The sequence below is a fragment of the Rattus norvegicus genome, chromosome X (genome assembly GCF_036323735.1).
Source record: "Rattus norvegicus strain BN/NHsdMcwi chromosome X, GRCr8, whole genome shotgun sequence".
Taxonomy (NCBI): domain Eukaryota; kingdom Metazoa; phylum Chordata; class Mammalia; order Rodentia; family Muridae; genus Rattus; species Rattus norvegicus.
This window is the reverse complement of record NC_086039.1, coordinates 101,379,516-101,523,694: the sequence shown is the minus strand read 5'-3', so window position 1 is coordinate 101,523,694 and position 144,179 is coordinate 101,379,516. Positions and strand designations below refer to the sequence as shown.

Below are 144,179 nucleotides of genomic sequence, written 5' to 3'. Positions count from 1 at the left end.
AGAGGAAATGACTTAAATGTCTATCGATGATAAAGACAATGTGACAAATCTATACAAAGGAATAGTACTTAGATGTTAAAAGCACTGGGGCCCCAATCTGCAACTTGGTTGTCAACATTATTCTACATGAAAAAGTCAGTCCCGAGGGGCCATGTAGTCTGCCTTACCATTTCTGGGAAACAGTTACTGCAGACAAATGCCCAGGAAGAGAAAAGTTGTCGGTTGTGTAAAGTTTGAAAGAGAGGGTACGGTGGGCACAAGAACAACTGCCGGGTGGCATGGATTTTCTTTAAGATGCAACAAATATGTTCTAAAATTGATTGTGTTGGTGACTACATAATTCAATTAGTCCACCAGTTCACAATGATACACTATCAGGTTGGGTATCTGTAATATATGAATTGTATCTCAATAAACATACTCCAGTGATTGGAAATTCAGGACCACATAGCTTTTCATATGAATTCTAGTAGTTATTTAAAGAATTGATATCAACTTTACATACACCCGTCCTAAAAATAGAACATGAGGAAAAGTTTCCTCTTTATTTTATGAGACCAGCATTATTTTAACCTCAAAATCATCAAAGAATATGATCAAAATATCTTGTGTGAAAAAATTTAATAATTTAAAAAAATCACCAAATACCCTAAAAGCAGACTAATGACCAAGATTCATTATTAATATAGATTGAAAAGTTCTTAACAAAAATGACTCTCTTCTTTTCCTAGATTGTTGACACTTGAAAAAAGCCATCTAATAATCTCATAAATAATAAATTGTCAAATAATTTTAGTGAGAATTAATAAAATGAGAGTTTTCCATTAGTCTGTCAATATAATGGTTTACATTGGTTGATTTTCAAATACTGAATTAATCCTTCATGCTTAGAAATTTAGCCTATATAAAATTCTTTTTATACAGTACTGAATTCAAGGTGTTATTATTTCACTGAATATTGTTTCATATAATTACATGAGACATGGATAGGCTTTCTTTCTATGTATGCAGTAAAATCATAAGATGTAGTATTATTTGTCTATAAAAATTCTGATACATAATACAACATATATGAACCATGAAAGTATGATGCTAATAAAAGTCAGTAAAGAAATACATTATATACTTTCAATCATGAAATGACCTGAAAAGAGAAATTGTATATAAATATGGGGCAAATTAGTGGTGGTTAGGTGTTGAGAGGATGGAAGTGATAAGAGAGTGAGAGCTATGTGACACACAAAGCTTCTGTTTGAAGTGATGTAAATGTCCCTAGATTGACTGCAGGGCTGCTTGAGCATATGTGATTACATAAAAAAAGATTTGTAAACTTTTAAAGGATGAATTGTGTGATATTTGAATTATAGAAAAATGAAATGAGTAAAACAGACTAACAGCCAGATGTGGTGGCACACCTGTAATACCAGCACCTGAGAAGTGGAGACAGAACTCAAATTGATCAGTCCTTGGGTACACAGCAATTCTAGGTCGTTATGGGATACAGACCTGGTACAAGATGGGGATCAGGGAGAGGGAAGTTGGAAAGAGAAGATGGCATGGAAAGAGGGAGTGAGCAAGGGAGCAGGGAGGTGGAGAGGGATAGGGATAGGGATAGGGATAGGGATAGGGAGAGGGATAGGGAGAGGGAGAGGGAGAGGGATAGGGAGAGGGAGAGGGAGAGGGAGAGGGAGAGGAAGGTGGATAGGGAAAGAGGGAGAGGGAGAGGGAGAGGGAGAGGGAGAGGGAGAGGGAGAGGGAGAGGGAGAGGGAGAGGGAGAGGGAGAGGGAGAGGGAGAGGGAGAGGGAGAGGGAGAGGGAGAGGGAGAGGGAGAGGGAGAGGGAGAGGGAGAGGGAGAGTTTTCTACAGGATTAGCATCAAGAAGATGGCAGAATAGGAGATCCCAAACCCTAGTTTCCCCATGCAGACATTGACTTAACAGTAATACACGACCCAATTGCCCTGTAACAAAGCCATAACATAGTTAAGAAATTTCTGTCAGTGGAAAGATAGGTACATCAAAAGCTGGCAGGAAATTTTGTGATTACTTACACAGCTCTGCCTCTTAGAATAACAGGTGCAGTTGGGAAGCAACTCTCAGGTGCCTAGTTCTATCTAAATAGGCAAAGAGAGGAAGACTTTCGGAGGAGCTGCTTAAGACAATAGTTTCTGTCCTGATTAAAGCCGAGTGCCAGTAAAACTTGAGTGCCAAGTTGGAGGCTGCTACGGACGTTCACACTGTGGTATGCAGTACCACAGATGGCTACTAGGTGGCGCTCCAATACCGAGTGTTACTGGAGCACGCGGCAAGATGCACTACTACAGCCGGACAGGAGGGGGAAGTGGTGAGCAGAGAACCCCAAAGATTAGGAGCAGGAGACCAGGATAAAAACAAAAACAACAAAACAAAACAAAACAAAACAAAACAGAAAACCAACAATCAAACGAACAAATTCTTAGGAGGAAAACTTGAGCTGTCTTTAATCTCCAGTTAGATATACTGGACAACGTTCTCCATGCATGAAGCCAGACTGGAAAGACTAGGGGATGGAGCGAGCTTGCTTGCTTGCTTATTCATTTGTTTATTCAATTGTTTAGTTGTTTATTTATTTATTCACAAATGCTAAAGCCTCAGAAGATAACAAAGAATGCAAAGAAATAGGATGACTCATCATAAGAACACGTCAAATATCTGAAAACAGAGTGTAAAGGAACCAAGATGCATGCATTTCGAGGTCAATAATTCAAAACTGTTGTCATAAACTAAACAGAAAAACTCACTCTGGGCTTACAACAGCAGTGTTCACTGGGAATATAAAAGAGTCTGTGAACTTGAAGATAGGATATTCTAAATTGCCTAGGCAGAAGAGAAAAGGAAAAGAAAATAATGAAGCAAAGTGAGCCTAGTGGACTAATCGTGTATCACATGTAGCAACATATGCATTATGTAACAACTAGACAGAGAAAAACAAGAGACGGGAACAGAGAGGATCTTTGATGATCTAATAGCTGAAAATGTTTTAAATCTGAAAACACACATACACAAATCCAGGAGTATCAAGTAATTTCAATTCACATATCTACACCGAGACACCATAAACCACACCATCAAAACTCAGACAAAATCTTGAAAGCAGCAAGAAAAAAGGACTCATTACATACAGTTGAGTTCACATTAGATCAAGAGCAGTTTTCTTCTCAAGTGAATCTTTGCAGTATAGAGCATAGTTAGAATAATAAGAGAAAAATGACTATCTAAAAGTACTGGGGTTGGGGATTTGGCTCAGTGGTAGAGCTCTTGCCTAGCAACTGCAAGGCCCTGGGTTCGGTCCCCAGCAGCAGAAAAGAAAAAGTACTGGAGCTGGGGGCTACAACTGAATCTCAATTGGTACAGTACTTTCTTAGCATGTACTAAGTGCTGGTTCCCTCTAGCCCCTATCACAGAAAACGGGTATGGTAGTGCATAACTATAATTCTAGCACTCAGTTAAGTGGAAACAGAAAGACCAGAAATCCAGGATCATCCTTCGCAAAGGGTTCTGAGGCCATCCTGGGCTATGAGACACTGTCTCAATAAGTAAAATAAAAAGTACTGTAGCTGGGAAAACGGTGCTGCAGAAATGGAGGAGAAAATTAAAAGTGTGCCAGGTAAACGAAAGTTGAAAGATTTCCTCCCAGAAGAACACACAAGAAATGCTCCAAGGAGTAAAGTTGATCTCATCACTTCTCAAAAGCACCAAAAGGATACTAAACTTCCAACGCATTAGATTTTTGGGGGAGGGGATATTCCACAATCAAACCAGGATAAATAATATCTCCTAGGTGTCTCAAATAGCAGTGGGATTCTAAGAGCCAGAGGCGGTTAAAGATTCCAAGGAAACAGCATCTTCTAGACACCATGAGGCACATAGGAAGTCACAGAGAGCGCCACAAAGGGTGTCAGCTCCAACACGCAACGCCATGTGTCCAGGAAACAGTTTGCTTGTTCTCATTCACCTCTGGCTATCCACTCTTACCTGTGCCAGCTTCACTGTGCCAGCTTCCACAATGATCTCCGAGGCTTTGGAGGGGTGCTTTCTGTATAGATGTTCCATTTAGGGCTGGACTTGCTGTAGTCTCTTAGTCATTTTGTTTTTCAATTTGAGTTATTGTACTTTAAACCCCAAAATTTTGTTTTGTGTTTTAAAAACACAGTCACCAGGATTTCATTGATGTATCTAACCATGATTTCTTTACAAGTTTACAATGGCAACCTCAAAGTCTTATTTTGTTAAACACATCATCTGGTCAGTAATGCAGTTTCTTTCCTGCCTAAGGGTCACCCTTTCTTGCTTTGGTTTGTTTGTTTCTGTTTTGGCTGTCTCATTGGTTTTACTGAAAATTGAGCATTTTACCTATATAACATATATTCATTATCCAGTGACCAGTGACTGGACATCTAGATTTTTTGTATTTACTATCTGCTGTGAATAGAGTGGCAATAAACATAGATGTGGAAGTATGTCTGTGGTTGGATATAAGTTACTTTGGGAGTATTTCCAGGAATGGGGTAGCCGGATTGTATGAGAGCTCTATTTCTAGTTTGCTGAGAAACCTCCAGCATTATTTCACATTTACACTCCCACGAACAGTGTAGAAATGTTCCCACATATACACCAGCACTTGTTGGGATTTACATGCCTAATTTTGGTCGTTTTGATTTGAGTGGGATGAAATCTTAAAATGATTTTAACCTGCATTTTCCTCTGAGCTACTGAGGGTGAAGACTTTTTAAAGGTGTTTATTACCCATTTGCCTTTCTTGTTTTGAGATTTTTTTTTCACTTTCATAGTCGTTGATGAGTCGTTGTTTTCATTATGTTTAGCTTAATAGGTTCTTTGTATATTCTAGATACTAATCCATCATCAGACGTATGAATGGAAGAGTTTTTCCCAATTCTCCATGCAGTCTCTTTATTTGATTGACAGTTGCCCTTGGCTGCACAGAAGCCTTTTAGGAGATCCCATGTATCAATTGTTGGTTTTAGTCTTATCTATGCCTATAAGTTAAAGCAAATTCCCAACTCAGATTTGCTGATTTAGTAGAATAGAATTTTTTAAAGATTTATTTATTTATTTTATCTATGCATACACTGTTGCTGTCTTCAGACACACCAGAAGAGGGCATCAGATTCCATTACAGATGGCTGTGAGTCACCATGAGGTTGCTGGGAATTGAACTCAGGACCTCTGGAAGAGCAGTCAGTGCTCTTAACCGCTGAGCCATCTCTCCAGCCCTAGAATTTTTTTAAATATATGTCCAGATGCTTTTCTTAATTTCATTGTTATCTGTTGTAATATTTCCCTTATCACTTCTAATTGTATTAATTTGTATCTTCTCTCTCTTTTGGTTAATTTGGCTAAGAGTTTTGTCAATAATGTTTATTGTTCAAAGAACCAGTTTTAGTTTCATTGATTCTTGTTTTTGCTTTACTGTTGTGTTTGTTCTATTTCATTAACCTATGCCTTGATTTTGATCACCTCTTCCAGTCTATTGTTTTGTAGTTTGGTTTGTCCAAGTGCTTTAAGGGCTATCATTATCTTATTACTTTGAGATTTCTTATACTTTTAGATGTGAAGATTTAGCTTATAAACCTTCCTCTTCACTGTATCGCACATATTTGGCCATATTGTGTTCTTAGTTTTATTTCATCCTCGGAATTGATATCTATCCTTGTTCCATTATTGTCAGATAGAATACTCATTGTGACTTCAATTTTCCTATATTTGTTGATACTTGTGTGCTAACATGTAATCAGTTTTGGAGAAAGTTCCTCAGGCTGCTGAGAAGAATGTGTATTCTTTAGCTTTCGTGTCGAATGTTCTGTAGATGTCTCTGAGGTCCACTTGATTTATGACGACATTTAGCTCCAACGAGTCACTGTTGGGTTTTTGTCCAGATGACCTATTGATGGGAGTGGGCTACTCAATTCACCTGCCATCATGTGTTGGAATTTAGCTGTGGTTTTGCTCTAGTGGTATTTCTTTTTATGAAATCAGGTAATGTATGTCTGGTAAATATTTGTTTGGACTTGTAATGTTCTATTCGTGGATTCTTTCTCCAAGTGTGAAGTGACCCTTTCCATTTCTTCTAATTTCATCACATTCTAGAACAGGTACGCCTGTCTGCTTTTGGGTGGCGCTTGCCCATCATGTGTTTTTCTATTACGGTAAGGTGCTACATATCTTTGGTGGCAAGGTATGTTTCTTGAAGGCAGCAGAAAGATGGATCCTGCTTATCAATCCAATCTGGTAGTAGCTGTCTCTTTATTGGAGAATTGAGTCCATTACTATTAGGAGTTATTCTTGAAAATATCCATTAATTTGTCATTTGGGGCTATTTTCTTAAATTTTTTTCAATTAACTGTCTTGGCACTGTTTATTCCCTATGTCCCATTGAATGTGTTTATACTTCTGCTTAGAGTGAAGTTTTCCTTCTGGCATCCTGTGTAGAGCTGGCTTACTGATTGTAAATCTCTTTTGTCTGTTTTGAACATGAAAACAACTTTTTTATTTTATTTCTCCTTTAATTTTAATGGATAACTTTGCTAGGTACAGTAGTCTGGATTGACAGTTGTCTTTCAGAAATTGGAATACACCTATCTAGGCCCGTCTGGCTTTAAACATTTCTGTAAAATATAAAAATCCATCTCCTCCGACTACCACCTGACACTCCAAACCCAGAAAGGCCTGCTTTATAAGTTATTTGCTCTTTCTCTCCTGTAACTTCAAATGTCTTTTGAAAAATTAAAAACCTACTTTTCATACAATATATTTTGATCAAATTTTGTGTTCCCCTAAGTCTTCCTATATCCTCCCCACCTTTCTACCTGCAAAGGCTATTCCTGCCTGTTTTTGGTTATATTTACCTGCAATATGTTTTTCTATCCTTTTACCATACAGTGGTACATATCTTTGGTGGCAAGACATGTTTCTTGAAGGCAGCAGAAAGATGGATCCTGTTTGTTAATCCAACCTACTACTAGGTGTCTCTTTATTGGAGAATTGAGTCCATTACTATTCTCTCTCTCTCTCTCTCTCTCTCTCTCTCTCTCTCTCTCTCTCTCTCTCAAAGTAAAAAAAGCAAAACAAAACCACAAAAGACAGAACAACAACAACAACAACAACAAAACATAAAAACCCCAAACCAAAATAAACTAAAGCACATGAAACAGAGTTCACTTTGTGTTAGCCCACTACTCCTGGGCATGTTGTTTGCCCTGGAGTGTGCGTAACCCAGCGCTACTCCACTGGAGAAAACTGATGCTCTCTTTTTTAGTTGGTGTCAACTGTAAATAGTTTCTTGATAAGGAATGGTATTTTATGTTCACTTTCCCCTCTCCATGCTGGGGTTTTGTCTGGTTTGTACTTGTCCATGTGCTGTCACAGTCTCTGAGTTCATATGTGCATCAGCCTGTCATGCCTGGATTATCCTTGGAGTCATCCACCACCTCTTCAAGGTTTTTTTTTTTTCCTTTTCTATGTAGATTCCTGAGCCTTGAAAGGAAGGGGTGTGATAAAGAGTGTTCTATTTAAAGCTGAGCACTCCTGTCTCTTAACCTCTGCATATCGTGGGTCCCTGTATTGCAAGAAGCAGCATGTCTGATGAGGCTGAGTGACGCACTAATCTGAGTCCCAGTCAAGTATGGCGGCTGTTTTCAAAACTTTAAAAAGAGATTTCTTTTGTGTTTTGAGATTATATATAATAATATAATGGCCCTCTTCCCTTTTTTCCTACTGATCTCTCCCATATATGTTCCCCTGACCTCTTTCAAACATATGGCCTATTTTCAATACTTGTTATTCTACATTATTAATATTTTAATTTTAATGTATCACTGGAGAAGTTTTCTTCTGGTCTTGTCTATTTGGTGTTCTGTAGGACTCTTGTATCTAGAGGGGTACGCTTTCTCTAGGTTTGGGTAATTTTCTTTAATGATTTTTCTGAAAAATAGCTCTATGACTTTGCTAGGCAAATAAATCAGAGGTTAGATCTCCTTGTTTGTATCTATCTATGTCATGTGTATGTGTATGTGTATGTGTATGTATATATATTAATTCCTCATTGACTTTTGTCAAGTGGTCCCATGTGTCTGCTTTGTATTCAGTTCTGACACCGTTTTCCACATGATCTGTGAAATTGGCGAGGTTTCCCATTGAGGTCCTTATCTGGCTTGTTGAGGTGTTCGTTTCCAGTTTCATTTCAGTTTGGTTTTTCCTTATCAATTCTCTTTGTCAAATTCAATCTTCTCGACTTGGATTGACTTCGTTCATATCTTGGAGTATACTTATGCTTTCTTCTCTGAGTCATTTGAATACATAATTATAATAATTCTTCATCTGGAACTTCTTCAAGGTCAGTTTTCATTAGGGGACGTTACTATGAAATTGCTATTTTTTTTTGAAGAAGACGTTCCCTGGCTTTTCTTCTTGCTTTTGTTTCTGTGCTGGGATTTGCACATCCTGGGTTAGTTTGTTAGCTTTTATTCCTTCTTTCTCTTTAGTTTAAGTCACCTTTCTCATCTCAGTGGAGACCTGTATAATGTTTTCAAGTGGAGTAACTCATTTTATGGCTGTCTGTTTCTTCAGTGGATCTGGTGTTGAGAGCCACAACCTCCATCTATCTACCAGGTCTTTTCTGATTATCAGTTACTGTCTGGTGATTGCAGTGCCTGGAGCAAGTTTCCCCTGGTATTGTGGCCTGCTTTCTGGGCCATGCCCTGCAGTTGCAGGAAGGAGGAGACACAAGGTCACTACCTGGGTTTTCAGGTTTTCTGTCTTGTGGGGCAGCAGGAGAGTCCTGAACAAGAAGTAGGTGGGGCTTTAGGGAATCCCTTTCAAAGAAAGGCTGGGAGAAGAAGCACAGGATACCAGATGCCAGCAGCTGGGACTGTGGGAAATCCCTAGGAGAATTAGGGAGGGAGGAAGAAGCATAAGATCCTGGCGGGCCAGTGGTTGAAAGTTTGAGGAATCCATACTATAGAGGAAAAGAGAGAACTGATTTGGCAGTAAGGCTCCAGGGACTCCCAGAAAGACTGGGAGAAGGAGCCCTGAGTTACCTATCTTGGTCTTTCTTTCCCCACCATGGAGAAGTGCAGCTGGATGGTCTCTGGAAAGTGGTTGGGGTTCCCTGCGTGGGGCTTTTGGTAATGTTGGGCAGCTGGAGGATTCCTGGCAGGCAGCTGGTAGGCTTTGGGGAGTCACATTTTAGGTACTAAACTGGTGTGTAAGTGTAGATACTGTTTTCTCCTCCGTATGTATGGTGTGTTTTGTTATCTTCTTATTTATTTACACAGTTACTTTGCTAGACTGTTAGTAGAATGTTTTCTTCTGCGCTGTATGAAGCCTTTGTTGGTGACATTTATGATAAGCCTCAAGTACAAGCACTGTCTCCATAGAACGACAGTGTCTTCAACAGGGTTGTCTTTGGTCTTTCTTTCTCATCTGTCTTGAACCCTCTCCCTCTCTTGCTCGCACACCCAGATGTTAGGTTCCTCTAATTGCTGGCTAATTGCTCTATTGTTTTAGAGAATACCCTGTGGTTTAAATTGTTTCACAGCTGAATCCAATTAAGTCTGAGAATCTTACAGGGATAATTTTGAGGCTCCTATTTGAGGTTTGGTTTGATGCTAGGAGGATCTTATCTTAGCTTTATAATTTCCCTGGTTCTCTCTTGGAAATTAGCTGGCCTACAATTTAGCTTGTTGCTCTCATAGAGGTTTTTCGCTTGCAACAAATATATCCATTGTTTCTGAGTGTACCCTTAGAATTGAATTTTCCCACAAAAAAAAAGTTTTCAAATACTGTTAATTCTTACAGGAGAACGGCAGAGTTCTGTTGTACCTCAAGCTGCCCTTTCCCCTGCAAAAAGATCTCTTCGATTTTCTCTGACTACTGGATATGTCTAATAGCCTCCTGTCTCTCCTAACGTGGAGTGCCCCTTTTTTCAAATGACCAAGAGGAAGGCAATTTTGATCTCTGAACATTTGGTCTAACTGTTACAGTGGCTCTGCTCTGGGATCTGGCAGTAGGTGGAAAGCAGGGAACTGCATCATTTTAGTAGTATTTCGTTTCTTCGATATGAAAGCCTGGTGACATGAATTTCCTAATAAGATAAGGTAACTTTGATTTTAAGCCTAGGATTGAGAGAGACATTTCTCTTGGCTCTGCTCTCTTGGAATGAAGCTTCCTTCAGACTTATCTGATGAATGAGGAGGGAGGGAATGGGTTCTGGTTAAACGAGCTTAGACTCTTGCTGTTCTGGGTTTTAATGGGGTTTCTTGAAAAAAATTTTTTTTCTTCATCTATTGTTGTCTATTAAGACATCTTCAAGGGAGTCTAATGGGCGGCTCTCAGTGGATTCTCACCAGTTTCTCCCTTACTTTCATCTTCTATGTGTTGCGTTGTGTGATCAGTTTTATGGATTTTTTTAATGGATTTTAGGGATCAGCTTATGAAGTCAAACATGGACTGTTGAGTTAGTTTGTGTTGGATGGTTAGCAGTTCAAACTCGACCAGTATTGGAGTCAGCCAGTAGCCATTTTCCAATGAAGAATAGTTGTCAACAAACGAAAGTATGATCTTCCTTATAAGTCACAGAAATTCTCTCAGTAAGTGTCTATTTTCTTATTAGAACTTACCAGTAGTCTGCACTATTCACATTTTGTCTTTAGCCTGGTATTTTGCGTGGCATTGGCTCTTCTGAGGCATAAGATTTTTTTTTTCAGAGCTAGGGACTGAACCCAGAGCCTTTGCACTTGCTACGCAAGCGCTCTACCACTGAGCTAAATCCCCAACGAGGCATAAGATTTAAGTGACATGCCGGCTTGTCCTACTGAAACTTGCTACAAACCGTTGTTTTTACTATGGGTTTCCTTCAAAGCCTTATAATTTTCTTAGTAAATAGGTCAAAGTAGCATTTAGAAATTTAATATGTCCTCAAATTCCATGTATTAAAGGCTTTTCTTGAAGGCTACTTCTATTGGTAGATGGTGGGGCCTTTAAGATGTGAGAACGAGGAGGAGGTCCTTGTTGTATTAGGGATAGGGGAGTCAGCCCTTGAGAGAGTTTGTAGAAGCTTGACTCTTTTATCTTTCCCTTTGTTCTGCTATGTGTTTCTGTTGTGATATGTTGCCTCACCAGAAGCCTAAAAGATAGAATCAATTGATCATGGATTGGAATCTCTAAAACTGTGAGACAAAGTAAATCTTTTATCTTTATAAGTTGATCATCTCCTATATATCATTATGTTGAGAGAAATCTGACTAACACAGCATAATCAAATATGGAATCTACTAGTTTCAAAATCCAAAGATTCTTTTTTCTTTTTCTTTTTTTCGGAGCTGGGGAACCAAACCCAGGGCCTTGTGCTTGCTAGGCAAGTGCTCTACCACTGAGCTAAATCCCCAACCCCAAATCCAAAGATTCTTACTAAGAAGTATGACTAATTATGTAAATGATACAAGCATGGGGCTTAATCTCATTTTATTAAGAACTTTCAGACATGTACCATGCCACTGGACCCTTACGTACTTCAATTTGGTAAGCTCCCTAGCTTTGTGTATTCTCTTTCACACATGACTCAATAAGATATCTTGGGTGCTTATTATTTTTCTCTTCACTGGGTTCATGTACCATAATATTATCATCAATGAAATAAAACCATAAAGCATTCTTTGGGATATAAAGAAAATATAGTATCTGCTAGATGCTGACAATGAACAGAGAATTGGTATAGTCCTAGGGAAGCGGTGAACATATATTGTTGTCCTTTGGTCTCCAACCTGTGTATTTAAACTGTTTTGGATTTTGCTCATTGATGAAAATGAAAAAGAATACATTTTCTGGTTTGTTTCATATAACATATATACCCATTTCAATTTGTATCAATAATTAGGTATATAATAATTTGCCTTCGTGTCCTATAAGCCATTTGGCTCAGAGTAGTCAAGTATGTGGGGTTGGTATACATTACCCCTAGACCATCTTTGAAATTTTAATAAGGCATTAATTTGTACAGTTTCCTTAATGTTCTTTGGGGTAACTATCATGAGGCCATTTCAAGGGCTTCCTCTTAGATTTTTTTTACCATAATTCCTCTTATTCCAAAGAGCAAAGAATTAATTTTGGAATTTTGCCTGTTATTAAGTAGATTGTGAATGTTGGAAAATAACCATTAAATATACCCTCAGTTCTACTATGAAACATATTAAAGGAAAGATTCTATGTCTAAATCCTACAGGACTGATATTCTTGGTTAAGGAACTTGGTGCATCTATCTATCTGATTTAAAAATGTGAACTACATAAGGTGCTATGCATTATGTACAGTAAGTTGAAGAAGTTAAGTTTATTGGAAGAATACCTATAAATTTTATTCCTATATATGCATGGTAGTCAAGGTCCTGTATGTAGAGTAATAGAACAAATGGAATATGTTTGTACAGCAGCTAGCTAGGGGCATTTAAACAGGGGATATATTAGAGAAATTGGCTCACACAGTTATCGAAGCTAGAAAGTCACATTGTGATGGTTTGTGAATGCTTGGCCCAGGGAGTTGCATGATTAGAAGGTGTGGCCCTGTTGGACTAGGTGTGGCCCTGTTGGAGTAGGTGTATCACTTTGGGTGTGGGTTATAAGATCATCATCCTAGCTGCTTGGAAGCCAATATTCTGCTAGCCGCCTTTAGATGAAGATTTAGAAGTCTTAGCTCTTCCTGCACCAAGCCTGCCTGGATGCCACCATGTTTCCACATTGATGATAATGGACTAAGCCTCTGAACATGTAAGCCAGTCCCAATTTATAAGAGTTGGCTTGGTCATGGTGTCTGTTCACAGCAGTAAAACCCCAACCGAGACAGATGTTGGTGCCAGGAGTGGCGTATTGCTGTGATAGGCCTGACCATGCTTTTGTTTGGAAGAATGTGGACTTTGGAACTTTGGATTTGGAAAGGCATGAAATGTTTTAAGTGGGGATTAATGAGCCATACTAGTAGGAATATGGAAGATTTTGTTGCTATAAGTGATTTGAACTGTGCAGAGCTGGCCCAAGGGGTTTCAGTGGAGAAGAACTTCAAACATGGCCCAGAGATGGTTTTGTAGTACTTTGGTGAAGAACATGGCTGTTTTTTACCCTTGTCTGAAGAATCTGCCTGAGGCTGAGGTAAAGAGAATCAGATTAATTGCATTGACAAAGGAAGTCTCAGAAATGCCCATCATAGACTTTGTTCTCTGATTAAGTCTCATGAAGAGTGTTTTGAACAAGGATAACAAGCTTAGGAAGGAAAAAATATAAAATACATGGTTTGAGTATTAAAGGGGAACCAGGAAGTGAAATGGAGCTGAGTCCCATGTTAAGGATATTATATTGAATTAAGGGAGTGGTGACCTCGAGGCATGATCTTTTCCAGCTAAATTTAGATCCAGCCATGGTAGTACAAGCCTTTAATCCCAGGAGGCAAAGACAAGCAGATTTCTGAGTTCAAGGCCAGCCTAGAGCCCATTCTAGGTGAGGAAAAACTTAAATCCAGGCTTGGTGCCCCATACCTTTAATCCAATTGTTTAGGAGACAGGCATGACTCTGAGTTCAAAGTCAGTTTACAGAGCAAGTTTCAGGATAGCCAAGCTTTAGGCAGTGAAGGAATTAGAAAACAGAAAGCTGATGATAATGTAATAGAACAAGGGGCCATGTTCCAGCCACAGCAAACAGCAGAACTTGGCAGTTTTGGCCATGTGGTTCTGGCTTTAGAGTCTAGAATAGAAGGGACTACCGGGACAATTGATGCTGGTTAGCTGGAGCTAAGGAATTAGTGGTGATTAAGAAGAGACCAGCATCACTGAGGTGAAATCTTCTGGGAAGTGTTTTCTGAGAACATAAAGAAGCTGTGTTCCAGAGATAGCCAAGGTTGTACCTCCTGTAGCACCTGTACTTGGTAATGTGTAAGAGTCACCCAAGTGGTACTGGTTTTGAAGGCATAAAGAACATGCCTTCAAATGCTGAGGCTCGGCACTGTAAGAGGCCATAGGAGGCCATTGGTGAAAGTACAGCCTCAGTTGTAGTGACAATCCAGGACTGAAGGGGTCATGCAAAGGAGTTGAGGCTCAGCACCGTGAAGAGAGCCTATGAGAGGTTATTGATGAAGCCTAGTTCCAGAGGAAGACCCAATGTATTGGAAATGTCAGTACCATGGGATGATCACCAAGAATAACAGCAGCAATGGATCAACCAGAGTGCTATAGAGGGCAGAGCCAGCCCTTTGGAGGAGCCCAGAAGATCATGTATGGATCCCAGACATTGAAAGAAGAAGCTGTAACACTGAAGTTGCTTTGATGTCTGTTCACAGTAGTAAAACTCTAGGACATATATTATGAATGTTTATCTGTAATCTGGATACTAAGGAAAACTAGGAGTATGGTTCAGTCCATGTCTAAAGGCCTAAGAAGAGATAACAGTACAAAACGCACAAGGGTGGAAAGACAGTTGTAAGGTCAGACTATAGGAAGACACAAAGGAAGGCCCCAGAAACCCATCAATTTCCCCTCTCTGAGATAGGGGTTCACATAGATCAGACTTACCTAAAACTTGCTATATAGATAAAGATGAAATTGAACTTCCAGTCCTTTTACTTTACCTCCTAATCCTTGGGATTACAGGGCTGTACTACCTAAGTATTTAATGCAATGCTGGGAATTGTACCATATTGTGCAAGCAGTCTGCCAACTGAGATACATTCTCAGCCCTTTCTCCTTTCTTTCTGGGGTGGGCCATAAGAAAATAGTGTGGGACATTTGGAGGGTAAACCAGCAGGTAATCATTCTACAGTCCACACATATCAAATTGGTGTTTCTTTTCTGACTCACCTTGTTGGTATAATGCACCATCTGGCCTGCAATCACTCCATCCATGCATCCAACTTCTGGCCCAGATATGTTTTCTTTTCCTGTTATTTTATTTTAAATATAATTGTAATGTTTAACTTAATTATTCTTTTTAGCTGACACAAGAAAGTTGTACACGTTAATGTGTGTGCTAGTTAATATTTGCCAACTTGACAGAAGCTAGAATCACCTAGGAAAAGGGAACATCAATTAGGAAATTGCTTTCACCAGACTAGCCTGTGGATGCATATATAGAACATTTTCTTTTCTTTCTTTTTTTGTATAGTTGGACAAAATTTTAAATTAAACTATAATTATACCATTTCCTATGGGGCATTTTATTGATTGGTAATTTAAATGGGGTGGTCCAGGTCACTGTGGATGGTGCCACCCCTGGAAAAGTGTCCTATATTGCCCAAGAAAGCAAGCTATGCAAGCCATGGAGAACAAGCCAGCACTCCTTCATGGCCTTTGCTTCATTCCTGACACCAGATTCCTTCCTTCCATTCCTTCCCTGACTTCCTTCAGTGATAGACTGTAAATTATATGATGAACTAACCCACTCCAACACCCAAGTTGGTTTTGGTCAAAGTTTTATCACAACAATAGAAAAAACTAAAACAGAAGGAGGAAGGAAGGCAAAATAATAATGAAATACCTGAAAAAGAAGAAGGAATCATACTATTAATTATTTACCTTAAGACTCCTATACTACACATAATTCAATGTATAGATATACATATATAACTTTACTGAACTTTTCTCATTTGGGCTGACATTGCTCCTTCCAAAGCCAAACACCATCTAACAATACAAACCTCAAAACCAGATGGGAGAAGCCCTCTTTTGAGTTGTTGGTCAGGGCTATCCAAGAGACTCCTAGAACATGAAGCCTATTGCTGTTCCCCTTGGGTAAGTGCCTATTGCTGAAGATACCCAATTCTTCAGAAACAGGACTTGGAGACTCCTGAGCTGGAACGGATCTGAATATTCTTCCCTCAGGACTAGCTTTCATGGTACCAGAAGGCACCATGCAATCTTAAAAATGAGGGAGGTACTCACAGTCCTACACAGCTATGACAGCTATGAACCACAAGAGTGCATTTGGTAGCATGCATACCTTGATGGTAACCAGTGGGCTCTCTAATTGGACTTACGACCTACTGAATAATAGGGAAGCCATGCCTGGTGCTGAAACACCTAGCTAATAACTCAGTGTCAGCGAAGCCATGGTTATCGAAGGAGAATACAACCAGGATAGGTAAGAACTAGAAACAGCCTAATTGTCTATCAGCTAATAAATCAATACAGAAAGTTCAGTTTGTCATACCATGAGGAAACTCTATTATAATCTCAAAATTAATATACATAATATATTTACACATCATATATATTACATAAATATAAAATATAGATATATATATTCTAGCATGAATGGGAAAGGAACTCCTGGGTCCTAACTCTAGATTAGGAGCTGTTGGCAGTTGATGGGTGCTGTAGGAAACTTATGTCTCAGGGAAAATCACAGAAGAAGGGGACTAAAGGGTTGGATGCAGAGGTCTGGATGCCTGTGTGAGATAGTATCTTGTGGATAAGACAGGGAAGCTAAACCCATGTAATCTCAAAGATATGATTGCATTAAACAAGACTTACAAAATGGCTGTATAGGTCAGTGTGTCAGTGTGGATAGGGAGAGTTTCACAGGTTCCCATCTCTAGATGATCTCAGTCCGTCAATGGCTGCTAAGGGAGGGGAAAATGTTTTCTCCAGAGGAGAGCCCTGTGGTAGGTTAGCTAACTCTAATGGGTAAGCCCTAAATACATGTGCATATGAGTAATAGCAATAGGTAGAAGAACTTGTGAATTTAAGAAGGGTGACAGGGGAGGACTTAAAGGGGAGAGAGGAAGGGGTAGAAATTATATAATTGCCATACTCATGTGCAAAATTCTTTTGAAAAAATAAAAAATAACAAGGAAAAATTATGAGAGAGGACATTAAGTTAGGAAGGAGCTTTGATGAGGATCCTGGGAGGAAGTGAGGAGTGGATATGCTCAAGATATATTGTGTACACATATAAAATTTTCAAAGAACAAATAAACATTCGAACGAAATAATTTTTTGAAGCATTAACAATGCTGTACTTGTATGCAGTGCATTGTAATTATGTTCTTGTAACTAGGCATTTGTCCAAGGATCTTGGTTTTTCTTTTGGCAGAGAATGATATTTAGCAATCAAAGTCTAGGTGATAATTGTGATTTTTGTTACCAGGAAGTCACTTTTTCAAGACCATTGCAGTAGACAGAGCTAGAACTTGATATATGCACAAGAATGTGTTTAATCTCTATATAAATGCATATCTGTACATTAAAACATACTTACTTCTGTATGTTATGGTGAAAATGTAAATTTTTATTGATTCATCCATGTAACTCTAATCTAATACTACATGACTCTATTTTTCCCCTTATATTGGTAGCTAACTCCCTTCTCTGTCACTGAGAGTCCTGGATTCAGTTAACTTTAATAATCTTGTTAGATTTTTTTGTATGTAATTAATCAGCATGTTGCTTATCACCTCTCCACCTAGGGAAATACCTTTCCAACCTATTTTTGTTTTAACACATAATAGGAGACTGTCCACGCACTTGGATGTTCTTCTTGCTGACACCTCCATTCTGGGCTATATACTGTGGAGTTTCCCCCTGAGTGGAACTCAGTCTCTGCTTCTGCTTCCTTCTTATCTCTTTCCCACCTCCACTTTGTGGCTGTCCTTGTAACTACAGGTGACTTCTGAGACTTCATGCCAAGCAAGTGCCAGGCTTCCCTTCTTATGTGGGTGGTTTCTTTTTCTTTTTTCTTTTTTCTCCATCTTTATTAAATTTGGTATTTCTTATTTACATTTCAAATGCTATTCCCTTTCCTGGTTTCCATGCCGACATCCCCCTGACCCCTCCCCCTCCCCTTCTATATGGGTGTTCCCCTCCCAATCCTCCCCCCATTGCCACCTTCATGGGGCCCATACATATACAGCCACCAAACTAGATAAGATGTGGGTGGTTTATAACACTTCTTGGGCTCTGAAACTTATTCTAGATAGTCTTTCTCTGAAGCCCTTCTCACTGTGCTAGGGTATAAGCATTCTGTCTTCGGATGAAGGAAAGTCACTGTCACACACCTGGGATCATCACACCCCATACCAGCAGGTCCTGCCCCTTGCTAGCACTCTTTTCATTCCTCTCAGACTTTGACACTCTATCATTCCCAAGTTTCCCACCACCAATTTGTACCTCCTCTGCTCCAGTTAGGCTCTGACACCTTGCTCTGGGTTATTCTTTTATTTCATGGATGTACCCTTAATCTTGCCCATCATCCGATTCATGCATGGCATGAGTCTGCTAACCCTTCTATTTCCACTTGGGCTCTGCCACTTTATGTTGGGCTGAATCTCTGTGTGAATGGCTTCATCACAGTGCCCATCTCTGACTTTACACTCTTATGCAGCATGGGTATTATGCTAACTTCACCTGAGATTTGACATTTCGTCATTAGGGCACATGTTATCGATGAACACCCTCCTCACTTATTTCATCTGGAAATTCCTTTTACTGTACATAGATACATTCCACATTATCTTTGGACTCTAATAGTACATGTTAAGTTAAATTAAATCCCCTCTTTGGGGGATCTTTGTCCTTCAGTCTTGATTGTGGATCCCTGTATGGAGCTCTTCTCTGTTAAAGATACTTATTTTAGCACTACTTCAGTTCCAGTAGCCCATTATAGACCAACCGTCTTCATAAACTCCCTCCTTTTTCTGTTTGGAATTTGTTACTCTACACTGAGCTCTACTGTTTCATACTGACAAGGATACCACCCATACTCTGCTTAAACTCTGTTCCCTAGGCCTTATCTTTTTTCCAACATCTTTTAAAAAACATTTTAAATTAATCATTCCATTCCTTTACATCACAAATGATATCTCACTTCTCGGTTACCTGCCCCACCAATCCCCATCCCACTTCTGTTCTCCCTCATCCCTTTTGCCTGTATGAGGGTTTCCCCACCTACCCACACTCTCCTTCCCTACAGCTCCAGCATCTCCCTATGCTGGGGCATCAAGCCTCCCCAGGACCAAGGGCCTCCCCTCCCATTGCTGTCAGGCAAGGCCATCCTCTGCTACATATGCACCTGGAGCCATGGATCCCTCCAGGTACACTCCTTGGTTGGTGGTCTAGTCCCTGGGAGCACTGGGTGGTCAGGCCAGCCTATGTTGTTCTTCCAATGGATGCTTGGAGCCAACCATCAGACAGAGCTCAGGAAACCTGGTAGGGGGAGCTGGTAGAAGGACTGGAGGAGGGGAGGGGAATTCCAACATAATATTTGTATTGATTATTTGTGGTCCTGTTGCAGATGTGGACCATGATGATGTCTATGGGCCTTGTTACCACCATATCTTTCTTATTTGACCTAGGCTGTAATGCCCTGCCTTCCAGGTACTTCCCCCTTTTTCTCTACCAAGTGACTTTTAGACTAGTTTCCCCAACCTGCATCGAAGAAGTTATGCATTGATACTGTTTTTTTAAATGGTTAAGTGAATGTATCCTTTGTGATCCTAGGAAGTATTGTTAGGGTTGGTAGCTAAGCAGTTTGTACACACATCCATTCCATTATCTACACTTCCCTGTACCACTGGACTCACTCCATAGGGCACTAGATAAGTTCAGCCATGTTGGCTTCAGCAATTGCAGGCCATCAGTAATTAGAGGTTTTGATTAGCCAGAATATTCAACTCCAAATTTGAATGAATTCACCTGTGTCAGTGAATTTACCCTTACCACCCCTTATTATCCCGCTTTGGCAACACCCTTAGATCACCCTTCTGTGCATGCTCCCCGTGCTCTTTTTTTTTTTAAAGATCTATTTGTTTAGTATATATGAGTACACTGTCGCTGTCTTCAGACACACCAGAAGAGGGCATCAGATCTCATTACAGATGGTTGTGAGCCACCATGTGGTTGCTGGAAATTTAACTCAGGACATCTGGAAGAATAGTCAGTGCTCTTAACCGCTGAGCCATCTCTCCAGCCCCCACCCGTGCTCTTGTTAATAAGACTAATGACATCTCATGACTCTTGAGGGTATAAGCTCTCTTCTCTGGTCAGGCTTTGTCCTTCTTCAATTGGTATTAAGGTGGATCTAACTTCCCCTGTGGACTTAGGCAGATGGGAATGTAGATCTTCAGAAGGCTTAACAATAATTCATCTTGTAGCTAACCCCAGGAGTATTTACTAAAAGAATTTGCACAGAGAAGAGCTGATTAACTGTATATAAAAGACAGAGATATAAGGAGGTTACTAACTTCTCAGTATTTAGACACTTTAATAGTGGTGTATATTTTATGCTACCATACTCTTTTTCTTCTTCTCACTCTGTGGTGGTTTGCATATACTGGCCCAGGGAATGGCAGGATTAGAAGTTGTGGCCCTGTTGGAGTAGGCATGTCACTGTGAGTGTGGGTTATAAGTCTTTCATCCTAGCTGTAGAACCCTCAGCTCCTCCTGCACCATGCCTGCCTGGATGCTGCCATGTTCCCGCCTTGATGATAATGGACTGAACCTCTGAACCTGTAAGCCAGCCCTCAATTAAATGTTGTTTTTGTAAGAGTTGCCTTGGTCATGGTGTCACAGCAGTAAAACCCTAACTAAGGCACACTCTATCTTTCTTAACTTTCTTGATGAATGGTCCTATTGTGGTTACTTTTGGGTTCAGATAGAAATGTAATTGAATCAATGCATTGCTATTGTTATCATTATTATTTAAAATTTTAATTGATTCTTTGTGAATTTCACAACATGTAACCCTATTCCACTCATCTCCCTTTGTATCTTTCCTATGCCCTTGCAACTTCCTCCCAAAAGAAAACACCAAAAACAACAACAAAAATCTTACCATGGAAGCTATAGTGTGTCAAGGTACATCATGCAGTATACCCTTTTTGTCCATGCATTTTTACTTGCAAATGCTTATGCAGTGAGTCATTGATCGAGTTCGAGACTTCAGCTACACTATACGAGATCCTCACTGGGACTCCCCTCAGATATCCTGCAGTTGCCCCGTGACACCATCCTGTAGCTTTGAATCTGCAGGACCTGCCCTTCACATCACTGAACACAGCAGAGATGGTGCAAAGCCAACTCTCTCATGCCAACGCACCAGGGCTGCCCAGGCCACAGACCCTCAGTGGCATCATAGGCCAGGACTTCACCATGGCCTTAGGTGGCAGTGTAGGCTATTCACATCAGGCTCTCCCACACCCTTACTTCTCCAGCTCCATCTCTCTTCCTAGAGCTTAACCCATTCCACCTCTTTCTCTTCCATCTCTCTGCCCCATACTTTCACATTGTAGTGGCCCTCGGTGGGCAGGCCATGCACCTGGCAGGCCTCTATTATTGTGTGCATGATGTATGCGCTTGTAAGTGCATATGTGTGTGTGTGTGTGTGTGTGTGTGTGTGTGTGCGTGCGTGCGCGCGCGCCAAAGAAGGATGTTGGATGTTATGTTCTATCACTCTCTGCCTTATTCCTTTGAAACATGGTCTCTCCTTGAACCTGGAGCTAGGCTGGTAACCAGCAAACCTCAGCAATGCTTCTGTCTCTTGTCATGCCTGGCATTTTATTTGGGTACTGGGAATTCAAACTCCATCATTCATGTGCGTACATCAAGCACTTTTACTCACTGAACCTCAATACCATATGTTGTTGATATGATAGCTTATAGAATTTTGTGTATTTTCTCTATTGTAAATGAGAGCTTTCCCCTGGCACAGAGAACAAAAATGGCCACTATTCCGTGGTACTGGAGATGGAAACTAGGGTTTCATTCATTCATCCTAGGCAAGACGTTTTTTTTTTTGTTTTTTTGTTTTTTTTTTAATTAGTGAGCTGTATCCCCAGCATTAGAGATGAATTTTGGGCTACAAAGTGGTATAACCCATGTCTTCAATAAATAGTACCAGAAAAGCCCACATGTTAAAAATGTAAATATACTATTTTGTAAGCTTCATATGCACACACACACACACACACACTCTCACACTCACATGCACACATTTCATGTAATGGAGTTTAATCGTAGTTACCTTACATAGGGAATAATGCTCTTCCAAGAAGCCTTAGGATGTCAAATAAAAAAGCCTAGTACTGGGTATGGGATCTCCTTCAGGATGTTGGAAAGGAATGTCTCAAAGACTGCCCCCAGATATGGACTATTGCCATTTCTCTTAGTTGCTCGCCACAAATTTGATGGGAAGACCCTGTTGCTGAAGACACACTGCACATGTTTGTCTCCATGTTGGTCACAGGGCATAGAGAGATCAAGTTCATATTGACTGGGAAGCTTTCTGCCCTGCTGACTGGCTTTCTCTCTCTCTCTCTCTCTCTCTCTCTCTCTCTCTCTCTCTCTCTCTCTCTCTTTCTTCCTTCCTTCCTTTCTTTCTTTCTTTTCGGAGCTGGGGACTGAACCCAGGGCCTTGCACTTGCTAGGCAAGCACTCTACCACTGAGCTAAATCCCCAACCCAACTGGCTTTCATAGTACCAAATGGTGCTATGCAATCTACTAGCACAGGAAAGATATCAGCCTTCTTATCCCACTGTGAACCCTGCAAGATACAGTAGTGACTGCTGTATAAGGTATGTTAATGAGTATAGTAGTGGCATGAATTAGTTATGAGGGGTAACCAACCACTTTCTAATTAGAATTAAGGCTCATGTCAAGGAGGTAATGCAAATCTGGTCAATAACACATAGGTGGGCACCTCACAGGCCCTGGGGTGAACCATCTACTATTATTTTGCTAAATGTATAACATATCAAATTGTTCTCTAATTTCATATCTACAGACCATAGATTAATGTCACTCTAAGACATCATTAGAGAGGATCTTTTGTGTAGTGCACTGAAGGTTAGTGCAGAAACTCGCAAGTGGTGAAAGGATAGAGATTTAGAATGTAGTGCTCAGCCAGAAAGGGAACATCTGTATCACGCCTCCTCTCCATCTCTCAGTAATTCATGGAAGGAGCAGGGAAAGATTGAAAGAGCCTGAATTTCAGGAAAACCAGAATAAAACAATGTCCTTGGGACACGAACTCATAAACTCATAGAAACTGTGTTTCCCTGTACATGATTTGGATAAGATCAAGCCAGACAACATTCCAGCATGGAGCTGGGGAAGGGTTCATGAGACTTATCCTTAGCTGAGAAGCTACTGACAGTTGATGAATTTTGGGGAAAGGACAATGGGTTTTCTTTATGGATCACCTGATAGGTTATCCATTCTCCAATGGATGGCCCTACACCCATGATTCTATGGGTAGCACATATTAGACATTTAAAAAAAAACATGGAATCTGGAGGGTCTTGGGGGACTTATGGAGAGAAGTGGGAGTACATATGATCAAAAAATATCATATGCATATATAAAATTCTCCAACTTTCAATAAAATATTATATTTAACCAAGAAGGATATAATTGGACAGTTATCCTATACCATATGCAAAGAAAATCATCTGAAAGTAGATGAAACATCTGAACAGAAGACCTGAAACTACAAATACCCTCATAGAAAACACAGGGTAGTGCTTTTTGACATTGATTTCCTGGCAATGATTTCTTCTCGATTATAACACTGAATTACAAACAACAAAACTAAATATAGAAAAGTGGGCCTACATCAAACTAAAACGTATCTACAACAATGAACCAGAACAGAGAGAAACAGCAGCCTGTGGAATGGGAAAAACAAGTTCAAACCGTATATCTGACAAAGGGTTGATATTTAAACCGTGAAAAACACTCATACAACTAGCTGATTAAAATGAGCAGAAGAATGACATATGCATTTCTCCAAATAAGTCACATACATAGCCAATAAGCATATGGGAAAGTGCTCAACCATTAAGTATTAAGGAACTGTAAATCAATGAAAACAACAGAGCAAGCTAGGCATGGTAATGGCAGCACGTGTTTATCATTTCAGTACGCTGGGGGTGGAATCAAGAGAATTAGGAGTTCAAAGTCATTCTTGGCTGTCTAGAAAGGTCAATACCAACCTAGGCTACATCCTGTCTCAAAAAGGTATGTGTGCACGCACGCGCACACACACACACACACACACACACACACACACACACACACAAAACCATCACCACCACCACCACTACCACCACCACTACAAAAACAAAACAAACCCACAGTGAGATAGCCACTTGCGCAATAGGAATGGTTAATATTAAAAGAGTACAAATGGACCCTATGAAATAGGTCAGTGGGTAAAGACATCTGCTGTCAAGCATGCAGGTGCAGGTCTGGGCCCCACGTGATGGAATGAGAGAAGTGACTCTCATAAATTGTCCTCTTCCTTCCACATATATACTGTAGCATGCTCTCCTCTGCCTTACTGCCAAATAAATAAACGCATAAAAATAACTAAAGGTAAGAGGTGCTGGGAAGGCACCAGAGAGCAGGATACTCTAACACTATTGGGATGAATATAAATTAGTATAGCCATTATAGAAATCAACACAAAGCATCCTCAAAAGTTAAAAACCTAAGTACCAGAGACTACCAAAATGGACTTTTAGGGCATATGTATAAAAGAAACCAAACCAGCATCTGGAAGAGATACCTGCATTGTCGTGTTCATTGAAACATTACTCACCACATTGAGGAAGTCAGACAACCTAAACTCTCATTATTTAGACTTATAATAGAAAGAAGAATCCTACCATTTACCGTACATGGATGAACTTGGAGGCTATGCTCAGTGATATGATCTACACACAGTAATATGAATACTACATGATCTCATTTATAAAGAATCTAAAATACTTATAGAACCAGACTGTAACTGATTTTCAGGGACGTGAGGAGAGGAGGAAATAGGAGAGCATTAGACAGAGGCACAATATTTAATTTATGCAAGATTACTTAGATATTTACTGTTAACAGAATTCCTATTAGAAATACTGCGTTTGCGTTGCCTGTATGTGGGATGTCTTCTAGCTGGTCTGCCTCGTCTAGTCTCCTTGGGACAGAAAGTGCCTAGCTTCACAGAGACTTGAAATGTGAGAGTGAGGATATCCCCCGGGGGAGTCCTACCCATTCTGAGGAGTAGGGGGTATGGGAAAATGATTGTGGGATTGGGGGACCAGGAGGTGGGTAGTGAGTGGGATGTAAAGTGACTAAATAAAGAAAATAAATAAAAAAGTACTGCTTTTGTGTTTAAAAATTTTTGTTGCAAGCAGATCTTATGGTAAGTGTTCATATAATAATAATGACAATAATAGTAATAATAATAATAAATAACAAGGGTAAGAAGAAAGTTTTGGTAATGATGGGTAGGCTTATAGTTTATAATACCAAGCAAGGGAGGAAAGTGTTTCCCAGCCAGACATAATACCCATTCCATAAAACAATTAGGTAAATGAGCTACGAGTCTTTACATAAAGCTTGTTTAAACAGGTCACCTTTATACTCCTATCAACCTTTACATATTTGTCTTCTAATCTTACGAACTACCTTCTCTGCATCCAACATTTTATAATCTTTCACAAAAGGTTTTAGGTTACCAGCAGAGGGCAGAGCCAAATGACCCTGTCCCTTTTGCCAATCTATCTTCACCAGTTTTGCCCCAAGAAATTTTAGATCAAATTTATCATTTAGCTCTTTCCCCTTTGACGTTTTCAATGCCTCTAAATGGAAGTAAACACAGCAAACTTATTCCAAGAGTTTTAACGTTAGGGAACCAGCATGGGCTCCTGTTGGTCTGCGGAACTTTTCAGGAAACTTTATTAAAATGTTAGTTCTAGTGCTTTCAGCTTTCACGCTCCTCATCTCGTTTCTTCATAAAGTCTTAAAGATTCCCACACTGCTAGAATGAGTCCAGTGACCGTGTTTTCTTTTTTAAGCTCATCCACATCAATGCTTTCTTTTATTTCTGAATCATTTTAACATTCGTACTTTCTTCTTGTCAATCAACACAGTGCTTTTTATTTACTTTATGCAGGGGATCAAATCCAGGTTTTCGTACATAGAGGCGAGCCCTCTACTGTTGAGCGTCACTTCTAACACAGTCTAATGCTTTTATTAGCATTCCTAATACTGGGGGTGGGGGTGAGAGGTTGGGGGTGGGGGTGGGGAAGGTGAGACAACATATTAGATAAGGTTTCTTGGACTTTCTGCTCCGTAACAGTAATATCTGCCTGGAGGCTTTTCCCCCCCAAATGTTCTTGTGGCACTTGTAGATGACAGCAGGCAGTGATTTTTTTTCCACAGGCAAACGGACTTTGTAGCTGTTTTCTCCCAGTCCACAAGGCTGGCTGTCCCTTAGGAGTAAGGGGTATGTTTGTATAGCATAGAACCATCTGTGATTGTTCCACAGTGAGCTAGGCATCCTGCATCAGCCCAAACCTGCTCTTTTACTCTCTCACTTAAAACCAAAGGTCTTGTTCTCGTCTCAGTTACTTTTAGAGTCCATTTCAGTAAAGTCTGCTCAGGGAGCTAGTGACAATCACACGATGAGGCAATGCTTTCACACTATGTCCTCTACTCTTAGCAGTCTTGCCCTTTTGTGTTAACTTTTTTTTTTTTTTTTTTTTTTTGGTGACCAAATGTCTTAGCGGTACTTTCAGTTGCCACAGCATAATTTTCTCTACTGAATGGCACTGAGGCTCAGGGTTTGAACTCCTACACACTACCTCAGAGCCTGATGAAACACAGTTCTGCATCCATTTTAGCTATTACAGGTAGTGAGAACAAAACAACTGTGTGTTCATTATAATTAATGAACTTATTATTAATTTTTCATTTCATTACACATCCAAGACGTAGTTCCTCAGTAGTTGGGTCTGCCACTGTCTCTGAATTCCACTGGAAATGTTTACTTTCTGTGACTGAACACAGAGCGATGGTGCTTCCACATTATGTGTAACCAAGCATCAAAGCTTTCTAATCCCATATCATTTCATTTTTTTTTCTTCCCAAAACACATATTTCTGTGAGCTAGGACCATTCTAGAAAAAAAAAATCCCATCTCATTGATACCAAATGAGAAAACAAATCAAAACCAAAACCATTCAAATTTGGTGCCTTCTATACTCAAATAATTACGAATCTAATATTAGAATTTCGTGTGTGTGTGTGTGTGTGTGTCTATATTATGGTGGGGGGATTCTTGTTCAAAAGGCAATGATGAAGCAGCATATATCAGTTTGCTGTCCTCTAATCCAATTTCAGCCTGACAGCTACCTAAAGATAACATCAGATCCCAGAGACTGGGAGCTCAGTCTTAAAGGCTACCCTGATTTTAGATGCTAATTTCAAACCCTGGGGTTATTTTCTTTGTGCTTTGGACCAACTAGTTATAAACCAGGATCACCGAAAACCGTCTCTGGCCTGAGTGTGCAGTTTATGGTAAATTAGCTTAGTGCCTAACATGACTGGGGCCCTGGGTTTTAATTCTAAAGCACTTTTTTTTTAAAAAAGAGAAAAAGAAAGAAAAATAAACACTTCTCCAAATCCTCTTTAAGTTTAGTTAATTATGCTGACAAACCTCAGGAAATACTTAAGTTTTCTTGTTTATTTTAAAGCACATTTCATAAGATACAGATGAGCAGACCAATGGAAACAACGTATATGGTAGGCAAGACAGATGGGCATGAAAATGCCATCCTCTTTTGGAGGACAGCACCATCCAATAACTTATGTGTGTTCCCCACCTTTAGAAGCTCCTAGAAGTGTGTTTGACATAGATTGTAGTGCAGATTTCACGGGTGTACACTTATCTACAAACTTGTCTAGTTGTGTGTGTGTGTGTGTGTTAAATATATACATTATTTTATGTTTCACCATACGATAGTCAAGTGAATGTTTCTAAGTGGAATAGGAACAGACTGAGATAGATATTTTTTGTCCCATATCCTTATCCATATCTACTCTTAGTTTCTCTTTTTTTTTTTTTGGTTCTTTTTTTCGGAGCTGGGGACCAAACCCAGGGCCTTGCGCTTCCTAGGTAAGCGCTCTACTACTGAGCTAAATCCCCAGCCCTCTCTTAGTTCCTCTTTAATTCCTATGAAGTTTACCCTTGTCTTACTCTCTGTCTACTGATGGGATAACATATCCTGACAAAATAAAGGATTTATTTTAGTTAAAAATTCCAGGTTACAGTCCATCACTGGGAGGAAGTCAAGGCAGGAACTCGATGAAGCTAATAAGCCATAATCAAGAAGAGAGAGAATAAGTGGATGCATACTTACTCGTGCTTAGCCTTAATTTACACAGCCCAGTATCCCCTGCTTAGGGAATGATGCCACGCAGAGTGGGCTGGCTCTTCACACATAAATTACCAACAGTAATCATGACAATCCCATACAGACACATTGACAATCCAACCTGATACAGACAATCCCTTATTCAGACTCCATTCTCAGGTGATTCTCCATTATCCTGTTAGCAAGCTATCACACCCCATTTCCAATGTATATTCTTGGTTTCTTTGCCTGTTGAGGATTTTTGGAAAGTAATAGAAACAGTAGGAGGTCAGGTCAGATGCTAGAAGAGAGGGGTCAGGGGATTTCTGTCTTACTTTAATTATCCTGTGGCAGTAGTTGTGTTTCTGTACAAGAGCATCCTCTGGGCAAAACTACTCATCCATAGTCCTAACACTCACTGGACACTGGCATTTACATCCCTTTGTTTCCTTGACTTCTTGGCTGTAGCATTACTTCTTGGTAATGTTTTCCCTTCAAACGTCACTATTCCTTGTTTCTTCCAGTAACCCCGACCACTCCCTGTAAATGGTCTTTTCACAAACTTTCTTCATCTGGATGATTTGTAGTGGGTAATTTTCCAGTCGAGGCACTGTTGATAAAAGTTGTTTTTGTCTCCATTCATTGTGATTATTTTATTTTATTTTATTATTGGGTATTTCATTTTAAACAACACTAATGCTGGGTGGAGAAATAACCTCATTTGGGCATTTTCCTGAACTTTCTCAGGTTTCAACAGTGTTTGGAGCTAGAATGTTTGGCTAATAAAGGTAACCATGGAGGAATATCCCCTTTCTAAAAGGATTTGTTTTTTTTTTTAAAGCAGAAATAACACACGACCATGACAGAAAACTTAGGAAGCCACAAAGAGAAAAATAAAGTGTTTCTTCCATGAAGTAGCCATTAGCTTACATTTTAATGAATATCTTTTTGAAATTGCACATATTTAAGCTGAATGCTAATTTTGAATTCCACAGTTTCTGAGCCTTTTAAAATTATTGGCCTTTGATAGTCTTTATTAATTTTCCCTATCCACAGTAATGTGTGTGTGGGTGGGAGGTAAGAGGCAATGGAAGAAAAAAAAAGAAACAGAAGAAAAACATATTTGAGGTGTTCTCACAGTTCTGTTCCTTTCATAGATTGACACAGTTGCTGTACTAGGTGGACCCCACCCATAGTGAGTCCTGCTGCATTGGGCTGGGCTTGTGTGTTCTTTGGGAGGGACTGTGTTCTACAGTTCTCACACTCAGAGCAATGTATGCCAGGAGCAGGGTAAATAAGCCAGCGTTGCACAGCTGGCTACCCTGCACCAATCTCCTTTGGAACACATGGAAACCTCGAGAGCCTAAGGCAGCCCAGAGAGACAAGTTAAGAACCAATTAATTCCTCAGCAGCCCTGAAAAGGTTAATCCCAAATTGACTGTTGAACACAAATGTGTTCCCACAGGGAAGAATCTAATCTTATTGTGGGTAATAACTTCAATCTTTGGAACTGGAGCTTACTTGGTAGATGCCAAGGTCATTTTGTTTTCCCTCAGAATCCGAAGAGCAAAAAAAAATCCCTGCTATTTGATTACTGTGTCTCTCAAAAGAAAAGGTACTATTAGGTATGTGTGGAACATCTTGTCCCTTGGATTCATTTTTTGCTGCCCAGTGTTATGCTGACCCCAAATAAGCAGTCCTTTTGTCATTAAGTTTATAAATAAGGCTGGTAAAATAAACTGTGGAGAGAGGGATTTGGTACATGCAGAGATATACACAGAGTGGCGAGCATTCTGTGCTAGCAGATTTGGTGCGAGTGCAGTATTTCTTGGGGGGTACATATGTACTTATCTGACTTTCTGCCTCACTACTACAGAGCAACTCAAACATGTACTTTCTACCACTTCCTTTGCTAGGACAGTTAGAAATAGCAACAAAAAGATGAAATGTGACACCATACTTCTTCTTTGTCCTTTGAAATATTATTATATTATCTTTCAAGCCCCCAATTTTACTGCAAAAAGATTTTGCTTATAATCTGATATTTGAAAGACCTAAATAAAGAGGCATCATTGTGAAAATCTTATTATGAACTGATCAAAGAACAGCGTATAGATGAACACCAACTGTGTACTTTGAAAATAGACCAATTTTCAATTTAACTCTTCTAGTAAAAAACCTTTTTATTGGAATCATATATATATATATGATTATATATATGATTTATATATATGATTTTATTTGTGGAATTTGATTCTTTCCTTTCATAATGAGGGTTGGGGGGGGTCGCGTTATAATTGGCAAGCTTTGCAAGCAAGTGTCCTTATCCACTGGGTTATCTCTCTAGCATTGTTTTGGAAATCATGCTGCATCTTTTCAGAACATGCTAAGATGAAGTAGGTATGAATTTCTTGAGCTTCAAATAGGAAGGACTTGGACAGGTTGGACTCTAAAGACCCCTGTTTGTTTGCTAAAAATGTGTGCCACAATTCAGCAAATTGCCTGTAGCTTCCCAGGAGCCACTGGCACATCTAATTGAAATGTTCTTTTTGTCAAGCTCCATTCTCACATGCCTTTGGCAATACAGTAAGAACAGCTTCAACATTGTTGAAAGCTTAGGGTGAAAAAAGTGAGATTAAACTACTGCGATTTTTAGGGCTGTAGATATAATAGTTCGGTGTTAGACTGCTTGAAACACACACACACACACACACACACACACTCACACTCACAAAATATAGACGAAATGCGCACATGCACATGCACCCACATATACACATTGGGCCTCAGGATGGGGGAGGAGGGTGATGTTGGTTGAGATTTTCTTTGTGAGCTGCTTTATCAAAAATGGAAAGGAAACAAGGAGACAAGTAGAGAATGTAACAAAGCTTGTAACATTGAAGTAGACAGAAACAGAGTAGAGGAAACCCCTAGCAATGTAGGTTGTCCGATCCAACAGCCATATTATGTTATCAGCACAAATAATGCTTTTTACTGGGTGAAATGATAATTAATGGAAGCACTGTAAGACGTTTACACTCTATTACAAATGGACACTGTTCCTACGACACTCTACAAGCCATCAGAAAGCAGTCTTCGGTGCATTCTCAGTAACAGCAGAAATGTTGTATAGTCCATGTTTTCCTGAGCCTGGCCCAGGTAATGAAGGTAAAGGCCCAGGCCTTTTAGGGAAGCAGTTTGCTAGTGATGCAACAGATTCTATAAAAAAGGACCCCTGTGATTGTGTTATGAAGTATCGATAGTGTCCTACTATACAGAATGCAGAGGGGAAGAATTAAGGAGAATTCCTAGGGATAGAGATAGTGATAGTGGTAAAAGTTTTGAAAGGAAAGAGATGATGGTGCAGCACCAGAAACTTTTTACTGCCTCCCACCCCTGAGACAGAGTCTTTTGCAGTCCAGGCTGACCTCAAATTCACCATGCAACTGAACTTAGATTTCTGATCCTCTTGCCTATACCTTCTGAATTCTGGAACTACTGGTATTTGCCACCACATTCAGTTTCCTAGGGACTTTTGTGTTAAGTAGTAGGTCTGGACCTAGTACTTGAAATTACATATTAAAAAGTTATATCATTAGAATAAACTATATCTTATTATACACTATGGTTAATCAAACCATATTATTTTATAAATGGGAAACCAAAGAATAATGAGATAATTGTCAGTCTTATTTTTATGAACATATGATTTATTGAATAAGCTCACATATTTTGATTTCCAAACCATATATGATCTTATTGGCATGGAGTGTCCTCAAATAGAAATAGATCGAAGGAAGATGAGTCTTATTAAATTGTGGGAAAAACAAAAGGTTGAAAGAACTCAGAGTGCAAGCCAACATGCTTTTTGTTTGTTTCTTCGTTTCCTATGCTGGGGATTAAACCCAGGTATTACTATAGGTTAAGCAGGCACTCTACCCAGCCCCTGCTTCTTCTTGTCTAAGTTTGTAATGCATTGAAAAGTGTTAAGATACCTTTTTCTTCAGTTTGGTGTGCTTTAAAATTAAGTCATCCTAGCTTGGTGTAATAGACACTGAACTTAAGCTCCGAGTTCATCATTTAGCATTAATGTGTTTTGAACTTCTGTGAGTCATAAGTTTACAATGCTCACTGTCCAGAGCTACTTTGAGTATTAAACGATGATGCATGTTAAGTTCCTTATTTCTGACTTGGCTTGTGGAGTTTCCTTATTTACGTGTGTAGAACTTGCTCTAGTGTTCTTAGTTTGAGCCAAGAATAGTGGCTCTAAAGTTTTCCATGAATTTAATTAAAGCCATTTGGGCTATTTTTAAATGGTCCGTGTCTCTGTGAGTGTTTCCCCAAATATGGGTTTTTACATACATTCATGTGCTCAATTTTGCTCATCCAGCAAAGGCAAATGAAACCCCAGCCCACAAAAACTATCTTTATGACTCCCTTTTCCTCCTCTTCATTATCTTAGACTCCAGAAGACAGCACTGAATTTCACAGGGAGCTATATAACTCAAAATAAGAAAAGCAAAGCTCAAAAGTATACAGGAGTTGTGGTGTTTTGCTTGCCACCAGATAGGGTTTCTTAGCTTCAGTACTATGGAGGTTTTGGACTGGAAACTTCTTTGCATAGAGCACTACTCCTGGTCTCTATCTGAGATACCACTAGCACTTTTCCCAGAGTGTGACGACCATAAATGTTCCTAGAAAACACAAGCTGATCACTGGTAATGGCAGAATTATTCTTGAGAGAACTAGTCCCTCAAGAAACTTATCAGTGAGTTCTTTGGCATACGAAACACAGGTAGACTGTAGTGAAATTTTGGTAGTGATAGAAAGTTCAAAGAGAAAGCTGAGGTGCTGGGTATGTAACTCAAAGGCACAGTGATTGACTGGAATGCACAAGGCCTTGAGTTCTTCCCCCAGCAGCAGCACCTCCACCACAATAAAATGGCCATCAGGAAAAAGAGTGTGAAATAAAGGGTACTATGGGAAATAGGAGACCTGAGCATTGACAACCACCGTGGAGGAATTCAGGGAAGGTTTTCCATATGAGGTCACATCTGAGTTGAAGGCAGAGTAGGAATTAGCCCAGAGAAGACTTAATACTGGCAGATGACACTGAGAGAATTTTGTGTTTGGGAAGAAATACAAATCATCGAGTTTGGCTGGAAGCCAAATGGTCAAGAACAAGGACTAGTAGAAGATGTGCAAGATAGGTAGGGGCCATTCCAAGTCACGAAAAGACTCAGTTCTAAGAGTTATGGAAGCAAGGTAAAACTTTGAAGGTTGCTGCAGTCTAGATGAGAGATGATTCCAGCCTGAGTTAATTAGTGACATTACAGATGAATTCAGGCTTCATGCAGATGTAAGAACAACAAGATCTAGAGACTACTTGGGTGTGAGAACAATTTCTGGCTTACGCTATTGGGTAGATGGTAATGATGACCACTGGGTTGGAAAACACTGGGGACAAAAATAAGGTTGGAATAAAGATGAAGCTCAAGCTTGGAATAGCCGAATTTTAAGTGGCTGGTTGTGATCATTGAGGTGAGGATAGTAGTCACTTAAATGTACGTCTGAGGATTGGGACACAATCTAGTATACAGATACAAGATTAGAGTTATCAGGGGAAATGAAGCTGTAGGAAATGATGCTACTCAAGGTAGAACATATATGATAAAAAGAGATCAGGTTGAAAGAAATACTCATTGCAGTGGTTTTCAACCTTTCTGGTGCGGTGACCCTTTAATACAGTTCCTCATGTTCTGGTGACCCCAACCAGATCTTTCATTGCTATTTTATGACTGTAATCATGCTACTGTTATGAATGGTAATCTAAATATCTGATATGCAAGATATGTGAACCCACTGAAAGTGTCTTTCAACCCCCAAATGGGTCATGACCCACAAGTTGAGAATGGCTGTTTTTATGGCTTCTCCATTTGTGTTAACTCTGCCTGGAATTCCTTAATGCACTGCTGAGGGGTCGATATGGCTTGAGTGTAGCTTCCAAAAACTTCTGTGTTAGAAACTTGGCTTTCAGTGTGTTCATATTAAGAGGTGAGATCTGTTGGAAGGGAATAAGGTCATGGGGCATTACCCTTAGAATGGGAACATGACTTGGTTCTCATGGCAGAGTTTTCTGAAAAAGAGTAAACCTGACTTCTCCCCTCACTCTGGATTCTTCTGTTGGAATTTTTTTTTTACTTTATGTATATGGGTGCTTTGCCTGCATGTATGGTATGTCTGTGTGTCACACATCCACACATTCTCTCTCTCTCTCTCTCTCTCTCTCTCTCTCTCTCTCTCTCTCTCTCTCTCTCTCTCTCTCATGTTCTTGATATTGTGGTGGTATCTGCCATGAAGTCTTTGTCAAAATTTATGTTGGCACCATGCCCTTGAGCCTATAAGACTAAATAGTCTTTTCTTCTCTGGAAAGTGCCCAGCCTCAGATACTTTCATAGCAATGAGAAAACTAGCTAATAGATGTAAAATATATAAAATATTTTCCCTATCAATCTCTATTAATTTATCTTTTTTACAAAATGCCATTCATACTATTTTATTTATATAACCCATTATCTCTTGGTTACTCTCATATGTTAATAATAGTTTAATTTGTAGATATTAAAAAATCTAAACATTTCAAAATCAAGAATCGCATCTCATATTCAATTCAAACCTCCAGCTCCCGACCTCCATTGCTGCTTACTGAGCCATACCACAGACCCACCAGAAAAGAAATGTTATTTGATCTTTTCTTTCATTTTCTTGGCTTCTCTTCCTTCTCAGCTCGGTCTAACACTTCTGAAAACTCGTGACCATGGGTAGGGTATAGCTGTGTTACCACACCTGGGAAAAACAACTGAAAGAAGGGAAGTTTTCTTTTGGATCATGATGTTGGATATTTTAGTCTATGGTCACTTGAATCTTTTCTCACTGAACCCATGTGGAGTAAGGTAGAGTACTCAAGTGGCTCACCTCATGGTGGACAGGAGGCAAAGAGAACAAAACAGGAAGCAGCCAGGGACAAGATACGATAGTGAAAGGTACACCTCTGTGACTTATTTCCTATGACTAGACCTTACATCTTAATAGCCTATTCAGTTATGAACTCATCAGTGGATTAGCTAATAATCAAATTAGTGCCCTGATGACTCAGTGACTTTTAATAGCACTACCAGTTTCAAACCAAGTGTTCAAAGCATGAGCCTTCTGGGTATGCAGTACTTCATATCCAAGCCACAACAGTGAAACTCTCAACTGACTAGAGGTGGTATAATTAACTACCAAGGTACTTTGTGAGCTAAGCACCCCCAAATACTGCCTTTTTGGGTCAGGCTTTGATAGTTTGTTCAGAAAGCCCATCTCCACCCTCATCACCTTAGTAAGCATCTTTGCTCTGCCCCATTCTCTTATAGAAACAATGCATGAACTGACAGATATCCCTTTCGGCTGTCTTCCGGGATTGCCATTTTATGCTATCCTGCCAGCTATGTATAGAAATAAAAACAAACAAACAAACAACAACAAAACAACTGTCTGTCCCATAGAAAGCGCAGTTCATGGGAACATTGCAACTCACCATCCCTGTTTGCCCCACTCTGAGTTCCTTTGACTAGTATTCTGCTCCAGGATTCTTCATATAAAAGTCAAGTATACAATTTTACTTTTTCTAAATACCAGATGAAACATGTAAGGTTCTTCAAGGAACTCTCCCTGCTTCGGTAGTAATATATAGGTAAGCCTAAAATTGATTTAGCATAGCAACCTTGCACCCTGAAATTAAGATGACACTTTCTGACACTTTCCTCTCTTAAAAGAGTTGTTTCCCTCCCCTCTCGTTTTCTTCTTCTTCTTCTTCTTCTTCTTCTTCTTCTTCTTCTTCTTCTTCTTCTTCTTCTTCTTCTTCTTCTTCTTCTTCTTCTTCTCTCTCTCTCTCTCTCTCTCTCTCTCTCTCTCTCTCTCTTTCTCTCTCTTTCTCTTTTCACTTGTCTTGAGCAGGGAATTCTTACTCCTGTGAATTCCCTTTATAAATCCTCTTTGTTCTTTTAGTTAATCTCTAGAATTCTCTCTCTACAATTCTCTCTCTCTCTCTCTCTCTTTCTCTCTCTCTAACACACACACATACACACACAACACACACACATACACACACAACACACACACATACACAACACACACACACAACACACACACGTGTATATACAAGCTGGAGTTAAATGGTTGTGATTAATAATGAAGATGCCAGTTTGACTACTTCTTAGTAAGTTAAGTGAGAATCTACCCAACATCTTTCTTTTAGAATAAAGTGTTTTCTTCAGATATGTGTCCTCCAATCTTGAGACCTTAGTCAAAACTTGTACGAAGACAGAAAAAAACGAACCACAATTGAACATCATTTTACTTATATTTATAACAGCGCGTGCGCGCGTGCGTGCGCACACACACACACAAATATGTATTATTGTGCATGTCTGTGTATATATCAATATATGACATATTCACTTATTACTAAACTGTAACACAGCTAACTAGTTAAGAATATGGAGTCTCACTTCATACTCTGAGTTAACCTTTTGATCCTCTATGCCTTAGTTCTCTTTACCCATAAGGATAATTGTAGTAGCTCATCAGGAGTTTTGAGTAGTAAGTGTAATGCATGGGTATCTTAGATTTATACTTTAAAGCAGTGTTGATACTAGTAGTATTGTGTGTACTTAACATTACTGTTGCTTCTTTTTCTTAAACTAACAACGTGTGATCCACATGGGCAAGGACTTTGTTGTTTCTTGCTACGTTTTCAGCCCCCACAAAATTGCATATAGCAGGCACCAGTAAATGCTAGTGTCTGCAGACTCCTTATGAATAAACTAATGTGACATTTATGCTTTTAATATTAAGGTAGGAGCAGAAAGAGCAGGTGCTGAGAATAATAAAAGGCACAAGCAGAAGAGATGCATGAATCTGTAGGCCATGGCATTGTTTCAAAAGCTATTGAAGAGGAGGCCTTAGTGAGGACTAATTGGGGAACAATGTCAAATATTGGTTGAGAGTCAAAGGAAAATTAAAGCAAAAAGAAGTCATTACAATCAATAACAGAGAACCTCTGTGTTTTCCTTTCACATCAGGGTACATGTTGCTTTTCTTTTCTTGAAAAATGCTTTTATTAAAATGAATGACCACTCAGAACAAATTTTTTAAAACATCTTAAAAGTCTTCATCCTGAATACCAACTGCCAGAGAACAAATCAATCCAGCACTTACCTAGTCTTGGCCAGAACCACAAAGTACTCATCCTCAATAAAATTTGGTACAGATTTCTCTGACCTGGACACTCCTCTTGAATCAAACAACAAACCTGATGTTTATGTCTTTATGACACTCTCCCTCCTAAGAGTGTCTTTCTCCTTTTCTCCTGCCTGCTTAAAAACTACAGCTACACCACATAAAAAACCGTATAATTCAATAGTAAAAATATAATTCAATTAAAAGTGGAAAATGATGTGAATAGATATTTTTTCAAAGAGGAAAATTTAATGGATATTTAACATGGAAAGATATTCAATATCATTACTTTGTAAGAAAAATGCAAATCAAAGCCACAAAAAGACCACACCTCACTGGGATATCTGTAATAAGAAGACTGATACTAGTGGGTGCTATTAAATCTATCTATCCATCATCCATCTATCCATCATCTATCTATCTGTCTGTCTGTCTGTCTATCTATCTATCTATCTATCTATCTATCTATCTATCTATCTATCTATCTATCTAAATTGCCTTTGGGAAAGTAAAATGGGGAAGCTACTTTGGAAAGCAATCAGGATTCTTCAAAAGTCTGAACTGAGTTTTAATAAGCACCAGCAATTCAATATATGGGTATGTAAAAAAAAGTGCTTTGAAAACAAATATTCGTTAAAAACTTTATATGTGATTGTTTATGTGAGCATTATTCATAAAGGCCAAAATTGGAAATGACTCAAATGGTATCATATTCTGAATATATTAACAAAGTGTGTTTATCTGTAAAAAGAGTTTATTCACCTAGAGAAGGAGATGAAGACTAGTTAAACTATTGGTGTCACCCAAACCCCAAAGTCGTAAAAAGCCTCTGAAGTTCTAACTCCTACCCATATATTGTGAGTTAAATTTTGTATCTTAAAATTCATGTTGAAGTCCTAACCTCAGCACCTGAGAATGTGTTCTAAATTGGATCATTGCAGATGTAATTAGGTAAGGTAAATTAATTAGGATGGACTCTAATCTATTATGATTGATGCCTTTATTAGTGTAGCTCTCATCCCTCATAAAGAAGCTTCTTTTTGCGAACAGATGGAGATTATTAGAGAGATACATAACAGGTCAAAATGCAGAGACTATGGGATAATGGAGTGCCTAACGCTGAATGATACATCTGCAATGCAACCCATACACCCAAGGTTTAGGAAAAAAAATCAGAGAAGAGGAAGCAGAAAGGTTATAAAAACCAGGGGTCTAGGGCATCTGCTTTTAGATATTGTTCTCTATACGTGACAGGAAATGTATGCCACAAAACAGTTGCCTGAATGTAACTGTCGTGGCAAAAGCAGTTGACATGCCAACTTGAATAAGGAAAGTCCATATTGTCCCACTCCTACATGAAAAGGTACAGGAGTCAATGTCTGCTGGGAGAGGGAGAATCAGTTTCCTACAAAGAAGAACACCTGCATAGGATGTCCAATCCCAGTGGTCAGCCCTGAACACATGTATGTGTGTGTGTGTGTGTGTGTGTGTGTGTATGCATCTCAATATATTATATATTATATATGTGCCTTTGTAAATTACATATATGAAAAGGTCATTAATTTGGCATGGGAAGAATTGGGCATGGAGGGTGAATACTGTAGATACAGTACAAAGTTCTCAAAACATATTTTAAGAGAAAATTTATTGTGGCACAGGAACACATAGAGAAGACACCACATGTAGGTGAAGGTAGAGATAAGGAAATCTTTCTACAAGCAAAGAAATCACTAGCTGCCGGGGATGGAGGCATTAAACAGTTTTTCTCACACTACTGAGGAAAAACTAACTCTGTAGACAGCTTGGTCTCAGACTTCTACTTTTTGGAATTATTAGACAAGCTTTTTTTTTTGCCTAAGTCACTCAGTTTGTGATAACTAGTCACTGCAGCACCCCAAAACAACACACCATCTTTCCCCTGTTTTCTAATTATTTGTTTCATGCAATGTATTTTGATATTTTACCCTCTTCTGACTCCTTTCAGATCATACCCACCTCCCTACTCACCCAACTTTATGTTCTTTTTCTTTCCTTGAAAACATCATAGAGCAAAACAAAAATTAAAATGCAAGAACCAGTAAGACCAAAACCATCATAATGAAATAACATATGCATGCATGTGAACACACAGACACATAAACACACACACACACACACACACACACACACACACACACACACTTCATGGGGTGCTTTTGTGCTGGGCTTGTGCTTGAGTACAAAGTGACATTCCATTGGAGAAAATTGAGTCTTCCCTTTCCCAGAATGTTTCAATTGCAAATAGCTTCTTGGTTAGAGGTAGATTTTGTGTCCACTTCATCTTCTCTATGGGATTTTGTCTGGTTCTAACCTGTGTGGGTCTTATGTGTGCTATCATATTCTCTGAGACTTCATACGTGTATCAGTCCTATTGCCAACACACCATCTTTATAACCTCATTCATCATAATTTTTTTCTTGGCACTTTATTCTGTAATACTCCCTTAGTCACAGTTCCGCTGTATATTACTTAGTGTTTATAGACGTTTAACTTTGCTGTATGCTATTTTTCTCCTATAATACCTTTCAATCATCTTGATCTAAATCCTACTTATCCCTTAAGGGTTAAAGAACCTAATTTTCCCCAGGGATACTGTATTAGTTGCTTTCCTATTGCTGTGATAAAATATCATGACTAAGGCAACTTGTAAAGGAAAACGTTTAATTTGGCTTATGGTTTCAGAGGGTTAGAATCCCTCATGGAGTAATGAAGGCATGGCCGCAGGAAGGGCTGAGAAGACTGATCCTCACTCTCTCAGCAGTCATTAACTGCCTCTAGCTTTTTATCTAGGTGTGTGGCTTTGTGAGATTTCCCTAATCCATGTTGAAATGTCAGCTGATGCTGTCATTGTGCAGATGTTGTTTGGGTGATCACATTGTGATGCTGCTCTCTGTTATATATAGAAGACACTATTTCACAGAAGATGCTCTGGTTCTATGGCTGTTACAATCTTTCCAGCCCATCTACCATAAAGTTCTATGAGTCTTAGATGTGGGAGCTGTAATGCAGATGCCTCAATTAGATATGCAAGCCTCAGAGTCAGTTGTTCTCTGTATTTTGACCAGTTATAGGTTTCCGCGATGGTTTCTTCTTGCTATGAAAAGAAGCTTCTTTAACAAGTGATGAGAGATTACTTATCTGTGACTATAAGAATAGGTATTTAGAATGCAGTTGGGACTATCCTAGTTTAAGAAGTGGCAATAAAAGTTCTCTGTAGTACCAGACATGCGTACTTCCTCTTAAACTGGCCTTATGTTCAATTACATACACCTCCAATTACATTGGTTACCTCCAATGTGTAAGTGCCACTATTGCACCCATGGGGTTCTTTCGGGAGGCCAGTCATTGTTGTCTCTTCCTATCTACAATTGGAAAGATAATTGATTGCTTTTCTCATTTGGCAGCTTGTATACAAATTTAGATACAATGAGAGCTAGTTCTTAGGGAGGGAAGTCTCCAGATGAATTCCAGATCAATTCCTCTGAGTTCTGTGCCTGAAGTGTGTGGTATCTTTAGCAAACACATCTTACTTTCAAGTTCTGTGCTACAACCAAGGGCAACAGCCAGAGCCTATGCTGTATTGGGAGTCTCTTGGACTCCCCTGAGGAGGGACTTGTAGGGAAGTTTCCTGTGGCTAGTACTAGGGTTTTAATTAGATATGATTATTGAGGGGCCTGTTAATCACCCCAGTGACATAATTTAATTTATATTTGTATTCACATATACACATATATTATATGTACAGTTATATTAAGAAAATATAAAATTGTAGGTTTTCCTACGGATTTTTCAGTCATCTTTAGTGTTCTGTATTTCTCTTTCTCCCTCATCCTAGTGCCTTCCCTCCACTCTCACAAGTTAAAGCCCCTCCCCATTCTATTTTCCCACGTTTTCCTTCATAGTACTTGTGTTCTACTGCTTCCCTTTTGGAGCTCTGATGCCTGATGACCTGTTTTCATAGGTCATTGTCTGAATTTGTTTGTATTGTTAGACTCTTCAAAAATATTTAGTAGAATTTGAACACAGAAATATTGTAGCAGTCAACTAGTGTCCAAACAAAAGTGACAGCAATTTACAAAGCAGACTATGTGTAAAAAAGGTTAGGAAAGGGTTGCTGCCCAGTTTTTTAAAAATCCATTTTGATGTTTGCCTCAGTGCATTGACTGCTGGGTAGGTAAGGGTGTCCTAGAGATGAACATCACATCCTTGCATCCTTTTATTGAACTAGCTCTTGATAACTGAGAAATCGCACATTTGGAAGCAAAATCTTAAAGTGTTGCTGAGTAATAATGAAGAAAGAATAAATATTTTTTAGGTAAATTCTGGTGTTGAATATATTTTCATCCCTATTAAGGACCACCTGCAAAAAAAAAGGTATTTCCACAAACCAGCTTCGCATGTATGTGCATGTGTATGTGTGCAAAATAAAGTCCACATACTCTCCCAATCCAACCTAGATGTTAACTGTCAAAGCTTCACAAAGCAAGAAGATTTCAGCTTTGAAGGGGTTTCTTCATACTTTAGGGTAGAGGAGTGTATTAAAAAGTCATGTTTCAGAGCCCGGGAGCTGGATTTTTAGTGTTTTGTCTACCAAAATTGAAATGATTTTTCCATATTACAATTCTTTTTTAAAAAGATTTTGGTACTGGGGCTGGAGGGATGGCACAGTAGTGAAGAGCACTGGTTGCTCCTCTGGAGGACCTGAGTTTAGTTCCCTGCACCTACATGACAGCTCACAGCCATCTGTAACTGTGGTTCCTGTGGATCTGATGCTTTCTTCTGACCTTTGCACACATTGTGTGCTTGTGGTGTGCACACATATATGCAGGTAAAACATCTACACACATGAAATTTAAAACATCATAAAATAAAAATATTAGTATTATCAAAGCCATCTATACTTATCAGAAAGTTGACAAATAAAGAAAAGTGAGAGAACAAAAATTAATTCCATCAGTTTTGTTACAAGTATCCATTATTAATATTTTTGCATGTTTCCAAACATTTATTTATATTGTCATAATCATATTCTCTATTGAAGGCTGTATCCTACTTTCAAACAATATTATATATTATACACAATATAATACATTCAAATATTATATACACTATATTATACATAGTATAAGCATTTCCATGTTATTATAAACTGTATATATCAGTTGAATTGATCATAATAATATTTTATTTGTAGGACTATATAATATTCTACTTAGCCATTGAACTATCTTTATCTGTTTTTTTACTCTATTTTATAGTGGAACAGAAACTTTGTGTCCACCTCTATTTCCTTAGGATTCATTAATTAGCCTATCATGCAATTGATACTCAGGGCTTACTATTATATACTATTTTGGATGCCAAGTGTCTGCCTCAAGTGGCAGGTTGTCTTTTACTAAGAATCCTTGGGGGAAAGGAACAAATTTCAGAGAAAAGCTGCCATTCAGCTTTGGTTGTGTTGAATTTGAGGTGCTTGTAGGCTATCTGATGGAGATGCTAAGGAAACAGAGCTCAATATAGCCATCTGGGAAGAATTATAGAATTACAGTCGTGGTCATATAGATGAAAGATACCATTTAGAGAGAGCACATTTATCTTCACTTTGAGATTGTCTGACGTGACAGCAGAACATGAACCATATCAAGGAAATGGTGGAGAACACAAAATATTAGGAGGAAAAGCAAGGCAGTGTGGTGTCACAGATAACACAGAATTCATTTCAGGGGTAAGGAAATGGCCAATGGGGCTAAATGTAGGGAAGAGGTCAGGCAAGATAAGAGCCAGCGATGCTTTATTTGTTTATTTATCAAGGAATTTATTGAAGCAGAGATCATTGGTTGGGTAGCTCATTTAGCTCAGTCTTAGTGGTGGGGGGCGGGGAGAGGAAACTAGATTTCTAAGAGTTGAGAAATGAACAAGAAAGAAGAGAAGTGAGAAATTATAGACATGTCTCACCTGTAAAATAGTTTCAATCAATTGACCCTTAAAGGAGGCATATATATATATATATATATATATATATATATATATATATATAGAGAGAGAGAGAGAGAGAGAGAGATCTTATATATGCATAGGATGCGGATTTTCTTTTAAGCTGGTAGAAATTTGGGTATGTTTAATTGGTACCGGTAGATAAGAGGGATCCGCCTACCTTTCATGGCTGATGTGAAGCAAAGACAGAGAGAGAGAGAGGAAGGTGGAGATGTGGGTAAACATAAAGCATTTTAGTATGTCTTGAAGAACAATGGACACGTCCTTTCAAATGAGAGTTTTTAAGCAGCATACATTCCTGCTAGAGGTTACAAAGGAGCTTATCTGGCGATTACTCAGTCGTCATTGAATGCCTTTTCCAAATCCCTCACAAACTTTGTGCTGAAGAACCCACTGTTGTTCTAAATCGTTGTCTAGTTCTTAATGAGGTGAAATAGTTTAAATAGTTGTGTCTTTGAGTGTGAATGCATATATATCCTTTCCCTAAAGAGTACTTTTACTTGCCTCAAGAAACGGAAAGTCAATCTGAATGGTACATATATTAATATTCCCTCAATTAAAATTCAGATTCCTTTTTATTTTATTTAAGTTATTTATTTGATGACCCAATCCGTTTCATCAGGGTTGTTTACAGGGTCCTGGTGATTATTCACAAGCATATGGACTCCTTTCCAATGCCTCCATCGATGAAGAAGTTATCTTTCTCTCTCCCCAGTGAGAGACTCTTGTTTTCCTAGTACTTGACAATTGGACAACTTTTGGCTTGCCGAATAAAGTGGGAACTTTATTTCCCACCCCTTCCCCATTATCTAAGAGAGTGAGCAAAGACAGACAGAAAAGGCAGAGGAGGGACGACATCTAGTAGGTTCTCAAACTCTACTAACTCAGGAGGAAATTCCTCCAGTGCCTTAAGGCTTCGCTCCCAGAAAGCTGTACTGTGCTAGTTGGCCCTCACTTAAAATAGCCCTGCGCTCGGTGCGGCCCCTTTAAGAGTCCAGCTCCTCCCCGCTCCAGGGAAAGTTGCAGCTTTTTCCGCCTCCTGGGAGGGTTGAGTAGGGCCGGCCGCCCGGGTTGCTGGTCTCAGTCTTTTTGGAACTAGAGACCCTTCCAACCATTCAGCACCCGGACCTTTGGTCACCTAGTAGCACCTGTTGCAGGTGACAGGTAGGTGGCAGCTAGTGTCTGAGCGCACCCTCGCCTTCTGTCTGGGACTTCGCGGACTCCCCCAGTCCCGTGTCTCTCCCCCACCTCGGGGGCGTGTGTCCTGTTGTACCTTGTGTGAGGTCCCTGTCCTCCCTCCCCAGCTGCCACGCCGGCTCTTCTGCTGTGTCCGCGTCTAGGGACCGCACCCCCATGCGGTGCCTCCCGTCTGCTCCAGGCGGTCCCTCCCTGCCACTTTTCCTTCTCTCGGGCTGTTTCTGCTTGGTTCCCTTGGACAGAGTTTCTGAGTGCTGCCTCTCCACAGGTATCTCTGGCTCCGTGCGCCCCACCTCCCCCACTACCCCCCTGCTACCCTTGGCCCCTTGGGAGAGCTGGTCCCTGGCGCAGGCTTGGACAGGCTTCTAGTGGAGCTGTGCCCTCGGACTTGGAGTCTAGTCACCTTTTCGGTGACTGCTTCTCGCTAGGCTTGGCTCTCCAGCTCCTTCTATGGCCCCTCGCTGTTTCTGAACTCTAAGCTTCTATTTCCCTAGCTTCACCTTGTCTCTTCACTACTGGTACAGACTAAAGGCAAGTTGACTCTGAGTTTTGCCTCAGTGGACTCCCTTTGGGCATGGAGCTGGAGACCCAGCTGTGTACTTTAGAGCTCCACTGCTTCACCGCCCCCTTCAAACAGGCTTGGGATTTTGCACCTGGCAGAAGGACACTAGTGTCCCTCCAGCCTGCAACACTGAAGTAGATGGATGGGGTCTAGGAGAAGTTGATAGCAAAATAATTTGGTTTAAAATTCTGGTAGCTTGAAAAATTGATGTGTTTGCTTTAACCAACCCTTTCTTCCCCTAATATACTACAGTTTCAGGACCAGAGGACCTAGAATTCGCTTCTAGCATGATTAGTCAATCATGCTAGCTCTTCATATCCATGGGAGAAAATAATTGCCTATATTCCTGGACATCCCCCTACCCCACTTTCCCTTTCTGTTTTTGTTACTTCAAGAGAGGGTCTCTCACTATAGTGCAGGACAGTCTGGAATTCATTATGCAGACCAGGCTGGACTCAAATCCTCCTGCCTCTACCTCCCAAAGTGCTGCTGTTACAGGTCTGCAACATCACATCTGTCCTCTGCTTCTTTTTTTTTTTTTTTAAAAAACGGGTTACTTTTCTACTCTTTGTTAGCTGCAGTCTTCATAAATATGTTGACATTAAGGAGTTAATGAACTAAAGTGTAAATTTGCCATGAAGAACTAAAAACAGTAATTAGCTCTGAGAGCTGTGGCAATTTTTTCCTTGGGGTGTGTGTGTGTGTGTGTGTGTGTGTGTGTGTGTACCACTGGAAATCCTAGTAGAAAAAGCCCCTTTGGGTAGCAGATGAACATGATTTTAAATGCTGCACCCTAGGTCAGAGTGGTGAACTTGAGCTTGGAGGCCGGTTCTGGGATTATTGGTCTGTGAGTATAGAAAGCATTCTGGTTGGTGTTCTCTGAGCTATTTTCCTTCAAGGTTGGAGCTATTGTAGAGATGGCATAATGAACAAATGAAGTCAGGTGATGTGATCAGTTCTTATGCTATCTCAGACAAGCCTCAGACTAGTTCAATGCAATTGGAACCACAGTTACAACCCGGATACAATGCAATGGAGGCCCAGAGGTTAAGTGTGGCGCTCTCAATTACACTCTGGCAATGGGACAAGCTTGTGTGACACTATCTTCTGGTCCTTGGCTCCATCTTAGATGCGCTGTGGAGGAGTTGAATCTCCTCACTCATGTCTTAACCGAGTTAATTTCAAACATGGGGCCAGTTGCATGTTGCTGTTGTTAAGTACATACCCTGGATGGCTGAAGCCTCCTAGGCTCTCGGCTCCATGGTCATTGTCTTGAGGTTAGGAGAGCATATACCTGGGTTTTAGAGGTGCGTTCCTGGATTCTAGGGATGGACACCTGATTCAACTTCTTCCTTTCCTGATGGCCAGGGGAGAAACAGTGGGGTAGTAGCTGACAGGTATTTGACAGAAATATGTGTATGTGACAAAGCCACACAAGGCAAACAGAGTGATAGCATACCCTTTTTATTTGTAGGTTAGGCAGCGATACTCAGGAGAGTATCTCTGGAACTTTGTTTAAAGTATTGTTTTTTTTTTCTTCTGGCAAACTTGGTACTCATATTCCCAATGTCGTCCTCATTAATTCTTATTCAACTCTCAGGATTTAGCTTAATGTCCTTGCCTTTGAGTTAACCTCACTGAACCCACACTTCCTTCCCCCAAGCAGAATGACTAGTTATATTATCTTGAAGGACTTTATTTAGACTTCAACAAAGGTCTGAATACCACTCCGTTTTTTCCATCTGGAAGGTTATAATGTCTGTAAAGGCAGTAACTGGATCTTGAAGTACAAATATTTGTGCTAGGGATCAGGGATGCCATGTCTTCCAGGGATCTAGATGTGCTGGTGGTGAGATTGGAATAAGAAGAAACCATCCCGAGCTATTTGTAACACACAGTAAGGGTTTGTACACAAGCATTGTGCCTATGTTTCAAGGCAGTCACTTGACCAACTCACTGAAAATTGCATTCATGTCCGTAACATTCTTTTTTTTTTTAAAAAAAAAAGCTTACTTACTTTTATTTTATGTGCATTAGTATTTTGTCTGCATGTATGACTGAATGAGGGTGTTGGATCCCATGGAACAGACAGATGTGAGCTGTCATGTAGGTACTGGGAATTGAACTCAGGACCTCTGGAAGAGCAGCCAGTGCTCTTAACCGCTGAGCCATCTCTCCAGCCCCTTAAACATTCTTTCAACCTCCTTCCTACATTTGTTTTGCTTATTGATTGTTTCACTTCTACCTCATAACACAAAGGCCATGTGGATAGGACTTTCTGTCTTTTGTACTCACTGATGGCCAGTCTAGGAATTGGAACTCTTGTACTTTTCTGAGTCTGAAACCAAGCCTCCAATTTGCTACCTTATACATGTAAGGATGCCCCAGCCCCACGGCCCAGTACTCACACTGCTTTCCTTCTGCTGAGGTTTTTTGTTGTTTTGCTTTGAGACTCTATTTCTGATAACAACTTTGACCTAGTGATAAATATTTCCTCTCTTTTTCATTTCTACGTTGTTGGAGATAAGAATCTCAGAATGTACCCCAGGCTGGCCTGGACCTCACTGTGTATCCTGGCTAGCCTCATACTCATGGTTATTCTCCTGCCTCACCTTCCTGAGTACCAGGATTGAAGATGTGAACCAATATGCTTGACTAGAACTTCCACTTTATGTTGAAGTACAAATCTGTAGGTGGAAAAAGAAAGACACCCTTCTCTTGTTTCATCTTAACAGTGGCAGCACTGGGGAGAGAGGTGTGAATTATCAGATGTCCCAAGGCCATTCCGGCATTTGTCAAGGTCAGTGAGAGGGGACAGAATGTGATTGTGTAACAGGGATAGGCCCCAAAGAATAAAAGATGCCAGAAATTAGGTTTTTATTCTCATCGACCTTAACCTTTTTATGCGTGAGGTGCTTACTATGTTCTGGGCTCTATGGAGACGGTCCAGCTGAGTGGTACTTTTACAACAATTGCCTAGTTGTATACTAGTTGTATAGAGGAGTAGGCAACAACCGTGTAGCAAAATAAAAGTGCTATTTTGTTTAAATGCAGTTTCAAATATCCAGTCAGAAAAAAAGTCCAGAATTCATTTGATAACAGAATTGGAAGGACCTAAACCCTGGCAAAAGTAGTGACGGTGTGTACCTCTCACCATTTATTGTGTGCTAACTTCGTTGAAATTTAAGTTTGCACAAATAACTGCTCAGGCTCTATCAATCTTATGTCCCTAAACCTTGAGCATTGGGCTGTCTCGGAACTCAGCCTACAGACTTTTCTCCCTCCAAAACCTGCTCAGAAGTTCTCTTTAAGCACCAAGGCTGTGACATCTAGATAGCCATCATTCATGTTTGTGTTCTGTGTTTCTTCTGTGCTGAAGCCTCATGTTTTTAGTGGCCTATTTGACATCTTTACCTGTCATCTGATAGATGCCTCAAGGATAGCATGGCCAAATGTGGATTACTGATTGCCCTAACACCTTTTTTTTTTTCTTTTTTTCCGGAGCTGGGGACCAAACCCAGGGCCTTGTGCTCGCTAGGCAAGCGCTCTACCGCTGAGCTAAATCCCCAAGCCCCTGCCCTAACACCTTTAATCCTTCCCTTTTTCTACCCATGAGTAGGAAATAGGGTACCATTATATATTTAGTTGGTTGAACCAAGAATATTGGGTTATCCAGGATTTCTGTCATCTTCTTAGGCCCACCACATACAATGTTTGAACTTTCATTGATCTCACTTTCAAACTGTATCATGAACTCTTCCAAGCGTCTCCATCTTCTCTGCCTGCTACCCCCGTCCCAACCACCATGAAGCTTAGCTGAACATTCTTGCACAATGGTAAAATATATACAACTATTTCTGTGGAACAGCTCCATATGGGTGTGCGAGATGCTAAACCATGCCAGGAAGCTTGGTGGGTAGAGAGGGTTGAGACACCAGAAATTCATTCCTATGATGGTAGGAATCTCCTGCTCCCTAAGGAACTCCTGGCCTACAGTAGGCACCTCCTTTGTTCCTGTCAGATTCCTGGCCTGGAACATGTGCCACATGGATGTGGGATGTATGTGTGCGTGTACACATGTGCTTATGTGCGGGGAGGGCTTTAGGTGTTTGGCTCTATCGCTGTTGCCTTATTGCCTTGAAACAGAGTCTCTCCTCACTGGATCTGGAGCACACCATGTGCTTGCAGCTAGTGAGCCCCACAAATCTTCCTGTCTTAGCTTGCTCTCTATCAGGGTTTTTACACGGGTTCTAGGGATCGAACTCAGGTCATCGCTAGAAGTCTCACCCACCGAATCATCTTCTTAGTGCCTGGAAAATCATTGTAGTAAGTGACCTTCTGGGTGAGGGAAGTATTGATCAATGGATTCATAGTTTCTCTTCTACTGGGGAGATTTGTTTCAGTCATTTGTTGCACTACATGCTAACAATAATGCATCGTATATTCTTACATAGTTAAAAGAATAAACTGAGTCTTTCTATAATATATACACACATCCAAATTGATTCTGCCCTATAAATATACACAATTATTGTTAATGAAAGATAAACACACACATACATATATTAAAAATTTAGTATCTCAGAGAATTTGCATATTTACAATCAAGAGCATTTTTTGTTTATTCCCTTATTAATGGTGGATGATTTTTTAAAAATATCTTTCTTTTTTTCTATGGTGGAGATAGAACCCATAATTTCATGCATAGTAGGCAAGTAATCTACCAGTCAGTTTCACTCCCCTGTTTGAGACAATGTGGTATTTATATTGAAGAAGCTTGGCTGTAATGGAGGGAGACAAGTCTCAGGGGAGATGAAGGTTTTAATTTTGTGTTACTTTAAATACAGGATTGAGAGAATGCTGTTTATGAGGCAATCACATAGAATTAGATGATAGAGGGTCCCCTGAGGAAGCTGGGGAGGGGTAGTGACTGAACAGAATGAAAGTGGAAAAAATACTGTACTTAGAGAAAGGCAAATAGCTCTTTGGTTGAGACAACAGAGAGAGAGAGCAAAACTAGTGATGCTCTGGAGGACAGAGCTGTGGAGGGCTGGTATTCTGAGGATGGTCCTCTTGACAAGACTGGGGAAGGGCACTAGTGGTCTTTGAGAAAGATGAAAAACAGGTGCCCCATCAAGATTATACATATGTGTTTCATAGCCTCATATTTACTGCAAATGCGTCCATCTTTTGTTAATTATATCTCCATAATGCTGCAAGAAGTAAAATGGGTCTGGACTATTATGGTTTGTTTCTACCTGAAGTCACAGAGGCTGGTTTCATTTTTTTCCCAGAATCACTCACCAGCCAAGATCTTGAAGCACTATGAACAGTATAGTTTGAGAGATTTGTCCAGATGGCTGTGACAGAAAATGACAAGGTCAGAGATTAGACAGTGCCAGCAAATGAAGAGTTGAAATGACAGATCAGTCAATTTCATGGCCATAGCTCTCTAAAACTACCTTGAATTCAAGGTAGTTTTAAAGAGCTGGAAATCTCCCGTGGTATCTGCACTATTTCATGTTTGTAGGTTTGTTCGGTTTAGGTTCTAGGAGTACCTTAGTGTGTGCATCTTCAAATTATTGCCAGTGATGCACCAGAAAGCAGGGTTTTATCTGCTGAGGGCCCACTGTGTGGTAGCTAGGAGGAACTGAAATGTGCTAGGAGCCTTGCATTGAGTCTGGCCATCCAGACATTTGACTTGTAGTGCACACAGACACTGGTCTCTTTTCCTGGGGAGCATTTCAGCAGGGAAGGCGTGTGTTAAACATGGATTAAACAATGGATCCGAAAATTCATTGCAATTGGGAAAAGTTCTCTGAAGTTCAAATTGTGAAAAATCAGCGTGTTCTAACAGATTTTTTTTCTTACTACTTTACGTTTATCAAGAAAGTTTTCTTTTACGTTTCTCCTTTTAAAAGTTGAACATTGGGGCTGGAGAGATACCTCAGTGGTTAGGAGAGCTTGCTGCTCTTCCAGAGGTCCTGATTCTGGTTCCCAGCACCCACTTCAGACATAGTACACATGTGGCATATACCCACAAATATCCATAAATAAAAATAAATCTTAAGAAGATCAACACTGTCTTTCTGTAATTTTGCAAAATTGATACCCAAACATTTAAAAACTTATTTTCAGTATGGGTGGACCTTTTTCTTTTAGATTTCTTTTGACCATTTGAGTTTCCTTCATTAAGACTTATCTGTTTGTATTCTCTGTCTGTTGGGTATTTTTGTCTCTTGTATGATGCCACTAACCACTCTTTTATTCCTCCTCAAGATTTGGAGAGTCCACCACGTCTTTTCTCTGTATTTATAGTTATTTATTTCTATTTCCTTTTAACTTCTTCCTTATATAGCTTGGTGTGCTCAGAGATATGAAGATATTTTTATTACTTGACCTAGTAAGAGTTAAAACATAATTTTATTGCCTCTGCTTATCTTAATTCCTAGAGGAAAATTTTTTGTCTTTTTTTCCCAGACATATTTTATATGCCTATATAAGATATTCCAATCTATTCATTTATCCTTTCCATCTCTCTATTTTTATGTATAAAGAAATACAAATGGACTCATATACGTTTTTATTTAATATCCCATGGTAAGCTTTCAATATTAGTAAATAGGACTGTGTTTTAAAACTACTACATAGTTTACTCTTATATGTATCCAAACCAACCAGTTTCTTATTAATGGAATATTTTTACTGCTTTAGACATTGTTTATCCCTGAATCTCTCACTCTCACTCCCTGTCTCTATCTATTCATCTGTCTATCTGTCTGTCAGACTGTCTTTATGTCTATCACATCTTGAATGTCAGCCCAATAGTTTTTCAAAATGAAATAGCTCTATTAAAAATGATCGGTTCTGCTATATTAAAAGTGGTTAGTAGTAGTCAGGTGTTGGTGACACACACCTTTAATCTGGGGTGACAGAGGCAGGTGGATCTTTGTGAGTTTGAGGCCAGACTGGTCTACAGAATGAGTTCCAAGACAGTCAAGTCTACACAGAAAACCCCTGTCTTGAAAAACAAAACAAAACCAAAACCAAAACAAAACAAAACAAAAGTCAGTGGGGCCAAGGATTGAAAGAAGTTTAGGGAGAGAAAGACTAAGAATTCCCCATGGTGTTTACTGAGTTTCTGACTCTTACCATATAGCAGGAACAATTTTAAAGTGCTATAAGTTAGAAGGTTAGACTGATAAATTGAGAAATAATTGGGGAGATGAGGAATTGGAGGTACTAAGTATGGACAATTCCTTAGAGAAATTTGGCTCTGATGAGCAGAGCAAGGATAGTAGTGGGAGAGGGGGTTGAGGTTCAGGGAATTCACTTTTCATTTAGTATCTCTGAAGGATGATCAGGTGGATGGTGGAATTGATGCAGCAGAAGCCTATGCTTCATGGGAGGGGATCTGGAACTGGGTAGAGGTTCATCATGAGTGGGCACAGATGAGCATAAGTATAGATTTGGCATCAGTAAGTAGTCTGATGGCATTTATATTTCTTTATGATAAAAGGTAAGACAAACCTGTTGAACAAGAGTTGAAGTAGACAGGATTTGAATATTAGAGTCACTCGAGCAATAGGGATTGTGGAGAACAGGCGGGCTAGCCAGACCCAGAGAAGCATATTTGTGGTGCCGAGCAGTGTTGAGGTGAGCTTGGTGATGAAGAATTTGTGTGGATAATAATCTACCATGCCCATTTTCTTCTTTCACTGGATCCCAGGAGTGCTCATGAAGGCATAAAAGTGCCAACATGAGCTCAGCTGACTTTTAAAATAAGCAGATATTTGTAATGAAATTAGGAGTTAATGAAGACACTGACAAGAGTGTATTTGAAAGAATAGAATCCAAACTGTCTAGGAAAGGTACTGAAGACAGAAAGGGGCTGACCAGATGAAAGAGGGTTTGTAGAAGACTGTTCAGTGAGGTCTTCGAGTAGGAATGACTCGGGAGAGATCACTGAGTGAACAAGTTGGAAGGATAGGTTGTTAAATTCAGAGAGGAGTATTGAATCAATGATGTCAAAGGTGGAAAAGTTCTGCGGAATAAACTCTTGGGTGTGGTTGAATGATAAGTGGTATTTTTTGATGCCAACTCATTCACTCTACAAATATTGATTGTATATTGTAGGTCAAGTATCACTCTAAACACTAAAGGTACAGAGATGAACAAAATAAGCTCCATTTCCTTCCCCCTCCAATAATCCACACAGAGATGGACAAAAAATAAAATTCCATTTCCTTTCCCCTCCAATGATCTACCAAGTCCTTTCTTTTATACAGTTTACAATCCAGTAATATATAAAATATATATGCACACACATATAATTTTGACATTTATCAAATAAGAGGATATGAGCAGATTTCTCTCTGTGTAATTTTATTTAGAGACCTAATAATTATAATACTAAGAGCAAAACTTTGTATGTGTGGCAAAGAAAGCCCTTCTAGGTATTTTGAGTGCTTTCCCTTTCTTAAAGTCTATTTGTTTCATTATGAGAATTTATATCTCTTTCCCCTTAGAACTTGTAAAGGTCCTTTCATGTATCTTGTCAGTTTTGAAAATAAAGAAATGTATGAATCTACTTTGAACATTTTAGTGTTTGTAGCTTCTTGTGTTTGTTTTTTGTAACTGTGAGAACATTGCTTCTGTAGCACACCAGATGTTGGTAATGCATGTACTAATCTTGTGCTAGGGATTTGAAGTAATGTGTCAAGTAATTCTTGTTAAACAGTTTAGGAGGAAAGGAACACTGGCAGCCACTTTGTGTGTTAGATTTATTTTGTAGTTTGTACTTTTCCCTTACCCTTTGTGGAAACATTCTCACATATTTATTAGCATTTTACTTGAAAGAAATTGACACTTTAAAATGGTTTGCCACATATGCCGCTCAGTTAAAGTTCAAATGCAGGTTATTTGGTGGTGTTTAAGGTTTCTATGGCCATAGCTAGATCACAGCATCCCTAAAATTAAAAAGAAGCCGAATGCATGAAATTGCAGCTAGGTGTGAACATGGGCTGGATTAGTCATGAGCCGTCATGACTTCTCATTTAAGCGGATGGTGTGGGTGCTTTGGAGGTGATGTGGCCTGAGAGAAACAGATGCCAGTTAGAGTTTAGCTTAGAAATCGCCACCATCTGTGACCCTGGCAAAAGAACAGGGTCTTCCCTGCGGAGTTTCTGCCTTATCAAAGCTTATAGAACAGGGAATGATAATTGAGTTACAAGGTGATAAGCTTTATTGAAAAATTACAAGCCTTACCACACTTAAAAATTATTATAAATTAACAAGATTTTATATTTCTTTATTTGGGGAGTAGGTGTGGGGTGAGATGGATCAAACCAAATTCAGAGCTTTGTGAATGCTAGTCAATGCTGTTCCACTGAAACACACCCCTGGCTCTTGGATTTTTGCAACCAGATCTCCTTACATACACCAGGCTCACTTTAAACACACAGTCCTATTGCCTTGGCCTCCTGTTTGCTGGGATTCACCACTAGGCTGGGTAGTTTTGGTTTGTGAAGACCCTTAGACTCTTTACAAACTTTGAGGCTCTTAAGGTCTTTGGTATAGAAGGTGGTGAACTGTTTGCTCTTCTACTACGAACTGTATGGGACCCTATGGAGCCTGCTAGGCTTACATGAGAGGAAGATTTTCTAGTGAAGATTTTGAAAGTTAGAGATTTAAGTAGGATTGTCTTAATAGCTATTTCTTCTCTTGCCAGATGGGACATTTGGATCTGTGATCTCATTTTTTACTAACAATCTCATTTTTTATGATACTTAATACTTCTGTGAACCACCTGCATGGAGACCTGCCTCTAAGATTTGTGGCAGGTTTAAGTCCTGAGAAGCAGGGTTTTATGACTGTGAAATCATGGAAATAAGGCCACATCCACATGTTCTTGTATGCTGCCCTGTAAGGGCAATGTGTAGAGTCACATATCTAGCTTCCCCTTAGGAGTTACTGTAGAGTTGTTTATAACACACAAAGTGGAATTTTCTTCAAATCACTCAAGATCAGTATTTGACAATTTTGAAATATAACTACGCAGATACCGTCTGGCGAAAACTGTCCCCACACATGATTTTAAGAGCTAGCTGAGGACACTTCATGTTGGTTCCTTTTGCTCCCTTCGGTATACTCCCACTGTCCATTAGAAGAAATGCCCTAGATGAGGAGAGTGGATCTTTCCCTGTCTGCAGAGGAGCGGTCTGGAGAATGAGAGAGTAAGCCAGACTGAGGGCCTCTCAAACATTCATCCATTAGTACGTAATGACTTTAAATACCTACCTCAAGTTCCTAGGCATAAAGTCTACCCTTTTCCAAATGTCACTATGCAGAACACTATTTCTAGAATGTAAAGAGATGGTACAATCAAATGACTAAGCCCTTGGACTCTGGAACCAGACTGCCTAGTCAGAAAATTAGACTGTCTCTTCCAGGGTATATAACCTTGGGCAAGTTATTTACTCACTCTGTCTCACTTTCCTCCTTTGTAAAATGTACACAACATTTTAGTGCCTGCCTCATGGCATGATTCTGAGAACTAAATGACTCCAGGCATAGAAAATGTGCAGAAAAGTGCCTGATACATAATAAATGCTATAGACATGTTAGCTGCTGTCACTTTCAACACAGCCATCATCCTAGTTGGTATATATCTTAAAAGGAGCTAACACTGCAAACCACCACAGCACATACAAACCCCTTTCCTAGAACCCATTTAAAGAAAAAAAATATTTGAGACCATAAAGCTTCATGTAGACCTGTGAGCTAGCAGTAAATTTCTCACTATCAGGGAAAAACAGAAAACAACTGTGCTACTCTAAAACCTCTCGGCAGGCCCGAGAGGTCAAGGCCTGAGGCATGAGTGAGAGGAGGTTGTGCTCTGTGATGGCCCAGTGGGAGGCTGAAGTGTGGTGAATCCAGGTACTTGACTGTGAAGCCTCATTTGCTCTTTGATGTGAGCTTTGGCTTTGGATCTTTTTCTTTCTCTCTGTTCCTGTTTTCTTTTTTATTCTCTCTTTTTGATCCTACTTTAAAATGCATGATATTTTTCTATGTTTTATGCATCTTTATAAATCACTTTAAATCCTGTCTGGAACACTGTATAAATAATTATCTTTAAAAGCGATCATATCTAATTACTAACATTTGCTTAATATTTATGCTTACCAGTCTACATCCATGCAGAGACGTACGGGCAACTTTCCATCTGGGCAAGAATACTGATTAGATTTCTCAAATTTCATAGAAAGATGTCAAAACAGCCATATGCTCATATATTTTCCAAAGCATATGGTTAATAATAATTAAAACTAAGCAGCTAACAATGTTGGGTTTTTATTCTAGGCCAGACACTGTGCCATGCCTTTTACTCATGCATATTTGATTCCTCATGGCCCCTGGCAGGAATTCTTATTTTTGCCCTTCTTTCAAGTGGGAAAACTGAGATTTAGAGAGCTCAAATAACTGTTGCGAAGTTCAGAGAAATAAAATGCCATGAAGGTAGCTTCTGACAGGCGGCCTGGCTTCAGCTCCGGGACTTTTAAGTACTCTCCTATGCTGTATTGTCCTTAGTTAGGAATCTGGTCCATCAGAACTGCATGTCCTCATAGGAGAGACTGTTTCTGTGTTATAGATTTGCAGATGCTACCTCGGCGTTACCTTTGTCATTGTCTCCTTTCCCTCGCTACTACTTCTGTGCTCTGAACTTGTTGTTTCTTGTCATTTTCTCTCAGGATTGATGCCACACGCTTCTCAAAACAGTGTTCTTCACAATTGTGTGAGTGCTCTGGAATGTCCTTGCCTTACCTGAAACCACTTCAGTGTGCCTGTTGTCAAAAGCTGACTAGCAACGCTTCTGTGCACAGCGTGCCAAGCTCTCAGAAACCTTCTGCTCCCTTAACACCCTCCCTTTATTATTTGTCAGTCGTTCTCATCATAGTGCTTGTTGTAGCATGTTGCTTTATGCCTCCATGCTTTTTCCTCTATGATGGAAAGCCCTTGTTCTACTGGTAAACCAGCTGCTACCCATTAAACTTACATTCAGTTCATGTGTTCCTGCTGATAAGTCCCTTTTTACTTACTTTCCTTTCCACCCAGCTGCGTTAGAGGCTCCAACGTGGTGTTCTCATGCTATCATATGCATGTATTTGTGTGTGTGTGTGTGTGTGTGTGTGTGTGTGTGTAATCATTTTTTACACTTTAGAGACTTTATTTAATTGTCAAATTGTTGATAATTTTATATCTGTATACAATGTGTTGTGGCGATATTTACCTCGTTACTTCTGTTGTCCCTCGCCCACTCCGGCTAACCCCTCCTCTTCCCACACTAGTTCCCCTCTTCCTTTTAGTTATTATTAATTTTCTGTGCAGTAGCTGCAGGTGCTGTGTGTGAATGATGGCAATGACTAGCTCATATCTCGAAGATACATTATCATAACCCTCTTCCCAATCTTCCAGCTCTTTTAACCTTTTCTACACCTTCTTCTAGACCGCAGAGGCAGTGGTACAGTTGTCCCATTTATGGGGCTGAGCACTCAACACTCACTTTTCAGCACCTTGGTAACAAATGAGCTTTTGCACTAACCATCACCCACAGCGGGAGGAAACTTCTCAGATCCACGGTGAGAATGCGGTTGAGTTACAACGTCAGTATTACATTCCTCATCAGTGTAACGTTCTGTGGCCTCTCCAGATATAGGCTTTTGATTAGGTTTACGGTACTAGGCATGCATGTCTTACCATGGAGCAGGCCTCAACTCTGCTTGGAAAGTGGTTGCTTATGTCCTACGTAGCCATGCCACTATTGTACCAGTAGGCAGATGTTGCCTGGCAAGTCATCGCTGATCACACACAATTCACAGCTGGGTAAGATTGTTGATGATTTTTTTTTTTCACTCGGAAGCCTGCTTAACACATCTCAGCACTACTAATGCTAGCTAGTTAAAAGGAGGCTTCCAGTTCAGTTCCACCTTAATTATCCACAGTGCATAGTATCTTGAGCAACATTGTCTTATCTGAATCTGCTGGGCAAGCAGGAGCAATGACAATATTTGGGGGAAAGCTCAGGGTGTAGGGTCCCTGGTCAACAATTCATGGGAAGTTGTTTGCTCCGGATTTCATTAAAAAAAATACATGGATTTTAAGAACAGCATTATGCCTGTGCTTCTTTGCTTAATGTTTAAATGATTATTCAAGTGTCTGCTTCTCTGACTGTGTGGTCTTTGTGGTCATGTGCTGTGCTTTATGCATTTATCCTTAGCTTGCATAGTACTTAGAACACAGTTGGTTCACCTAATCGTGAACGTTTTGTACACAGTACAGAGCCATAAGCCTGGGAAGAAGCCGTACAAATATTCAAAGGTAACTGCTAGGACAGTCTAGAGGGTGATCTTATGGGAAAAAATCTGTAGAAAAATATCTGGATAAATTTATACTTACCAATCCAGGAGGCAGAAGGGGGTCAAGTATTCATAGATGTTAATTGTGATAGTGCTTTTGGTCTCCTTCAGATATTGTCATTGTCCTAGTGATAGTTACTGGAGTCCACTCTGGAATGCACCAAAAAGAACTTTTAAATTTTGGAGACACCAATTCGAATACCTTTGCTATTTGAATCTATGCTAAATTTCAGTAGTCTAGACTAGGTCGTTAAGACATATTTATTTCCATGATTATATTTATTAAACACTTCTCCCTAAAATGGAGAGGAACAGTTGATACAACAACCCACACAGTATTCCAGTGTGACATTGTGTTGTACCTAGTGCCTTCTGTGTAGCAGAACCCACATGGGCTTTCTGGAAGCACTGAATCCCAAGAAGTTAACTTGCTTGTTTTCTCCCTGCCCCTTTCCTTTTCTTTTTTTTTTACTTTTTCTTTTACTTTTTTTTTCCCCGGAGCTGGGGACCGAACCCAGGGCCTTGCACTTCCTAGGCAAGCCTTCTACCACTGAGCTAAATCCCCAACAACCCCTTTCCTTTTCCATCCCTCTTCTCCTCTTCCCTTCCCCTCTCATGGTCTCTCTCCTCTCCACCCTCTTTTCTTTTTTCCTTGCCTTACCTTTTTGAGACACAGCCGTGCACCGTAGCCTGGTTGTCCTTGATGTAGCCTGGTTGTCCTTGATGTTGTGAGTCTTGTCTTTGCCTCACTAGTGTCCAGTAAAAGCATTCTTTTCTATGTGCTATGGTTTTTGTTTTAAGTTCTAAAGATTGAACTTACACCCCGATACACACACAGACACACACACACACACACACACACACACACACACACACACTTACTTTACCATGCTCTAGAAATCAACACTCTTACCTTAAGATTGTCAAATATGTAAACCTACATGGGTGCTGGGGTTTTCAAAGTCTTAAGAACTTCACCCATGATATAGAATCTCATAGATATAACAAGTACTAATTGTGACAGTTCTTTATAATAGTCTGCTTCAAATACTGTCCTTTTGTTGGTGACAGTAGAGTCCACTTTGTCATGTGCCTTAAGCCTGCACAGCTTTCTGTGCTACACTGTGTGCACCAGGGTAACAGCATTGCAGTCATCAGAACGATTTACTACCTCCTAGATAAAAGTTACCTTGCATGTCTATATACAAGCAGATTCAGAAAACATAGGGTATGTAGTTTGTAAAATTAGCTTCCCCTCAAGTCTCCTGTAATCTGCTTTTCAAGATTTTTGGTTACTTACCCCTTTTACTGAAAATTTAACCCTTAAAATACGTAATTTATTTAGCGCTGTACTGATAGCATATTATGAAGCATGCACAAAACTAGAAATGTGGAAGAATGAAAGATAAATACTGGGAAGAACAATTTAGCATTTATTAAAAGTTTTAACATTTGCACTCATTTTGATGAGAGCAGTGCTATAAATGCTTTTACTCTATTAGAATGATTGTCGGGGAGGGAAGAGACAGAGGGAGAGACGCTTGTGTGAGTGCCAGCATGCAAGTACCACAACACATGTGGAGGAACCAGAGGGCAACCTTTGGGAGTTGGTTCTCACCATTCACCTTTGGGTGGTTTTTACTGTGCCACACACTACCAATTCTAGGCTAGCTCAGTCCTTGAGCTGCTGGGTAATTCCCTAGTCTCTGCCTGCCACCTTGCCATAGAAATTGCAGATGTGTGCCACAGACATTTTTCTTTTTCACATGAGCTCTGGGGATTGAACTCAGGTCATGAGGCTTATGTGATAAATCCCATTACCCAGTGATTACTCCAAAAGCAGTGATTTTTAAACACAAATTTGATTGTGATATGGCTGCTTGAAGATGGGATTCTAACCCATGTTCATTTTATACTTGATTTTTCACAGAATACATACATCTATAAATGAAAGGGCCTTTTTGGATGTACTAAGTTACAGTGCTCATGGTGCCTCTGTTCATGGTTCAAAAGAGTTTGCTATTATTTCAGCTTCCATTCTCTGATCATGCGACAGGCTGTGTTTTTAACATCCTTTCAACTCTTCTTTCATCCTTCTACTCTTGAAGTAGTAGAGCATGAGAGTGTTTAGAGGAAGGAGTGGGAGGGGAAATAATGGAATTATAGTTCAATTACAAATTGAACAAAAGTGGTTGAAGGCTGTAAAATTATATAAATATGTCACACCTAGTTCATACTGTTTTATATTTTAAAAATCTTGAAATAAAATATTTTAATGTCTTAATTTAAAGTTTCTCAGAACCCTAGACATACTTTGTGATGGTAAAAATCATGATTACATAAAGTCAGCTTGTATATTTATTAAAATAAATATATATATATAATTGACATAATAATAATGTACATGAAACCAATAAGCAGAAAGATACGGTACATATCCACTGCTTCTGCTTCCTGCTATAGTCTGAATGCTATAGTCTTCAACATACCCATTTTGAAAACTTAATCCCCTCCATGTAACAGTGCTGGGATGTGGACACTAGTAACAAGTGTTTTGATTGTAAGGCCTCCCCCATTAGGAATGGACTTATGACATTATTGTGGTAGTGGGTTTGTTATAATGGTAGTTGAGCTCTCTCTTTCTGTACCTCACTTCTTTTCTCTTTTCTGCATGTCCTTTGTCGCTCTTCTAAACCTTGTGCCATGGGATGAGAGAACCAAAAGGACCTTCTAAGATGTGTGAAGTGAAATGAGTCATATTCAAAAATGTAAATATTACATTTTTCACATTCAGACTCTATACTTTATATAGATGGAGTGAGATACTTCCAAATTTTTCTTTGTAATCTGTTGCAATCTTTGCTTACTGTCCCTTTAAAAAATAGATTTTATTTTTACATGCATGGGTGTTTTGCCTGCAAGTATGTCTGTGTACCATGCATGTGTGTGCAGTGCTCTGGAGGCCAGAAGAGTTACTATTCGAGCTGCCGTGTGGGTGCTGAGAATCCAAGCCAGATCCTCTGGAAGAGCAGCTGGTGCTTTTAACCTCCGAGCCATCTTTCCAGCCCTTGATTTTTTCAACTATTGCATGTTTGGAAAAGTTGTTCATATAACCCTGTTTTGAAAACAGTGATTGTTTTTGTTTTAATTACATGTATGTTTATCTGACTGGGGTATGTGCTCCTGAGTGTTCGTGCTAGATGATGCCAAAGGCACTGGATCCCCTGAAGCTGGAGTTCCACTCAGTTGTGGTCTACTGACATGGGTGGGTGGGATTAAAATCCAGTCTTCTGTTAGAACAGTAACCTCTCGTTAACAACCAAGCCTTCCTTCAAGTCCCTCACCTGTTTACAAGTAATATTTCTCGTGATGTATACTTTTAAATAGATTGTATTTTTCCTTTTAATATTTTAGAGATATCATCCGACTTTTGTTTACAGTTGATTTTAGTAATCAATGTGTTTTCATCATAATCTCTGGGTATCCGTGTGCAATGCACCTCTTAACTTTTCTTACTGTTTATGGTTTTAAGTGACTTGACTATGGTCTACTTTCCTTATATATCATGACCATAGCTTTCCTTCTATACTATGCTTGCAGTCCAGCGAACTTCTTGTATCAGTGATCTCATGGTATTTTTTCAATTTTATTTCATTGGTTTTTGGAAAGATTTTTAGAGCTTCCAATTTCATTGATTACTCTCGAGTATTTACACATATACTAGAGAGCTCAGAATTATCGGGCAACTCATTTCATTTCTTTTATAGTTTTTCTTGCTGTGCATCATTTTGTATATTATTTTGTCTTTATTGCTAATTGTCTTTCCACTACAATGTCTAATCTGTTGTTAATGTCGTGTTCTGTACGTTTGGTCTCCAACACTATAGTTTTCTATTTCTAGGTTTGACTTCAGAATTTACTTTTACAGCTCCCAAACCCCTACTTAACCTTTCAAACACACAGAAAGTAGCCATAGGAACTATTTGTAGTGACCTTGTTAAATCCTATATTGGAAATTGTGGAACATTTTTTTTTTAATTTCTCCACATGAAGCTTTTTTTTTTTGATTTTTTTTTTATTAACTTGAGTATTTTCTATATACATTTCGAGTGTTATTCCCTTTCCCGGTTTCCGGGCAAACATCCCCCTCCCCCTCCCCTTCCTTATGGGTGTTCCCCTCCCAACCCTCCACCCATTGCCGCCCTCCCCCCATAGACTAGTTCACTGGGGGTTCAGTCTTAGCAGGACCCAGGGCTTCCCCTTCCACTGGTGCTCTTACTAGGATATTCATTGCTACCTATGGGGTCAGAGTCCAGGGTCAGTCCATGTATAGTCTTTAGGTAGTGGCTTAGTCCCTGGAAGCTCTGGTTGCTTGGCATTGTTGTACTTTTGGGAACATTTTTAATTATCGTGTTCCACATTAGAAATAGAAATGTCCTAACTTTTGGCAGGCCTGTAACTTTTCACGGATACTAGAAATGATGGATTTTACATTATTAGTTGTATTTTTTTTGTATCCTAAACATTCTTGAGCTCTGCTTCGGGATTCACCTAAGCTGCTTGGAAGCTCCTAAGTTATTTGAAAGTAGACTGAGCCCTTCAAGTCTTTCCCATCAGATTGGGTAGGCAGGATAAGAACAATTCACAATGTAGGCCTAATTGTTTCCCACTACTGAAATATAAGGCAATTCTTTAGCCAGTGCTCTATGAATCATGAGGTTTTAACAGTCTGGCTGGGAAAATAGGCATCCTTCTTGTTTTATTTGAATCCTTTCAGGTGGGTCCTCCCCTAGCCCAGAGTAATTTCATCACAGGGATGTCTTGTACTGGAAAGTCCTTTGCTAAACACTTGAGAGAGGCCACATGTGGTGCTTGAGGGGCTCTCTTTTTGCTGTTCTAGCACATACTCTGTCTCAAGAAGTCTAGTCCCCTAAGGTTTGCTCAGGTTCTCAGCCATCTCAATTTGGGAGGCTTAGCAGGCTTTCCCTGGTTTCCTCCTCTATCCTTTGGCTTGAAAACACTCAAGGCAACGAGCTCTAAGAATGAGAAATCTCACCCCACTGATCCATAGAGATTGTAGACTTGCACAGCCTCATTTACAGTGTCATGGGCAGCATTGTTTCATGTATTTTGCCAATTTATTGTCTGACTAGATGTACATTGTCTATTACTTCATCTTGAACATCAGTAGGCATGGCACTTGGAACCTCTCAGTGATTATGACCAAGCTCAGTTTCAGTTGTCATCTTTCAAACATGTTGATAGCATCACATTACTTGTTTGACATAACCAAATCAACCCCTAAATAACTATGTTCAAATGCATACAGAATCTGGCATCCGGTAATGTAAATCTCACATAACAAATGAGTGTCTATGTATACTATACCAATATTGGCTTAGCAAGGATAGTTTAATTTGCACCTTCATGGATAAACTAACATTTTTTGAACAAATCTAGTTCCCTCCTTTATGCTTAGTAAGATCTTAATTTGTACCAAAATTGTTCATTATCCTTTGGTGGGAAATGACAGTACATCCATTAGAGTTGACATATTAAAACCATCATATTTTATTAACATTTGTAAGTCTAGAAAAATGTTTAATATCACTTCAAGCTTTTATCCCTTCAGCATGAGTCAGGCTTTCTGAAAATCCTGTCTGAAATTTCTTATTTAAAAAGTGCTAAAAGCATCACATACTGTTTAGAGCCTAACTCATGATCAACTCACATTTTTTAAAAGAAAATGAACAGTTTTCCAAGATGTCGTCGAATCTGAAAGTATGAATTCTCATGTATAAAGTGACAGTGTACAGGCTGGGGTAGCTCAGTGGTACACAGTAGTAGTCACCTGTAATGTGTGGGGCTGTTTTAAAACACAGTATCTGGGTTCACATAACTTTGAGCTTTAAGCTCAGAGGTGTGAGTCCAGTTACAGATGTATAAATTTATTTTACAAATAAAGAAGGCCTTGATGAGGTGTAGCAATTTACCCAGTCACATAGTGAAGGATAGAGTTGAGATTCTAATTCAGTCTGGTTCCAAAGCCCTAGTGTTTAATCTCAGCATCCACACTGTATCAGAAGAACAACTGTTTTTGTTTTTTCTTCTCTCAGCTCTATTACTACTATTCTGTTTTTGGGAATCTGAATCTAAACACATAAATGCCAATATTTCTCAGTGTTGGAGACAAATTCTGGCACCATTTATCAGCTATATGACCTTTGGAATTACCCTCGAAAGTCATTCAGACATATGCATCTTCCTAATGGCACTCAGATTAAAAATTGCTACTGGTGTTCTAAAAACAAAAGGTGATAGAAATAAGAAAACAGTGCTTACAGTACAAAGAAAATTTAACATATTTGACTGGGTGGTATATTTGTTGAACACACGAATAACCTCTCTGTCTCTCAAACATGAAGATTGCTTATAAATGTGAAGATCATAATATTTGTGTTCAAACTAGAAACTTCTGCCAGATATGACCTCCTTAGAAGAAATTGTTGGGCATAGACACCCAGAAGTTTAATGCAGTACCTGACATACAGTATGATTTCAATGAATGATTGGAATACCTTATTCTGGGCCTAGGCCCTACCAAAGTGTTAGATCAATGAAAACTGACACTATGTGACTACATAGAACAAACAAATGGTCCACCAGAGCTCATGTTTTGACAAGTGATCTTAGCCGTGACTTGGCCATTTTGACTATACATTTATGACTGATGGGAGTGAAGTGGTGTGGTAAGTCCTCTTAGGCTTTAATCTCTCCGTTATGAAGTTCTCCTATCCATAAATTGGGAGTATCTGAGTGGCCATAGAGTTTTAGACAACTTTGTGTTTGTCTTTCTGTCTGTGTGTATGCCTTTGTTATTTTCTTTATTCTGTTTTTCAAAATGTGATATTATCATTTGCCCTAAACTATTATCACTTAATGCACTGCACAGGAAAGCATTATTTTTCTTTCCGTGTATTCCCTTTTGAATTCCTAGAGAATATTTTTATCCAATAGTGTGCAAACAGCCATGGTAGCAGAGGTGAAGCAAAAGGCAGGTTTATTTGCTAAGATATTAAAGACATGGTTAGTCTATGATGAGTTCTTCTTTGACCTATGAGTTAATTAGAAGTGTCTGGCAAATTTTCAGACAGTACTGAGATTAGAATTAGCCTTTAAAATTAACTTCTTTTTTAATGTTCCTGAACTCAAAGACTGGTTTGTATGAAAAATACATTTTTTAATTTATTGAGATTTAGGACTTTTTAATTTATTGAGATTTATCTAGTACATGATTATTCCTGGGGGAGGGTATGGTAAATATTCCAAGTGTGCTTGAGAAGAATACTTTCAGCTCAATATATAGTTTTTAATATGCCATTTAAATCAAGTTTCTTTTAATGCTCAACTTGTTTATACATTACTAATTAATTTGTTTTTCTTTTTGAGACAGGTTGTCATGTCTACTAGATTGACCTTAAGGTTGTTGTGTAGCAAGAATGCTCTGAATTTTGGTATTCCTATTTGTGCTTCCAGAGTGCTAGAAGGGGTGGGGTTTACAGGTGTGAGCCACCACACTTTGTTTTTAAGCTGCTGGGCTTGAACCCAGGGCTTCATGCATGGTAGGAAAGCCCTTGTTCAATCGAACTACATCTGCAACCATAGTCATAGGATGTTCTAACGTCAAAAAGCATTACCAGAATTGCTTGATGAATTTGTACTGTGTATGTAGTGAGTTATAAACTTATTCATTGTCAAAAATACTTAAGAGGCGTGTAAGTTGTCTACAACCCATTTTCCCCTTCATTCTCCTTTATCAACAAATGTACTCATAGGGCTAGAGAGATGACTGAATAAGAATGGCTATGACTCTTCCAGAGGACTCTAGTTATGTTCTCAGCACCCATGTGGATTGGCTTACAACTGTCCATAACTCTCACTCTGTGAGATCTGATGCCCTTTTTTGGTATCCCTTTGTACCTGCATGCTCATGATAAACACACACACACACACACACACACACACACACACACACACACACACACTTTTTAAAAACACTCAATTCAATAAGGCAAAAATCCATATCGTCTGTAAAAGTCCTCACATGTAAATAGCTTTCTCTTTCTTTGACTATTTCTCTCCTCCTTCCCCTGTCTGTGTAAGACAGAATTGGATTCTTCTATAAGTTTCCAAAGATTTAATCTAAAGTTTCTGGATAGCATTTGCACGAAGTATTGTGGTCATGCCTGTCAATTTCTGGAACACAGGGACCATGGTTTAGTCATCTTTGTGTCTCCAGTGCTTTGCAAAATACTTCACAGAATGGTGCTCAACAAATGCTAATGAAATGGGAGAAGCGGCTTTCAAGTGCAGAGCCAGTACATGTTGTTTGGAAGGTAGCTGGGGGTAGCAAAATCTTTTGAAACGTTATTAGTAAGATGGCTAAATTCCAGGAACACATGAGCTAGTCAGGGATGGAGAATTTAGCCTAAACTGGCAGCCCCCTTACATCCAGAGAGCACCTGCCTGATTATTTGGATTAATGGAATTGAGAGTTGAGAACATTTACAATAATAAACTTGGATGATGAGGACATCCTTCGTGGAGGGAGAGTTTGACTCAGCTGTCTTATAATTCTTCCTGACTAAGATGCTTAATCTGAATGACCCAGCCACTTTCCAGAGTCATGAGTAATTTCTTGAAAAAAAAAATCCATTGTAGGCCAGGGTTCAAATGTGAAAGTAGAAATAATGAATCGCAGACATTTTTTCCTGTTTTGTCTCTTTAGCTTAATCAAGAAGAAGACAGACTGGAAAAAATGTTCTCGGGCTGGGCAGTGATTCTGGAGTTAAGAATCTTCATGAAATTATTGCTCTTTTATTCTAGACACCTCTGGTCACTCTTCTTGCCCAGGTTGCTTTGAAGAGAGAGGAGGAGACTCAATACATCATGTCGGAGATACTAGACCTCTCTTTTCTGTCTGAGATGGAAAGAGATTTGATTCTCAGTGTTCTGCAGAGAGATGAAGAGCTCAGAAAAGCAGATGAGAAAAGGATTCGGTAAGAGTTCCAGAAATACTAAGCACTTCCAGGTTTTCAACCAAGGAGACAGACCCAAGCTTTCGAGTTGCTTCTTCATTCGCTGTCAGAATTGGGTATATGATTAAAAGCTTCGTGAGTCTAGTTGGGTTCGGAGTTTGTTGCTTTGCAGAACACAGTAGTCTCACTGTCATTCCCTCAACTTCTGTACATCCTGAACCCACGTGTGCTTCTCTTTCCGGTCTTGCCAGGCGACTGAAGAACGAGCTCCTGGAGATCAAACGAAAAGGTGCCAAAAGGGGCAGCCAACACTACAGTGATCGAACCTGTGCCAGGTGCCAGGAAGGCCTGGGCCGTTTAATTTCCAAAAGCAACACTTGTGTGGGTTGTAATCATTTAGTGTGCCGAGAATGCCGAGTTCTGGAGAGCAATGGCTCCTGGAGGTGCAAGGTGTGCTCGAAGGAAATGTGAGTGTCATGTCATGGTGGCATAAAGAGGGGACATAAGTTGGGCTGCCTTGAGAATGTCTCTCATTAACTTTATTACTTGGGTGACAAGAGTCATTGTTTCTACAGGTCTTACTTAGGGTTTCTATTGCTGTCACAAAAAAAAAAAAAAAAAAAAAAAAAACACATGGCCAAAAGCAAATTTGAGGGGAAAGGAGTTTATTTGGCTTATACTTCCAGGTTGCCGGTAATTATTGGAAGAAGTCAGGATGGGAACTCTCCAACAGGGCAGGAACCTGGAGGCAGGAGCTCATGCAGGGGTGCTGCTTATTGGCTTGATCCTCATGGCTTGCTTGCTCTGCCTGCTTTCTTACAGAACCCAGGACCACCAGCCCAGAGCTGGCCCCGCCCACAATGGGCCCTTCCATCTTGATCACTAATTGAGAAAATGCCTTACAGCTGGGTCTCGTGGAGGCGTCTCCTCAAGCGAGACTTCCTTTCTCTATGATAGCTCCAGCTTGTGTCAAGTTGACACACAAAACCAGCCAGTACAACACGTCTGACATTTCCTTTTCTTTTTTTCCTCCCCAGAGAGCTGAAGAAAGCAACTGGAGATTGGTTTTATGACCAGAAAGTAAATCGCTTTGCTTACAGAACAGGCAGCGACATCATCAGGATGTCCCTGCGCCGTAAGCCTGCAGGTATTGTTCAGGGCTAGAGGCTGGTTGAAGGAGCCGTCCTTGGAAATAGCTAGGCTTGTGTGGAATCCAGCTGTATTCTGGTTAGTGGTGACTTAATCCCCCAGGGGCTCAGGCAGTCTGTGCGAATATCTCTGTCTGTCTTGTCTGCAAGTGTGTTTTTTGGGGGAAGCAGCTGTGGAAGTTGTTTCCTTCCTTAGTCTCATTATTACTACCCTGCCATGCTTTTGTTTTGAAGTGAATAAAAGAGAGACAGTGGGGCAGTCCCTCCTTCAGCAGACCCAGATGGGTGATATCTGGCCGGGAAGAAGGATCATTCAGGAACAGCAGAAGGAACAAAGGTGAGAGCCAAGGAATTAGTATTGTTTAGTTCTTCTATTACTATTACTTTGTTTTCTAAAATAATAGGTATTTCTGGAGGGAATTGGAAAATACAGATAAAATTGTAGAAGAAGAGGTGGAGGAGGAGGAGGTAGAGGGAGAGGAAGAGGAGGAGGAAGAGGAGGAGGAGGAGGAGGAGTCAATCCTGATCCCATTAGCCCCACACAAATATCAATATTTTAGCAAATTAATTTTGTTCTTAGGCTGCACTCTCCTGTAAAAAACTAAGCTATTAGCTCTTTTTAAAAAAAATATATAGCACAATTTATTCATTTTTTTCCGCTTTTAACAAGGATTTATTTCCTTAAAATGTTAGTGTGTGTTTGCAGGTATATATACCTGTGGGTAGGTGCCTGCAGAGGCCAGAAGGGTGTTAGTCCCTTGGAGTTAGACTCATAAGCAGTTGTGAGCCACCTGACATGGGTGCTGGGAACTGAACTTGAGTCCCTGCCACAGCAACACCTATCATTAACTGTTTCCCCAGTCCCATATTAACTTTCTTCCACACACCCCCTAATCTTTTCTTTTATTCTCGCTATTCATTATTAAAATGTATTTAACTTTTTCAGGCTTTGTGATATTTTCTTTCTGTTATGCAACCATAAATCAACAGACTTTAAAAACCGGTTTAGTTTTAGTTTCACATTTATACATATTTTTGCTCATGATCAGCCCTGGAACTGTGACTTCTCTCCTCCTGAATTCTTTACTTTGGCTTTATTTCTTGGTTGTCTAGATTTCATCATTGGGAAGTGCCATCAAGAAGGGTTTGTGATGTTCACTGCATTCTTTCATGTTTAGAATGCTGCCAACTACCTTGGCAGTTGCATAGCATCTTAAATCAGTATTACAGATGTGAGTTATGTTTTCTTTTGCTCAGACTATTGTAGACATTGCTCCATTGTCTTCTGCCATTGAATCTATGAAAAAGGCCAGCTTGACATTTTTACCCTTGGAGGTAACTTTGTGTGTATACATACACACATGCACACAGGTGTGCATGGGTGTGAGATCTTGTGTTGATATTATTGAATTTACTGGAAAATTTTGAATATTAGTTACTTAAGAATATAAATCAACAAAGATTATTCTGTACTTTTTGACATATGATATACTCTTCATGATCTTTTTCTTCATAGTTGGAATTTTTTCTGAACCACCTCCTTGAACATTTTTCCTGTTTTGTTAGGGGCCCCACCTTGGGGATATTGGATTCCATGATCCTCTATTTCTGTAATGTTTTAAAAAAATGTATGATGTAAAAGCAAAAGAGAAATATGGAAGCAATTAAGCATGGAGACCCCAATGACTTTGTTCCCTATATGCTATTTGGGTTTGGGCCATTCTTTTTCTTTCTCTCTTTCTTTTCTGTTTCTTCCTTTCCATTTGCTGACTTTAAAGGTTTGAAGGAGTTACCTTGTTTAGACTTGGTTTATATCCTCTTCAATTGTTTTTATCATTTTTGTTGTTTTATCATTTTGTATTTGAGTTCACTCACTTTAGAAAGTCTACATTATGCCTGTGCAAACAGAATAAAATAGATTATGCAAACTAAGATGGCTATGACATTGTTATATGATGAAAATTTGTGGGCCCATCATCATTCATATATATACATATATATTCATACACACATGTATACATATATACATATATACATATATACATATATACATATATACATATATACATATATACACATATACACATATACACATATACACATATACACATATACATATATACATATATACATATATACATATATACATATATACATATATACATATATACATATATACATATATACCCCCTTTCGAGTACCAAAGCAGGGTTTTTAATTAATTTTATTTTTTTAAGATTTTAAAATTTTATTTTGGAGCTACGGACCAAACCCAGGGCCTTGTGCTGCTAGTCAAGTGCTATACCACTGAACTAAATTTTCAACCCAAGATTTAAAAAATTGTATATACTTACATAATAACTCATGGTATTTTGATAAATCCATGTAATAAATTAGTGTAATGCTTAAATCAAGGTGAGCAGGGCTACTTTTCATATTACCTCTTATGGTGAAAACATTCAAAACTGCTTATTTCTTTAAAAAGATGTAGTACATGTTACCATGTGTGGTCCTATAAATGCAGAGTTGCGTATTCGAACTTCTAACCATGATCTAACTATAACTTAGTATCCTCCCATTCTCCCTTCTTTTGACAAGCACTGTTGTGCTCTTATGTGTGCGGATGTTTAGCCTGCTTGTATGTCTGTGTAGCACATTAGTACTTTGTGTCTGCAGAGGTCAGAAGAGGATATTGGATCACCTGGGGTTGGAGTTACAGATGACTGTGAGCTACCATGTGGGTGCTGGGAACTGAGCCAGGACCCTTAGAAAGTCCAGCTGTCATTCCTAATCACTTAAACCATTTCTCTGGGCCCTGTTGTACTTATTTCTCTGTAACCCTAGAAGAGAGGTGGAAGGTGGGTTGTAATCTCAATGTTTGTCTCCTGAACTTGGAAAATATTTTTTTCTATTTTTTGTGTCTGTATGGTGTGTGAGCACATGTTTATGTGCATGTGTGCGTGCATGTATGTGCATGGGTACGTGAGGAAGACAGAGGAAATAAATCATCAGGTGGTTGGTTGGCCATAATATCCTCCACCTTCTTCCCTTGGAACAGAGTCTTTCCGTAAGCCTGGAGACTAGGCTAGAGGCCAGGTCTCAGTGGTACTCTTCCTCTGCTTCTATATGAAGACTGGGTTCAGGCACACGACAATACCTGTTCTAGGGATTTAAACTTGCTTTCCCCTGCTTGCAAAGCAGTCATTCCTATTTACTGACCCATTTCTTCAGCATCTTCTCGGCTCCCAAACCCTTTGTTTTCTGAACTGTAGGGTTTATTTTTAAACGTTGCTTTATGATCATATACTTTACCCCCCCTTTTGTTTATTGCTGCTGAATTTTAGGCATGTGTATTGTGAAGACTTTTTCTTTAATTTTACCTCAGCCAAAGAGAAAAGATTTTATTATACCTTATTATTGGTCGTTTAAAAATGAGCATAGAGCTCGTAGCACATGGCTGAATTTGCAGGTATTAGTGAGGCTGCAGTAGGAGGGTCACAAGCTTGAGGACACCTCGGCCTATATAATAAAGGCAAAGATTTAAAAGACGTCCACAGAAACAGGGGCGTTAAGTCCTCCAGTAGCCTAAATTTCTTTGTCTGATCACTGTTAATAGTCACTGATAATTTTGGCATGTGAACTACCAAGATCTCCACCCATCCCCCATGTGAGTTAAACTCATGAATTTTAATTGCCTTTTAATAGATTATACTATGGACCTGTTAAGTTTTAAAAAATGAAAGAAAAAGGACTTTCAAAACAGTAGCACAGACAATCCCATAGAAAAAGGAGAAAAAGACCTGAAGAGATAGTTCATTAACGAAAATATACAGATGTCAAATAATGAAGTTCAATATCATTAATCACTAGACTACAAATAAAATGACAGTGAGATGGCCCTTGTCTACTAGAATGGCCATCATTTGAAAAGATCAGTTGTACCACTTGCTAGATGCAGAACAACTGGCATTCCCATTCATTTCTGTGGAGAAATGTACCATGCTCAGCTGCTCTGTAAGTTTACTCCTTAAAAAGTTTACTGCACACCTACTGTGTGATTCAGACGTTTCATAGATATGTAACTCAAGAGAAGTCAAGTCATATGTCCATTCAGCAACTTGTATATGCATATTCATAGAAATTTCATTTATTTTTAAGACAGTAAGAAATTATTTTATTGGATTTTTGTTTTTATTCATTTTTTTGCCAGTGCTGGTAATAGAACTTAGGGTCTCATATATGCTAGACAAGTGTTTTTATTGCATTATATTCCTAGATCTGGAATTAAAAATGTTTTAATGTACAGGCCTGGAGAGACAGCTCAGTTGGTAAAGTGCTTGCTGCCCTACTAGAGTTTAGCTCTCCCAAATGGACTTAATAGTTGGTTTAGTGTGGGAGATAGGGAGGCTTTGACAAAGAATCCCATAGCAAAATGACAGTTCACCCTGTCACCCAGATACCCTGCCTTAATATATGGGTAGAAGGATCAAGGAAAACACCCAGTACCAATCTTGGATGGATACACAGACACATGCACACACACACTTTGTGTCTACAAATATGTAAACACACATTTCTCTATCCATGCAACTCAGACATATGTCTTAAGTATATTTCATCACAGAACTAACTAAAATTAATTTGCCCTTATAAAAACCTGGAAAACCATGATTATAGCAAATTTAGTCACTGAATATATAGTCTATAAAACCAAAAGATAGCATATTAATAGTAATGATGTGAATATGAAGGGCTTCTATACAAGTAAAGCTACTTCTCTCCTTATATTTTTATCTTCTTTCTTTCTTTGCAGATTTTTATCTTGTGCAGATAATCATAGTTGCAGTGAGTTTATGGGTGGTGCAGTAGCCATGTCATGTCCCCAACACAGCCTTTAACAGTACTCTTCCTTAGCCTCCAGCTTTGACATTCTTTTCACCCTTCTGTGATGTTCCCTGAGCCTTGGCAGGGCACAGGAGGACAGTTGATCTAGACTAGTAGTTCTATTTAGGACTGAGCACTCAATAGACACTTACTTTCAGTTATAACTTTCTGTAGTAACTGTCGAGCATTTCAGAGAGAAGCTTTTTGGCCAGAGTTCAGGCAACATTCATTTATGGATGTAAAAGTACAAATACTTAGAAAGCAATTTGACAACATGTCATGTACCAAAACAACAGTAGTAGGCTTTTCTCTAGGGCAGTGATTCTCAACCTTCTTTGTGCTGCAGCCCTTTAATACAGTTCCTCATGTTGTGCCGACCTCCACAACCATACTATTACTTATGTTGCTACTTCATAACTGTAATTTTGCTACTGTTAGGAATTGTAATGCAAATAGCTGATATTCAGGCTGGTCTTAGGCGATGCCTGTGAAAGGGCCCACAGGTTGAGAACTACTGCTTTTGGTCAGGTTTACAATACCAGGCCTTAATTCTTCCTGTGCTTAATTCTTCCTGTGGAATAAATAGCCGATTGTCCTCATATACATTATGCCCCCACTGTACCACTGGTGCATCTTGCCTAGCAGGTTAGTGTTGTAGCATGTAAGGTTGGCTTCGAGGATACCACAGTTTTTGTTTCGTTTTTTGTTTTTGTTTTTTTTTGTTTTTTGTTTCCCTCATAGTAGCCTACATAGCACCTTGTAGTACTATGAAAGCTTATACACAGAAATGAAATAGTTGTATGACCTTGTCCTAGATGCTAGTTTATTACTCTATGAATTTGCTTCTGTAACAGTACCATGTGTGTTTATTACTATGGCTCTGCAGTTTAACTTGAAATCGGGTATGGTGAGACATCCCAAAGTATTCTTTTTTTGTTTGTGCTGGACTACTAGGGTCTCTTGTGCTTTTGAGTGAGTTTTAAGACTTTTTCTCCTATTTCTATTTCTATGAGTGTCACTGGAAATTTGATAGGGATTATCTGAATCTGTAAGTTGCTTTTAGTAAAATGGCCATTTTCACAATATTGAATCTTTTTCTTCCAATTCATAAACCTGAAGGTCTTCCCATCTTTTAGTAGTCCCCTCAGTTTCTTCAGTGTGTTGAGGTTTTTATTGTAAAAGTCTTTCCCATCCTTCGTTAGGTTTATCCCAGGGTACCTTTAGGCTATTGTGACTGCAACTGTTTTCTATTTCAGCTTGTTTGAAGTTTATATATATAGAAAGACCGGTGACTTTTGTGTATTAATTCTATATCTTGCCATTTTGATGAATATGGTTATCGGTTTTAAAAGATTTCTGGGGGTGTCTTTAGGCTCTATTATGTATACAATGGCTTCATTCATGATAGCTAAAACCTAGAAACAATTGAAGTGCCCACCAGCAGGTGAATGGATAAACTGTAGTTTTTTTATGCCACAGAATTTGTTAATGAAAGGTATCATGAATGGATCTCAAAATACGTCTATTGAGTGAAAAGCACTAAATAGGAAAGTACTTATGTTCTGAGTGTGGTGGTGTAAACCTCTAGTTCCCACAGTTAGGAGATGCAGAGGTAGAAGTCAGAGGCCAGAGGCCAGAGGCCAGAGGCCAGAGGCCAGAAGGCAAAGGCAGAGGCAGAGGCAGAGGCCAGAGGCAGAGGCAGAGGCAGAGGCAGAGGCAGAGGCAGAGGCAGAGGCAGAGGCAGAGGCAGAGACAGAGAGGCAGAGGCAGAGGCAGAGGCAGAGACAGAGAGGCAGAGGCAGAGGCAGAGGCAGAGGCAGAGGCAGAGGCAGAGGCAGAGGCAGAGGCAGAGGCAGAGGCAGAGGCAGAGGCAGAGGCAAAGAGGCAGAGGCAGAGGCAGAGGCAGAGGCCAGAGGCAGAGGCAGAGGCAGAGGCAGAGGCAGAGGCAGAGAGGCAGAGGCAGAGGCAGAGGCAGAGGCAGAGGCCAGAGGCAGAGGCCAGAGGCAGAGGCCAGAGGCAGAGACAGAGGCAGAGACAGAGGCAGAGGCAGGTGGATCTCTGTGAGTTTAAGGCTGACCTTGTCTATATAGCAAATTTCTGACCAGCTAGAACTAGATAATGAGACCATGCTTCTTTTTTTTAAATAAGAACAAAAAACCCTCAAACAAACAAAACAAATAAGAGTACCTATTCTATGAATCTGTATGATTCTGGTATATAAATTTCCAGAAAATACAAACTAATTTTTAGTGAGCAAACTAAATCAACATTCGCATGAGACCAGGGACGAAAAGGGAAAGACAGGATTGCCAACAGGCATGAAGACACTTCAGCAGAGTGATTAATGTGTTCCTTAACTAAACTGTAGCAGTAGTGTTCAAAGTGCCTGTCTATTGCCAGAAATCATTAGCGTGCGTAATTAAGCACGTACAGCTTGTTTGTACCAATTAGTTAAAACCAGCAGAAAACTGCAACACAGACACTTTTCCAACGCCAGAGCACTCCATTCGTTTTTATGTTTGTGTGCTGCTTGACTGTCTATATGTACTGTGATTTTATCAGATAGCCTTGGATGTGTGAGTCATCTGTTCCAGGTGATGAGCCCCCCCCCCCCAGTCCTTTGTAGTTAAGGTTAAAAATGGCTTTTATTTGCTGAACCTGATTAACGCATCTGACATCACTGGTCAGAATGTAATTTCTGAAATCTACTGCTTCTGGCTGTCTGGGACCTCTTGTCTCATTGGATTGAGAAGCCTCTTATTTATTATAAACATGAAAACAAATTGAGTGAGCATAAGTGACTTTTACATAAAATTATGGAGCCTCAGAGATAATTTAATTCAGCCCTTTTATTTTTATAGAAAAGAAAGCAGGATAAATGATTTACCTGAGATCACACAGATAAAGACCAGGACTCCTATCTCTGAGTTTATTTTTTACTGCACAGATGTCAAATAATTGCTTTTTTGCCCTACAGTTGTTTACATCAGCTCAGGATCAGAACTTATTCATCTTTAGGAAAAAAAAGAAATAGAAAGGAATATAAGCACGGAACACTCCATGGACCATTGTTGAACAGTGGCTCTAGAGGAATGATTCTGTTTGAAGTTCTTTTTCTCTTTGCCCGGAAGGGGACAAAAGAATGCTTTTAAAAGTAAAGTAAAGAAAACCAAGCACCTTGCTGCATCTTGTACAATAAAGCTGGTACATTTGTCAAGAATGACCTCTGTCCCACCTCCTGTCTTCTCTAAGGTTTCAACTCAGCTCCTTCTGTTTGTTTGCACAGCCATATCTCAAACATCACCTGACAAGCTGGAAAGTTTATTCCCCACTGGCTGAGACACGGAGACATTATAGATTTGGTTACTTGTTCATTCGCTAAATATATGTGGAAGCTTACTCTGAGCCAGATATTGTTTTACGTGCTGGGATACTATCGTGGATACAAAAAGGTCCCTTGTAAATCATCAAATAAGTAGTCTGCCAGATGTTGACAAGTGTGATGAAGACAACGGCTCAGTGTGAACAGATATGGAGGACCAGGAACACGCGTGTGTCTGTATATGCTGTTTTCCTTAGATAGTTAAGGCAGGTCTGGATCGTAAGGTGACATTTGAAAAAAAATGCAGGGGTAAACATGGAGAGTATTTGGAGGGAGGAATATTGTAGACAGAAATCTCAGCAGGTATAAGGAGCTCAGAACAAATTTGACACATGTGCAATCTGGAGTTGACTTGGGGAGTGGCGCTTGTGTGAGGAACTAGGCACAGAAATGGATGGGAAGCCAGTGGTGTAAGACTTCATTGGCCTCTGTAAAGACTCTAAGTTATTTTGAGAGAGAAAGATATCAGAACCAGACTTAACGATTATTGCTTCTTTTTTGTCTTTTAAAAACCGAGGTAAAATTCACTTAGCATTAAACCATTTTTAATTCTGCCAAGGTCAGTGCCATGAGTGTTAGAACTTTCAAGATGTTGCACAACTATCACTCCGAAAGGAAACCTTGTACATGAACTAGACACTACCATTTCTTCCAGAATGTACTCTCCGATCTGCCTTTCTGTGTTTTCATACCCTGGATTTATCGTCCGAATTGAGTCATACCAACCGTGGACATTCTGATTGGTTTCTTTCAGTTAGCATAAAGTTTTTGATATTCATCCATGTTGCTGCAGACATTAGAGCTTTATACTCTTTTACAGAGGAACAATGGGGCTTTGTGCTGCTGTGCAATATTTTGGCTATCCCGTCATCTGTAGATGAACAATTGGATTATTTCTACCTTTTGGGTTATAAGAATAATGCTGTGTGAGGCTTCACTGTTCAAAGCACTTGTTCCTCTTGCAGAGGACCTGCATTTGCTTTCCAGCACCCACCTGGCAATTTATAACAATTTATAACTCTGGTACTGTGGATACTGTGCCCTCTTACTAACCTCCATGGGCACCAGGCATAGACATGCCCCACTGGCAAAACATTAATATGCATAAAATAAAGGAATGAACAAACACTTAAAAAACAAGTGTTTAAGGGTAGGATGTGAGGCATGGTGTTGCAGGACAATAATCCTAGCATTCCAGAAGCACAGGCAGGTGGATCTCTGTGAGATTGGGGTTAGCCTGGTCTACAAAAAAAGAAGCATGGGCTTGGGATATTTAGAAAGTAGGAGATATTAGTCTTCTGGGATGTAGAGTATGGAGAAGGGTGAAAGATAAAGCTGGAGACCTTTGAAGGGGCATTACATTAGAAGTTCCACATTATGCTAAGGGATTTGAACTTGGTTTCCACAGAAATGGGAAATGACTTAGGTGTTTGCAAAGTCTGCTCACACGGCTGGGCATGCAGCTCAGTGTAGAGTATTTGCTTAGCATGTGTGGCCCGAAGTATGATTCCCACTGTTGTAAAATCGACTCACATTTATGCTAAAAAATTGCACAGGTTACTACTGTGGGTCAGTTGGAGAGATACCTATCCAGAGGCAGGAGAATTCCATTTCGGTAAAACACTGGATCTTGGTTTTTATTCTAGTGTGCTGTTTGAAGTGCCAAAGCTGAAGAGTGGAAAGAGCGCACTGGAGGCTGAGAGCGAGAGTCTGGATAGCTACACCGCTGACTCGGACAGCACCTCCAGGTGGAGTTTTCCCATCTAGGTCAAGTCTATCCATACTGAGCTCTCATTTTGTTCTCTAGCATCAGGGTGCAGGTTTCTTCTGCCTTCCTAGTTTCTGTTCTTGGGCTGTTGGATGAATCTTTCCTCTGACCTCACCAGAAATCTCTCTCTAGTACTATTGCTTTGGCTCTGAGCACTGCTTCCTGGAGTGAGCTAACTTCCCCTGGATGCTGCACTGTGGAAGACTCTGCTTCTGTCCCTTGGGAAAGGAGGTCTGAGCATTTGTGTGTGTGTGTGTGTGTGTGTGTGTGTGAGAGAGAGAGAGAGAGAGAGAGAGAGAGAGAGAGAGAGAGAGAGAGAGAGAGAGAGTGTGTGCATGTGCATGTGCATGTGTGTGTGTGTGCTCCTGCGTGTGTGAGTGTGAGTGTGAGAGTGTGTGTGTGTGTGTGCGTGCGTGTGTGTGCATGTGTGTGTGCAAACAGAGTTGTTTGCCCGATCTTCTGCACTCTGTCAAGGTGCCTTGGATGGATATGAAATGGGCCTTCTCAGTTTGGTTGCTATAGTTCTGGCAATGACTCTCCTTCCTTGTTAATGCGTTGGGGGCTGGCTAGAAGCGGGAGTGGAAGGCATGGTTTAGTTCTAACTTCTGATACTTCTAGGAGAGATTCTCTGGATAAATCTGGACTCTTCCCAGAATGGAAGAAGATGTCTGCTCCCAAATCTCAAGTTGAAAAGGTAGACTTCAGGCTATTGGCTTTACTTCTTTTCCCCTCTATCCTTCCCTCCTTTCCTCCCTTCCTCCCTTTCTCCTCTTTCTTTCCTTTCTTCCCTTCCCTTTCATTCCACTCTGTTTTCATATCTCAAGTCAGGAATTCAACTAAAATGTTACCCCACCTTCATTTGGAAACATTTCAAAGGTCTTGGCTGAAATGTGTGTGAACACGAGTTTTACATTAATCTTTCCTTTGACTGTTAGAGTTGGATCAAAATCTAACTCTTAAGTTCCTCCTTTGGTCTACCTGCTGGTCTTTTTCTCCATGTCCTTGAACTTATTCTCTTCTAGGAAATTGCACCAGGGAACCAGAATGCAGTGTGTGGTGATGAGGGTGACATGATATTTAAGAAGAACACTAGGAAAGTCCTGAGGCCTTCAGGTAGCATCTCCATCACAGCAGCCCCAGGCTTGTGTTCTAAGTGCTTTTGCTGGGCTCTTGGTGTGGAGTACAGTGGATTCCTTTTGACTTAAGGTTTTGGCCTTTCATGCAGAATACACTAAGTCTGTGATAGACCTTCGTCCAGAAGATGTGGCCCAAGAAAGTGGCATCTTGGGAGATAGAAGCAAATCTGTACCAGGCCTCAGTGTGGATATGGTGAGTACTCTTACCTTTCACTTGGGTACTGTATTAAAATATTTAAATTACGAATTTGCTTTAGTACCCAATTCTCTTGTTCTAATTGTTTTAACTCTTTGGGAAAGGTGAAATAACCTATAATTTCCCCTAATTTCTGAACTATACTAGCACCTGATTTACTTAAAGTACAGCCTTTGTTATCACTCACCATTATCTCATTGTTGGATATATAGTTGGCCACTCAAATAAATATTTATTTTGACTAAAATGTAAAGAGAGGACCAGTCAGATGACTGATGGGGCAGCAGCACTGGCTGCAAAAGCCTGACAACCCATTTGACCCCTGGAGTCTATCTACACTAAGGTAGAAGGTAAGAACTGACTTCCTAAAGTTGTCTTTGGGTCTCCACATACATGCCATTGCACAAGCATGGTTGAATACAGACACGATGATGATGATGATGACGACGACGACCACAATGATGATAGAATATACAAACAACAACAAAAATTATAGTAAAAATTTATACAAAGAGATGGCTACACTGGGATATTCAAATGGGAGAGTTAAAAACCTCCCATGGAAATATTAAATATTTGTTTTCTTTTGAGATATCATGAAGATATATTTTTTAAAGGATATGTGCATATAGATTCACATGAAAGCTCAGAACCTTTGCAACCAATTTTGGTCCTCACTGAAGGAAAGACCTTGGTTTTTTTTTCACCTTGCTTTTTTTATTAACCCTCAAGTTTCCATTGTTCCAGGAAGAGGAGGAGGAGGAGGAAGAGGACATTGACCACCTGGTGAAGTTGCATCGCCAGAAACTGGCCAGAGGCAGCATGCAGAGCGGCTCCTCCATGGTATGTTCTATCCATTTGTGGTTTTAGACACATTGGCGCACCAGGAAGGAAAGAAGAGCCATCGTCATTAGAGCAGACCAGGAAAATCCCCCTAGTCACTCTTCCTAGGACAGGGGCATACATTTGGTTTTTGCTATCATCACTTTAGAGCTTAGGTGCTCAGTGTAGCTTCTAGGTGACAGCCAGAACCTCTGATCTGGAAAGTGTCCAAGAGATAGCGAAGGCTCTGGCCATTCTTTCATCCTAGCTTTGGGGAAACCTCTGAGAGGATAACCAGGCCATGATGTAAACAAGATCATACTTCCAGATGTCTTAAGCTCTACCCTATTCTTACACTAAAAGGCAATCAGGTGTTGTGAGAAAGACCTTTGCTATGATACTGAGGTTGTGGATAGGATGAAGACAAAATAGCCTCCTGGACATTTGCTAACCAGTGCCTATATCTATTACAAGTACAAAGATTGCTATTTAGGATAAACAGATTTTGGAAGAAGATTAATTCGACTTTCACACTTACACTGGAAGAAACTATAGAGCTCAACCTTATCTTCTTCACTGCTACCAAAGGGGAGGGCAGTGGTAACTCTCCTGCTGCTCTCAGTTTTGGCTCAGTCACTCTCCCCTGTCGACACTGCTTGATAGAAGGTAGATAATTGAGGCCCCATTTAAAACCAGTGACTAACATCTTCTAGCCAACGTTGCAACATACATAACACACAGCACAGATGGGCTTAGCTGTACCTTACCTCCCTACTCCTTGTCATCATTCTAAAGATGGGGAAATTAATCAATAGATTGTGTAAAATGAGGTGGAAAGAGACGTTAAGAGTCTGTGTGAGCCAGGAGGTGAGCTACTAACGCAAACAATTGTGGATGTGCTGCTTGCGCTGACTTACCCTGTGGAGAAAGGACAGTTGGCACTCCCAGCTCCTTGCAGTCCTTTCTGAGGCTTTTGGCTTTATCAGAGGGGAGATGTGAGCAATTCGGGATGTGGAGTTTGTTTTCCTGAGCTATTTATAATTGCTTTCCCCTCAGAGTACCATTGGCAGCATGATGAGCCTCTATAGCGAAGCTGGTGATTTTGGGAACGTCTCTGTGACTGGCAAAATTGCCTTTTCACTGAAGTTTGAGCAGAAAACACAGACTCTGGTCATCCATGTCAAGGAGTGCCACCAGTTGGCTTATGCTGATGAAGCCAAGAAGCGTTCTAACCCGTGAGTGATTCTGGGACCTGAGTAATAAATACTCTGACAGGAGAAAGTAGACCTCAGAATCTATCAGGGTACCCTTGACCAAAATGATCAGTTCTTTGGTGACAGAATAGTAAGATATAATTTAATAAAGGCCTTGGAAAAAGCAAAAATAAAATTTTCACATAGTATTTCATCATGTGCCAAACAGGAAAGTAAAGACGGGCCTTGAGAGAGGAGAGCAAATAATTTAGTGTTGTTCTTGGTTACTAGATACGTGAAGACTTATCTTCTGCCTGACAAGTCCCGCCAAGGAAAAAGAAAAACCAGCATCAAGCGGGACACCATCAATCCACTATATGATGAGACCTTTCGGGTATACATTTGACCCTAAAGGGGAGAAGGGTTTTTTGTTTGTTTGTTTTGGGTCTTTGTGGTATAGCTTTTTCTGTATAGTGTGACTGGAAGAACATGCTTGTGTCTGAGGAATCACTGTTCATATACTCACCTCTTTGGGGAAGAGAACAGAGGTGAAATTCCCAGTCCCCACATGATGGGTCACAGCTGTCTGTAACTCCAGTTTCAGTGATCCAATGTCATATTCTGGCCTTGGTGGGCCCCTACATACATGTGTTGCACATAAACATACTCAGGCACACATTCACATAAAATGAAAAAGAAATTATTTGAGGGCTATCAAGGTGCCCCATATGGTAGAAAGTGACAACCGACTCCTGTAAGCTGTCCTCTAATCTCCAAACACATGCCACGACATACTCATACCCACACATACATGTACTTACATGCATACTAACACAAATAAGCAAAATATAACAAAATCATTAAAAACAGTTTGAGATAAAGACTCTCCTTGACATGTGTTTGTGGATATTCTCACATCCTTTCTGCCAGTCAAGGAAAACTTTAATTTTCTCTGGCTTCCTGTGGACTGTGTTAGGGTTAATGGACGAGGAGCAGTTGATGCTTTAAGCTGAGCACTTCCAAGAGCTATTCAAAGTGCTTAGGAGCTAAAAACCATTTGACACGCTGAACTACAAATTGGGGGACAGATTGTTTAGGGTTTGGAAGAAGTAACTTTTGAGGAATTACTGCAAACTGCCCACCTTGGGATGTTTCTTTCCCCTCTTTTTCTTTTCGTTTCTTTTCTTTTTTTTCCGGAGCTGGGGACCAAACTCAGGGCCTTACGCTTGCTAGGCAAGCGCTCTACCACTGAGCTAAATCCCCAACCCCGGTTTCTTTCCCCTCATAGTATGAGATTTCGGAGTCTCTTCTGGCTCAGAGGACCTTGCAGTTTTCCGTTTGGCATCATGGTCGTTTCGGTAGAAACACCTTCCTTGGAGAGGCGGAGGTCCACATGGACTCTTGGAAGCTGGATAAGAAGCTGGATCATTGCCTCCCTTTACATGGAAAGGTAGGCAGTCTGCTTTCAAGGTCTTTCCCAGCTTGCTTTCCAGGTGAATTGTCTGCAGCGGCCTCTGCTGGTCTGTGTTGGAAGTAGCTTTGCATGGACTTGTATGTAGAATTCTACTGCCCTCTGCTGGCCTTTCTAAGTTTAGCAGGAGCAATTTCTTCTGTGTAAATCAGGCAAAGCAGAAAGCCACAGCTCACATGACTGTCCAGAACCTGCATGTACTCGGACATCCTAACTTGCACTTCCTCTCAAATCTAACCTTTGAGGCATATTCTAATCTGCACCCTTTCTATGCCCAATTTCCTGCTTTAGAAGTGAGAGGCACAACAGTTGATGGATCTGCAATGGCTGGCTTCTTGGTTCTGTGTGCAGGCCAGGGAAACTTTACTTTAGAGATGGCATCTCAGATGGCAGTATAATAAGGTGGCACCATAGTAATGGGTCAGTTTAGTGCAGCTCAGGACTAGAGTCCTGCTTCTGTGACTTACTGGTGGTCTGGTGAATTCACCTACCTTCTGTGAGCCTCAGTTTTGTCTTCAGCAAAACGAATAGCAGTTCTACTCCATGTTGCGGGACTTAATGCTGTATCCTTTAGTGTGTAGCACCCGATGGCCAGTCCATAGTGTACTGCTATTCTCGTTCAGATGAAGCAGCTACATCAGGAACTTTTAGGCAGCAACTTCCTGTTTATCATAGTGAATCCAATGCCAACCCCTTTAAAAGTCATAATAACATTTTGACTGTTTCAAACAATTAACAGCACATAGAATACCTTTACCAAAATGGCCTAGAAACTCAGAAAAGGGGCTGCCTCTTGGAAGTGGAAGAGGGATGTACTTTTTCCATTTTATTATTGTCTTTTTTAGTGTTCTTTGTTTTAAACTTTCAAATTTTTGCCCTGCTAAGAATATTAAGTGCAAAAAGATCTATATATACATGGTCCCAAATTAAAACAACAGAAATATGTAAAAGAAAGTAAATTTTATTACTTACAAATATCTACATATTAGCAATATTTAAGTATCCTTCTAGAATTTTTGTATTGAGCAGCATAGATATTAATCTATCATCTATCATCTATACATGCACATACATAGTGTATTCTTTTTTGACTCAAGTGAATTGAATAAGCCTTATTCACATATATGTATATATAAACAATTTATTATAGGTATCACTCTATGGCATTACTTACAGATTGATCTGATTTTACTTGTTATACACTATTCTCTTAGATTTTTGTATTATAAATTTATTTACTAGCACCCTACTACTGACTACTTAAATTATGACGTTATGCTTGAAAACTGCTGTCACACATCTTCCCCTCTGTTTTCAGTACTGGTGATCCAATCTGGAGCTACATATATGCTAAGCAAGTGCTATCCTGCCAAGCCACACCCTGCCTCCTATCTTGACTTTCTTTGGGGGAAAGTAATTGTCAGAGAAAGTCCTAGTGGCAAAATAATTGAGTTAGAGGAGAGTGTATCTAGTAAATTGATGGCTGTTGCCTTCCAGAAAACTTTAGTGACATTGCATTTTTCCACTTTAAAGAGTCATAAAAACAGGAAAGCAAATACTGTCAAAGTAAAACATGCTATTAGAGTCCTAGAATTTCTTAACAATTTGGCATGCAAATCATTTTACCTGTGACTTGGAGCTTATATAATTATATCAAAAATGTCACTGTAAAGCACCAAAACATGTCTTCCATTAAAATGGAGGGTTTGTTCTTTGGAAATATTTTCAGCAGTATGAAAGAAGCGCATCATACTAAAATCTGGATTTTAAGAGTTCACTAAAGTCAACAGGGTAGGAATTAATAAATCAGGTAGCTTATGAAATAAAATAATATCTTATCTTCCTCTTTAAAATTGTTAATGACTTGAAGTTTTCACCTTATATCATATTTAAAACTTTCTCAAATCATTTTACTATAGTATTAGTTAATATGTAAACTGTATTTGCTAGACTTAAAGCAAGGTTTTTAAAAACTAAACTTGTAGTTAAAAAATTTAAAAATCATACATGTCTTCTTAACTTAAAATAATCCTACATTTAACGTTTCTGGGGTTTTTGACACCCCCCCCCAATAAACCATGTGCTACCATTTTCTTTTCTCTTGCTAACAGTCCTTCCCCATAGACTAAGCCTGTGTATTCTGAATATGCAGTAAGCCTGTTGAAACGTAAGAGATTATGCCTACCAGTATTAGCATGCTCAGTGGTGAAGACCTAGCTTAGCTCAGCCTCAAGAAATATGGGTAGATGAAAAGGGTACCTCTGGCTTGTGCTGGGGAAAACTGAAGCATAAAGAAAGTGACAGCCAGTGAGCTAAGAGAGGGAAGCACGCCCCACCCAGAGCTACTTGCTCTGGGTCCTGGATTCCTGTCCTTTCACTGCTATATCCATTCAGTCAACATGGGGGTGCCTCTGTCAGCTTGGTACCGTGCTAAGTGTTGGCCTTTCTGGGATGGACAGAAGTAAGCTTGACTCCTGTCCTTCTGGTACACAGATTCTAGTAATAGAGAGTTGTTAGCTAAAAGCATGTTTAAGTCAGGGGCTGATATAATGCAGAGGTAGACTATATGCTTAGCAGGTCCGAGGCCCTGGGCTTGATACCCAGCACTGAAGCAAGTAAGCAAACTGTCAAATATTAAAAGTATTTTTTACTTTTAAGAAGCCGATGTGGCTCTTTTTTCCACAAGCAGGACACTGTCGATGTGATATAAAGTAGCACAAGGTCCTTTTGCTTTCCCCAGTCTGTTCTCCCTAGTGTTAGATTCTTCTGTATTTTTTGTATTGTTTTATTCAGTCTAGTGGTAAAAAGCATGAACTCTGGAACCAAGGTGTTGTGAGAAAATGACTTAACCTCTCTGTTTCTTTATGCAATAGTCCACAAGATGAGGGTAATACCTATTTCACAGAGATTACATACTAAACAAGTGATATAGTTAGACTACTCATAACAGTATCTGGCAAATAGTAAGTACTATAAGAGAGTGATGAAAACATTACCCAATGTTGTTCGTGGGTATAGTTTTAGTATATTTTATGTTTATATATAATACAAGGTTTTGTTTTTCTACTTCTTGCTTTGTTTACTTAAGAGTAAGTATATCTCTAGTATTTTCCCTTTTTGGAAAGTATAAAATCAGTGTGATCATATTCAAGGATATAAATGAAAGCAGAGATGTAAGTTGATTTTACTCAACAGGCATATAACTAATTATCTGTTCTATTCAACCAAGATTGGAAATAGAAACACTTCTAGGATGCATAGCCAGGATCATAGCATGGCTGAAATCATCCAGGTTCTATTTTAACTAGCTGGAGTGTAAGAGGAAGGTCATGTTTAAACTATGACTGACAGGAAATCCAAATGGTTTCTTTTCTGCCTTGACTTTGCTTGCACTTAAGCTCTCAGAAATAGTCTGTGTTCCTTCTGATAACCTCATGCCACGCGTCACATGAAGGCATTAAAATTACTCTTAACCTGGCCTGTGTTCACTGACACTTAGGTAGCTTTCACTTCTTGGCTCTTACTAACAATGCAGGTAGCAAGAGTCTTACTCACATATCATTGATTCTTTTGAGAGTTTGTGTGGCCATCTTGTTGGCATGCCTTTGGGAACATTTGGAATCTAGTAATCCTATTCCCAGAGTGCACAGTAGTGCACCTTGGTTCTTCTGGATCACCTTCTGAAGAGACTGCCAAAGAAACTGTAGCTGCTGTGGCATTTAGCCATAAAAGATGGATCGACTTGTGCCATGAACCTGTTCTTGGGGTAATTTTATCTGTTTATTTTTTTTCCTTTATTTTTGTAATAGGGTCTGGCTATGAATTTGAGGCTAACCTCCAACTCACGGTCCTTTTCTTCAGTCTTCCCAGTGCTGGGATGACAGAGATGTACCACCACACCCACCTATGGGGACAACATTATGATCCTCTCAGGGTGAGGTCCCAGTGTTTCCCTGAGAGTCCTGATTTTACTTGTTGGGTTTCCCTTTTCAGATCAGTACTGAGTCCTCGCCTGGTTTGCCAGCACACAAAGGCGAGTTGGTGGTTTCATTGAAATACATCCCAGCCTCCAAACTCCCTGTTGGAGGTGACCGGAAAAAGAGTGAGTTTTCTTTGGGGGGCCCTGGATTCAGCTCTTAGGCTTCAATACAGGGTCTGTGAAAGATTCGTGCTGGCACTGTTGGCTAGGAAAGAATGGAATGCTTCCTGGATCTTCTAGGTAGGAGTGTCTTCCTAAGGAAGCCTTTATGTCTCTAAGTTGGAAGGAAATGCCATAGTGCCGTCATTCCTTTTAGATGACGTTTAGACTGTTAATGTGATTTGGTCTTGTTCTATCTGTGTCAAGCTACTAATAAGGCAGAAGAGAACAGGAGCTTTGTGGCAGAGAAGGGTACTTGGAAGGTGTAGTGAAGCATGAGGAGTAGGAAGTACAGGCTGAGTCACTCAACGTGGCCAGCATGGTGCTGGGGACTATAGATCTGTATATAAGAGAAACAGAGTACTCATCCTCTGAAAACAACTTTTAAAGAAAGGTAATCACGTGCCCAGGCCATCCACCTATGTGGGTGATGGAGAGGCCTTTGCTGAGGAAGTAATATTGAAACTGGACCTTGAGATTATACTAGGCACAAAACGAGGGATGAGGAAAGGGAAGAGGGGGTTTGGCCTAGGTGATGCATGTCTAGAATCCCAGTACTTGAGAGGTGGAGGCAGGAGGATTGCTATGAATTTTCAGGCTGGATAGGTTACAGGTTTATAGGATAGGTTACTGGGTTACAGGTCAGACTTGGCTGTAGAGTGAGACCCCATCTCAAAAACATTGAGTAGCTAAAACAAAAAGGAAAACAAAATAATTATTTAAAAATGTCGGTGGGGAATGCGGCTCAGTTCACAGAGTGCTTTCATAGCATGCATAAAAACCTCTGTTGTATGCACAGAGTACTTCAGAAACTGCCACTTGGGTGGTGGAGGCATGAGGATCAGGAATTGAAGGGGATTGTAGCTACCTAGGGAATTTGAGGCTAGCCTGGGCTACATGAGACCTTGTTTCAAAAAATAAAAATAAAGACAGGCTCAATCTATATACCTGGTAAATGTGGGGTTGAAGATCAGTTTTAGTGGAGCTGGAGTTATGATGTGAGTGTGTATGTATATGAATAAGCTGGGATTGGTGATGAGTTTAGAGCCAAATTTTAAAAAAAGGAAATGGGCCTTTGATGAAGAGCTTAATTTGATCTGCTGGCAATGGGAAGCCCCAATTCCCTTATATGTATGTATATGTATATGTACATGTATATGTATATGTCTATATGTATGCATATATGATATATCACATACTTATAGTCAGGAAATTGCAGTGTAGGTTTGAGGAATCAATAGGTCACAAGGACTGTGTGCAGAATGACTGGAAAAGAAGTAAAGACAGAACCTTTGGGAACAGCAACATTTAAAAAGGATGAAGAGATGGAAAATGTCAAGGAGGGAGAAGGTCATCAGGACACAGAAAGGCCGGGAGGAACTTTGAAGAAGAGGTGGGCAGGAACTGTCAGCACTCTCCAAACACTCCGAGCAGCCAGGCCAGATGAGGACTGAGAAAATGCAGCTTCTTACAATTAGGTTGGAAGGCATTAATGGAATCTGATTTCCCAAGAAACCAGGCTCGGTGGATGAGGCAGAGAAGCAGAGGTGATGAGTGCGAAGAGTTCTTTGCCAAGGTAATTGGTGATCGTGAAAGGAAAGAAAGGCACAGAGAACAGCTTCGAAAGGATCAGATTGAAGGAAGGGAAGTCTTCTTTGAAATTGATTTTTTTTTTAAAGAAACAGATCAGCAAGTGCTCAGACTGAGGGCAAAGGATCAGTCTGGGGAAAGGCATATTCAAAATGGTAGGTGAGTGAGTGTGGAGATTGATGGTGTTCCGGTGAGTCCTGTGCAGTAAGAGGTGAGGTCTAGAACTCAGCAGAGGACTTCCTTCCTGCTTTAATTGCTTAGCAAATGACAGGCAACTCCTTCTTTTAGCTTCAGTCAACTCATGAATGAAATAAGGACAATCATAGTGTGTATCTCATATGACTATTTGGAGAATAAATGCTTAAGGTGGTGTTTGGTTCATAGCAAGTTTTTAATGAACGTGTGTTGCTATTGGTATTATTAGTTGAGTTCATACTGCTTATGCTGGGCACTGTGCTAGGAACAAAGGATGCAGGTCCAATTCAGTTAAGGAGTTTGCAGTATTCCAAAGCAAAGGGAGAATGTGCTATTCAGTTAAAATTCAGGATATAGCTGGTGGCATGGGGGTTCACTTGCAATGGCTGACATCCCTTACAGGTAAAGGTGGGGAAGGGGGAGAACTCCAGGTGTGGATCAAAGAAGCCAAGAACCTGACGGCTGCCAAATCAGGAGGGACATCAGACAGCTTTGTCAAGGGGTGAGTCCCTGGACCAGCATCAAACTAAGCAGTTATAAGATAAGCAAGTTAGTGGGGAACCCAGTTTAATTTTCCTTTGTAGATCCTGCCCTCCTCCTGCCACCCTCAACAGCTTGGTTTCTGAAATTAGGTAATGGCAAAGTCTCCACCACTACCTTTGCACTGGTCTGAGATCAGTTAGGCCTCAACTCTGGTGCTTGCTTTCACAGCAGAGAATAATAGAGAGTTCAGCTCTGACTTTCTCATACTCTGCCGTAAGCCTAGGTGGAAAATTCATGTCCTGTGATTCAGGATAGGATGCTGTGTGCTCCATAATTTTTATTATGGGCTGTAAGCTTCCTCTGTATTAGAGATCATTTACTGACTCCAGGTCTCTTGAGAAGCCATGTTGACTCAACTTATACATATAATTAATGGCTTCATTTACCTTGTGTGATAAAAGTAGAAGCACATATTTAAACTCAGCCTTGGTGGAGTAGAGGCCACAGCATGACTAATGCCTTCATTTTTCTCTTTAGGTTAAAGGAAGTAGATGATCTAGTAGAAGTAGTGGGAAGTCTGCCTCAGCAGATTCAAAGGAGGGTTGTGTGCACTTGGACCTAGGTGCTGGCTTACCATCCTGGGCTAGGCCTGTGGTAGGGGCAAAGGGAACATATTGCCAGCTCGAGTAGGTGTTGATGACTCCCGCCCTCTGCCAGATACCTCCTTCCCATGAGGAACAAGGCCAGTAAGCGTAAAACTCCTGTGATGAAGAAGACCTTGAATCCCCACTACAACCACACATTTGTCTACAATGGTGTGAGGCTGGAAGATCTACAACACATGTGCCTGGAACTGACTGTATGGGACCGGGAGCCCCTGGCCAGCAATGACTTCCTGGGAGGGGTCAGACTGGGTGTTGGCACTGGTGAGACTCTCTCCCCGATCTGATCATCACTTGTCTTAAAGGCTTCTTGTCTCTCTTCCTCTTCACACCTCTCGGCCACCGCTATGTACAAAGAACTTTTCTGACAAAAATCTTCTTCCTTTATATAAACATCCAAAAAATACTTATAGAGTGCCTGCTACCTCCCTGCTAGGCCTAAGGGAAGGTAGACGGCATGCAGTGTTCTATGTATAGAAAGGTGACCCTGAAGGCCAGGAACTTCATTGTTCTCCTTTAACTGCCTTAACACCTGACTTCTATCTTCTATCTTGGTATAATGATAAGGGTCTTTGCCAGCAAATCCTTGTTCTCTGAGGATTCTAGATTACCTCCTACCTCCTCTTAATGGTTCTGCTTCTATAATTTCTGTCTGTTCTGTATGATCAATTTCATTTGATTCGACTATTGAAGGGGAATGCTCTGGTGACACCAATCTTTCTGATCGTTTCTTTCTTTGTTTTGAGACGGGGTCTCATTAACCCAGATTAGCCCTGAACTCTTACCTTGACCTTCCAAGTGCTCAGATCTAGACAAGGGCCAATGTACTCGGGCCTAATTTGATTAAATAAGAGCATATTTTCCACGGACCACATGTCCTCCTCACTCTAAAAAGAATGGCCTCTGTGTACCAGCCTCTTCTTCCAGATCTTAGCCCACCGTGATACAGCATCTATTCTTCTACTCTTAAGAGTGCTTACTCATGCAAAGTGGGGTTATTATCTCACTAGAATTCCCGAGCACTATGTAACAGAGCAGAGCGCTTCCTTTGTCTTGAAATGCTGTTTGCGTTCTCCAACTCCCTTTGATTCTATTGTGTATCACTTTTCAATTCCCTTCATGAGGTCTTCATTTTGTACTCAAACTCTGAATGATGGTGCTCTCTGGCTTGGTCTTGGATGCCTTTTTTTTCTTTTCTATAGTTTCATTCAAGCCTATCCAACCTTTTGACATTGCATCTTCATTACATTTTCAAATATAATGTTCACACCCAAGAACTATACAATTGAGTATCAAGAATCACAAAAAAGTAAAAAAAAAACTTCATTGCTTTAATTAGTTATGATTGGATCACATTCATAGCTATCCTTATCTCCATGAAGTTCTGGTTTGACATGTCTGCTAGATTCTTATGGGCTTGAATACTGCTTGTATATGAGTACCTAACAGAGCTCTACAATGATATTTTTGCATATGTAAGCAACTGCATTCTGCCCCGTTTAAAACCCTTCAGTGTCTTTCTCCCACATTTAGAAATTCTTATCAAGTCTGCAGACCCCATATAATCTTGACTCTTTCTTTCTTATCTTTCCTGCACCATTTCCCTGTATTATTGTGTTAAAACCACTCTAATTTTTACTGTGCTCTCCAAATATACCTAATTACTTCCTACTTTCGGATTTTATAATGATTGTGCTTTCTATTCTCATGTAATCTGCCTAGGGCAGGGGCCTTCTTTGTGTGTTCATCATAGTATCTCTAAAACAGGCATAGAGTAGGCACTCAGGAAACGTCCACTGAATGGATGAATGAATGATTTACAATAGAACAGGAGTAGGAACACATAATATTAATGGTAATAGAATTTACAGCTATAGAAAAAGGTATTTACAGGTTGTACATGCCCATGATATAAGTACTTGGCAGGCAGAAGCGGGATGATTGCCACTAATTCAAGGCCAGCCAAGATTTCCATGTGAAATCCTGTGTTAGTAATAACAAAAAAGAGGTGTTCAATTCTTTAAAATGTTAAGTCAAGGACCCATGTAAAGACTAGTTAGTACTCCTGTGACTACCCAGGTCACTGCCTTACAGTATAAGCAAAAAACTGCACTTTTGAAAATCAAGTCAAGTTCCTAATGACAGAAGGGTAGCAAGCAGTTCTAATATGGGGTGCCAGACACCAGAGCTCTAAAAAGGTCACTAAACAACAAGCCTCTATTGACATCATGTCATTTCAGGTCCCATTTCATCAACCTCCTTACTGTCTCAGAAGCACATGTATTCGTAGACTTAGCTTGCCAGCTTACTGTCCCCAATGTCTTTTCTGGGTTGGATTCCTTTGCCATATAACCAATCCTCTCTGAGGGGCTCAGTGGTAGGACTCTGTTCAGTCTCCTCTGGTGTTTTCTCTCAGGGATCAGTAGTGGCGAAGTGGTGGACTGGATGGATTCGACTGGTGAAGAAGTAAGCCTGTGGCAGAAGATGCGACAGTACCCAGGGTCTTGGGCAGAAGGAACTCTGCAGCTACGTTCTTCAATGGTCAAGCAGAAGCTGGGTGTCTGAGTTCCTATCCTTATCTGCAGGTGCAGCCCTGGTCAGTCCAAGTCAAAAGAAGCAACGCAACTACAAGGAAAGATTTCTAATTTAATGCGCACGCGTGCGCGCGCGCGTGTGTGTGTGTGTGTGTGTGTGTGTGTGTGTAACCGTGTATTTCTGCATATCTTATTTTGCTACCTAGTGTGACACAGGCTTGTTCCTTCTGTTAAAGCAGCCCAAGAATAAGGGCCCTTTCAAATGGTTTTTATTTATATATAGTCTAGTATATTTTCTGAGTACATAGTTGCCTCTTTCTGTGGTTTAATTAACTTTAAAAACCTTTCACAACAACTCTCTACCTTTTATCTTGCTATATTTGCTTACCCTTTCCCTGGAAGTGTGGCTGCTTTGGGCACTAGTTCTAGTTTGTGGGTCTAGGTGTGCCTGATTAAAGGCCAAAGCTCTTAGAAGCAAGGATTAGTTGTTAAAGATATTATTAGACTATGGGAGAGGGGTGAACGACCAGTCCTTCCTCTCCAATTTGTATTTTATTTCATCATCTACCTTGATACACTTCTAGAACTTGCCTTTTAACTTTTCCTGTTTTAAGCAATTTCCACCTTGCTTGAGTATAGTGCTTTTCTTTGAAATGCAATGAAAATTCCCCAGCTCCTTCTGAGACCTTTAGGGAGCCCTTATAATGGAGTCACTTTAGAAAAATCACTTTAATTAGATAATGGCCTTTTCAATGAGACATTAACATGTCCTGTGAGACCTACTAGCTGATCCCACTAGGTCCAAGTGACTCTGAGTAAAGTTTTTCAAAGCCCTGCTGAGTTCTCTGTTTTAAACTGTTACCGTAGTTGTTGGAGAGAGATACCCTTATTTTCCTCATGGAAGATGAGGCATGTTCACTCTCCCGTATTATAGCTTTCTCTAAGTTTGTGTCTAAGGTGTGCTGCTACATAGAACATAGGCTGTATACCTCTGCTTCAGCTGCAAGAGCCAAAGACTGTCTAAACCGACACAGTGCTCCCTCAGGTTGGGGACTACTATAACCCCATGATAATGTGGATGGAATCACCCAGCTATTCTAACTTTTCACCCAATATATTTTCAGTTCCTCTCTTTGGTTGTTTCCCAAACTTGACCTGGGTGTAACATGGGAATAGTGTGTGAGACTTAAAAGAGGCTCTAGTGAGCTTTTATTTCCTGCTACTCTTTCTTCTGAACTGGGCTTTTCATTCATAGCAGTCTATTTGTAGATGGGTGTGTGTGTATGTGTGTGTGGAAGGTGCCTGTAACAGAGAAGACTTGCCTGCCAATGGAGCCAGCTGCAAGCTGATGTTCCTGTAAGGTCACTGGATTGCAGGCAGCTAGAGTGGCTGAGATTATGGGTGGAAATTGCATAGAATGTGTTTTCAAAGATCCCTTCACTGTGGATTGATCCTGTAATGGAAACATACCTGAGAGCCCAGGCTCAGACTTGTTCTTTAGTATTACTCTACTTTAATATGCATGTGTGTTTCAATAAAGCTTTCTCACCTGAGTGTTTACATTTGTGAGTTCTGCAGATGCTTTTGTCTCTGTTGCCACTGACACTCACAGCTTGAAGATCTGAACCAGAGAAACGAATGCACCTCACTCTACTGGAAGAAAATCTGCTGTTTCCCACACTGCTGTCTGATACTTTTGCTGAGCCCAGATTCCTTGTTTTATATGATTGGAAACTTAAAGTAGCACTGCTCTTTTCCCTCTTGGGTACCAATAGAAGCTGGCCTTTGGCTTTATACACCGTCACTGGAAGAAGAGAGATATACAGGTGTGGGTGGACACACTCCATGCCACCAGCAGTTCTTTCTAGGTTATTCAGTTTCTCTGGGAGGTTGATATTTTTCCTCATCTCTTCCTTATTTAGATTTGAGAGCTAAATCATTGATTCTAGACAAATTGTCTTTGAAATAAGGCCTCCAGTTTCTAGCCTAAGTGATTCTTGGCCTCTGTGCAAAAGCATATCTGCAAAAAACAAATTGGGTTTTGTACACAAGGTTTGGCATAATATTGCCTGACTCTAACACCTTATGAAGTAGGAAACATTCTCTTCTTGCAGCCAAAGAAATATGAACTCCTTGTCATGTGACAGTATTGGGTTTTGAATTCAGATCTAACTACCAGGTTGCCTCTTATAAAAAGGATGTATGTCAAGGGTGAAGCACTAAGGAAAAGGATGTCTTCAAAATACCATAGAGAAATGGAATTAATTTACAAAAGGGGACAATTAGAATGCTTTTGGTATCGCCAAGCCAGCACAGTGACAAGATAGCTTGTGTTTTTGTGTGTATGTGTGAGAGAGATTAGAAGACAGGGAGGACGAAGGAGGAGAATGGCAAAAAATGGGAGAGCAGGACAGAGAACAGGAGAGGGGAGGGGAAAGGGAGTTGCACAGGAGTTGCTAGCTCCCCTGTGTCTGACTGACCGTGGCCCTGACTCTACTCCTGTCTCTTTCCCCTATTTGTATTTCTTAAGTCATAATCTATAAAGGACTCCCTAGGAGATTAAGGTAAGACCTACCTAAGGGAAGTCAAGAAGTATTTGGTTACTCAAAATGAAACAAAAATATCCCCACACAAGTTGTTCTAAGGTTCACTTGGTTGGAATCTTTCCGTGCAAGGATCAGGCCTAGCTGGGCACTTTATGTAGGAGGCAGTTGGGCCCAACATTATTTTCTGGGCCTTTGATCTCCTAGCATGTCCTGGCTTGCCAATTGATGTGCTAGGGTAAAGACAAGGAGAGGATTTATCTTTCCCAAGGCTCCGTCTTTGCCTTTGGAATCATAGACCTTGTCTGAGTAGAAATTTCCTACATGAATTAACTGTATTTCCCATTCAGCCTATGATTTGTCTTTAGCCTTCCAAAGTTCCAGTGTGTCTTTCAAGAGACGATGAAGAAGGGCATTTGCCCCTCTTTGAGGTTTGATCATTTCTTCCATGTTCTACTCCACTAGGCAACTGACTGACTTCTTGCCTCTTAAATCAGAGACTTCCACTAAAACCCCAGTTAAAATTGCTTCTCTCTGATTTCACTGCTGCCCTTGTGCTTAAGCTGTGGACTTGTGATTTATGGCTTATCACTCTGCTTTAAGGAGGAATTTTTCTCGGCTGAGAGCCTTTCATTTTGCTCCTCCCTCCTGGGACTCAAGATGAACCTCGGGCTGGAGAGATGGCTCAGCGGTTAAGAGCACCCGACTACTCTTCCAGAGGTCCTGAGTTCAATTCCCAGCAACCACATGGGGGCTCACAACCATCTGTAAAGAGATCTGATGCCCTCTTCTGGTGTATCTGAAGATAGCTACAGTGTACTTATATATAATAAATGGGTAAATCTTTTTTAAAAAAAAGATGAACCTCTCCCCTTAGGATGTTCAGTTCTCTTTTAATGGAAAGTAGAAAGAGCTGAGGTCGGATGGCTTAGAGGAGCTCAGTTGCAGTTTGTTTAGGCCTGACTGCCTCGTCCTAGTTGTTTGGGTCTTAGCATATTGCCTAGGGGAACCGACCTCCTGGGGCTCTTGTGAAGACATCTGACTTAATAGTTTTTCCTTGTTTACAATGTTTTCACAATGACACCTGACACAGAGTAGGTACTAGAGTACTGTTATCTCTGCCTCCCCAGCTAGCCTGTTGCTGTCTCTAGTTGCCCAATGAAGCCCAGGAGAAAGTTGAAGGAACAGGGCATCTAAATCTTGACTATGACTGTGGCTCCCACTACTGTATAAAGGACTGTTCTCAGAAGCAAGGGAAGAAGGTTTTGTATCAAACTCTAGGGAAACACTCTGTGTGACACCAGAAGTGCTCCTAGCAGCAGTGCTTGGCATACAAGGGCAGGGAGTTGGGGAGCAGGGGTGGGGTGGGGGAGACAAAGGGTGCATGGTAAAGGAAGAAAGAAAGGAAGAGCAGAAGAGCAGGGATCAGTGTGGCTCCATTTCCCTAAAGCCCAACCTCATGTTTACTTTCTGGCCTTGTTCCTTACCTTGACCTACTGTAGCAACCTACTCGGTGCTCTCTTTTAGAAGTGGGTAGCAGAGGAAGTTAATGCATAAAGTTATCCATTTTGTTTTTCTGCTATGTTTTGTGAAGTGGTAGTGGTGGTGGTGGTGGTGTGTGTGTGTATACATGTAAGTGCACATATGTGTACCTGTATGTAGATATCATTGGGCTTTTTTTCTTATGCCATTTACCACGCTCTTTGAGATGGTGTTTCTTATGTGGCCTGGTACTCACCATTAGACTCTGCTTGCTGAGCAGTGACCCCCACAGATCTGTTTATCGCTACCTCTCCACTGAGATTCCAAGCACACACATAACCACCACATCTGGTTATGTTACATGGGTTCTGGGGATCAAACTCAGGTCTCAATGCTTGATGGCAAGCATTTTACCATCTGAGCCATCTCCCCAATTCTTAGAGCCAATCCTGTTCGTCGACCGCAGAATCCTCTAACGAAGGGCCATCACCAGGGTATTAAACACTTCAGTAAGCGGAAGTTCTTGCCCACAAGCTAGTTGGATCATCTAGGAGCTGCTGTGGCTAGATGATGCTTCCCAAACTCCCTCTGGAGAAAAGGTTTTTCTAGCTCTTGATGAAGAAATGTTTCAAGTGAGCATTGTTTTTAAGCCCAGCATCCTGGAAGGGGGTAGCGGGGAGACTAGCAGCTTTGTTTTGTAGAACATAGTCTCCCCTCTCCTGCTCCTAACACAATTAACTGTGAGGAAAATCTATTTTTTCTTGTTCAAAGTGTCCTGCTTGTCTGTTGCGATGCTGCCCTCTGCTGTTACCATATGGTAGAGGAACCATTTACAACAGTAAAGGAATGAATTTAGGATTTACTTATTTGAAAGACTTTGGAAAGCTCCAGTCAGAGGAAGAAGACCTTCTGTCTACAACTCACTGCCCAAGACATATCCTCAGTCCCGACCTACTTTCGAAGCTCCTCCAGTGCTACCCGAAGTGGACACTTGCTTAAGGAAATGAATAATCTGCCCTAAAATAATGCCTGGAAATGTCCTAGAATTGGCAAACCTCTCCCCCACCCGAGGGCTGCTCCCAATGGTGTGGGAAAACATTTCCTCCTCAGTTTAAGCTTCCTAGGAGAGCCACACCCTGGCTCAAGATCACTCGCAAACATCCCTCTGCTCCGCTCTTCTTGCCAGCTCCTGGTTGCTCAGTAGGTAGTCATCGATGAATGTGAAGATTTCCTCAGGGGTGACAGGTTCCATGTAGCGTTCCCGGTCAATACCCTGCTTGTCAATTAACACCATGTTGAAGTAGGAACGAGTGAGGCGCTGGAATTGCCTAGACAGAGCAGTTCAGAGAGGTGTGAGACCTTGGTCCAAGTGCCACAAGGCTGTACTACTACCCTCTCCTCTTTCATAGCTCTGCCACTCCTTTTTCTACCCCTGCTACCACCATCTCAAATTCTTTTGCTTATTTTCTGCTGCATTTCTTTCTTTCTTTTTTTTTTTTATTAACTTGAGTATTTCTTATATACATTTTGAGTGTTATTCCCTTTCCCGGTTTCCGGGCAAACATCCCCCCCCTTCCTTATGGGTGTTCCCCTCCCCACCCTCCCCCCATTGCCGCCCTCCCCCCAACAGTCTAGTTCACTGGGGGTTCAGTCTTATTCTGCTGCATTTCTAGTCTTGGTAGCCTTTCAGGTCTACCTTCCCCTCCTAACCATAGCCTGTTATTTCTTCGCTGTGTTTTCCACTTGGAAGAAGAATATTGCATACTGCACACAGCCCACGTGGAGCAACTCCAGGAAGCATGTAATTGGAGAACTTAGGACTTGCATGCACGTCCAACCTAGGAGCTCTAAGGTTGATTAGCAAATTGTGCTTAACTCTTCTATCTGTAGCTGCAAGTCTCTGTCCTCAGTATTTTCTAGTCTCTTTAACTGCCCTGAATTGTTCTGTCCCCATTGAAACTGAATCCTAGAGCTAGGTATTATTTCTCAGAGAACACTGATGCCTTTATTGGACCTGAGTATAATTGGGGGAACTGTAAGGCTGATAATGGATAGATAATGAGAAAAGTCAACTTCTACCACCTGTTACCTATAACCGTCTCTTTCATGAGGGACAGATAGATACAGTTCAGATTTCAGTGACCAAAGATGCCTTTTTCTCTTTTGGAGACTGTAAGTAAACAGAAGAGCGCATAGGCAAGGGGATCAGAAGCTTCCTAGTGATTCTAGTCTGGAGTAGAATCCTTTGTGTCTCTCTCAGTTGTGGCTCTTCAAGGTCACCTGAGGTGCCTTTATGAAAGCCCAGGTCTGTGCTTTGAGATAAAGCCTGGTTATGTGTATTTTAAGGCTCTGTTTAGTTCCTTTAGAGCTGAGAACCACTGTCCTTATTTAGCTATAAGAGTTCAAACACAAGAAATGCCTCCAAGACACTAATTCACATCTGCCTGCTTCCCTGTTCTTGCTTGCTAGTGTCTGCCTTGCCCATCCCTGCCCCACAGCCTCGCAGCCTGCACCTGAGCTCCTCAATGATGCCTGCTGATAGCTGTTGCTCCCGGATGCGCCCCACCTCCTGAGGTGGCTGTCCCACCAGCTCAATAATGGTCACATGTCGCAGGTCCAATCCACAGGTGGATTGCTGGGAGGGAGAGAAAACATTAAATAGAATAGTATTTACATTCTTAGGCTGCTTGGCTAACCCTCCACCCCATGACTCCATTAAGGCAACATAGAAAAAGAAGGGTGTCTGCACCAATCACACAATCCTTTGGAATCAAGTGATCACAATACTTTGAGGTCTGTACAACCTCTTCCCTCTCATCCCTGAAGTACTGGCTTCACAAAAGCGTTTTCTTCATTCTACCTAACTGTCTGAAATATACTGTACAATGTGGAATAGAAGAGAGAAAATTGTTGACAGCCACCTAGTCTGGTCTTTTTATCAGTCTTTTCCTACCTCCCTATCTCTCCCACTCATCAGGTAAATTCACCATGCAACTTCCTTGCTTTCCTTTGCGATATCATGGCACTTAGGTACTGATGGTGAAAGACAGCACAGACCTGGAGCTAGGTAGCCTGGCTTCAGTCCCAGCTCTACCACGTACTAGCTAGTGATCTGGGGCAAGTCACCAAATCTGACTGTTTCAGTTTCCTCAAGTCTTCAGTGGGGCATAGTACAGTACAGACATCATAGGGGTTGTTGCGAGAATTAGTTGTATATGTGTAAAACCATGCCAGTCACTATGTGGTACTTACCCAGCACTTATTATACAAGTGAAATTCCTTTGGAAACACACATGTAGTTTATTCTTAATATTTATATTTGACCATAGCTGTTTTATAAGCCCCTGTATATTCCATTCCCAGCCTACATCCAGTTCCTTGCAAAATACATCTACTATGCCATACTTACTGACTTTTCCACAAAACACTATTTAAAATGTGACCAATATACGTAATGATAAAATGAATCAAATACTATCTACAAAAAGTAGGGAGATGTAGGTTTGGTGTGGCAGAGTAAACTTTTTACTAAGCCATCCTGAGGCAGTAGGTCTCACCTGCAGCATAGAGATTTGCATTTTGTAGTATCGATTGGAGGGATCAGGAGCTGAGACTATGAGGAGTCGCTGTTTCTCATAGAACTGATCCAGGAGGCCAGCAGCTGAGTTAACATTGACATTAATCTTCATAGCTAGGGCAGAAGCATATAGTCAGTCAGAACATGCCCCTCCTCTTCATCCCGAAGGAATTCCAGTCTTGTACATTCTTGCCATCCCTTCCATGAGGTGAATTCCAGAGGGAAACCTGAATATTTTATGCTCTTTTTTGAGTTATAAGTATTCTTTGGGGGAGTGTTGGCCCTTAAAATAGAATCTCTGTTCTTATACCACACACTGATAGTTGGCCCCTAGGCCATGGAAGGTCTTCCAGAGTGCCCCTGAACATGCCTAGTCACTCCCTTCCTAGTTTCACTCACGAGTACAGACAGGTGGTGATCCAGACCACTGTCGACTTGACTGACAGACTCGGGAAGGGGTCCCTTGGCGTTCATAACCACCATCGCAGTGGTATTCACAGATCGCACCATAGTTGTCCCCCGCTGAGCTGCAGGTGAGGTAGCCATGCTGTGGTGGTTTCAGAATAGGACAGCGTCTCACTGCCAGGGAGAAGGTCAAGTTAGGGGTTATGATATCTCTCATGGTCAGGAAGGCCGAAAGGGTCCACTTCAGGTTTCTAGAACAAGAGACTTGAGATAATCCAAATGAATAGATTTTTCTGAGTTTTCAGTAGCCAGATGGAACTAAACTTGACATGCAAATCCAGGTTTGTAGTCTTTAAAAGCATGCTTCACACACACACACACACACACACACACATTCACACACACACACACATACACACACACATACACACACACCCCCACACACACATTCACACACACACACATTCACACACACATTCACACACACACACATACACACACATACACACACACACATTCACACACACACACATACACACACACATACACACATACACACACACCCACACCCACACATACACACACATACACACACACACATTCACACACACACATACACACACACATACACACATACACACACACCCACACACACACATCACACACACACATTCACACACATACAAACACACATACACACACACCCACACACACACATTCACACACACACACATTCACACACACATTCACACACACACACATTCACACACACACATTCACACACACACACATACACACACATTCAAACACACACATTCACACACACATTCACACACACACACATTCACACACACACACATACACACACATTCACACACACATACACACATTCACACACACACACATTCACACACACACATACACACACATTCACACACACACACATACACACACATACACACACATTCACACACACACATACACACACATACACACACATTCACACACATACACACATTCACACACACACATTCACACACACATACACACACATACACACACATTCACACACACACATACACACACATACACACACATACACACAAACACATACACACACACATACACACACATTCACACACACATTCACACACACATATTCACACACACAAACACATACACACACATACACACACATACACACATTCACACACACACATTCACACACACACATACACACACATACACACACATACACACACATACACACACACATTCACACACACACATTCACACACACATATTCATACACACACATACACACACACATACACACATTCACACACACACATTCACACACATACACACACATACACACACACATACACACACACATACACACACATACACACACATACACACACACATTCACACACATAAACACACACATACACACACATACACACACATACACACACATTCACACACATACACACACATACACACATACACACACATACACACACATACACACATACACACACATACACACACATACACACATACACACACACATTCACACACATACACACACATACACACATACACACACATTCACACACACATACACACACATTCACACACACACATTCACACACATACACACACATACACATACACACACACATACACACAGATACACACACATTCATACACACACACATTCACACACACATACACACATACATATACACACACACATACACACACATACACACACATACACACAAATACACACACATTCACACACATACACACACATACACACACATACACACACATACACACATACACACACATACACACATACACACACATACACACACACATACACACACATACACACACACATACACACACATTCACACACACATACACACACATACACACATACACACACACGCACACACACACACCACACACACATTCACACACACACGTACACACATACACACACATACACACACATACACACATACACACACATTCACACACACACATACACACACATACACACACATACACACACGCACACACACAACACACACATTCACACACACACATTCACACACACACACATTCACACACACATTCACACACACACATTCACACACACACATTCACACACACATTCACACACACACACATACACACACATTCACACACACACATTCACACACACACACATACACACACATACACACACAATCACACACACACATACACACATTCACACACACACATTCACACACACATACACACACATACACACACATTCACACACATACACACATTCACACACACACATTCACACACACACATACACACACATACACACACATTCACACACACACACATACACACACATACACACACATTCACACACATACACACATTCACACACACACATTCACACACACACATACACACACATACACACACATTCACACACACACACATACACACACATACACACATACACACATACACACATACACACACATACACACACATTCACACACACATACACACACACATACACACACATACACACAAACACATACACACACACACATACACACACATTCACACACACATTCACACACACACATATTCACACACACAAACACATACACACACATACACACACATACACACACATACACACACATAGAGTCATCAGATGAGTATAAATGTATAAAACAGAATATTGTCATCTATGTTTGTAGACTTTTATAGATAACCAGTGTAAATATGACTTGCAGAATGACTTTCTTTCTCATGAGACCTGATTCACAATCAATATAGCACAGGCTGAAGAGGATTCTCTAGGGGTGGGGTGGGGCGCAAGAGGCCCCAAACTCACTATCTGTCTGCCTTAGCTTCCCAAGTGCTGATTTTACCATACTTGGTCACACTCACTTTTAAGTGTGTATATGTTAGATGAGACTATGATTGAGAGGCTGTTTAAACCAACCATGATACAGATTTAGAGCAGAATTATATGTTGTGCTTAAATATATTCTGAAATATTTTTAGTACACTGATTCTGGACGTGGTTTTCAAGAACATGTGAACATTATTTGTGTTTTAATGAAAAGTAGAAAGAGTGAGCTTCAATTACACATTGCAAGTATGTATAGAGAAAAGACTAGAAGGAAAATACTAAGATGTTACCAACAAGGCCCTAGAAGATGGGTACAATAAATTATTAAACACTGTTTAAGTGTTGCTTTAATTTTGTTTTGAGGCAGCATTCTGCTACTTAGCCCAGGCTAACCTGGAACTCGCCTTTTCCTTCCTGCTTCACCTGCTGGAATTAAGGCATGTGATACTCTACCTGTATGTGTTTGTTTGTTTGTTTGTTTGTTTTTTAAATTTTCAAATGTCTAGTTATAAGCATGAATTATTTTAAAGATGACAAAAAACAAAGTGAAACTATGTGACCAGAAGCAGGTAAGGGGACCAGTAGGCCACCAACGTTATCATTTCAGCAGATAGACACGACAACTGATTAGATTTGATTATTTTGAATACTAAGCAATAGATGTAGACTATTTGTGAATGTTATCTAGATTTAGAAGGACAATAAAGTCTTGTTGGAGAATCAAGGTTTATAGAACAATTTTGTGACGAAGTAGTGTAGGTTTTCTTAATGAATTTGTTTGTTTGACGAAGTTGGCTTTTCCCCAATATAAAAAGGAGGAAATAGCTGTCATGGGTTTCTGAAGGTCAGGGCAGAGCAGGAATTTGAACAGTGTATACAAGGAAGAGCTCCCCCCACCCCTTCTGACCTTGTACTTTTACAATGAACTTGCAGCTGGCCCGGTTGTAGGCTCGGTCATATGCAGTATAGCGAATCACATGCTCTCCTTCAGGGAAGTGAGAACCAGGCTCTGGACCCCGAAGTGTTACCCTGCATGAGACAGGGAGAAGGAGTTACTGAACAACTAAGGGAAAGATAGTTAGGACAAGATCTGAGGCACATCTTCAGACCCAGCCTGTATTATCTGATCACGAGGGGTTGGAAGATCCTGCTATTTAAAGGTCATAGTCTACCATGTCTAGATAGCTCCCCTGAGCTCCGTGCTAAATGGAAAAACAAACTCCTTTTCCCAGCAGGGCTTCCTCTTCTCTATCTTATCTGGGGAGCCTAGCCCCTACATTCTAACTGAGAAATGTCACCTAATCCTTGGTGAAATTATAGGCTTAACTTCCTGGATTGCATCTCTGTGCAAACGAGGTATCCCAGAACCTTAAGCCTCAGCCAATCAACCTTCACCTTAAGAAGAACCCTTTCCTACTTTCTGAGGTTTATGTAGTCCTTGTTCACCCCAAATAAAGAATACAAACTCTTTCGTTGAATACCATTTAAGACAGCTGTCTCACTCAATGTTGTCTAAAAGAGCTGTAACACTGAAATCCTCAGAGAAGACCCCTCCCAATTCACTGCTGGACCAGGATCCTGCTGACCCACCCTTTCAGGACTTTGCTCCATTATTCCTCACCTGGTCCACACCAGTGGCTGGATACTCAGAGGGAAGAAGTGGACAACAGAACCACACTGGGAAACTAGAAGAATCTACTGGGGATACAAGAGGCATGAGTGACTCAAGCTCACCTGGTGATGGTACCATCAGCGGAGTCTTTCACTAAGGGTGGGTCCCAGTATACTCGAGCAGTTAGTTTCTCTGGCTCTGCTATTTTCTCCCGAGAGTGAGGACAACGGATCTTGGGTGGATCTATGTCTGCCAAGGTCAAAAATCAAAGGTGGATTTATAGATCTCCTGCCTTCCCTCATGGAAGCAATATCACACACCACTGGGTTGGTAAAAGAACAAGAGTTCACGTACATCCAGCAAAGAGAGGTAAAGGAGCCTGGCTCTGTAGGTGATAATGCTATGCCCATACTGTATTGTCACAGTGAAAAATAATTCTATCATTAGAATTCCACATCTTCTGTGAACATAATGCCAGATCACCTTTTGCAACGGAATAACTGGAGCTACTGGCATTTACCTACACATACAGGCTCGCCTCCACTCCATCGCCCATCTTCCATGCAGATGCGGCTGCGATCGCCTTCCAGGTGGTAGCCACTAGAACAGCTGTAGTCACAGCGGGAATCAAGCAGCATTCCATTGGTGCAGGTGTAGGTGCCACTAGTGATGAATGGCAGTGTGTGGCACCTCATCTCTAAGAGAGAACCAAACAGTAAGTTCAGCACCCTATGGGACTATCTGGAGAGGGTGCAGGAGTGTCTACCACAGAGTGTGTGTGTGTGTGGGGGGGTATGTTCAACAGAGAATATACAAATCTCACCCAGTCTGCCCTTAACATTTTTTTTATGGAACCACTTTTCCCTCAGATTGTCTTTTTTTTAAATTTTTTTATTACAAAGTAAAAAAGCAATCTGAGTGGAATGGAGAGTGGGGTCTAAAAAAGTAAGTTGTTTCAGTTGTCTGAGTGCATGGTTATGAAAATGAGACCTCAGTTTGCATCCTACCTTTACCTCTTGTTCTGTGACTTAGAGACATTGCCTTATTTCTTTGAGTCTTACTGTTATTATTTTTTAATCAATAGACTACATTTACCTCACAGGACAATTTAAGGGAAGCCTCAGCAATGGCTCATTTTTGTTTCTTGTTCCTTAGACGCTAGGTCTTCTTCAATTGTTATATTCCCTAAAGCATGTTCAAAGTTCCTCAGCTGGACACAGTTAAGCCAAGGCTCACTTGGATGCCACAGTCACCTGGCTTTCAGTCCTCTTGCGTCAGGCCACTGTCTGGAGGGCATGGTGATATTTAATAAAAATGGAATTTGTGTGCTTTCAAGATTGTTAGCAAGAGGGTGATTCTGCTCTATGTATTTAAAGGTTGTTATTAATGTTCTTAAGGGATGGATGGTACTGGGCTTTGTCTGTTTAGGGTGGGCAATTATATCTTACCAATTGGGTCAAAAAAAAAAGACTGTTAGCATAGAATAGTTGTGAGCCAATCATTAGTCTTGTTTAGGATAACTGATATTTGAAAGAAGTAAGCCACACACAGTTCTTTAGCTTGTCTAAGTCCTACATAGAGTTTGAATGATAGGACTTTTAACAAAAATTTTATATAGGCTCTATTCATTTTTCTTCATGACTAAAGGAAGCTTGACGATGAGCTGATGAATTTTCTTCCCCCCTGCCCCTGCATTTGTTATGTAAAAAAATCACACCCAAAAATGACCACTTTGAAACGAGAGCCAGTGATAAAGCTAGGTCTCTTCAGATGAATCTATCAGTATTATGGGACAGTGAAAAGAGCAGATTCAACCATGAGGAAAGTCCAAGCTAAAGACAGGACTCAATTGTAATAGCCACCTCATGGAAATGGGTACATCTCTATGCTTTGACTAGCTTTATGCTGATAATTCATAGCCTTATATCTTTTTTTTTGTCAGTTCAGGTCAAATTAATTTTGGAAACGATGAGGCTTAAGTCCTAAAGCAATTTACTTAGCATGACCTGAAGAGTCACTGTAGTGACTCCTTTTTGGCCATCCAACCTCTTCTCTCCTCCATAGCTTCTTTTTTTTGCCAAGTTCATTTATCTCTAAATACTCAGTCCATATGCTTACAGGTGTGCAACATGCATGTGCATACATTTAAGTTTCGATCCCATTAGCCTATTAGCAACCTAAAGGTAGTCGAGGAGCTGAGTGAGCTCCTGAAGCACCTCATGCATATGGATGTCATCCAAATGGTGTGTGCTGACCACGTATGGAAAGACAAATCTTGCTGCCAAAAGACTGAAGAGTTTGAATAAGAAGTAGGGCTTTGGGAGATGAAGTGAGTTAGAATGCAAGATATGTGTATATTGGTATTCTCATATCACGCTATTGGGAATTCTTTTCTACTTTAAGAAGAAAATGAAGACTAGCAGATGTCTCATCAGCTTTACTGGCAAGACCTTTAAGGCTGTAGGCTAGGAAGGTTAATGACCCTTGACCACACGTGGGAAGGAGTCTGGAACACATCCTTGGAAGCAGCAAGAGATGGTCCAGGCTTAGATCAGTTCCTCATGGCCAAGTCTTATCCTCCTACACACATTCCTGGGTTCTATGAGTCAGAGTGGCCTGGCTGTGGCTTAAATATCCACATTACTTGGACAGTAACCACCACATACAGAGAAATAGAAACCACAATGTCAGGAAGAGGAAAGGCTCTGTCAGAGGCCTATGGAAAGTTGCCAAATTTCACAGCATAAAGCCTCCAGGTATATGCCTTTCATGGCCAGCAGGCTAACTTCTCTCTCATACACATATTTGTGTGTGTGTGTGTGTGTGTGTGTGTGTGTATATATATGTGTATATATATATATATATATATATATATATATATATATATGCTCACATGCAACTTACGCCTGCAGTAGGCAGTTCCAGACCAACGGCGGCTTGGCAAACATTGTACTGACTTCCGTCCAATCAGTCGAAAGCCCCGGTCACAGGAGAGCTCACAACGTGTGCCTAGGCTACTGTGATAATTGCCTCCCCTTGGTGAGTAGCATGTGGCTTCTCCATCCTGGATATTCAATGTGTAACACCATCGAGGGACTATAATAGCAAAAGAAAAGTAAGCTAGAAGTGCAATAATCAACCTTACACGAATAGTAACTATAGGCAACTCAGTAAAGCTGGGAGTAGGAGAGGTGATCCTCCTCAGGGAAGAGTACACTGATTTGTTGTCCAGTGCCTTAATGGTCAATCCTGAACACATGCATACAAGTAACATTATATGGACTCAATAGGCTTATATTTAGGAATATGTGTGTGTACACACATGTGTGTGTACGTGCATGTGTGTATACATACAAAGGCATATATGTATACAATAACAATTGATAGATAAAGAGGCCATAAATTTGAAGGAGTTATATGGAAAGGGAAAGGAGAAATGTAATGAAAACACAAGCTAAAAAATAAAGTAAAAATAACAAAACAAAAACAACAACAGCAGCAGCAGCAGCAAAAAGTGTGGTGTGTCAAAAGGGAAGAAACAGAACTCATTGGAACAGAACAGAGATCCCAGAAACAGGCTGAAGTAGGTCAACGTGATTTTGGACAAAAGTGTAAAAACAATTCAATGGAGAAAAGACAGCTTTTCAAAACAAAGGATACTAGAGAAATTGGAGTTTCAGGTGCTGAAAAAGAAGGCAGGGAAGGAAAAGAACTAGAACTTAAATCCCACACATTACTCAAAAAATTTCATCAAAATGGACATTAGATTTACATTGAGAACAAAAGAACAGAACTTATAGAAAAGTAGAAATTTCTGGGATTCAAACATAAGCAAAGAAGTCTTAGAAATGATACCAAAAGTATAAATTATTAAAGAAAATCAATAAACTGAACCTTTTCAAGGGTAAAAACTTTTGCTCTATGAATAATTTCAAGGAAAATGCAAACACTGGGAGAAAATATTTGCAAACTCTGTATCACATCCACAACAAAAGGCTAGTGACTAGAATATAAAATGTAGAAAAAAATTTAACAGTAAAGATGCGGACAAAACATACAAAGAGACATGTTATTAAAGAGGGTCTATGAATGATTAATAAACATATAAAATGATGTTCTGCACCATTAGTCACTAAACAAATGCAAAGTAAAACCTCAGAGCAATCATTAATAAACCCCTTAGGATGTCTAATGTATGGAAATAAAGTGCTAAAGGAGATGGAGAGAAACCAGAATTACAAATTGCTTTGGGAAATAGAAAAACAATGGCACACTGGAAAATAGTAGTTTATCGAGACATTATATACTTTCTGGTAAAGAAAGTTGATCCTGCGACTTCATTTTAAAGTGTTTACTCATTGGAAATGAAGACCTGAGTTCACACACACTCTTACACCCTGATGTTTGAAGTACCTCTATTCGTAATTGTCAAAAATTGGTTCTGTGTGTGAACAGCATAGCTAATGGGTTTATCTCTGTATAAAGATGTTTATAAGAATAATGTGCTGATACAGGTGACAACACAGATGAATTCTAAGTGTATTTTGGGAAGCTAGAGAAACATGACTCCTTTCTATGACAAATACGCAGGCAATACCATTGGTGTAAAGTACAGCTCAGTAGTTTCCAGATGTCAGAGGTAAAGACAGAGGAGAACTGCAATGTGACAGCATGGTACACATTCCTGAGGAGACAAGACTGTTTTTGTTCTCTGGTGGTAGTTATCTTACTTTATGTAGTGGTCAAAGTTCAAAGAACTGTATACCAGAAAGTACATTCTGCTGTATGAAATTTAAAACAATGGAAAAAAAAACATGGAAGATATTCATTAGAGAGAGAACAAAGCAGACTGATGAGGACTGAATGTCTGATCCCAGCTTAGTATTGAACACATAGGTTTAGAGGGTGGTTCTATCATAAAGATGCCTTACTGGTAACAAAAGAACTGACCCTTCCACTGGTTCCGTGTTCTTATTTATATGTTGAGATAGCGTCTGCTTATATATAGTCCATGCTGGCCTCAAACTCACGATTCCCTGCTTTAATCTCCAGAGTGTTGGATTACAGGTATGCACCACAACTACTTGCTCCATGTGGGTCAGCGTTTAGAGGGACACAGAGAAACAACTGCATGGTGGACTGCACAAGTTTTCCCACACAGCATAGCACAGATCTGTTTGCCTAGAATTTGGAAGGCAAAAAGGACGATATAAGGTTATTTGATTTTCAAATCAGAGGGACAAGGATGTGGGAAACTTTTACCAAAAGCACATAACAGCGGGTCAAGGAAGAAATGAAAAGGTAGGGCCTCTGTTTGCATGCAACTGGAAAATAAAGATAGATGACAGAGGGGGGCTGGAGAGATGGCTCAGCGGTTTAGAGCACTGACTGCTCTTCCAGAGGTCATGAGTTTAATTCCCAGCAACCACATGGTGGCTCACAACCATCTGTAATGAGATCTGGTGCCCTCTTCTGGCCTGCAGTCACATATGCAGGCAGGATGCTGTACATAAAATAAATAAATAAATCTTTAAAAAAAAAAAAGATAGATGACAGAGGGAAAACTCTTCCCCAACTACTATTAGTTTAAGTCAGTGGCAGTGGTGGGTCTGCCATCTGGAGACACCATCTCCAAATTACATAATGTCGCTTAAGTGCTAGATTTGTGCAGAGCTGGTAATTACAAAGCCACAGCACATATCACAAAGTCGTACACGGGAGCCTGGGACCTTAAAAGCACGTCTGTTCTTTTTGTTTCTCATATTCTGTGAAGGAAAGACACACCAGATTGAAACTGGTAGAGGAAACAGGAATGGAAGTCAGAGATACAAAGCTCAGAATCAATACAGAGAGAGTGATGGAAGCCCAGCTATTGTAAACAAATTCAAGTTTGGTGGCCTGGTCTCAAAAGACAAAGAGTACATTTAAAAAAATGTCTGTGGTTTGTAGACTATATACAGATGTAGAGAATTATGGCATGCAGGTACAAATGGAACTATCTAAGGGGAACAATGGAAGCAGTGAGGGGTGAGAAATGGGAGGATACAGAGGTAGGGAGGGATTCATTTAACACATAATATATACTTCTATGAATTTTTTTTAAATTGCTAGCCCAGAAGAATTGTGACATAAGGACAGAATGTTGGAGACAGGAAAGGGGCAAAACCACAAACTAATTTTTCAAATAAGGGAGAAGGTAGTCTCTAGGTAGTATAGCCTGGTGCCATTGATGGGACTGATAGCGCAGTGTTCTTGAACATTTCAAGGTGAGGTTTGTGAGCCAGCGGGAGCACTCAAGAACAAGTTATTCCAGAATGACCTGATTTCCTTTCTGGGCAGGGCCACCGGACTGGTAGAACCGGGATGATGATAGATATGTGTAAATCAGTGAGGCATATGACAGACTATGCTTTCCAAACCACTGATGTGGAGAAGATGAAGAAATACAAAAGAAGTGACAGTACAGTTCAAGAGAGTTGTAACTGGTCGAACAACTGTACATAAAAACTGCCAGTGGCAACTGAAACTAAGACTGTGGTTAAATGCTGCATGGTGAAATGTCTGATGGGAAATGTAACCATACTGAGTCCCCTGTTTATGCATCGTTCTTCCGTTTCCACGTCCATCTCATACAGTTCTCTCAGTAGCCCTGTGAGGTATGCAGTCTTCATCCTTATTTTGGAGATGAGGAAGGGACTTTCCCAGAGTTCCTTGGGAAGTAAGGGGCATAGGCAGGATGGAACCCAAGCTTTGTCTAGTCTAGAAATGGGTTATCTAAGTATAAGACCTGCGACTGCAGCTGCCATTTTGAAGTATCTATTAATCCACCCACATGTTTTATGAATCCAAAGTGCAATTAGCTATATAGTAAAATGTCTCCTCTGAGTCTTTCTCATATGCCTATGCTCAATATTCCCCTTCCAAAGGGCCATGGTAACAGTTTGTTTATAGATACAAGTCCTTGCATAGTGTCTTACTTTTTGTTGCTTTTTTGACACAAGTGCGAGCATATTGTGTTCATTGTTCACAGCATTGCTTTACATTTTGTGTTTCTTGGGATGAAACCCAGGACCTTATGCATGTTGGGCAAATACTCTATCACTGACCTATAGGCACAGTCCTAACTTCTCTTTTTGAAGTGAATATGTTTCTGAAATCTTTGCATATCATAACAAAGCAAGTATGCACTTTATTTAAATGGAATAACATTTATGGAACACTTAGTATTATGAGTGGCACATGGTAATAGCTTGACCAATGTTAAGAAGCTTGAAGGCCTCTCTCTTTAGGGCATACAAGGACAGGAAAGTCTGTCAACAAGGAAAAGACCTTCTCTGTGGTAAACTCAAGGTAACCCAGGCAGTTACAAGTTTGCTCAGGACTGAGACAAGCTTTGAGGTAGCTGCTTAGCCACCTGGCAGGCTAAGGCTGCACCTCCAGACTAAAGTTTCTGACTCCAGGCAGGTTTCCTGGTAAGAAAATGGCAGAAAGTGTAAGGTTTGTGAAAAAAATACTAAACTATGTGGATAGTTTTCCCTAAAATAAGGGAAACCATCCCTTTTCCTTGTTACCTCTCCTTTTTATCTTAAAAAAAATTACATTTTTAATGAAAGACATAAAATAAGCTTTGTGGTCAGACAGCCCTCATTTTAAATGCCCATTCTGCCTTGCTAACTTCTGTCAATATAAGCCTTCCCTATGCTTAGTTTTCTGGTGTGTAAAATGGGAGATAATAAAGCAGCCTCATGTGCCTGTGATGAGAAGCAAATAGAATCCTACCCATGAAATGCCCACTCTCCGGAATGCTGTTCTCTAAATCAGTGTCTAGGTTGGAGTCAATGTCTCACCTGTCTTGAAGCATCAATACACGGTGGTGTCTATTTTCGGTCCTTCCATGTGGAGCTATCACGTCTAAACTGTAGGAAGTTTTTAAATGGTACAGTTGCAGAGAAAATGGATACAAGACACAAAAGAGATTACAAGGGAGGCCAGGACCTCAGGTTGTACTTTTCCTGGCCCCTCCTTTCCATGCATCATTGATAACCTTGTTTAGTTTGTTTTAGGCCTGGATACCAAGTTCCAAAGACACCTACTGGACACTCGACACCAAGGCAAATGTTATTGTGTGGCATATAGGTATTTAAAGGGTTTTTTGATCTTTTAAAAATAACCAGTGAGACAGTAAGGGGTAATATTGGGGATGCTAGACCCTTCCAAAAGTACTTCTGGGACTGGAAGTATGGCTGGGTGGTAGAACATTTTGCACAAGGCCCTGAGTTTAATTCACAACACCTTGTCCTCTGCCATCTGCATGTGTGCAGTGGCGCACTCCCTCCAAATAAATGGATACATTAAATAGAAAAAAAAAAGAATTAGTTGTCAAGGAATGGCCCAGTGTACTAAATCAACATTGGGGGAAAACAGTATACCACTCTAGCTAAAACACAGATTTCCTATGGGGAAATGTTTTAAAAAGTGGTCAGACTAGGACCCAGAGCTAGACTTTGGTTTAAAATTGGTTTACTAGGTCACTACATTAGGGGAATGCAGAAATTGAGCCTGGGAATCTAATTAGGAAACAGTAGCCTTTGTCCATGTATGAAATAATACTAAGTCTAATCCCATGTACTAAAGAAATGATAGGTCTTGGAGAATGACTACTAAGAAATGACGAGGAAAGGGGGTTAATTAAACGTGCTGGGGGTTATTAGAAGTGACACTAGGGTACTTCAAGGTCTGAGTCACTAAGAGGGCGGTGGTGGGATTATCAGAAAATAGAAGTAGGACAGTCAGGTTACAGTAGAACTTTTTATCAGATAAGACAAAAGAATTCTCTTTTAGACGTCTCTGGCAGAGTTAGAGATGCAGTCCTGCAGCTCTGGAGCTATGTCAGGGATGCCCGACATTCAGAGCCCAGCCTTCTTCTTCTCTCTATGATCACTACCCACACTGCATTTTCCTACCTTGGCTTCAACTATGATCAGAATAGAGAAATTACCATGGGATCCAAGGAAGGAGAACCAGGAAGAAAAGGATGTGCTTACTCCTGCTTGAGAGACCAGGGAGACTAAAGCTCAAGGCCATATGATTTGGAGATCAAGAGAGAACTATCATTTTCAAGATGTGGTGTGTCAACTCAGATATGTGGGTGAATGGGGAGACAGGCTGCAGGGGACTTAGAGTCAGAGGTAGTGATTGTGCACCAGTAGCAGTAAAAAAGAAGACAAGAAAGAATAGCTTGAACGATGGAAGAACCCCATTTGGATCATTTCCCTACTGGAACGACTTTCTCAAAGAGCACCATTTTCCACCTCAGCAACTAAAATATTTCCTATCCTTCAGTTTGATCTTTCTGCAATACACGTAGTTGATCCCATATACTTTCCAGATTTCTAAATTTTCCTCTGTAGCTCTTGTAATATTCCCAATAGATAGTCTTCTTCTATATTGACCACTAACTCTCATTCGCTGATGTATCTTTCTCTTCTACACACATCTACCAATGGCTTCCAAGGCTTGACCTTAGTTCTCTCTTCAGAGAGCCTTTTTATTTAAGTTGCATATTCACAAAACTTAACCTTCCAAATTAGTGTGTGTGTGTGTGTGTGTGTGTGTGTGTAGACATTTGAGTACTCACAAGTGTGTTGTGTCTGTGTGTCCTTATCTCGTGTGATGCTGGAATTAAACTCAGGTTGTCAGATTTGGCAGCAAGCTCTTTTACCAGTTGCGCCATCTTGGTGGCTCCTAGCATAATTTTTTAAGTTCGTCTTTCTGAAATGGTTTATACAGTCCTCCTTGGTATTCAGAATGGATGTTTCCAGGCATTTGTGCACCCAATCTTATCATCTGCTTTACAACTTCTGTGGAATATATCCTTTTATTGAGGTGCTTGGAGTCAAACACAGGGGAGCCATCTACACTCCATGAATTCACTGTTATTGAGCTCCATAGCTGGCTCCTATGGGCTCCATCCTCACTCTACATTTATTGGCCCCTAGACTCAAATATTTCTACATAACATTACTGTATCTGATTCCTGGAGTCGCCTCAACTCAGGCTCTCCTTCTAACCCTTATTTCTAAACAAAATAACCTAGTGTTCTAAAATATATTTGACATTGTCAGCCCCCTGTGAAAAATCACACGACTACCCTTTAGAGCTCCTAGTATAACAGATAAACTCTTTCGTGTGTCCAGGAAAGCATGGGCAGAGAGAATCATAAATTAAAGTCGTATTAGACATCATATGACCTAACTTGCTATCATCTCAGGAAATACTAGGCAGCATTCTTTCTGACTCTCCTTGGAAGGACCCGTAAGTCATGGGACCTTTTCTACTTCACTCTTTCTATTCAAGTCTCTTTTCTGCTACTCTACCCATATATTCCATCCCTTCAAGTCAGTGTGATCTCTTCCTAGTCTCTTAGTGCAGTAAATCTGCTTTACCTTGTTATCTTTGGCTATCTGCTTTGGCAAATGTCTATAACCTTTTCCATAACAATCTGCCCATTTTCAAGGCCTATCCTGGATGTCATGTTTCATGCATGACCTCTTGCCTGAATTCTTATATTCCTAGTTCATTTATGGCTGCCACACAGTTTCACATATTCACCCTACATGTGTTAATTTTATTCTCACTTCACAACCAACAGAGTGCAATCTCCTTGAGGGGGCAAACCCCGGATATATTCCCTGTGTTCCCCATAGGCTTACCCTGCACAGGAATAGGCATAGAGCCGATACTCAGTCCATACTTAATGATCCCTTCAGGCCAGGGAGGTAAAACCTCACAGCAAGCCCGTAACCAAATTTGTAATTAGAAATCATAGCACACCTGCTGGGTGTGGTGGTACATACCTGTAAGGCCAGCGCTGAGGAGTCTGAGGCAGAAGGATCTTGAGTTCAAAACTGTGCAGGGATAAATAGCGAGACCCTGTCTCAAGAAAGAAATGAACAAAACAAGAGGGCTTGGGCTCAGTGCTAGAGCACCTACCTAAAAGCAAAGAAAGGCAAAAGAAAAACAATGGCAAAGAAAATCAGAGATCTTCATGATTCTCTGTGCTTAATTCTGACACATATGAGCTAAGCATGTGCGATGGTGTTTCTGGGAAGGTCCAGATCTTAGGCCAGAAAACATCCTTCCTGAGCTTAAGAGACAATGAGAATTACCTCTGTAGTCCAGGGCACGGGTGTCGGGGACCTCTTCTGCATATACTTCATTGTAGCTTTCATCTGGAGAATAACCTGAGCCTAGGATGAGGAGGAAAATATAGATGTATATTCATTTCTCACTCAAGTACTTCCAAGTACCCTCACCAGTGTCTTTTCCTTGGGATCTGACACTTCATGATAGAGCTGCCAGGTCATTTGTAAAGCTGCTGAATGGCTGTGGGTGATCCTGATCATAGGAGGTACACAGAGAGCAACATCAGAGGGCTGAGGTGTGGTAGGGGCTCACTGGTTGTATTAGAAGACTTTCAAAATAAAGACCATCAAACTCCTTAACCACTTATCAATTCTGCCAATCTTGACTATAAACCGCCCAATTCCCTTGATGTAGTTCAGGCACTGTTTTAGTGAGTAGCCAATCTCTGGGGATGAACTGTTGTCCCAGCTCTGAGGAAATAATAGCACCTAAGTGTCTTCTCCAGTGACAGACATTGTACACAGTTTTCACAGGGAAACGATATTTCGAGTTCTCACTAGCCTACAGAGCATATTAAGCACCTGATTGTAATTGGTAGGGAGGCACGCCAAGACAGAGGGACGGCTTTAAAGGGCAAAGGGGAACAAGAGCGCTTTCATAAGCACCTTATTCTGGCTTGGGATAAAAAGAGAAGTCAGAGTAAGGTTTTGTTTATTTTTGTTTTTGTTTGTTCTTCCTCAAAGCTATTGATTGAGCCCAGGGCTCACACATGTGAATCCTGTCAGAAGCAGCTTTAGCAGTGAGCTGCTGAACTAGGAAACATTCCCAGTCTATCTTCTTCCACTCAGTTAAGTGGCACAGTCCCTCACAGTGGCAGGTCTGCGGCTGTCTGGGAGACTAAACAGTGTGTTCCACCAGACGCAGGAAATCGGGCATGAGTATGAACTAATTGGAAAACAATTTAGCTCTTTCCATAGCAAAGTTTCCGGAGACCTTCTTTAATGCCCCCGAGCTCTCATGAATGCACAGGAAGAGGGCAGCCAGCCTAGTTGCAGTCTTAAGATAACTCTTCAGTTCCAGGAGAAGGTGTGCTTACAGGACAGGGCTGGGCTTTAAAGCTGGAGCCCTTTGACCTATGTAAACACAGAGCAAAAGCTTGTGGCCTTTCTTTTCTTGGGCAGAGGCACAGGGCTTCCTGCAGGAAAGAGAGGGAGGGAGGGGAGGTGGGAGGGGGAGAGAAGGGGAAAGAGGGAGGAAGGGAGAGAGAGGGGGAGGGGAGAGGGGAGTGAGAGGCAGAGAGACAGAGAGACACAGAGACAGAGAGACACAGAGAGCATATTCTGGACATGATGGTGGTGGTGGTGGTGGTGGTGGTGGTGGTGGTGGTGGTGGTGGTGTCCAACTCAGTAAACATGGAGATGAATTAAATAGAAGGTTTGCCTTATGAAATCATGTCCTTCTTGGTTTGCCCTTATTCCAAAGGAAAGGGTTCCCCTTTTCTCTTCAGTTTTGCTCTTTTCACATTCCAGTTTCTCTGACTTCCCTTTATTCCTCCCTAGGTCCCCTCTTGTTCTCTTTACCACATGGGAGGTATGTTTGTGCAGCATGGAATTCTCGTCAGCTGTTTCAGTTTAGTGTTAGCCTCAATCCCTCACAACTCCCGTAAACAGGGGACCAGATGTGCTTGGTTCCTTAAAGTACTGGGTCTCCCCACTCTTATTGCAGAGCTAGCTTGTGAAGAAGTGTTCATCAGGGAAAAACAGCTGTTCACCAAAAGAGAAAGAGGGGTGTCACAGGCCTATGTCTGGATAAAGTAATGACAATGACAACTTAGCTCTTAATCTGTAGAGCATATGCTAGCTCATTATGTTGCCATAGCATCTCAACTGGGTACACAACATTAATGCTCTCCTACATAAAGACACAGAAGCTGACTCAGGAATAGAAGGAGTTGCCCAAGGCTTCCTAGATAATACATTGTAGAGTAGACCTCCTAGCCCGTGTCTGTTTGAACCCTATGGACTCAGATACTAAAATGCAAATGGTAATAAAGGCAGAGTTTTGACTATGTCCAGAAGTGATAAAGAACCAAAATCTGTCTTACAGCGTAGCATTTTTTTCCCCCTGTGGCAATGGGGTGGAGTGAGGAGACCGTAGACCACCGTGAATTTTATACCATTCCAGAATTACAGGGGATGTGGGAAAACTAAGGGGAAGATTCAATCACATAATTATAGTTTCCACCAGTGTGCAGAGGTAGCTAAACCAGTGGTAGGTTCCTTTTGTACCAGGAATGGGCTTGGGCCACTTAACCACTTAAACTTTCCCATGTTGCCCGGTTGCCTACTTTTGAAATTTTTATGCACATATTGGGATACTGAACTGGGGAATCTAGGAAAAAAGAACACAGCCTCTGTCTCATTCCATTTTCCTGAGCAACAGTTCTCCTTTACATCAATCGGTGGTTTCTTTACTGTGTGTTCTGTTACTGGGTTCCTTCAAATTCCACAGCCAAGTGGGATCCTTTAAGTCCAGCCTTTTGTGGATGTATGGTTGGAAAGATATTGGATAATTAAAGATGGTGTTAAGAGACACATTAATGCCTGCCTTCTGATGACAAATACAGTGTGAGCCTCTGACATACGCAGATATTCCAGCACACATTTTTAACCCACTCGGTTTCAGTGTACTCCCTAACAATGTCCCACTCTCCGTTGATTATTCCTGGACACGGTTTCTCACTTGCTCAGAGTCCACACGTAGCTGCTTTCTTCCCACCATTCCCATTTGAGAACAAAGGCAAACAAAGAACAAAACAGACCTTGAGGTATAGGCAAAATCTAACACTTAATTGTTGAATGAACAAAGGAACAAATGGGCAAATGGACACAAACCCAGAGTGAGCTGGCAATTAAGGGGAGAAACTTGAAAACGCCAAATATCATGTAGCCTTCTAAGAATGCTCACAGGGCTGCCAGAGACTTTAGCAGCCTGGGTTCCTCCCAAGCAGACTGGGGGTAAAGACTGATGTAGAACTGGGGAGTGCCTGAGTTGCGAACAGCCATGAAGTTACTCCTTTTTAATGCCTTGTCTGAAAAAAAGTCTCTGGCTTTAATGAGTTTCATACAGGTGTTCAAAACTGGGGTTTGAACCTCAGATCTCCACTCCCTTAGTTCTGTGGTCTTTTGAGTAGATTTTGGTCTTCTGTACTTGAATTGAAGCCAGTGGGTGTTTGGGGAGAACAGCTGCATATTTATCTCCAGAAGACTTGGGCTCTTTTAACCCCAAACAGTGTGAGCTCTGCCAAGGGCTTAATTTGAATTTCTTCAGCTGAATGTCAACCCTTGTGCTTTACCTCCTACAAAGCCAGGTTAAGCCAAAGAGGGGAAGAAGCTCGCATACTTGTTTGAAAGCTGGATGCAGCTGTTCCAGACAAACAGAGCTGCTGCCAAAGGCTTCTACCAGGAGCTGGGGGTATGTGGAAAATTTTAGCTGCAATGACTGTGGCTGTGGTGGTTGCAGTTTGTTATTTACTCATCTCTGGATATTTTCCTAACCCCACTGGTCAGGACTGTCTCATTCCCCCCACTCTCTCCAGCCCTTATGAGGGCAGACACTACAGGCCGCAGAATATTCTTAGCACTTGAAAGCCACTGGAACGCAATCAAAATCCTCTGTATGGTGGTTCAGTATCCTTTCCTTGTCTCCCATTGTATTCTACCCCCCTCCTTAGTCCACTCTTGTTGGCTCCCTATGTCCCCCAAGGGTGAGGCGTGAAACATTCAAGAATCCAAAGAACTACATCATTTTTGAATAAGGAACAGCCAGAAGGGACTGGAGGAATCCTAATTCAAAGCATGTAACCTGCATTGTCATTGACCCTGCTGGCTGATAAACGACTATACAAATCTTGTAGGTAAACCCTGGAAGGAAGAAAGGGGGAAATCTGGTGAATTCTTCTTCCCTCTTAGTAGACTGCCTGTCTTCTTTATATTTTCCATAAAAGATACATGGTCTGAGTTTTATTTTGTAGTCTTCACGAGGATATTTGACTCAGGGAAGAAATAATATTAATAAAGCTTTGGTTTATTAAAACTACATTTTCTAAAGAGTTTTCAGTGGACTGTGGATAGAGTTTAGCAGTAGAGAACTTAGGTTTGTGAGACTCTTAAATTTAATCCCATGTGTAGAAAGCAAACATGTAACAAACCAACCAAATACACAGTCAAACCTAAAATCCCCCCAATTGTCAGGAAGTTAAGTGAAAAGGGCAACTGAAAAAAAAAAAGAAAAAGAAAAAGCAAGAAAGAAACTAGGAAGCATCACATCAAAGGCCATGCTGTCTCCCTCTCTCGCTTGTGTGTTATAACCTATTATCAACTAGCTCTTACTAGGGTGCCCCATGGGCCTTGAATGGCAGCCCCTTCTATTATTTGTTTATGTTCATTGCCATCGATCAGTTTTTCTCTGGCCTAAGTTAAGGATCTCTCATTGTCATCTCGTTCTTCCCTCTTCTATGTCTTGGTATTGTTCTTGACCTCCCTAGAAGGAATGGACAACAGCTCACAGAACTTACCTGCATACCATGTTGGTGTCACTGCTGGTGCTAGGAGGAGCAGCAATAAGAGCGCACCTCTTTGAGTCAGTGAACCAGTCTTCATCCTTGACAGGGAAGCTTCAGAAGGCAAGACTAGGGCTATGTGGCAGAAGTATCAGGATAAGGGGAAATGACTTTCAGAGTGGAACCAGCTATGAACTCCCAAAAGTGAGAGGAAGCAGGCATATGGGATCTGTGAGGAAGAAGATTTAACATTCATCAATTCCAGTCATGTTATCTATACCATAAACCTTTTCTGCTTCAAAGCATAATAAGTGTTCTTTGGATTTATGGTTCCCTTTTCTCCAAGCAGGAGGAAAGGGGTGTTAGGCAACTAATCTTCAATATACTATGGGGCCATCAAGTGCAAATATTGCATGGTCCAAGTCACAGGGAGGAACACGGAAGTTCCAAGACCAGGAAAGTACTACCATAAAGTCACATAGAACTAGAAGGGAATGTGGAAATCCAAAGGGATTGTGGCCACTCAGCATTTCTTAACCACAAACCCGGAGAAGCATGGCCTATATGGCTTAAGACCTTCAGCACTACAGTGAGGCAGATCTGGATATGAATCCAGTTCTGTGACAAATCAGCAAACTAGGTAACTTCTCTAGGTCTCTGTACTTCACCTATAGAACAAGAAAAATAGTGTGTACATTATTGCCTGCCACAGAGGGAAAAATCAGTGTGTTTTGATGTTATTATTACTAACTTCATATTACACAAGACAGGGTGTTTTCCTTCTCCGGCTTCCCAAGCAGTAACTATAGCTCTGTGCTTTTCTTAGCTCTGGGTTTTGAGACTCAGTGGTTTGATAGTTACTTCTTGTTTTGAAGTCCAGCCTACCCCTCCAGCTTTGCCCTGCTGAGCTAGGAGGAAGACAGAGAGATTGAAGAGGACCCACCTAGTGAGCCCACAACAAGTCCCTATTGCTATCTCATTTTCTTTTCTGGGGAAAGCTTCACAGCAATGAGATGAGACAAGAGAATTCTGTAGTGCTACTGGACAAACACACCTCAAGTAGCATTGCTACAACTTGCTGCCCATCAATGTACAACAGCCACTGGACCTTTCAGCAAGCATCCATTCATCCACATGTTTTCGATGCAATACCATGCTCAGAGAGGGAGTCAGTCTGAGACATGGAAACATTAAAACAAAAACAAAAACAAAAACACTTATGGCAGGTTCTGGGCAGAGTCCTTAAACGGACATCGGATAAAGCCCAAAATTCATTTGTCAAGTCATTACTTCTTGATTTCTAGATCTAGAGTGTCTATAAAGTAGGAGAGAGAGAGAGAGAGAGAGAGAGAGAGAGAGAGAGAGAGAGAGAGAGAGAGAGAGAAGTGAGAGTAAGGAATGCTATGCTCTTATGAAAAGAAACTGATGGAGGTAGAGGAAATAGATGGACTAAAGCACCAAGTGGCAACAGAAGGAGATTTAAAAAAGAGCCGGGGAAATGAGCTCATCGCTGACCCTTCTCCCACATCCAGCCTCAAACCAACGCCTTTGCAGTGGAATAAAGAAAGGTTTTCCTGTGTCAGCCCCCATACTCTTTTTGAGCCTATGACCTCTCTCCTGCCCACCTCCTCCCCAATCTCAGACTGAGAAATTGGACTCACCGGAGGGAGCCATCCTTCTACTGGAAGCTGAGAAAAGAGCAGGAACATGCATCTGCAGCCAGCACAAATGAAAACAGCATATGATCCAATTTCATTTAAAAAAAAATCTCTTCCCCCCACCTCCAGCTCTATCATCTGAGTCCCGAGTCTTTTGAACTCTCCACAGCTGTGAAGCAGAACAGTTCAGTTTGAGGAATTAAGTGCAGTTTACTTACCTGCTTTTTATTTTCTGATTTTTGTGGTCTCGTTCATCTCTCCTCTTTCTCCTTGCTTTCTGCTCCTCTCATCAGTCGAGGGGGAAAAAAGCCCTTCTACTTTAACATTCCTAGAACCAGTGACTCCTGGTCTGTCAGGGCCTCTGGGATTCTGGTAACACTGCCCAGATGTTAGGACATTTACATTTGCCAAAAGTCGTCTTAAAGCTATATTATCCCCAAAGCTATAATTTTTCCTCCCCAAGAAGAGAATTTGGGGGAGGGAGAAGCAGGAGGATTACAGGAGCTGGAGCCGTCTGCTGCATAAGAGAGAAGTGTCAATGTCTCAGGTCTCAAGTTCTGAGTGGAGTGATGACTACCAAAGGACTTCCAGAGATGTGTTCTGAGGAACACTGCTTTTTATGACTCAGCCTGACCTCAGGATTGAAAGAAAGGGAATTTCACCAGTTCCCAAGAGGGGACACATGTAACTAACTTTAGCTTTCCCCTAGATTTTTCCTATGCTTCCTTTTTTTCCCCTCTCAGATTCACACTTGCTTTGTCACATGTGTGATAAAGGGTCAGACACACTTGGAAACATTCCCATTGATGACCTAAGTTTTTGTTTTAGATCTGTTAGAATGTCTTTTGATATAATAATTCGTGATAGTATTTTCTCCTCCTCCAGTTCCCCTCAGATCCTACCTACGTTTCTACCCACCCAACTTCTTTTTTTCTCTATTCGGTTACAACTTTTTGATAAGATTATGTTTACCAAAAAAAAAATCATGCATGTGTTTGTATAAGGTGTTGGGCATCAAACCTGAGGCTTTTTGAATGTCATGTGAGCATTCCACCACTGAGGCATACCAAGGACTTGCCTGAAGAATTAAGATTAATTTCCCTTACTATGAATGGAAGGAAAGTATGCTTAGGGAGGCTTTTCTGAAAGGCTCTTTAAATAAATCTAAATAATCTATTCATGGCAAGGCGATATCTATTGCCAAGATGTTTTTCAGAGGTCTTGGCTAGAGGGCTAGTCATCAAAGGGAGCAGGTTTTCTTTGTCCTTTTGTCTGATAATAACATTGCTCTTACATAGTGTAGACTACCTTATACCCTTTATGTACTCATAGTTAACATTTCTATCACTTGTCAGTTTATGTGGGTCTGGTGCTATACACCTAATGTTCTAGCACTTATGAGTCTGATGCAGGGGAATTGGGCATTCCAGACTAGCCTAAACTACAGAGTGTATTGCAGGATAGCCTGGGATAGATAGGTTAGATATGTCGTTAAAAAAATCAGTGGTTCCTGTGAAAAACTATCTTTTGAATATGACATCACCATTGTACTCATTGATTCAGAGCAGCAATCAGTGGCTATGTGCACAAGACCTGCACGAGCCTGGGCCCATTGACATCCCACTGAAGAAAGGGAAGGGGGTTGTTAGGTCCCATCCACCAACCACACACCCAGAAGAGGCACTTAATGGTCTCTGGAGGAGAGGAAGTCACTTTCCTCAGTGTTTCAGCCATTGGTAAGTTGCTCTAATTCGCAAATAGCTCCCCACTCATGCTCCTGCAGGTGACTCTAATTAAATGCACCCAATCACAAAAGAGATTTGAAAGTAGAGTAGGAACTTCTTGAGAACAGAAAGGAATTCGGTATGTGTTGGGGGTAGGGGATAGATGAGGTGATAAGAGAAGGGGAAAGGGTCAAAATACACCCCTTTCCTTTAAAAAAATTGGTTTTCCTTTTGAAAATTTCATACAAGAGCTCTGTTTAGATAATTCTACTCCTCCCTTTCCTCTCTTGCACTCCTTCTGTACCCTTGCAACTTCCTCTCAAATGCATAACCTCTTATTCAATCCTGTGTTCAGCACCAAACGTATGCACATGACCAACATTAAATGGTGTCTGTAGGTTGCGTTTAAATAATATATGTTTTTAACAAAGTACATTTTTAAGAGTCGTATACAATTATGAAAGAATCAGGGCTTTTGTTGTTGTTGCTTGCTTGCTTGTTTGTTTGTTTCAAGACAAGGTTTCCCTGCATAGCACTGGCTGTTCTGGAACTCACTACATAGAGCAGGTTGGCCTTGAACTCAGAGATATGCCTGCCTCTGCCTCCTAAGTGCTGGGATCAATTGTGTGCCACCACACCTGGCTAAGAGTCTATATTCTTTCAAAAGAAAAAAAAATCAGTAGTTGTAGGAAATATTTTTTGCTCCATGTATAAGTACATGGTAACAGCTTCTTGATCTTCAAGAGAAGAATTGGGCCTATAATTTTACAAAGTTCAGTAGTAAGCCTGATATCGGATTTTATTTCCGAACCACCAATTACATGTATGTATTGAATATCTAGCATGGATTCAAAAGTGTGGCACAGTATCAAAAAGTAAAAGGCATATTTTTGCTTCATTATTTAATAAAATATTACCTTATGAATTATTTATAATTTATTTATTTAATAATCTTATATATAAACAATAAATAAATATTTAATAAAATGTGAAAGAGTGGTGGGCAGAATGGTGAATACAACAGATAAAATCCCTGATATCTTGATATTCATTTATAATTAATTCAACAAATATATATGGAGCATCTATTATGTGCCACATATTTCTCTAGACACTTGAAAAGCTTCAGTGAAACAAAAAGAAAATCACATCAAAGAAAAATGCGCTTAATGATCACTGCATGTGCTTGGGGAATTTTTGTTGCTCAGATCAAATAAGTAAGCATCAATGAAATAGTGTTGAGCAAAGGTTGCAGTTTCTTTAATCTTATAGGACTTGCATCTAGTCCCCAGAGAATTTACGTGAGTATCAGGGAGAAGGATGGCTCAGACAACTGGCAAACAATACAACACCAATAGCACTAAAGTACCCAAAACTATAGTGTAGTTTCTGTAGACTCTAGGCAGAGGCCAGAAGTGGGGACGTGGCAGATGGTAAGAACTAGACTTTGGTGTGTTTTCAGGCAAAGGAAATGATATAAACTGAGGTCCACTTTTAGGTTATGGAGGGTTGATGGGTAAGATGGTTCAAGAGAGTTACGTTAAACAAAGTTGAATACATAGTTTAGGGTTAGAAGATTTAAACTCATGAGTAGGAAAAGTGAATATGTAATCTCTCTCTCTCTCTCTCTCTCTCAGAGTGAGGGGTGGGGTGGGTGGGGAAGGAATAATGATAATTTTAAGCAGATATTTGCTTTCTAAAATAACTCCTTCACTGGCACTGGCACTGGCTCTGCCTCTGACTTGGCACAGGGAGCAGTCTGAGTCCCTGGCATGACCTAACACTCCATACTGTCCCTCTACAAGCAAGACCACATCTGTCTTCACCCTAGTTTAGAGAATTAATCTCATTACTCGTCTCATTTCCAACACACTGAGTTTTGATCCCTTCCACGAAGACTTTTATGATTTTGCACACACGAAATCCCTCCCTCTATTCTTGGCCCCCTGAAAACCATACCTCCTGAGAAGCTCCAGCTCAGTCAGTCAGTCAGTCAGTCAGCCAGCCAGCAGGAGTTTACTTTCCTTCTTTATCTTCATACAGCATAGTTTGCACACATCTCAATTATTTTATACATATCAGAGTTATTGCCATTGTTCTTGACTTATGTCTGACCCATAATTGACTGTGAGGGTCTAGTGGGCCAGGGTCTTATCTCCACTCTTCTTCAGATTTCCAGCACCCAACAGTGAGCTTGGCACAGACTAGGATGAGGATGTTCCAGAAGGACTCATGAAAACATGGGCATATAAGAGGAGATAACATTCCCATAAAGCACAAGGATGAGCTTATGCTCCCCCCTGAACAGTTGGGTTAAATGCATCATACACACATACATGCACATGCACATGCACACACTTTTGCAGCACCTATTCTGTGTGGAAAATACCATGCTAGATACTTCAGAGTATACATTTAAGCAAAACCACTTCTCTTTGTGTTTGGGTAGAAAGATAAGATGAGAACACAGACAAAATACATACTAAATGTATTAAAGTCTAGTATCATTTTCAACTTGAGAATGTTAATATGAAGCCCCTAAACATTCAGCAAGGGTTATTCTCTTTAAAACATTAAATAAATTTACTTGTGATCTCGATGAAGCTCAAGGAGGCACATATATACAGGCTAAACACTCGCACAAGTAAAAATAAATGTCAGGAGTGGTGGCACAAGCCATTGATCCCGGCACTCAAAAGGCAGAGGCAGGCAGATCTCTACTAGTTTGAAGCCATTTTGTTCTGCATAGCATGGCCTCCAGGACCCTGTCTAAATAAGTAACAAATGAATAGAAAAAATAGATATAGAACAGACGACTAAAGAAGAAATAGTGAGAATTTGTAGGGGATAAGAGGGGACAAAAACCATCCAGGAAAATGTTTGTACACTATGTTGAGCAATGGATGAAGTTATAATGTATACGATGATGTAACATCCTATTTTAAATGTTAAAAAAATAACTGGGAGCGGCTTCTAAATTTTATCCCGTGTATTAGCAAAGGAAATGTGAAGACATGTAAGAAAAGGGATAAGGAAGTAAAAATGCCAAGGTTATGTGAACAAAAGGTAAAATGTACTCTGACTTTTTCTCCTTCAAAGACAGAATAGAATACATGAAGATAGTATGTAGCGGCTCACATTAATTTCGCTGTTTGTGACAGTGAAATACCAGGATAATTTAGACTTTATTTTAAATTTTTAAGTTATATAGTCAGTCCTTGAGTAACTAACATGATGTTACTTCTAGACCAGCCATGATCTTACTGAGCCGTGTGCTGAACTGGGATTGGCTGAAAACTGGATGAGGTCATCAATAGAGCATTGTGTCCTAGGTGCTCAGAGGGTTTAAAAGGCAGCGCAGTGGCCCTGCCCCACAGGCTCTTCTGTAGTTTCCGGACATCTAGGTAGCAGGATGTAGAGTAGGTGAGTAGGTACTACAGTAAGTGACTAACGGTCTAAATTAAGATCAGAATGTGGTCAGACTACAAGTACTAAGTGATGTTAGAGGGCTGGGATGTGGGAGGGAGGACACTGTCACTGAGATGGGGTGATGGGGGACTTTGAGAACAGGAAATAGCTTTCATTGTCAAAGGTTGGCAGGGAACAGGAAACAAGCCTTGTTCAGAGGATAATCTTATTGGCTTAGTGTGGAATAGACAATTCATGTTGGCAAGGCAGTGGGGAATGAGGGCTTAATAGAGCTTGGGGGTTGGGGATTGGAGTGTCACAGAAGAGAGCTGACTTAAAAACTAGCTCTTGTTTCTGATGCTTCCCATACCTGATCTCTGCCAAAGAAAACCATTTAAATCTAATCTTGAAAGTTAAAGGAATTCGATAGGAAAGAGACACAAATCCCCCACTAAATGTTGAATGTAACAAAATAGTAAAATATTTAAGGAAAATATTTTCTTACATTTTTTGGCATCAAGTGTATTGTTGCCCAAAATGTGGAGAAAATAACTGAATTAGAAAACAGGAGAAAAAAAAAAAAGATTGGATGCTCTGCCTCACCACTTGGAGACAGTGTCAGTACATGGGTGATTGGACTATTGGAGCTAAGGCAAAAGTCAAACTGAACTGTCCCCCTTCCCCAAGAGCAAGGAAGAACTGGTGGCAACAGGCCCTTCAGGGACTCTGCAGAGCCCCCATTTGTGATTCAGAGTCTAAGCAGCAGCAATCTTGGCTCCATCTGAGTCAAGATAGGTGTTTGTTTTTATATTAGTCATGTCTCGCTGCAGAGTGCCCCGTGTCTGATACAGGGAAGAGGTATGCTGGACAAGGGACTTAGGCTCTTTGAGTCTGGTTTTCCATCTGTAAAATGAGGGGAGTAGTAGATCTGAGCTCATAATAGGACCTTTGTGATGTAGGTACGAGGTAAGAGGTAGCAAGGGCTGAGCGGCAGTGGTTGGTACCGGTGCTCAGCACTGCACTCACTAGTAATACGTGAAAGTAGAGATTCATCTTATGGCCCAGAGAAACATATGTGAAGTTGCTTTTGAAGGGATTAAGTGTCCTTTTGGTTTGGTTTGGGATCCAGACCCCAGCCTACATTTTAACTAAATTGAACTTTGGGATTTGTTGGCACGGCAAGGGGAAAACTGGCCCAGCAAGGCAGGAGTGGTACAAGGTGTTGTGGCCATAGGAATATGAATTTCCATGTCGGCTTTTGGTTTAGTTTGGCACTGACTGTCCTTCAAACAAAGCAGTGTTGTGAGTGGCAGAGGAAGGGAGAGAAGGAAAGTCAACACATTCTTGGAAATAAGATGTGCCCTTTAGCTTCAGATGATTTTTTTTTTTGTGCTTCAGCCACATAAATATTACTTTGCTCTCAGGCTTACAATGAACATAATTTCAAAGCCTTGGAACAAATCGAAACTTCAGAGAAAACTTTCTGTTTAGGATGACAAGGAGTTAGTGAAACTTCCCTTAATGGATGTTTTTTAATACGGGAATCCTCAGATAGGGTCAGATAGCTTCAGAAGGAAGCTTTGCATATACTTAAAGCTTCGGCGCTCCAGCTACCTGACTGTAGCTATGGTAAATACATTCTAAAAGCTCAATGTCTGTTTCCTGATGACTTTACCTCAAAGTATTTATGGGAGTATGTTCTCCCTAGAGCACATATGTGGAGAGAGAGAGAGAGAGAAAGAGAGAGAGAGAGAGAGAGAGAGAGAGAGAGAGAGAGAGAGAGGAGAGAAAGAGAAAGAGACACTCCATTTTCCATACATTTTTGTTTTTGCTCCCTTGTATTTTTGGGATAAAACTTAGTATAAAGTCTGGCAATGAAGTAACTCATTTTCCAAATGTTGTTTTCTTGGACTGCAGACGTCTGGTTGGATGTTATAGGAACTGGTCCTAGGTCAATATTTAAACCACAGGAAAGCTCTGCATGATCAAGTCAATGGAACTTTCTTGTCCTCTGCTTCTGTAGTAGCATATGTTTAGAGCAAACTTTCAAGTAGGAAAAAAAATGGGATCTAAGTGTCTTTCATGAATACATAACCCAGCTGTAAAGTCGGTATTGAATATGAGATAGATATTGCTTTCAAACCCTGTAGCAACACCACACACTTAACCATCTCTGCATCACTTCACTAATTCATTTTATATAAGTGCTGTGAATCTGATTAGAAGAAAATATCCTTATGGTGTTTTTCTATGAGAAGCAAAACTCGTATTCAAGTGAAGGGCAATCTGATTTTTGATTTTATTCTTTTCTTTTAGGACACTAGGGACCTGGGAGGCTGGACCTTCCAGCACTGCGGGCGGTGATAGACAACTTACGATGACGTAGAAAAGACTCGAGGGAGAGGTGGGTGGGAGACGGGAAAGATTCCACAGAGGAGCAACAACAATAGCAAAAGCCACCACGAACAAAAAGAAAAAAAAAAAAACCACACCGAAGCAAGCTCCACTGTAACCTTTAGTTTTCAGTAACGATCAGCAGGGGGCGCTCCGAAATTGTCGCAACTTGTGACAGCCTCCTAAGAATGACCCTCTAGAAAATCGTCTCCTGTTTCCGGTTCTTCTCAGTAGCAGATACTCGTAAGTTTTCGGCAGTTTCCGGGGAAACTCGGGAACTTTCGCGCCTGGCTGGCTCCAGCCGATCGCCTGGTGCAGAGGCGCAGGGTCTCGGGGTAGTCATGGCGTCCCCATCTCGGAGACTGCAGACCAAGCCAGTCATTACTTGTTTCAAAAGCGTTCTCTTGATCTACACTTTCATCTTTTGGGTGAGACACGGGGACGACTGGGGAACCCTGGCTTTGGTGGTGGGTGTGACTCGGAGCAGGGAACCTCAGGTCTGGAGTGGGGATGAGCTTTGGGCGGCTGTGGTTCCCGAGACCCCAGCCTTGCCCACGACTTGGCCTAGGCCGCAGTGGCGGGGTCCTCGACAATGGAGCTGGGGTCGGCGGCACAGCGTTGGCGCTGGGGTCCAAATGTGAGGTGACTGAAGTAGGACCCTGATATCTCAGAATATCGAGGTCGGAGCGGGAGATGAAGAAAGGAGTTAAGGCCCCTAGAGCACACGAGGTGTCCCTGAATCTTTCCTTTGAGGGGTCTTTTGCATAATAGTATCTCTCTTTTCACTGCTTCATAAGAGGGGAGTTTTTCACAGGTAAGTATGGTGTGAATCCATTCCTGCCAGTCTCTGCTTGGGTTTTCTTTTGTGTACCATCCCTTTGTATCCTATGTCCATCCCAAACTTGGGGATGGGGGATTCGAGAAGTTTCTGGAATCCAGAAACGCTTTTAACCATCTCCTTTTACAAGATGGTTTTCGTTCTTCGACTGGAGTCAATTGCTTGAGGAAATTTTGATTTCTAGACACATATGCCGTGGGGAATGTATTTTACGCAATGAAACAGATGGATTTCTGCAGTTTTGAGACGATGCCTTGTCTACAATCCAACTTTATTTCCAGAACCCTTTCCTACCTCTTCCATATTTACCCACCCCATCACCCCCATATCCTGGCCACGGTGCTGTGGCAACTGGACTATTAATCAATTCTCACAAGCATTGTGTCTTAGACACTTCTGGGTTTGTGATCGAAGACACAAGCTTGTAAGGTGCCTGACTGTTTCTTTTTCTGATTTCTCACATAGATCACTGGTGTTATCCTTCTTGCCGTTGGCATTTGGGGCAAGGTGAGCCTGGAAAATTATTTTTCCCTCTTAAATGAGAAGGCCACCAATGTGCCTTTTGTGCTCATTGGCACAGGCACTGTCATTATTCTCTTGGGCACCTTTGGTTGTTTTGCTACCTGCCGAGCCTCAGCATGGATGCTGAAACTGGTGAGTTCTTTATTTCTTTAGACTGCTCTTGGTTTTCCTAGGAAATTCTTATATGTTCTATAACGGCTTTGTTTCTTGGAACTGGCTGTGGCTGTTTACAATTTTTTCATTCCTTATGGGGGGGAAAAACCAAACTAACAGTCCCACTGCCAGCTTAATAAAATAGACCTTCTGAAACTGCTTTCCCTGCCCCTTTCAATAAAAATATGTTCAATCAATTGCTCAGAATTCCAGCCACCCCCTTCTTTTCATCTGTGATCCAGTCTTTGGTCTGAGCCCTGTTTGTGCTAACTTGAACTTTTTAAAAACTTTTTCCCCTACAGTATGCGATGTTTCTGACTCTCATTTTTTTGGTCGAGCTAGTTGCAGCCATTGTAGGATTTGTTTTCAGACATGAGGTAAGCCTGAATTATACAATCCTAATATTATCCTTTCAACATTTATCCTTTTGTCGTAGATAAATAGAGTCAGTAAGTAGCCCGGTTTGACAGTGCTCAATATTAAAAAAAAAAAAAAAACATTTGAAGCAGTATTGTAAGCTAAGCTTTCGATCTGCTTTCTAGTAAAAAATTGGTAGGATGGTAATCACTAGAAGAAAATGATGCCACGATCACACTAATTTCTAGTAGTAAACTGGTGTATAAGCACCTATTAAAGTGGAGTTTTATAGCTTTACTAATAGGAAAGTAAAATACAAAGTTTATGACAGAAAATTAATACCTTCCCCATAAGTCACATTTTGAAAAGACATAATTAATGCAAATCATCAAAGGCTTAATATTCATATATTAAAATCAAGTAAACATAGCACTGTTGAGAAGCCATTTATCAAGTAGCGAAGGTGTATTCAGTACTATTTGAACTGTTAGTACAGCTTCATTCCATAGGCATCCAACTTGTATGTTGAGGAAGATATAGGCTGAAGGGGGGAAAGGCAGGGCACAGTGGCCGTTGGATAGGCACATGCTCTCATAGCACCTTAATCTTGTAGGTATTTTATTGTAATATTTTGCTTGATAGGCCTTTCATCCCAAACTATATTCCTTAGTAGACATAATCAGACTGTGGAAGTTAAATTACCACATAGCAAAGAGAGAATGATTGGCTAGACATGAGAATTTCTTAGTTGATACAGAAACCCAAAGTATTTTCTAGAATATTTGCTTACTGGCATTTTGTTTTTCGGATTCAGATTAAGAACAGCTTCAAAAGTAACTACGAAAATGCTCTGAAGGAGTACAACTCCACAAGAGACTATAGAAGTGAAGCTGTAGACAAGATCCAAAGTACGGTAAGTGGTTAGAACTGGTATGTTTTCAAGAGGGAAATACATTCCTTGTCGCTGCCAAGGAAAGGATAGAGCTAGGCTGCTGGGTGTTCCTCACTTGTATGCAAAGGCAGTGTGGGATGATACCGGCATAGCTCTGGGTTATTTAAGCCATGTGTCCTTGTTCTCTTCCCTCCACTGATGTCATCAACATATACTGTTAGGGTCAACTACGACAGGGCAGTAAAGGCCATCTAAAACCCACGCTTATTGTTAAAATCAAGTGCCAGTCTCTTGACTAAATCAAGGAGATCACTGAGTATAGTACATATTGTTTGGGGCACACATTCCAATAGAAGATGGTGTTAGGCTGAATGGTTGGCTGCAAACCAGTAATATGAATCAAGGCTTTTTACATTTCTTTCTCAGTTGCATTGCTGTGGGGTCACCAATTACAGGGATTGGAAAGGTACAAACTATTACTCAGAAACAGGATTTCCCAAGAGCTGCTGTAAACTGGAAGGCTGTTATCCACAGAGAGATGCAGATAAAGTCAACGAAGAGGTGAGGGTCCTTCCAGGACTTTTTGACAGTTTTTGAGGATTTAATGGAATACAAAAATGGACTCAAGTTTTACTCGCATGACTATACATAATCTGAACCTTGTAGGGAAGCTTGTACTTCGTTTCATACGACTAGCAAGTGACTGTCCAGTGCATGATCCAAAAGGTGGGGCGAGCTGAGGACGGATGAGACAGGCTAGGTTTCAGTGACATGGTAATCAAAGGCTAATAATAGTAGTTCAAGACTATCCTCTGTGGACAGCTGAGTGAGTAAAGTAGTTCTTACCAGGAAGAAAAGCACAGCTTTCTTGTTTTGTATGTAATGTCTTTTTCCCTCTCCCTTTAGGGTTGTTTCATAAAGGTAATGACAACTATAGAGTCAGAAATGGGAGTCGTTGCTGGAATTTCTTTTGGAGTTGCTTGCTTTCAGGTAGGTTTGCTTGTTCTGTGGGGAATGTCTTATTCTTGGAGGTATAAGGGAAGTTTTTGGGGTTTTCTTTGTTTTGTTTGTTGCTTTGGGTTTTTTGTTTCTTTTGTTTTGGCGTGGAACTTGGTATGTAGACCAGGCTGCCCTAGCACTCAAGAAGAGCTGAAGACCTACTTGCCTCTGTCACTCAAGTGATGCCGTTAAAGACAGAGGCAACCATACCCAGTGGGCTTCACTTTTGAGACATGAGCTTTTACTTCAGGGGACTGGATAGAGAAGACTATGTAAGAGGTATCTTAGTGTTCACAAAGCAGTCAATTACCCATCAACAGGGTAGGTTTTCTTATGGTGAAGTCATGGGACTTAACGTTGGATGTATATTACTGATTTTATCATTGACTCATTTTTTTCTTTAAGTGGAGGATTTCCTGAATCCTGCATTTACACAACAACAAATAACTATAAATGGAGTTGAGTGGTGGTGGCACATGCCATTAACCCTAGCCCTCCAGAGGTAGACACAGGCTGATCTCCAAGTTCAAGCCCACCTTGGTCTGTCGAGAGAGTTCCAGGGCAGTGAGGACTACACAGGAAACCTTGGATTGAAAATCCAACAAAACAAAAGAAAATGAAATGAAACAAAAGAAAAATCCTCTATAGTTTAATTCACATTGTCATAGCCAAACATGCTCTGAATCTATAAAAGACCTAGAATTCACTCCCAGCAATAAGCATATAGCATGCATGCATACATACATACATAATACATACATACATACATGTGTATTGAAGTAAGAACCTTATGAATAGATGCAAACACTTTACCACTGAGCCACATCCCAAACCCAGTACATATTTCCTGAAAGCGGTTAACTGTGGGAAGACATAGTACCCTCATAGTTGATCAAAACATGAATTGATAGGAATCTTTTTTTTTCTCTGAGATCAGACAAGGTTCTAAGTTTTCTTAGTGTCTTCCTTTCCTGGGCTGCACCTGCTTGGTGGTTGTCTAGCGATCACACAAGCCTCTGTTTCCTTCGTGCCTATCATTTTGTTATACTATAGATTGAGTTTTTTCCCTGGGTTGTGCTGATCACTACAGCATGAAAAGTTTGATACTGTGATTTGGAATGGATTTTTAAAGCCTTTTTTTTTCTTTACACATTTAGCATTATCGAAGTAGGACTATGATAACGAATATATATAATGAAAGGCTAGTCCTAATAGATTTACCTAGGTGCATGTGTAACCATGTAAATCTGTACCAATGTAACAGCCATTAGCTTCCTTCATTCTAATTATGAGACAAACTTCAAAGCCCAGTCATTCTAACTAGATTTAAGTCCTTAGTAGCCACACGAGGCTAATGTTTGTTGTGTTGAACAGCACAAGTGCATCCAAAACTGACTTGTCCACATCAGTTGGGATTTTTCTGGATAAAATGCTTAGTCTAGACAATACTTTCATTTTCTTTTTAGTAGCTGAGGGCTTTTCTAAATCCCAGGACTCCTGAATTTTCCCTTACTGTCCTTTGTGAAGTTCTGGGTCGCTGTTAGTAATGACGTTTGGATTTTGTCTAATAATTAGAACAAAGGAAGCTAATGGCTGTTACGTTTGTGCAGATTTACATGGTAAGACATGCACCTAGGCAGAAGTAGCTAATGTAATCAAGGAAACTCAAGGAAGGAAATTACTGGTAAATTACAAATAAAATGAGAATACATCCATATCCCGAGCTCTTTAATTTCTACAAATCTGCATGTTTGTGTGTGTAAATGTGTAATTTTGTTCATATTTTCTCTCCAGCTAATTGGAATCTTTCTCGCCTACTGCCTCTCTCGTGCCATAACGAATAATCAGTATGAGATAGTATAATCAGTATGAACACGGGCTTATATCTCTTCAGTTCTAAGGTGCGTTCATTTTGGTTCTTGTGCTGTTTCTATTGATATTTATGTGGTATTAATATTTACATGTCAATTATGAATTAAGTTTCCCAAGGTCTTCTCCAGTAGCTCATGTAAATCTTTTTGGCGTGTAAGCACTGTTTACGCAGGTCAGGTTTCCATCTGCCAGGCTGGCCTGAAAGGATTTATGCAGCTTACCTGTGGTCGCCTTCTCAGTCATTTGTGCAAGAAAAGAGCATTTCTTGATTTAAGGGTTCACTTACACTTCTCAACCTAAAGGTCATAAGAGGTCTCCTTTCTCATGTATTTTGACCTAGAGGGAAGAGAAATAAACAATCTAACCTTGACCTTTGTCCTTTAATTCATGAAGTGTTAAGGAAAATATGTCCTGCTCCTGACTGCTGTTAGCATTTCCCCTAGACCCTACTTGTCATTCATACAGCCTTAGTGCCTAGTAGTGTCCCTTTCTTGGTAAAAAGATAATTTTTGGCAGACTAGATTTTCAATGAGTTAAAGTTCACCTGGCCTAAACCAGAAACCAGATGTGGGGACAATTGTTCCTGACTGAATTAATCTCCAGGGTACTTGTCATATTTTAACTGGGGCATGACCTGGGAGCATAGAGGGAGGGCTTCCCTAGTGGGAATAGACCAGAATGCAGGCAAATACAGATGATAAAATGTAGGCAACAACTAAATTAACCATGTTTTCTTTAATTTTTTGAACACCAAGGTTACCTTTGTGAGTTATAACAGCGCCTGGATGGAGACTGACACATTAGCCTGAAAAGCTACACCAGTAGACTGATTCAATCAAGATATTTGTGTATTGTGTTCTATGTCCACTTTCTGTCCTATTCTTACACCCCTGTATCTCTAAAACACTGGAAGAGCTAGTAAATTGTACATGAAATAATACTGTGCTTCCATTGGATTTTCTTTTCCAGTGTGGGAATTGTGAGGAGTGCTGTGGATTTGCTCTCTTCATAGCAGTGTTCCTGATGGAAGTTTAACCTCTACAAATTTGCTGTTGACGTAGTGTGATTGAAAATTGGCCTCCTTAAGTGGGCCTCCTATTAGTCAAGATTAGCTGGCTTGATTGTGTAATCTGCAACAAAAAGGACAATGTTTCCTTAGTCTCTGATGGTAGGCAGAGTGGCATGGTATACCATTCCAGCTAGTCATCACATGGTGCCCATCATTGGCATTCCTGGGTGGTGGTGCCAGTCTCAGGCTTTGGGTGCAAAGGACAGAGACTAAGAACTGCTACCTGTATTTTGTGATACATCAACTTTCAGCACACAACGTATGTATTTTTGTTTCCAAACTAAGGCCTTTATACTGATCAGACCTTGTTATTTGAAAGGTTATCCTTTAGTGGCATCAGAACTCTTGTATTTTCCTTATAATTTACTGGAACTTACTTGATTAACTTTAGCTAGATTTTCCAGCAAATAATACTTCATATCAACTGTCAACATTTTGGTGAATTTTAATAGTATTTGTTTTGTTTTGTACCCTTGATTAATAAATATAAATCCTTTACACAATAAACACTGCATTTCCTCTAAAAGAATCATTTTAATTTTTAGAAAGTCTATTGGAATGGTTGTTTTTTTCACTGAGAAGGTGAAATCCTACATTTCCACATGGAGTCTCATTTTTAGGGAGAAAAGAAAAGGCCAAGGACTTGACTCTGTTGTTGAATATCCCTGTAGAAAATGGCATTCTTTATGCTACTACCACTTTCCAAGTCGTTAAATAGCACATATGTACCATTGTCTTAAAGGGTCAGGCTTTTGTAGCGGCGTAGTTTGCATTGAAAAGTTGCAAAACAGACCATATAACTTGTGTCTTTAAGATAATGAGATAATTCTTTGACTTTGAGTCTATGCATCCAATATGTGATGCCCTGCTGTATCACATAGTCCCTGATTTCATGGTAAGGAGTCAAACACATCAATAAAATGGACAAAAACTACCCAGTTTGTGATAAGAAAGGGGACCAGTTGGAGGGGAAGAGGGTACAAAAGAGGTTAGTGAACGGAATATGATCTGAGTACATTATATGCATATGGGGGGGAGAGGGAGAGAGGGCGGGAGAGAGAGAGAGAGAGAGAGAGAGAGAGAGAGAGAGAGAGAGAGAGCAAGAGAAAGGGTGAGAGAGAGCAAGAGAAAGGGTGAGAGAGAGCTAGAGTGTGAGCAAGCTGGGGAGATAGCTTAGTTACACTGCTTGCCTTGGTCTGAAAGCACAAGGACCTGAGTTGTGTCGCTGGAACCCGCCTGAAAACAGCCAGGTAAGGTGCTGCACGTGTGTAATCCCAGCGTTGGGCAGGTGGAGACAAGTAGATCCACCTTGGAGCTTGCTGGCTAGGCAGCCAAGCCTACTTGGTGACCTCTATGCCAGTGAGAGACTATCTCTAGAAAAAAAAAAAAGACGGGTGGTGCCTGAGGAACAACACTTAAGGTGTTTCCATGTCCACTCCCTCATGAACACAAATTTTCATAATGAAACCCATTTTGTGCAATTAGTATGTGCTGTAAACAACAAAAACCTACTTGAATTTGAGGTACCTGTGTTGAAATGCTTGGGGTTGTGTAAAAAGGAATAGCCTAAAACTTTAGATAGGTGTGGCTTATTTTTGATGCAAGAGTGCTAACAATACAAACATGAAAATGTCCCCAAAGTGATAAACCCGATTTCTACTTATTGGGAGTAGTGATGATAGGGAACCAAGTATCTGAAGGGTCAGCACAGCAATGTTTCTTTTCATTCTAGTAATTTATTACTGTAAAAATGTGCATTGGTGTTTTGCCTGCTTGTACATCTGTATGAGGGTGTCAAATCCCCTAGAACTGGAGTTAGTCGAGCTGCTATGTGGGCTATATAGTTGCTGGGAATTGAACTCAGGACCTCTGGAAGAGCAGTCAGTGCTCTCAACCATGGAGCCATCTCTCCAGGCCCCGATCATCACAGCAACTTTCAAAGACATTTATATTATTATATTATAAAATATTAACATTTTGATATTTGATTATCTTGAAATCTCCTATCATGCACTCTGATGGCACTCTCTTCCTAGTCCTCCTGTGTGTGTCTCCCCTTCCTGTGACCTCTGTCCACCACCCTCAAAAGAAAAAAAAAACATTTTATGTTGTCCATATACTCACTGGAGCATGGTCAAACTTCCAGTGTCCCAGGTAAAGCTGTGACTTTCTCCACTTGCACTCCAGGCGGAGCCATCAACTGTGGTGAACCACACCTCAGCATCCTGCCTACTCGTTCCCCCGTCCCCCTTAGTGCTCCTTGATGGCCTTCTCTTCAGGCTGTCGATCTTTCCTTTAGAGCTTTGTGGGGTGAGATGGGGTGAAGGCGGGGGGGTCAGAGGCCTTCCATGTTCCTCCTTCCTAATGGCACATCAAAGACAGTATCGATCTTGAAAAGCCTTTCAAGGTTTTCTTCAGTTTCTGTTAAAAGTTTTTTTTTTTCCTCACTAAAAACAACTGTAGGAAATTAAAATATGGCAAGTAGAAAATAAACAACCAGCTGGGAGGAGGATAATGACTGGATTGTAAAAAAAAAAGGATTAAATAATAATAATAATAATAATAATAATAATAATAATAATAGGAAAAACAATGTCTCACCACACATCTGAATGGCTTGGTGAATTTTAAGTCCGGCTTATTTTGGATGGCAAAATACAAAAGGCCACTTATAAAGCTGCCATATGTCTGTGCATATTGGATGATAAACCTTAATTCTGAGGCTAATGAGTGCCCTGGCTTTGCTCATAGTCTACCTGAGCAGTGAAAAGTTGGGCAGGCCTTTGCAGCTGGCCAGAGTGAGGGGCTACAGTGATGTAAGCCAAGCTTATACGTTTTCCACTGGGCCAAAAATACCTGCCCCTTCCTGGGCAGACACTCATAATAGCTCAGCGAATGACTTTTGTTTTTTTTTTTTTTTCCTGTGACACAGGTCTGCATTTGAGTCTTCATTTGAAAAAAAAAAAGCCTTTGAAGCTTTGTTTTGTTTTTATAAAACTCTGGCAACTTTCTATTTTTCTCTATATCATACCCAGGTTTAAATTTAAAATGATTCTTTATCTTTGATGTGTTTAATGCATCCAGTGGGCTGTATTACTGTCAGCCTCCAGATTTTGCACTGCAAGGGGGCTTTGAGCTCCATGTGGAGACGCCGAGCTCTGTGGGCGTATTTTCTGAAAATGTAGTTTTCCATGGTCTGTTCCATGTAGGTGGCAGGTTTATGTTGTAGGCATCAAAGTTGTGGACATACATAACTAATGCAAGGTCTAAATACCATTTCTGTTTTCCCTTAGAGCTCACACAAGATTCTTTGAGACTCGCTCTTTTTAACCTCCTGTTGGCATTCAACTTAGTACTTTGCCAGCGATGTGGCCAAACAAATGTGTTAAGTTATGAGATGCGAGTCAGTATAAGCATTTGTGTGTGTGAAGCAGAAGGAACTTTGATTCCTTTGGGCTATGTTGTGTGGGCTTCTGTGTTTGTCTGGTAAAAATCTAACACAAGATAAAAATACCATTCCTGCCTTTCTTCACAGAGTTCTGATTTTACTTTTGCATTTTTTAAAAACAATTTGGTGCCCCTACTTCTAGACCATCAAACCTAACCTCCCTAATTTAAAATCAAAACCCCCAAAACAAAACAAAACAAGAAAAAAGAAGGCCACTGTATTAGAAAAAAGAATGTATAAATTGAAAATAGCTACAGGGAAGTGAACCTTTCATTTTGAAGAAGTCTCTGGTTTAAAACGTTGCCCAGATTGCTCCTAGGAAAGGAGTACTGTGATTTAATTATGTTTTTTTTTAGTAGGTGCCCTACCCCGTGGAATTAGGCATTTACGAGAGCACCCTAAATGCTAGTGGAATAAATGAGTGAATGAGTGAGTCTAATTATAATGAGTCTTTAATGGTCTGGGAAAAACAAGATGCTGATCTAAATATCCCCGTTCTATACACACCAGCGTTTATATAATGGAAACCACCTACCTACCCAGAAACCACTTAACCTCAGAAACCACTGTCAACTTCCTTCTGGTCAGATCACTTCCTGCTGTGTCTCCTTCTTCAAACCTTTGCTGTGTTGGATGGTTTTGGGCTTTTGTCCTTGTTTTGTTTTGACTGTGAGATGCTGATTTTCTTCCTTTCTGGGGATCTTTCTAGTTTCCTGGCACTTCCTCTTTCCTGCTGTCCTTTTGAAGGCTTCTGTTCCTTTCCCATTCTTCTTTTATACTTACCTTTCTTTGAGGAATTAAATATAAACGACGAACAGTTCTATCTTTTACATACTTCTGTTTTGTGTTGGTCATAAATGCTCATTTTCCTGTTCTCACCCTCTAACACCTAGAAACTTAGCAGTATGAACACTTGCACATTCCTTAACATCCTTCTCCTATGTTGTCTGTCTCATGGCCAATAACAGTTAGACCTATGCCATTCACCAAATTGACCCTGTCACCAGCTGCTGCCAACGTTGATCATCACTGGCTCTGTCACACACATTTATTAGGTCACCACAAATTCTATAGGTAGGATTGCCTTACATGGTCTGGTGGTGGTATCCTCACCATGTTGTCAAAGGTTTTTTTTTTTTTTTTTTTTTTGGAGCTGGGGACCGAACCCAGGGCCTTGTGCTTGCTAGGCAAGCGCTCTACCACTGAGCTAAATCTCCAACCCCAAAGGTTTTGTTTAAGACAATTGAAATGGTTACTCGGAAGGACTTTTCTGGATCAGAACAGAAGCTTTTCACCACCGTTTTTGGGGAAATACAAGTCTGATAGCAATATCTCAAAGCAAGCGAAAAAGATTTGGTGTGATAGGCAGGTATATGCACCGAGTGTAGAGTGGATGGAACAACTTGATTATGTAGAGACAAAGCTTGTAGAGTAGCTCTCTATTGTGTAGAATTCAGGGAATACACCTACTAGGCACAGCATAGGAAAATTTGAAAGGTACAGCAGGATGGCTGTATGCCTTTTCACTGCCTGGAAAAGCCATAGAAAAAGTAGGCAACTGGCCCAAAGGATTTTCTTTCCTATCTCAATCTCGTCTCCAGAGGGGAGACAGGGGATTGTTTCCTGATATCTAACTAGTTGCTCCAATTATTTGACTACCACAGGTAGGGGGGTAGCATGATCCCTTCTCCCACCTTAAAAAAAGAAGATGATTTGGAGATCCAGTTTGTCCAAGGTCATATAGCTGGTAGTAGCAGATCTGGAATTTGAATATAAATCATATTTTGAGCCTGTGCTTCTTTTACAGGACTGTACAGTATCTTGTTTGTAGGGTGTGTGTGTGTGTGTGTGTGTGTGTGTGTGTGTGTGTGTGTGTGTGTTTATGAGTAGGAACTGAACTCAAGGCCTTGAGTTCAGGCCAGGAAAGTCTTTTTCCATTGACCCCATGCTCCCAACCCTATAAAATATATTGTCTTGATTTTGCTGCATCTTTTTATTGAAGGAGATTGTGCAGCACAGCTTATTGTTAGAAAACAGAACAAAAACAAAACCCTCTCTCTTCTCTCTTCCACATATTTTCCATCAGTCTTTAATAAATGTGAACTTTAAAAAGAAAGGCCTTCATGAAAAGGGCATCCTGTTTTCTCACGGCATGCCCTTGAAAGGTGTTAGTACATAATGAAGTACAATACTACAAATCAAGCAACCCCATTGTCCTTCCTGGTCCCCTCAAAATTACTGAATCAAGGAAATTATCACAAAAAGTTTATTATGGTTTAAACATTAAGCACTAATTTTATGCATCTTGTTGCATAACTAAAGGTTACAAGCTATTATTTCCTGTGTTAGTAAAGATATTCCCCCATCTCTTGATTGCTTTAATAGTCTAAACACATGGGAGTTTTTTTGAGCAGAAAAGAGAACCAGATAAATAAATAAGCTTCTTCTGCACAGACATATATATATATATATGCTAGAGGCGTAATCACTCTCATCATGTAGGCACGAATCCAGACAGTTTCATTAAGTGGCTTCCCTTTCTTGTGTGAAAGTGCGAAAATTGAGATTTTCTTCCTCTGCTGCTCTTCAGTCGTGTTTGAGGTAGCTAGCACCCCTGAAGGGACTGAGGATGTTCTGGGATTGGGAACTTCACAGCATAGTTTACTGTGGGCCTGAATCCAATCCGACCAGGTAGCACAAACAGCTCAGGCCCTTCTTTTATGAAACGTGTCTCATCCCTGCTTAGCCAGGCCCCAGAGCACCCTGGGGGCATGGACAACGGAAGGATGAAATGTAGCAGAAAGCATGTCATTGTAGCTAATGGAGAATTTGACCTCTCGAAAACATACTCCCAAAGAACTTGGAAAAAGATTTTTAAAAAATGTTCAGAGGTGAGGTAACCCAATCACAGAAAAACACACATGGTATGCACTCATTGATAAGTGGATATTAGCACAAATGCTTGAATTACCCTAGATGCACAGAACACATGAAACTCAAGAGGGATGACCAAAATGCGAATGCTTCACTCCTTCTTTAAAAGGGGAATAAGAATTACCTTGGGAGGGGATAGGGAGGCAAAGTTTAGAACAGAGGCTGAAGGGACGCCCATTCAGAGCCTGCCACACATGTGGCCCATACATATACAGCCACCAAACTAGGTAAGATGGATGAAGCAAAGAAGTGCAGGCCGACAGGAACTAGATATAGATCTTTCCTGAGAGACACA

General features: G+C 40.5%; 3 protein-coding genes across 13 annotated transcripts; 2 read left to right on the top strand and 1 right to left on the bottom strand.

Annotated features, from left to right (window-relative positions):
* Positions 1–44,487: 44,487 nt before the first annotated feature.
* On the top strand, positions 44,488–94,910 carry Sytl4 (synaptotagmin-like 4). Of its 6 annotated transcripts, XM_039099429.2 has the most exons (18): positions 44,586–44,694; positions 48,025–48,089; positions 67,591–67,763; positions 67,994–68,209; positions 68,780–68,889; positions 69,125–69,227; positions 78,803–78,904; positions 79,543–79,618; positions 79,947–80,037; positions 80,150–80,253; positions 81,004–81,099; positions 82,135–82,313; positions 82,563–82,665; positions 83,560–83,721; positions 87,736–87,844; positions 90,068–90,167; positions 90,866–91,074; positions 93,227–94,904. In XM_039099429.2, exons 3-18 carry the CDS (start codon positions 67,654–67,656, stop codon positions 93,373–93,375), a joined length of 2,019 nt encoding a protein of 672 aa, XP_038955357.1. In that variant the 5' UTR covers positions 44,586–44,694; positions 48,025–48,089; positions 67,591–67,653; the 3' UTR covers positions 93,376–94,904. The 6 variants fall into 6 exon arrangements, with proteins under 6 accessions (XP_008771609.1, NP_536335.2, XP_038955359.1 ...); NM_080410.2 differs by lacking the exon at positions 48,025–48,089 and having other exon boundaries at positions 44,544–44,694; positions 93,227–94,910; XM_039099431.2 differs by lacking the exon at positions 48,025–48,089 and having other exon boundaries at positions 44,544–44,694; positions 67,618–67,763.
* Positions 94,911–98,208: 3,298 nt separating this feature from the next.
* Positions 98,209–123,947, bottom strand: Srpx2 (sushi-repeat-containing protein, X-linked 2). Of its 4 annotated transcripts, none has more exons than XM_039099717.2 (12): positions 123,493–123,941; positions 123,278–123,329; positions 121,632–121,845; positions 117,079–117,159; positions 108,815–109,006; positions 106,431–106,607; positions 106,033–106,159; positions 105,206–105,327; positions 101,346–101,615; positions 100,927–101,060; positions 99,883–100,004; positions 98,209–98,697 (listed from the first exon to the last, which is right to left on the bottom strand). In XM_039099717.2, the coding sequence occupies exons 3-12, from the start codon at positions 121,714–121,716 to the stop codon at positions 98,517–98,519; spliced, it is 1,491 nt and encodes a 496-aa protein (XP_038955645.1). In that variant the 5' UTR covers positions 121,717–121,845; positions 123,278–123,329; positions 123,493–123,941; the 3' UTR covers positions 98,209–98,516. The 4 variants fall into 4 exon arrangements, with proteins under 4 accessions (XP_038955645.1, NP_001101713.1, XP_038955648.1 ...); NM_001108243.2 differs by having other exon boundaries at positions 101,346–101,525; positions 123,493–123,572; XM_039099720.2 differs by lacking the exon at positions 108,815–109,006 and having other exon boundaries at positions 123,493–123,947.
* Positions 123,948–128,323: 4,376 nt separating this feature from the next.
* Tspan6 (tetraspanin 6) lies at positions 128,324–138,009 on the top strand. Of its 3 annotated transcripts, none has more exons than XM_008773408.4 (9): positions 128,324–128,421; positions 130,723–131,043; positions 132,104–132,292; positions 132,616–132,690; positions 133,485–133,583; positions 133,989–134,123; positions 134,469–134,552; positions 136,356–136,462; positions 137,189–137,371. In XM_008773408.4, exons 3-8 carry the CDS (start codon positions 132,281–132,283, stop codon positions 136,422–136,424), a joined length of 474 nt encoding a protein of 157 aa, XP_008771630.1. In that variant the 5' UTR covers positions 128,324–128,421; positions 130,723–131,043; positions 132,104–132,280; the 3' UTR covers positions 136,425–136,462; positions 137,189–137,371. The 3 variants fall into 3 exon arrangements, with proteins under 3 accessions (XP_008771630.1, XP_063135958.1, NP_001094142.1); XM_063279888.1 differs by having other exon boundaries at positions 130,723–131,228; NM_001100672.1 differs by lacking the exons at positions 128,324–128,421; positions 130,723–131,043 and adding an exon at positions 131,123–131,228 and having other exon boundaries at positions 137,189–138,009.
* Positions 138,010–144,179: the final 6,170 nt, after the last annotated feature.

What these genes read in the sequence shown, in the direction of transcription:
- Sytl4 (NM_080410.2), top strand. Translation starts at nt 67,654, where the DNA reads ATGTCGGAGATACTAGACCTCTCTTTTCTGTCTGAGATGGAAAGAGAT. An exon ending in GCCAAGAAGCGTTCTAACCC is followed by an intron (nt 82,314 to 82,562) that starts GTGAGTGATTCT and finishes CTTGGTTACTAG; the next exon opens with ATACGTGAAGACTTATCTTC. An exon ending in TATATGATGAGACCTTTCGG is followed by an intron (nt 82,666 to 83,559) that starts GTATACATTTGA and finishes TTCCCCTCATAG; the next exon opens with TATGAGATTTCGGAGTCTCT.
- Srpx2 (XM_039099717.2), bottom strand. Translation starts at nt 121,716, where the DNA reads ATGAAGACTGGTTCACTGACTCAAAGAGGTGCGCTCTTATTGCTGCTC. An exon ending in AGGCGAGCCTGTATGTGTAG is followed by an intron (nt 106,160 to 106,430) that starts GTAAATGCCAGT and finishes TGACCTTGGCAG; the next exon opens with ACATAGATCCACCCAAGATC. An exon ending in ATCACCACCTGTCTGTACTC is followed by an intron (nt 101,061 to 101,345) that starts GTGAGTGAAACT and finishes CTTCTGCCCTAG; the next exon opens with CTATGAAGATTAATGTCAAT.
- Tspan6 (NM_001100672.1), top strand. Translation starts at nt 131,142, where the DNA reads ATGGCGTCCCCATCTCGGAGACTGCAGACCAAGCCAGTCATTACTTGT. An exon ending in TCTACACTTTCATCTTTTGG is followed by an intron (nt 131,229 to 132,103) that starts GTGAGACACGGG and finishes TTTCTCACATAG; the next exon opens with ATCACTGGTGTTATCCTTCT. An exon ending in CAGATAAAGTCAACGAAGAG is followed by an intron (nt 134,124 to 134,468) that starts GTGAGGGTCCTT and finishes CTCTCCCTTTAG; the next exon opens with GGTTGTTTCATAAAGGTAAT.